This window comes from Microtus oregoni, unplaced genomic scaffold, assembly GCF_018167655.1.
Source record: "Microtus oregoni isolate MIOR12 unplaced genomic scaffold, Mior012 000014F_ref0000157, whole genome shotgun sequence".
Taxonomy (NCBI): domain Eukaryota; kingdom Metazoa; phylum Chordata; class Mammalia; order Rodentia; family Cricetidae; genus Microtus; species Microtus oregoni.
This window is the reverse complement of record NW_024543073.1, coordinates 38,036,585-38,180,763: the sequence shown is the minus strand read 5'-3', so window position 1 is coordinate 38,180,763 and position 144,179 is coordinate 38,036,585. Positions and strand designations below refer to the sequence as shown.

At 40.6% G+C, this 144,179-nt stretch overlaps 1 protein-coding gene and 1 pseudogene across 1 annotated transcript; both read left to right on the top strand.

Annotated features, from left to right (window-relative positions):
- Positions 1–47,134: 47,134 nt before the first annotated feature.
- Positions 47,135–47,216, top strand: LOC121456027 (annotated as a pseudogene).
- Positions 47,217–59,444: 12,228 nt separating this feature from the next.
- Positions 59,445–122,963, top strand: Ell2 (elongation factor for RNA polymerase II 2). Its single transcript, XM_041663518.1, has 12 exons — positions 59,445–59,753; positions 75,909–75,956; positions 96,054–96,175; positions 101,250–101,413; positions 107,552–107,811; positions 112,594–112,718; positions 112,816–112,900; positions 114,406–114,973; positions 117,021–117,087; positions 120,318–120,489; positions 121,263–121,307; positions 121,388–122,963. Exons 1-12 carry the CDS (start codon positions 59,607–59,609, stop codon positions 121,502–121,504), a joined length of 1,920 nt encoding a protein of 639 aa, XP_041519452.1. The 5' UTR covers positions 59,445–59,606; the 3' UTR covers positions 121,505–122,963.
- The last annotated feature ends 21,216 nt before the right edge of the window (positions 122,964–144,179 follow it).

The following is a 144,179-nucleotide window of genomic DNA, read 5'->3' as shown; positions in this document are numbered from 1 at the left end:
AATCTGAGAAACAAGAAGCTCTGAAGAGGAATTGTTAATCTCAGAACATAATTATTTATTTAGGGTAAAAAAAAAGTCAAAAAAGGAAAAAATTACATTATAAGAATGTGATTAAGACCTAGGACAGAGAGGGCCTGAGGAAACAACTTCCACCAGGAGCAGAAGCCAGGAGCAAGCCCAGTCCCATGATACTAGTGGACCAAAACTAAGCCAGCGACCAGATCCAGAGTCATCAATCTCTACCAGAACAAGTACAGGGGAGTAACTGCTGAGCGAGTGAGCCAGAGACCGCTGAGAGTCCAGAAGTGAATCTGGGACCTTCAAGGGAGTAGACCTAAGCCAGGACCCCAGTAGGTCTGGGCATGAGTCTAGGACTTCCAGGAACTAGGCCTGAACCAGGATCCCTGCCAGTCTGGGTGTGAGTGAACCTGGGTCCTCTGAGGGAATAGGCAGGAACCAGAGATCTTGGTGGGGACAGGTATGAGTCTGGGTCCTTAGAGGGAGTAGGCCTGAGCCAGGACCTCTTTGAGTTTAGGCATTGGTCTGGGACATCAAAGGGAATAGGCAGTAACCTGGAACCTCTGCAGGTCTGAGCGTGAGTCTGGGACCTCTGAGGGAGTAAGCAAGTCTTCTATGGGTTCAAGTGTACCCAAGTCTGGGACCTCTGAGGCAGTAGACCAGAGCCAGAAACCTTTCCAGGTCTAACTCCAATGCAGGGACTTCTGCAGGAGGGGTTCCAGACCAGGATTAGAGAAACAGGACAAAGCTGGCAACCTAGGGCAAAGTAGGCCTGAGACAGCAAACTCCAAGGGAGCAGAGAAAAGCACAGGAGCACTGAGATATCTCCAGGAACACAGAGTAACCAACGGGGTAACTAGAACTGTGACACTGACTATACCACAGGAAACAACCATCTGCGCTTTGGATTTACTGGCACCTAGAAGATTATTCAACAGAATCTCAGACAACCCCAACCACACCTATTAGAGGAAAAGATGAATAGAAAAGGTAAGAACACACGCAACATCACAAAGAGCAACACAACACCAGGAAAACCTAAAGACCCTCCAACAGAAAGACCTGAACAACCAAATACGGATGAAGCAGAAAAACATGACTTACAAAATAACTTCAATAGAATGTTTAAAACTCTAAAAAAGGAAATGAGAAATTGCCTTGGAGAGATGGAGGAAAAAAGTAAAAAATTGAAAGATATCAGCAAATCACTTAAAGAAAACCAAGATAAAGAAATCAAACAAATGAAAGAAACTATTCAGGATTTGAAAACTGCAATAGAGGCAATAAAGAAAATACAAACCAAGGGAATTATAGAAACAGAAATCATGAGAAAACGATCAGGAACCACAAACTCAAGCATGAATAGCAGAATACAAGAGATGGAAGAGAGAATCTGAAGTGCTGAGGATACAATAGAGGAAATAGACTCATCAGTTAAAGAAAACATTAAATATAACAAGAGCTTAACCCAAAATATCTAGGAAATATGGGACACCATGAAAAGGCTAAATCTAAGAATAATAGGTATAGAAGAAGGAGAAGTTCAACTCAAAAGCACAGAAAATATGTTTAACAAAATCATAGAAGAAAACTTTTCAAACCTAAAAAAAGATATGTCTATGAAGATATAAGAAACTTACAGAATACCTAATAGACTGGATCCGAATAAAAAAGTCCTCTCATGGGCTGGAGAGATGGCTCAGTGGTTACGAGCATTGCCTGCTCTTCCAAAGGTCCTGAGTTCAATTCCCAGCAACCACATGGTTGCTCACAACCATCTGTAATGAGGTCTGGTGCCCTCTTCTGGCCATACACACAGACAGAATATTGTATACATAATAAATAAATAAATATAAATATTTTAAAGAAAAGTCCTCTCACCACATAATAATCAAAATACTAAACATACAGAGTAAAGAAAGAATATTAAGAGCTGCAAAGAAAAAAGGCCAAGTAACATATAAAGGTAGACCTATCAGAATTACACCTGACTTCTCATTGGAAACAATAAAAGCCAGAAGGTCATGGTCAAGTATTATGCAGACATTAAGAGACTGCAGATGCCAGCCCAGACTACTATACCCAGCAAAAATTTCAATCACCATAGAAGGACAAAACAAAATATTCCATGACAAATCTAGATTTTAGCAATACCTAGCCACAAATCCAGCCCTACACAAAATACTAGAAGGAAAACTCCAACCCAAGAATGATGGCGACACCAACAAAAACACAGACAATTGATGATCTCATAGCAGCAAATTCCAACGAAAGGGAAAACGTACAAATTAACATCACCAACAATGAAAACTAATTAACGGAGATTGCAATCACTGATCATTAATATCCCTTAATGTACATGGACTCAACTCATCTATAAAAAGGCACAGGCTAACAGATTGGATACAAAAACAGAATTCATTTTTCTTGTACATACAAGAAACACACCTCAACCTCAAAGACAGACATCACCTCAGAGTAAAGGGTTGGGAAAAAATATACCAATCAATAGGACCTAAGAAACAAGCAGGTGTAGCTATCCTAATATCTAACAAAACAGACTTCAAGATAAAATCAGTCAAAAGAGACAAAGAAGGTCATTTCATATTAGTCACAGGAAAAATTGATCAAGAGGAAATTTCAATACTGAACATCTATGCTCCAAATACAAGGGCACTCTCATATGTGAAAGAAACACTTATAAAGCTTAAATCATATATTAAGCCCCACACACTAATAGTGGGAGACTTCAATACTCCCCTCTCACAGGTCAATCAGCCAAAAACAGAGAAATAAGAGAACTAACAGATGTTATGACTCAAATAGACTCAACAGACATCTATAGAATATTCCAACCAAACAGAAAAGAATATATGTTCTTCTCAGCACCTCATGGAACCTTCTCAAAAATTGACCACATACTCGGTAACAAAACAAACCTCAACAAATACAAAAAAAAAAAAAAAAAAAAAGGAATAACCCAATGTACCTTTTCAGATCACCATGGTATAAAACTAGAAGTCAACAGCAATACTAATTCCGGAAAACTGAGAAACACATGGGAATTAAACAATGCTCAACTGAATCATCAATGGGTCAAGGAAAAAATATAGGGAGAAATTAAAGACTTCCTAAAATTCAGTGAAAATGACCACACAACATATCCAAATTTATGGGACACAATGAAAGCAGTGTTAAGAGGAAAGTTCATAGCATTAAACGCCTACATAAAGAAGCTGGGAAAAATCCACACTAGTGAACTAACAGAACATTTGAAAACTTTAGAACAAAAAGAAGCAAACTCACCTAAAAGAACTAGACGGCAGGAAATAATCTAAGTGAGAGCTGAAATCAACAAAATAGAAACAAAGAAAACAATATAAAGAATCAATGAGACAAAGAGTTGGTTCTTCAAGAAAATCAACAAAATAGACAAACCTTATTCCACACTAACCAAAAGGCAGAGAGAGAATATCCAAATTAACAAAATCAGAAATGAAAATGGGGACATAACAACAGACATGGAGGAAATACACAGGATCATCAGGTCATATTTTGAAAACCTATACTCCACAAAATTGGAAAACTTAAAGGAAATGGACAACTTTCTGGATAAATATTACTTAACAAAATTAAATCAAAACCAGATAAGCAAATTAAACAGACCCATAACTGCTGAAGAAATAGAAAAAGTCATCAAAAGTCTCCCAACCTAAAAAAGCCCAGGACCAGATAATTTCATCTCAGTATTCTATAAGACTTTCAAAGAAGAACTAGGCTGTTTGGATGTTCACCTTACTAGACCAGGAAGGAGGTGGGAGGTCCTTGGACTCCCCACAGGGCAGGGAACCCTGACTGCTCTTCGGGCTGATGAGGGAGGGGGAGTTGATTGGGGGAGAAGGAGGGAAATGGGAGGTGGTGGCGGGGAGGAGACAGAAATCTTTAATAAATAAATAATAAAATTTTTAAAAAAATCAAAGAAGAACTAATAGCAATACTCCTCAAATTATTCCACACAATACTAACAGAAGGAACATTGCCAAACTCTTTTTATGAGGCTACAAGTACCCTGATACCCAAACCACAGAAAGACATTACTAAGAAAAAGAATTACAGACCAATCTCACTCATGAACATTGATGCAAAAATTCTAGATAAAATACTGGCAAATCGAATCAGAACACATCAGAACCATCACCCACCATGATCAAGTCGACTTCATCCCAGAGATGCAGGGATGGTTCAACATACAAAAATCTGTCAATGTAATCCATCTTATAAACAAGCTGAAAAATAAAAACCACGTGATCATCTCATTAGATGCCAAAAAAAAGCTTTTGACAAAATACAACATCTCTTCATGATAAAGGTCTTGGGGAGATTGGAGATACAAGGGACATACCTAAACATAATTAAGGCAATATACAACAAGCCAACAGCCAACATAAAACTAAATGGAGAGAACAAGACAAGGTTGTCCACTCTCTCCATATTTATTCAATATATTTCTTGAGGCCCTAGCTAGAGCAATAAGACACCAAAGGGAAATCAAGGGGATACAAATTGGAAAAGAAGTCAAACTCTCACTGTTTGCTGATGAGATAATAGTTTACATAAGCAATCCCAAAAATTATACCAAGGAACTTCTACAATTCATAAACACTTTCAGTAATGTAGCAGGATACAAGATTAACTCAAAAAAAATCAGTAGCCTTTCTGCACACAGATGATAAAAGGGCTAGGAAAGAAATCAGAGAATCAATACACTTCACAATAGCCACAAATAGCATAAAATATCTTGGAGTAGCTCTAACCAAACAAGTGGAAGACTTGTATGACAAGAACTTTAAGTCTTTGAAGAACGAAATTGAAGAAGACACCAGAAAGTGGAAAGACCTCCCATGCTCTTGGGTAGGCAGAATTAATATAGTAAAAATGGCAATCTTACTGAAAGCAATCTACAGATTCAACACAATGCCCAGCAAAATTCTACAAAGACATCGAAAGAACAATACTCAGCTTCATTTGGAAAAGCAAAAAAAAAAAAAAAAAAAAAAACCCAGGATAACCAAAACAATCCTGTACAATTAAAGAACTTCTGGAGGCATCAGAATCCCTGACTTCAAACTCTACTACAGAACTACAGTACTGAAAACAACCTGGTATTGGCATAAGAACAGACAGGAGTGTTGTATTAAGGAGTTGCGGGGCTGCGTCCCCGGCACCCGGCTGCCCACATGGCTAGCTCTAGCTTATGCCCCGAAATAATTACATGGAAACTGTATTCTTTTAAACACTGCTGGGCCCCTTTCTATCTAGCCTCTTCTAGGCTAATTCTCACACCTGGACTAGCCCATTTCTTATAATCTATGTAGCCCAAGAGCTGGCTTACCAGGAATGATCTTAACCTGCATCTGCCTGGAGTGGGAGAATCATGGCGACTGCCTGACTCAGCTTCTTTCTCCCAGTCTTCTGTTCTGTTTACTCCACCCACCTATGTTTTAACCTATGAGGGCCAAGCAGTTTCTTTATTGCTTAACCAATGAAATCAACAGATAGAAAGATGACCCTCCTCCATCACAGGAGGACCAATGGAACCTAATAGAAGACCCAGATATCAATCCACACATCTTCGAACACCTGATTTTTGACAAAGAAGCAAAAAAATATCAAATGGGAAAAACAAGTGGTGCTGGCATAACTGGATATCAACATGTAGAAGAATGAAAATAGACCCATATCTATGAGCATGCACAAAACTCAAGTCCAACATCTCTTCAAAGACCTCAACATAAAGCCAGCCACACTGAACCTTATAGAAGAGAAAGTGGGAAGTACACTTGAATGCATTGGCACAGAAGACCACTTCCTAACCCCAGCAGCACAGACAATGAGAGAAATAATTAATAAATGGGACCTCCTGAAACTGAAAAGCTTCTGTAAAGCAAAGGACACAGTCAACAAGACAAAACAATATCCCTACAGAATGGGAAAAGATCTTCACTAACCCCACATCAGACAGAGAACTGATCTCTAAAATATACAAAGAACTCAAGAAATTGGACACCAAAAAAAATCACATAATCCAATAAAAAAAATAGAATACAGACCTAAATAGAGAACTGTTAACAGAGGAATCTAAAATGACTGAAAGACACTTAAGGAAATGTTCACCATCCTCAGTCATCAGAGAAATGCAAATCAAAAAATCTCTAAGATTCCATCTTACATCCGTAAGAATGGCCAAGATCAAAAACACTGATGACAACTTATGATGGAGAGGATGTGGCGAAAAGGAAACACTTCTGCATTGCTGGTGGGAATGCAAGCTGGTACAACCCCTTTGGATGTCAGTGTGGCAATTTCTCAGAAAATTAGGAAACAACCTTCCTCAAGACTCAGTAATGCCACTTTGGACTATATATCCAAAGGATGCTCAATCGTGCCCTAAGGACATGTGCTCAACTATGTTTAAAGCAGGTTTGTTTGTCATAGCCAGAACCTGGAAACAACCTAAATGTCCCTCGACCGAAGAATGGATAAGGAAAATGTGGTACATTTACTCAATGGAGTACTACACAGAAGAAAAAAAAATAACGACATCTTGAATTTTTCAGGAAAATGGATGGAGGTAGAAAACATCATATTGAGTGAGGTAACCCAGACATAGAAAGACAACTATCCCCTGTACTCACTCATTGTTGGTTTTTAAACATAAAGCAAAGAAAACCAGCCTACAAACCACAATCCCAGAGAACTTAGGCAACAATAAGGACACTGAGAGAAACTTACATAGATCTGATCTACATGGGAATTAGAAAGTAAAAAAAGACAAGATCTCCTGCATAAATTGGGAGCATGGGGACCTTGGGGTAGGTTGAAGGAGGGAGAGGAGAGGCAGGGAGGGAGCAGAGAAAAGTGTAGAGCTCAATAAAAATCAATAAAAATGGGAAAAAATACCAAAAATAGAAAAATTAAAAGAATATGATTAAATACATAATATAAAATTGTTTAGTTTATTAAATACAAATAAATGGGGTATCCTGGGAAATAAAGGACTTTCTTTCTCCCACCCCTGTGTGTGTGTGTGTCTGTGTCTGTCTGTCTTTCTGTCTAAAGAAAGTTTAGCAAATTTATTTTGCATTTCAGAAACCAATATCCAAATAACATAACAAATCCAGACATCATGACAAACTCAGTAAACTCTGAAAGTAACACACAATTTACTGAATTATTTTGAAAATAAGAAATAATAAAGATTCTGAGCTTAACAAAGAGAATAGCATCCTGAGAAAGTGTTCTTGTTCTGAGAATACAATTATTTTCTGGTACCTCAAAGTAGTGGCTATTTTACTGAGGGCTAGCAATGTTCCTATAAGAATCTTGGAAATAAAGGTAAGATAGTACATTTTAGACCTTTTCTCTCTCTTCCTCTCTCCCTCTTCCCTCCTTCCTCTTCTTTCCTCCTCCTGGTTCTCCTCCTCTCCTTCTCTTCATCCTCCTTCTCTTTTTGTATAATGGGAACAAGGCTATGGCATCAAAGGTGCTTTGAAAGTGCTCAGAAAAAAAAAAAAGAACAAAAAACTCACACTTTGTAGTGAAGGAGTGGGTGTCGGAGATTCCGGTCCATGGTCAGATAACTGCACTGCTTCTGGCCCGAAAGAAGGCAAGAGCATGTTGGTAGCAACACTTCGCTTGAGCACTCAGGACACAGGCCAACTTCATTGCATACACTTTCATGCCTATGGACTTGGTAATCATGTTACTAAGCAATGTTTTGGTTTAAATTGAAGTCAAATTTAAACCCATGTAAAGCAAAGGGGAAATTTATTAGCTTACATGATCAAAAATTCACTGTAAGCAGAGATACAAATGGAATGAGACAATGAAGCAATATTACCTAAGTTTTCTCTCTTTTACTCCATCTCACAACACGGTTTTCCTCTGTGTAACTTTAAGGTCCTTGGCCCAGTGATGGCAAGAAAATCCTTGGTCTGTTTCTTGTTGGTCTGCAATAAGCCACATGTTCATCTCAGACCTAGGCAGTATGGTCAGCAGGATGTAACTCTCTAGCCTTCCTCACTGGAAGACACGATATTAAAAGCAAACAAAATGACAATGAATTTGAAAGAGGATGGGGTAGGGTAACCTGAAAAATGAAAAAAAGAATTTTTTAAAAAAGATCTGTTTGAAAAGTTTTCCCCTACAGCCATTGATGAAGTAAGTCTCTCTTCAAAGGCTAGTCTTCCTCACTAGACTGAGTAGTAGGGAAGGGAATGGTGACTGTTTAAGGGAAGGAGGGAAACAGACGCCAGGGAAAAGAACAACATATATGTCTAAGTACTTACCTAGGCTGACAAAATCTGAGCATGGGGAAATGAAAGGATAAATAAAAATTTATGGAAACCTCCAAAGTAATCTAATTTTATTTGGTTTTATGGTCCTAGGTCCAAAGGAAGTTCAACAGTAATATCATCCCTATTCCATTTATAAAGAGTCTACTTCTGTTGTATTTATAATGAATTCAATATGATGTTTGAAACATAGCAGATGTCCCGTATCTTAACAAACCCGGGCTGCTATATTAAAATACCATAAACTGGGTAGATTAATTAACAGAAATTTGTCATAGTCCTAGAGTCTAGAAAGTCAAGGATCAAGAAACCAGCAGATTCAGCTCTTGGCTATGGACCCTCTCCCTGGCTTGGTGACAATCATCTTCTACTTTCTGCTCACACATCTATCCCTTGGTGTGCAGCTATGGGAAGAGTGGAAAGATGCTGGTTGTTTTCTTCCTCTTCAGAGTACTAAGGCCCCTTTTAAAAGTCTGCCTTCATAATTGCTTCTAAACCTAGTGATTTCCCCAAAGACCCCAGGCCCAATGTCATTGCATTGGAGGTGAAAGCCTCAACATATAAATGCTGGTGGAGTGGCAATTAGACATTCTGTCCTTAACTATAACAAGCTAGTTCAAAAATCAAGGAAAGAAAAAAAAAACGTATGTTTATCTAACTATTGATGAAATGATGAAAATCAATAAAACCAAAGGTGGTCAATCCAGTTTGTACCCAGAAATAGAAGCTCAATCTGCATGTACAGTAAGAACTCACTTTGTACTACCCCTAAAATCCAACTAGTGCAACATCCCACAAGGAAATATTGGGAAAAAGCAGGAAAATTCCTCACAGTGTCTCACTACGGAACTACACTATGTCCCATACAAGCACAAGAGATTAAATTTGATAGAAACATATGGGTCAATTAATTGAAGAATATGATTTTAAAACCACCTTTTAAAACCCACAAGAATATCTGATAATAATGTGATTGGGGGAAACTGTAAGTACAAGATTTAACATGGGTGATGCCAAAAAAGACAAGAAAATTATAGTGTATTATGCCAATTAGGGCTTTTACAATACATTCTTTTTTTTTTTTTACAATACATTCTTACAGCTTCAATATTTAGCTACTCTGGGCTCTCATTTCCATTTGCTAGTTCTGCCAAGAGAAAAGAGAATATGTGAGGTGTTTCCTGAAAGTTCTACTACTTAAACATATAAAGGGGACTCAGAACCACATGGAATAAGGAAATCAGCAAAACTGCCTCTAAAAGGTGCTAGAGTGCACTGCGTGTTCAGCATGGTTGAGTTTCATTGGGCTTTTCATTTGTGTCTGTATTGATGACAGCAAGAAGAGGCATCGCAGATCTCTGAAATCCAAGGATAACGTTATACTCCTAGTCTCATCATCAGTATCCTCCTTCACTGCGCCAGCAGGCCATCGCTAATAAGAACAGGCAAGAAACCAGACTCTACAGGCCACAGAGAGCACATTTCGCAGATATGGCTGAACCCTTCTCAAGTTCATTGCCATGCCCTCCCCAACCACTATGACAGAACTAAGGGGGTTTAAGATACTGGAATGGGACTGGAGATGGGAAAATGAATAGTTATGACCCAAGGTTATATTAATCCACTAATGGGAAAAATGTCTGCCAATTAATTAAGCATAGATATTATTTTTAAAGCCTATGTTTCTGTGAAAAATAAGAATTTAACATTGGAAATATTGACTAATTTGAAATATATGTGTATAGGCAATATGTATTAAGAATATAATACATATTAATGTTCTTTAAATTTATTGTGTTAAATTTAATGCATCATGTGCTGTGTGCATCATACTGTTTCATTTTCTTGTTTCTCTGACTTTAAAAAAACAACTGTATTCTTTTGTGGTTGTTGTGAGATAACAGCTGAGCCATCATCTCTCCAATTCTTTTTTATAACAGTTTAGAAATTACAGTAAAATTGTGGAGAGTATGCCCCATATACTCCATATCAATTTTTCTATATATCTATTTTTCCTATTGTTAATATTTTTAAATAGTTTGTTTTATATTGAACAACTTCAACTTTACCTTCATTTTAAATTTAATCAAAATAACTGATATAACTGTTGACATAATCAAACAGTACCAGAATCTGGTACTTTCATTTATCCGTCTCTAGGCATCCTTCCCATGGCTAACCAATTTTATCAGTATCAGTACCTCTTCTAGTTATTAAGCTGTTTTAAATTATATGTATACTAAAATTCCTTAATTCACTGGTGCTCCAGGTTCTCATACTCTTTGGCACGCACCATGAGACTCACCACACTGCCGTCACTTCGGAGTGGCACAGCCTCATGAAATTTCTGGTCTCCTGCTTCAGTTGGTCACTTGTAGCCCAGTAGACCTGATGCTCTGTGACATTTTCTTGAAGATCTTTGTGTTGAATCCCTGTGTCTTGAGCAGAGGACTTGGTCTTTCTTAAGTCGTTGGTTTCTGTGCATTTCAAAGAACAGCTTCAAAGATATTTGACAAGCTTTCTCATCTGAAACTATCTTCATTCTGTCCTTGCAATTGAATTACGGATTGTTGAATTCTTGTTGGAAACCACTTTGTTATATGGCGCTACTGCTCTGTTCTGTCTTGTATTTTCAATGTTTTCAGTAACATGATCTGTCCTCTTACCTATCACACTGACCTGGTCTATCTGAAAGCTCGCTGCCTCTCTCTCTGCTCCTAAAGGACTGAAACGTCATGAAGCTCTGTCCTACAATGTCTTTTCAGTCACTGCCATGAGGATCCAGTGTGTCACTTCCAACTGGATTGCTGTTCCATCCTTCCTCCCTCCTGTCTATGACTATGAAATAAAATTGTAGAAGGGATAGCACTTCCAGCCAAATAATAAAGTTATGTGAAGAAAGCCTAATCACCTGAGCTGGTTATCAGCTTTCTCATCTGCATCCACACAGGTCAACTTACATTTTATTACTTGTCCTTGACAGGCAAAGATTTCTAAAATGTTATATTTAGAAGTTCATTGGATCTGTACATATGACATGGTTTGGGGTACTAAAAGTGGTTGTTATCCTAATTGGTAAGGATAAAAACATTGTATATACACTTGCTATTAAAAATACATGAGTGTAATTCTTTCCTTCATATGTTCCACAATTTCTAAAAGTTGATCAGAGTCACAATCTAAGAATGAAAATGTTCTGCACATTGAAGTGTGGTTTACTGGAGGCTTATAACTGTGATTACTAAAGTCCTTCCTTAGTCTTCAACAAGGCACTGAAATAAATTCCATTCAAATTCTTTTTAAATTTCCAGGAACTAATGACCATAAGCAGATCTAAGTTATCAGAGAAGGTTGTTTAATAATGTCTCTCACTAGGATTTGTGGTTTTATTATGAAATTGTCATTGTTTATACAAGAAAATTCAATGAGAATATTCATAAAATAATACAACTTGAAAATTAATATCAATAAAATGTATGTCAATTACATGAAAGCTATCATATATTATTACAAAAAAAAGATTAAGCATTGAATGAGTTACACAGACAATAATATTTGAGATAATAAACAATGCAATAATTCTACTGTTATTTGCAAAACAAAAATATACCTTTTTGGCCAGGGAACACCAGTGCTGCTTCATTTAAAGGTTTTTAACAGCATCTTCTACATGTTAGAACACCCTGTGTTTGTGCCTGACATACACAGAAGACTTGATCCTCTCTCCACCATGTATGTCTGAAGAGTTTGTCAAAGTTTCTTTTTACTAGCTTCAAGAACTGGGAAGGTTCTGAGAGTAGCCAGTCTCCTATTTTTCATGAGTACTGGTACAAAATGTAAGCATAGGACTCAAGCTGGACTGACCAGAGTCTCTTGTTGACATCTTCTTCCAAAGAGTCTCTTGATTTACTTGCAAACACGGAGTAAGTCTGGAGCTGTTGTGTCATCATTGAGTATCAATGTAGAGTAGCTGCCCAAGGATGAGGATGAGGCCTAGAGGAGTGCTGAACTGAATCACACAGGAACCAAGATTCTAAGAGATCGCCTAAATCCAGGGAAGTCCACACCTCGACTTTGTGGTTAAAAGAGCCAACAACAAATATGACTTTTGCTTCAGTAATCTGAATGAGATTTCTATCATGTGCAACTAAGCATCTGGACTAATAGATTAAGCAAAGCATTTTAACATGTAATACATAATTAAGACATATATAAGAACACTTAAACAATGGTTGATCCTAAATTTTACACTTGCCAAACCAAGATTCTATAGTTACATGGAAGTAATGCAATCTTAGTTTACTTATAGATTTAGAGTTTAACTACTGTCCTAACTTCTCTACTACCAAGGAAAGGTAACATGGGTGTGGCAGGTGCGGGCGTGCTCAGAGGTAAGCCAGGCAAAATTATAGAGAGAACTCTATCCAAAGTATCAAAAATTTTCGAAAGCCATAGACTCACTATCTGCATATCACACAACAGATCACTGGAATATTTAGGCACAAATTTGAAGGTGCTGCCACATTTTTTTAAAAATGTATTCAAGAAGGTAACTCAGAATCTGAAAGACTAAGTCTTGGCATGAATATTAGGAAGCTGACTTATGTCAGCTCTACGTTCCTATACTGTAGTAAGAGGAAATTATTTTTAACAAAATATTGTTAAGTTTGTTCTTTGTTCTTTGGGTGGAAAGGTAGAAATATATGCTTTTAGTACAATAAAAGGAATTGAAAGCCAGTCTTTGCTTTTTTTACCCTCACCTCTTAGGGAAATGAACACACCTCTGTATCCCAGGGTGAAGAACTGTCTTCCAAAAGCTGCTAACACTCACATGGATTCTCAGTTTCCACGTCTACAATCAAAATTCTTTCCTGCAGATATGTCCCATGAGCTCATCTTGGGACATTTTCTTCTTCCTCCCCAATTAATCACTTTCAAATAAAAATGTGCATTTCTAGATTTGGAAAATCAAAGAACAAGCACAAAATGTGACCCTGTTATTTTATTTCCTCTCTCTTTATCTTACCTCTGTTTGGCAGTAGCTCACACTGCCAGGCACACAGTGAGTACTCAATAAGTGTTGACTGAACAAACAGAATTTTGGTCTAGAAATGATCTTAGAATTTAACTCTTATTTAGCTTCTCTAGGATCGGGAATTATAAGTTCAATGTTCTTTATTTATGGCTAGAAACCAAATATGAGTGAGTACATCCCATGTTCCTCTTTTTGGGTCTGGCTTACCTCACTCAGGATAGTGTTTTCTATTTCCATCCATTTGTATGCAAAATTCAAGAAGTCCTTGTTTTTTACTGCTGAGTAATACTCTAATATGTATATATTCCATACTTTCTTCATGCATTCTTCCATTGAAGGGCATCTAGTTAAATAAGAAGGTGAATCCAAAGACAAACATGTAGGCATCCTCCTGAATATTAACCTTCATCAGGCGATGAAAGGAGACAGAGACAGAGACCCACATTGGAGCACCGGACAGAAATCTCAAGGTCCAAATCAGGAGCAGAAGGAGAGGGAGCACGAGCAAGGAACTCAGGACCGCAAGGGGTGCACCCACACACTGAGACAATGGGGATGTTCTATCGGGAATTCACCAAGGCCAGCTGGCCTGGGTCTGAAAAAGCATGGAATAAAACCGGACTTGCTGAACATAGCGGACAATGAGGACTACTGAGAACTCAAGAACAATGACAATGGGTTTTTGATCCTACTGCACGTACTAGCTTTGGGGGAGCCTAGGCAGTTTGGATGCTCACCGTACTAGACCTGGATGGAGGTGGGCTGTCCTTGGGCTTCCCACAGGTCAGGGAACCCTGATTGCTCTTTGGGCTGACATGGGAGCGGGACTTGATCGTGGGAGGGGGAGGGAAATGGGAGGCGGTGGTGGGGAGGAGGCAGAAATCCTTAATAAATAAATAAATTTTAAAAAAATTAACAAACAAGGAAAAAAATTTAACTCTTATACTGAATGCAAATGAGATCTGAGGTGTTAGGTCTGGTGCATCTGAGATGATGATGAGTCAAGAGCACAAAGATTAAGTCTCTTGATTCCTAATCTAGTGTTCATCCATTAAGCCAGTTTTGGAGCACACGTCTTCTATGTCGATATAGAAGACATGTTTTGATGCACAACGTGAGGGATAATTAGTTCTAAAGACACCATTGTAGCCATAGCTTTAAGCATATCCAGTGTGAACTCACTAGCAAATATCAATACTTGAATTTTTATTAATATATAATATATTATACATATATATAATATATATATCAAAATAAACAATGGCCAGCTACTATGTTAAGAAAATAAAGAAATTGAAGTCACTGGTATATGAAGCTCATATATACATGTCTTTTCCATGTATATTGACTTTTCCAAAGTCAATCCCTTGATTTTGTTTTTGAACTCAGATGCATTCTTTTTGAAGTCACCAGTGTTGAGTTGTGCTCTGATCTCCTGGACTGTGAACATGTGCCTGGCTGTATGTAAAGATGCTGCTTGTAACTGAAAATTGTTATTCACCTTTACATCCCTGGTGCCTACCACAAGCCAAGCACCCAGTTCTGAAACCCCTTTGTGACACATGGGAGGACAACTGGAATTCTAGATTGAGAAAAATGAATGTAAAGCCTTTATTCACACCACACATAAAAATTAACTAAAACGTATATCAGATCAAATATTTAAGCATAAGAGTTAAACAGAAAAAGAAAGAAAAGAAAACCAGGAGAAAACATTTGTGACCTTAAATTAGACAATGGTATTTTAGATACAACATCAAAAATATATTTTATAAAACTCTAGATAAATTAGAACCCATAAAAATATAAACGGTTTCCACTACAAAAGACACCAGTTAATAAAATAAGAAAGAGAATCAATAGACTGCAGAAAAATATTTGCAAGTACATACATGGTGGTACAGAGCGCATGCCTGTCTTTTCGGCATTCAAGAGGTGAGGCAAGGGCAGTCCAGGCTAACCTAAACCACATATCCTATATCTTAAAAATAATTATATGAAGAAATTTTATGACTTTTAGTTTTAAAAAGTTTTTTTGAGAATTTTATACATTTGTTCTTTATTTACATTTTTGTTCTTCCTTTTACCCCTCCAAACACTTTCTATGCCTCCCCATACTCAAATTCATGACTCCTTTCAAAATTGGTACACACACACAAACACAATTTATAGATGCATCCTTCCCAGTCCCTTTTAGTGTTGTGCACACATACATGTGTTTACTAATGCTGACCCTTTAGGATTGCCAAACCTATTAAGGGGCCTGTGACTGGGGAAGACCTAATCCTTCCCCAGCAACAATTAGTTGTGTGTAGATCTCCATCTAGGAGTAGGGCCTTGTGAGATTTTCCCCATGCATGCTGGCATGTCAACTACTACTGTCACTGTGCTGGTCTTGTTTAGGTGATTATTTTGTTGATATTTCAAGGGTACAGCTCCTTCTCGTGTATAGGAGACATTGTCTTATAGCAGATGTCTGGTCATCTGACTCCTACAATTTTTCTACCCCTTCTTCTGTGATATTCCCTGGGTCTTAGGAGTTGTTATTATAGATGCATTAATGATGCTGAGTATCCTATGGTCATTGGGCATTCTCTGCATTTTTACCATTTATGAATTTCTGTAATGGTTTCTACCTATTTAAAAAAGAAACTTCTTTGATGAAGAGTGAGAGATACCATTATTTGTGGGTATAATAGTGAATATTAGAATGCACTTAGAAATTATACTGGTTTGAAAAAGCAGTAGTTGTAGGCTCTCCTTTAGGGTCTATGACCTCATCAGCCATGGGAAAATAGCTAGGTTTATAGCATTAGGCATGAAATCTATTCTACTGAGTAGACTTGAAGTACAATTAGATAGCTGTTGGTTACCCGCCTCCAAGATATTAAATGCCACTATGGCATCATTGGTGAATCTGACTAAGCTAATCATTGTTATGGCTCAGAGTCTTTATAGTTGGGTAGGACCTTTGATTACTTCTCTTCCTTGGCAATTTTCATAGCATTCATTTAGTATTAGAGTTATTCCTCATAGAGGAAGCTTCCAAGTCAGTTCCAGCTCAATTCCTCTAAACCCTATGTGCAAAATGTCTGCAACAATAGTATCTTACCTTCTTCCTTTGGTTCTTGGGTGGCAACTGATGGCAGTAGCCCTATTGTTTTGGTAACCTCTTACAATCCCATGACCAACAACTTGAAGGGAATTTCCAGTGCCTGGGATGGGAGTGCATTATAATCTTATAGCATGCCTTTTTTAAAAAGTGGACAAACTATACAAATAATGTTTCACTAGAGAAAATATACACTTGAATAATGGTTAATAAAGATATGAAAGGTTGTTCAATACCATTTAGCTAAGGAAATGAAGATGAAAACAAGAATGAGGTAGTACAATATACACGCACTAAAATGCTACAGTAAATAAGGCAAACAGTAAAAATTGTTGACAGGGATGTAAAGAATACTCAAGCATTTGAAATGAGTTTGGTAGTTTTTCAAAACATTTTTTTTCTTTTTTTATTGACCTCTACATTTTTCTCTGCTCTATTCCCTGCCTCTTCCCTCCACCTTTCAGTCCTCTCCCAAGGTCCCCATGCTCCCAATTTACTCAGGAGATCTTATCTTTTTCTACTTCCCATGAAGATTAGATCTATGTAAGTCTCTCTTAGTGTCCTCAATGTTGTCTAAATTCTCTGGCATTGTGATTTGTAGGCTGGTTTTCTTTGATTTATGTTTAAAAATCAACTATGAGTGAGTACAGGTGATAGTTGTCTTTCTGTATCTGGGTTATGTCACTCAAAATAATGTTTTCTAGCTCCATCCATCTTTCTGCAAAATTCAAGATGTCATTTTTTTCTGCTGTGTAGAGGGGCATTTAAGTTGTTTCCAGGTTCTGGCTATGGCAAACAAACATGTTATGAACATACTTGAGCACATGTCCTTGTGGCACAATTGAGCATCCTTTGATATATACCCAAAAGTGGTATTACTGGATCTTGAAGAAGGTTGTTTCCTAATTTTCTGAAAAATCACCACACTAACATCCAAAGGGGTTGTACCAGCTTGCATTCTCACCAAAAATGCAGAAGTGTTCCCTTTTCCCCACAACCTCTCCAGAATAAGCTGTTATCAGTGTTTTTGATCTTGGCCATTCTTCCAGGTGTAAGATAGAATCTGAGTGGCAAAATATTAATTGTAAAACTACCAAATAGTCTAGTAATTCCACTTATAGGTATTTATAGAAAATTTTTAAATGTATACATCTGTACCAATATTAATACAAGAATGTTTATAACAGAATTATTCATAATATGCCCAATCTGGAAATAACCACGTATTAAAAGCAGGAATTAGATATACCTATGCAGCTGTTCAACAATAAACTATTACAGATGAACTTCAGAAAGAAGATACACAGATCATGTGATTCTGTGTGATTCTGCCTAGAGAAATATCAACAAAGCCAGCTTCATAGACCAGAAGAGCAGTAGCATCCTGGACACAGATATAGAACTGAGAAAAGCTATGAAAAGGGTTTCTTCTTGAGAGAACGAAAATTTTCTAAAACTACATATGGGCATGGTTGTGCCACTTGGTAAAATTATCAAAATTATAGAATTTTATAAGTTAAGTGGGTATTGTATGATATGTAGAAGGCATTTTACTAGAATTGTTTTTTACAAAGTCAAGTAAATGGATCATTGACCTTCCTTAACCTTTGGAGGCAGTTCTCTCATTATTTTTTAGTACTCCATTATATGAACAGAGTGCCAACTTCCAAATCTCTCTATTCTCCTCACCCTTATGACCCTTATGATAATACTCCCTGTCCATCCCATCTCTCAGAGGTCCCCAGAACATGTTATATATTTTGCAGTCCTCCAATTCAAAGAAAAGACACATGACCATTTGACAGAAGCTGACTCATCTTTTTACAGAACTCTTAATCAGTTTCAGTACCTTGACCAAAATAGTGACATTTTGACAGAAACAAGTTTTGGTAAAATAACTATAAAATGGAAATTCCACAAATGGTAAGATCCTCCTGAATACAGGTAGTGGAAGACCAAGAAAGTCCAAAGAAGACAGCGAAGAAGAGGGTGCACGGCAGTCAAAGCTCCCATGGTATCAATGGGCAGCAAGAGACTCCCATCAACAGAGTCAGTGAGTAGACACAGCCTCTCTGGATGCTTTGAACTGAGGGTCTTCATACCTACAGTGTCTAGTCATACCAAGCTACCTCTGCTTTCCATTAGTCCTTTTATCACACCTGGCTGTTCAAATAGACTTGGGAAGACAATGAACAGAAGCTAAGAGAAATAACTAGGTTTTCATCTGGAACGCTGTGATTAAATTATCTCTGTACCATTAAATTATCTCTGTATCATTAATACATAATCATGTGAAAAGGTTCTATTTCACAAATGCTGTTTCTGTCAAATATAAGTTCCTGATACACAGAGTTAGTGTCAGAGAAAAGAAGGCGAGATGAACAGGAGGGGGGCAAGTACTGTTGAAATCTAAGCAGAGGCTCTGGAAAAGACACTCTCGTTAGTGATAAATATGTCTGGCAGATGCTATAATATTCCTCTGGTAAATATGTGAACCTAACACCAGAATACAGTTCACAGGAAACAAACCCAGTCTTTAGTAGGAACTCACTGCCCCAGCAGCCAACCCTTAGATAATCTGTTACATTGCTGTACAGTAAAGCACTGTAATCATTTTGTTTCTTTGGTTCCAAAGCATTTAGAGATTTTGGAGCAGCACCAAGGTGTTAATTACCATAATGAATACAGTTTGCCACTTATTTATTATCAATACATTGAGCCATTAAGCAAATACTTTACCCAGTACCACTAGACAAACACTGATGAGTATGAATAAATAGGGATTGAATTATATTTAAGAATTTCAAGTACAGGCCAGTATTTTAAAAGAGCTGTCTGTAGACCAGCTGCATTCTGAATTGCTTACATATGAATTCTATTTAAGTTATTAGAATGAATAATCCTGAGTCCCAGTCCAGCCAAAATGAATCAGAATATCTGTCTAGGAGCACAGGGATATATATCTTAATATATGCTAGAGGAGCACAGGGATATATACATACATATCTTAATAAATGCTAGAGGTGGTTCTTGTTTGCACCGGTGATGGAGGAAGGTCATTGGCTAATAAAGGAACTGTCTTGGCCCATTTTATTGGTTAGGACGTAGGTAGGTGGAGTAAACAGAACAGAATGCCGGGAAGAAGAGGAAGTGAGCTCAGAGACTAGACAGCTCTGCTCTCGGGAGCAGACGCCTCAGGGAGACGCCATACTCCCAGCTCCCAGGCAGACACACGCCATGAAGCAAGCCACCAGGTTAGACATGCTGAACCTTTCCCGGTAAGACCGGTGCTCACCGATTATTAGAGATGGGTTGATCGGGATAACAGAATTAGCCAGCAAGGGCTAGGGCTAAAGCGCCAAGCAGTGTTTAAATGAATACAGTTTGTGTGTTGTTATTTCAGGGGCATAAGCTAGCCGAGCGGGCGGCTGGGGTGCTGGGGACGCAGCCACGCTGCACCTTATTACTACACACCGGATTTGCTAATCACTGCTGTGGTAGTTTGAATGAAAATGACCCCATTGGCTCATAGGGAGTGGCACTACTAAGAGGTGTGGCTTTATTGGAGGAAGTGTAACAGTAGGAGAAGGGCTTTGAGGACTGAAATCCTCAAGCCAGGTCTAGAGTGACATTCATTTCTGCTGCCTACAGATTAAGATGCAGCACTCACAGCTCCTTCTCCAGCACCATGTCTGTCTGAATGCCACCATGCTTCCTGTCACGATAATAATGGATTAGCCTCTGAACTGTAAGCCACCCCCAATTAAATGGTTTCCTTTATAAGAGTTATCATAGTCATGGTGTCTCTGGCATGAGAGACTCAGATTCACATCACAAATAAGAATAACAGCCTGATAATAGATGTCTTTGTTTCGTTCAGTGTAATTACATGCCAGGGTGCCCTTCTATAAACTTCCCAATGTTGATATTTTTATGAGTAAATTTTAGAATAAATAGGCCTCTAGACAAACTATTATAACATTATCAGAATTGTGAAAATAGTTATCACTGTGAATGAGGGCATGAAAGAAGATGATACTGACTTACCAGGGATAGGAAAATTATCATAGAGGAAATACTGGGTCTTACCGCTAGAAGTTTAGGATTGCTCAGCCAATTTTGAGGCGCTGTTTTAGTACTACCTTAATTTAGACTCAAGAACTAGTTGAATGCAGAATCTTTGCCTCTGCCACCCATCTGAAAGCAGCAAAGCCATGCCTTAGGGCCAGCCTCTCTCTCCCATATCTTACCATTGAGACCAACACTCTTGTGTTTATGAGAAGCAGCTGAGCTTGACACATGCCTGTGACCTCAGAACTCAGAGGGAGTGGGAGTTTCTACCTTTTCTAGAGTTTCATGAAAGCAGAATTATACCGAATATAATATTGCACCTTCCTTCACTCAGCTTAGCTTTTTAAATTTGTCCCTATCATTTTTAAATTTCCCTATCACTGTTGTACATCAATATCTCCATTTGTTTTTCTTACAAATAGTATGTTGAAATTGCCGATCCTTTAGCCAATTAATTTGTTTCTATTTAAATTACTGTGAAAATGTAGTTATAAAAACAGGCATGCAGCTCTTTGTACACACATAATTCTTCATTTTCCTTGAGCAATCTCTATAAGCTAGTGGTAAGGTAGAATCTGCTTGCTGTGTGAGACAGTATCAAGTAGTTTTCAGAGTAATTCAACCATTTTATAACCCTATCAACAAAGTTGAGCATTCCAGTAGCCACATCTTTCTCAACACTTCATTTTGTCAGGATTTTTTATTGTAGTCATGCTGGTTAGTATTCAGTGACATCATGACATTAATTTGCATTTTATTGATGAGTGGTGATAAGAACCTATTCATCACCTTAATGCACATATGTATATATTATTTTCTAAACTATTAGCTAAACCACTTTTTATAATGTTTTTTCCTTTCTATTCTGTTTATGTGCTCTTTATATATTTTAAAGCAAATATTTTTGTCAGATACATTTGTAAATATTTCCTCCCTATTGGTCCCTTATTTTTTTATTTCTGATGTATCTTTCACAGAACAAAAATTTTAAACTTTCCTGTTTTATCAGTTATTTTCCTTTATAATGCACAATTTTTGTGATTCACTTAAGAAATTGTTGCTTGAACAAGACTTTCTCCAAGTTGCCACTACTGACATTTGAACTTTCTTAGAAGGATATCCCATGCCTTACAGAATATAGCAGTGTTTCTAGTCACTGCATTCTAGATAGCAATACTATCAGCTGTAACAACCAAATATATCTCCACACACTGGGAACTGACTTTGGGTCAAGAAATTTCTGAGAACTACTGGTCTAACCCAATTTCATAAATGTAGCTTTACCTTTTGCATTAATTCATCTTGAGTTAATGCCTGTATAAGTGCTGAAGGGCCAAAGTCTACTTTTCCATACAGCTATTTGGTTGATTGAATACTTTGTTATATATTCTTCTTGCCCTCATTGGGTAACTTGGCATAATTGTTGAAAACCAGTGACCCTAGAGGTGGGAAATCTAGTACTGAACTAGCTATTCTATTTCATTGCTACATTTTTGTCAATAATACACAGTTTTGAGTACCATAGTTTTATGGTAAATGAAATCAGATAACTTAAATAGCTTGTCCCTGGCTTTCGGGTTTTATTTAGGTTTCCCCACTTTTGCAAGCAAGAATGTTTCAGGGGAATCCCTATGCTTCTGTTTGCTCCCCTGTACCATAAGTGACTGCTTGTAGCTTCTCTGTCTTTAGTTTTCATCTAGAATGGGGCAACTCAGTAATATCTGTCTTACCCATTTCTGAAAGTAGAATCTAACATTGCCTCAAATACTTACTAAAGGTGGCTGGAGTAAAATGATGAAAGGATGGGGTTATTATGTGTAGGCACCCTCAGATCATGCTCACAGTCTGCCGAGCCAACATGCAACTTTAAAGTTCACCAATTGTGTGACCACAGCTCTTCTCAGTAGAAATAAACTAGCCATCTGGAATAAATCGCTTCCTGTTCAATTCATTTCAAATCCTAGCCTTCCTTTTTGGTAAAATCATTCAGTGTTGTCCAGATTGTGGTAAAATTGGTATTTTTCCTGTAGTGTAATTTTTTAAAAGATTTCTTTATTTATATATACAGTATTCTATCCACATGGCCAGAATAGGGCGCCAGATCTCATTACAGATAATTGTGAGTCACCATATGGTTGCTATGAATTGAACTCAGGACCTCTGGAAGAGCAGGTAATGCTCTTAACTGCTGAGTCATCTCTCCAGTCCCCATAGCATAATTTTATGGTACAGTTTAGTTAGTTCCCTGGAGAAGCATATTCAGAAGGACCTTAACATTTTCAGCCTTCTGACCTGGCACTTCTACTCCTGTGATCCTAGTTTATGGAAATGATGCTTTGAGGCGGAGAAAAGAGTGACCCTTATAAAAATATATCCACCAAAATTTATAAATGTGTGTGTGTGTGTGTGTGTGTGTGTGTGTGTGTGTGCTCTACCAATGAGCTCTACTAGCTCAGTCTTGTGATATTTTTAAAGGATATCATGAAAATGTCCAACAGGAAAATACATGCTGATATTCACAATCATTTTTTAAATGTTTATAAACAGTCTCTAAACAATGTAATAAATATATGTATATACTATTTAAGTTCAACTCTATTCTAAAACTACATTTACTTGTCAGGGGGAGGTTGAGTGTGGGTGCATATACCATGGTATTTGTGTTGAAGTCAGAAGACAACTTGTTTGGAATTAGTTCTCACTTCTCCACCATGTAGGTCTCTTGGTTAAAAGACAAGTTATCAGGCTTATTGGCAAGAGCCATCCTGCCAGCTTTCAACATTAACTTTTTAAAGCATTGACAAAAAGCCTGGAAAATAAAATATCTGATTCCTTAGCTGTAGTTTATGGTACTCCTGGAAGTTTTTGATTTTCCCACTTGCTTTTTTTCCAATAGCGAGTTGAGGAAGTAAGTTTTATCAAATTTTTAAGAATTAAGCATATTGAATTTTCGGTCCAAAAAGTACTTTAGGAAACTAGTTTGTCTCTATATATTATTAATAAATTTCATTATCAATATAAAACACAAAGAGTTTAAAACATTTGTTTAAGCTAAAAGGGTAAGCTGGCAATACTCTAACCCTGACATTCCCTCACACCCTACTATATTCTGGATACGCTTGTTGTCTAGCCTCTGTTTCAAGTTTAAAAGAATAAGCATGGTTCAAAACATCAATGCTTACTTAAAACATAATCTCAAATCTCATTTTAACATGAATGTTCTGGAACCTGAACAATTCACAGCTATATTTCCAATGATTATTTGAAAGTGTGAGTAGAAGAGTTTTATTCCGTTTCAAGACAGGGTTTCCCATGTAGCTCTGACTGTCCTGGAACTCCTTCTGTCTGAAATCCACCTGCCTCTGCCTCCCAAGTGCTGGAATTAAAGGCAGCGGCGCCACCACCACCACCTGGCTGTAGAACATTTTCTAGTCTTGAGATATAAAATATTTCATAAAGAAGCCAAATTACATTTTCTTTGTTCCTTGGTTAAATTGTTATTGTTTGTAATTTCCCAAAGAAAACTGGCAAGGTACAGAATGAACTGTAAATCCTGGGTTTCTAAGATGAACTAATCTTTGTTGTTAGCCCTTGTGAACTAAAGCTATTGTGCTGGCATTGCTAACAACCAACTACTAATCATACATTAAAACTTTAGTTTTTCATATAACTAACATTTTCCTCAATGGAAAACAAAACATTTTAGGTTAACATTTCCTACCACTGGAAAATGACACAAAGAGAGGTTTAATGTTAGTAGGGAGGTTATCTTATCACATGTGCTCTGGTCTGTTTGGGTTAGTATTTGGCTTCCAGTTAATCAGGCCTATTTACTAGTTTAAGAACATTCAGCAATTAACAGTGTTCAAACATCACCAATCTGCTGTGTTATTTCAGCTGAGAAAACAACTATCTGAACAAGCACAGCTTCCCGACTTGCTGATAGCTTGATTTTTAGTGCTTTAAGGTACTATACACAGTCTCACATGTTACAAAATAGTGTGAAATACATAAATAATTTAAAATCCCAAGGCCATGCCATGTTTTAGTATTAAAAAATAACAAAGTGGTTTTGCCAACAAAAACATCCTTTCTGGGAGACAAAACAAGTGTGAGGCAGATTACATCAGGAGTCTCTACCAGCCTTATTTTTGAGACTGCTTGATTCTATTAGCAGTTTCTAACACTCAGTGACTCTAATGAGCCTCTGCTTGCTCTCCAGACTTGGACACTCCCAGCTGCTAGGCTACACGTGACTAAACAAGTACAGTAGCCTAGTGAAGGGTATATAACACAGCAGCTATACATGTTCTGGGAGAAACAGGCCTCCTTGTTCCAAAAGACAGGCAAAAGGACAAGAACATTGGATTTTAAAATACACGTTAAATTCCTGTTAGAAATATGTAAAAGATTATGTATAGTATTCAGTTAAAGTGTCACAGCATTTGCCAACTGACAGTAAAATAATCTTTTTCTTTTCTGTCTTTTTGTCTGGTGTATGTTTGTTTGAGACAGATGTGGCTCACATTGACCTCCAATTTGCTATGAAGCCACAGCTAAACTTGAAATCTTAATTCTGCCCCCACCTCCCAAGTGCTAGTCATACAGGTATGCACCACTACCACACACTTAATCTTAAAATAATGTTTTTAATTCAAGAGAACTTCCACAGTAGTAGCCTTATTATAAGGATATAATTATTAGGATATATAAGGATGCGGATGCACACACACACACACACACACACACACACACACACACTTCTTAAGTAATCCTATGAAATGGAGAGACCATTCTTAGAAAGGTTAAGAAAACCATTCCAGGCCTCTTATCAAACCAATATTAGAACATGGTTTAAACTTCAGAATCCTGTGTTCTTATACACTGCACGCAAACCAAAAAAGCAAGTAGGAAATACTTTTTAGAATAGAAGATCTACCAAATACTTGGAGTAAATATCAAAGATGGGATTTAAAGTATGCCTATTTATTGCCTTCCCTTCCACTGATAGTGATATTTCCTGTCAGTGCCAGGCTGCTCTAACATCTGTCTCTTCCTCCTGCACTTCCCACCACACACACACACACACACACACACAGGCACACACATGGGCACATACACACAGAGGCACACACAGGCACACACACACACACACACAGGTACACACACACAGGCACACACACAGAGGCACACACAGGCACACACACAGGTACACGCACACAGGCACACACATGGGCACATACACACAGAGGCACACACAGACACAGGCATACACACAGGTACGCACACACACAGGCACACACACGGGCACACACACAGACACAGGCATACACACAGGTACGCACACACACAGGCACTCACACAGGTACACGCACACAGGCACACACACGGGCACACACATAGACACAGGCATACACACAGGTACACACACACAGGCACACACACGGGCACACACATAGACACAGGCATACACACAGGTACGCACACACACACAGGCACATACACAGGTACACGCACACAGGCACACACACGGGCACACACACAGACACAGGCATACACACAGGTACACACACACACAGGCACACACACAGATACACACACACAGGCACACACATGGGCACATACACACAGAGGCACACACAGGCACACGCACACACACAGCAGCTTCACAGTAGAGTGCCACTGGCAGTAACAAACAGCAGAGAAGTTAATGCTCCACCTTAGCAAGGTTACCAAACAGCAAAAGTGGTAAGTGTGGCCTCAGAAATGGGGCAGGGAGCCAGATCAGAGTGTACTCAATTGATTGGATGTTCCCACCGCCTACTTACTCGCAGGTAAACTCATTTATGGGTCTAAAGGAACAAGAGACAAAAGTATTTGCACAGAGCCTCGCTCCTGGATTTCCTTCATGTCTCTGCCCAAACCAGAAGGTCTTCTGATTATGTAAAGAAGCTGAAATGCTGGATTTTCCCATACAAAAGTGTTGGACTGCTCACTGTGGTAGCCACTAGCCACCTGTAACTGATAAACTCTTGAAATTTGTTAAGTGAAACTTGAAAACCAATTTTTGACTGTATAAGTTAAACATTTTCAAGTGGCTATTGTATTAGGTGGAATAGCTGTAGACTCATTTTGACCACTATTCCCTGGAAAGCCCTAATATTGCTATACAGCTACCTGGGGGGAGGTATACTGCTGTGGGACAATGGTCTTGTACTCGGTAAAGATTTGTCACTTGTATTGGTTTAATAAAATGCTGATTGGCCAGTAGCCAGGCAGGAAGTATAGGCAGGGAGACCAGAACAGGAGAAATCTGGGAAGAGGAAAGGCTCAGTCTGCTATCTTCACTTAGACACAGAGGAAGCAAGATGAGAATGCCTCACTGATAAAGGTACTAAACTACATGTCTAACACAGATGAGAATTATGGGTTAATGTAAGATACAAGAATTAGTTAATAAGAAGCCTGAACTAATAGGCCAACCAGTTTATAATTAATTCAGGCCTCTGTATGTTTCTTTGGGACTGAACGGCCGTGGGACTAGGGCGGACAGAAACCTTTGTCAATAGTATATATATGTACTCATTTAACAGATAAGAAAATCAAAGTTTAAGGAAATTAAGTGACCTGCCCATCCATGGATATATGTTCATAATTTCTAGATTTTATAAACACATCAGTCCCTCTCAAGATCTGATATTTTCATAAACAGTGGTCCTCAACACTGATTGTATGTGTACTTATATGTTTGTGATTCTTTTTCCTTTTATTGAAAATATATTTCTTTGTCCACATAATATAATCCATATTCAAACTACAGTTCCCCTCCCTCTACTCCTCCCAGTTCACCCCTATCTCCCTGTCCTTTCTGTCTCTCATTAGAAAACAAACAGGCAGCCTGGTGTTGTGGCCCCACACCTTTAAACCCAGCAGAGGCAGATCTCTAGGAAAACAAGGCCGCTTGGTCTGCTAACCAAATTTCTCTGGAACAGTTAAGGCTGTTCCACAGAGAAACCCTGTCTTGAAAACCCAAGAAAATCTAAAAGAAAAAAAAATTGACCAGCACTTGGGAAGCAGAGGCAAGCAGATCTCTAAAAGTCTGAGGCCAGCCTGGTCTACAAAGCAAGTTCCAGGATAGCCAGCACTACATAAAAAGAAACCTCATCTAGAAAAAGAAAAAAGAAAAAGGAACGAAAAAAAAGACAAACAGGCTTCTGAGGGAAAATAATAAAACAAGTAAGATAAAACAAAAACTAACACATTGGAATTGGACAAAAAGAAAAACAAAAAGGGTTCAAACATTCAGGAATCCCATAAAAACACTAAGCTGGAAGACAATACATATGCAAAGGACCTGGTGCAGATCCATATAAACCCTGTGCATACTGTCTCAGTCTCTGTGAGATCGTATAAGTTCTAGTCATGTTGATTTAATGGGCCTTGTTCTCTTGGTGTCCTCTATTCCCTTTGACTCTTACACTCTTTCTGTGCCTTCTTCTGCAAGGGAGGGCAAGGATTTGATGAAAGCATCTCTTTTAGGACTGAGCATCCCAAGGTCTCCCACTCTCTGCATGATGTCTGACTGTAATCTTTGTACTTGTGATCAGCTGCAGGAGGAAGCTGAGCAAGGCACTGATCTACGAGTATAGCAGAATGTCATTAAGAGTCTTTTTATTACTATTTTTTCTTTTTTGAACAGGCATTACATCATTGTAGATCAAAGAATTTGTGGCTGGGTTGATGTTTACATTTTTCTTTTGTACAGAGCACCTTCCTGTACCAAAGACCCTAGCACATAGGGAAGAAGGTTCAATGATGGCACTAGCTCAACTTCTCTGAGTTGTGTAGGTGTTGACTTCAGCAGTGGGACCTTGCTGTCAGTAGGGAAGAAACCTTTAATCTTGGCAACAGCCTGGGTTATTTAGCAGTTCCCATGAAATGAACTCCTAAGGCCAACAACTAAATTAGATGTAACCCAATCCCAGAAATGCAACCTCCATTTGATGACATGAGATGTCCAATTAGGGCTCTGTCTCCCCAATTATTTGGTGATTTCATTTAGATCGTTTTACTATATGTATATCTTTAAGGAAGCATCTACTGCATTAGGATTCCATACTACCTCTCAAATGGCCCTTAATTTTTGCTGTCTCTTCCTGATGGAGGAAGGTCATTGGCTAATAAAGGCACTGCCCTGGCCCATTTTATTGGTTAGAGGATAGGTGGGAGGAGTAAACAGAACAAAATGCTGGGAGGAAGAGGAAGTGAGGTCAGACTCCACAGCTCTGCTCTCCGGAGCAGACGCCTCAGCAGAGACGCCATGCCCTGCTCCCTGGCAGACACACGCGATGAAGGTCCGACCCAGGATGGACATAGGCTAGAATCTTCCTGGTAAGCGCACCTTGGGGTGCCATACACAGATGATTAAAAATGGGCTAAATTAATATGTGAGAATTAGCCTAGAATAGAATGGGCCAAGCAGTGATTAAAAGAATACAGTGTCCGTGTAATTATTTTGGGGCATAAGCTAGCCGGGCAGGCGGCTGGGGTGTTGGGGACACAGCCCCGCCGCCGCCCTTTTTACTACATCTTCCAGTATTCCAGTCCACTCCTCCATCCATAACTACTGTTTCTATTTCCATTTCCTAGGGAATTCTGTTTCCCTAATCCGTTACACTATACCTAACCTCTGTGGTTCTATGGATTTTAGCTTGTAATTGATTTAACAGCTAATATTCACATACAAGTACATACGTACCAAGTTTGTCTTTCTGGATATGGAATACCTCATGTGCGATGACTTTTTCTAGTTGCAATCATTTACCTACAAATTTCACAATTTCATTTTTTTAATGATTGAGTAATAATACTCCACTGTATAAATTTACCATATTTTCTTTATCCATTCTTGTGTTGAAAGACACTAGGTTGTTTCCTATTTCTGGCTATTATAAATAGAGCAGCAACGAACATGGTTGAGCAAGTGTCTCTGTGAAGCATCTTTTGCCTACTTGCCCAAAGTACTATAGCTCAACCTTAAGGTAAATAGATTCCCACTTTTCTGAGGAGTTGTCACACTGATTTCCATAGTAGCTGCACAAATGTGCAGTCTCATCAGCAATGAACAATTACGTGTTCCCCTTACTCAGCATTTTTTCCAGCTTGAGCTATCACTGTTTTATTGATCTTAGCCATCATGACAGATGTAAGATGAAATCTCGGAGTAGTTTTTATTTGCATTTTCATGATGGCAAAGGATGATAAACATTTCTTATTGTTTCTCAGCCGTGTAAGTTTCCTCTTTTGATAGTTCTCTGTTGAGAGCTGTACTCCATTTTTTTAAATTAAGTTGTTTCCTTGATATCTAGTTTTTCAAGTTCTTTATGTACTTTGATATTAGCCCTTTATCAGATATGTAGCTTGGTAAAAATCTATTTCCCTATCTTTAGACTGCTATTTTGCCCTAATGATGGCGTCCTTTGCCATGCAAAAGCTTCTCAGTTTCATGAAGTTCTATTTATTGCTGATCTTAGTGCCTGTACTAATGGTGTTCCATTCAGAAAATCTTTTTTCTGTTCCAGTGAGTTCAAGGCTACTCCATACTTTCTCTTCTATCAGGTTCAGTGTGCCTGGTTTATATTGAAGTCTTTGATCCATTTGGAGTTGAGTTTTGTGCAGGGTGATAAGTATGGGTCTATTTGCATTTTCTACTTCAACCATCTACTTTGGCCAACATCATTTGTTGAAGATAATATTTTTTAAGTGTGTATTTCTGACTTCATAAAAATTCAAGTATCCATAGATGTGTGTATTTATGTCTCTTTTTTTTGTTGCCGACATCCAGATTTGACCAGTGGTAATCTGAAAGGATGCAGGGTGTTGTTTCAAATTTCTTGTACCTGTTGAGACTTCCTTTGTGTTTGAGTATGTGGTTAATTTGGAAGAAAGTTCCAGGAGGCACAGAGTAGAGGTATATTCTTTTGGGTGAAATGTTCTGTGAATATGTTAGGTCCATAACTTCAGCTAGCTCCCTCATGGCTCTGTTTGGTTGTCTGGATGACCTGCTGGTGAAGGTTCGGTATTGAAGTCTCCCACTATCAGTGTGTGAGGATCAATATATGATTTAAGATATAGTAGTGTTCTTTACAAACTTGGGTGTCCTTGTGTTTGGTGCATAGATGTTAAGAATTGCAATGTCCTCTTGGTAGATTTTTCCTTAGATGAGCATGTAATGTCTTTCCCTATCTCTTCTGGTTAGTTTTTGTTTGAAGTATATTTTGCTAGATATTAAAATAACTATACCATCTTTTTTTCTCATGCTCATTTGCTTGGAATATTTTTTCATCTTTTTCCTTGAGGTGATATCTATCCTGGATGTTAAGGTGTGTTTTTTAGATGCAACAGAAGAGTGAATCCTGGTTTTGCATCCATTCTGTCACTCTGTGTCTTTTATTGGGGAATTAACATCACTGATGTTGAGAGATATCAATAAGAAGTGTTTGTTGATTTTGTTTTGTTCTGCTGCTGCTGCTGATGGTGTTTCCCCTCTTTTGATTTGCTGATTTGGGGTTAACCTCTTTATAACGGTATTTTTCTTCTAGTGCTTTCAGTAGGACTGGATTTATAGATAATAAATTACTTAAATGTTTTATTTCATCCATATATTGTGATTGAAAGTTTTTCTGGGTAAAATATTCTGGGCTGGCATCTGTGTCTCTCAGTCTGTAGCTAGGCCCTTCTAGCTTTTAGTGTCTCCATTGAGAAATCAGGTGTTATTCTAGTAGATCTGCCTTTATGTGTTACTTGATCTTTTTACTGTGAAGCTTATTATATTATTTCTTTGTTCTATATGTTTAGTATTTTATTATGTGTTCAGGAGACTTTCTTTTATGGTCTTGTCTATTTGGAATTTTGTATCCTTCTTGTACTTTAATATGCATTTCCTTTAGGGTTAGGAAATATTGTTAAAAATATTTTAGGTGTCTTTGAGCTGGATTTCTTCCTCTATTTCTATTATTCTTAAATTTGGTATTTTCATAAGTATCCTAGATTTTCTAGGTGTCTCATGCCAGGAGTTTCTTAGATTTAACATTTTCTTTGACCAAAGTATCCATTACTTCTATCATGTCTTAACAGCCTGGAATTCTCTTCTATTTCTTCTATTCTTCTCTTCATTCTCTCTAAGGTTCTTCTTTGAATTCCTAAAGTTTTCATATCTAGATTTTCCTCAGTTTCTGTTTTCTTTATTGATTCTATTTCTACTCATAGGTCTTGATCTATTTAATTAATTTCCTTCCACCATTTGTGTTTTCATAAATTTCATTAAGGGCTTTTTATTCCCTTTTAAAGGACCTCTATCATACTTATAAAGGCTATTTTAAGGGTTTTTATTTCCTTTTTTCTTGTGCTCCAGCTATGTTACAATGCTCATAGCCTGCTGTGGCAGGTTTAATGGCTATTTCTGTGTCTTACACAGAGGAGTCTAAGCTTCTAGGTAGATATTTTGGCTTCTGAAATGTAAGGCAACAAACCACAACAAGCCAGGAAAGCTCAGTTGAGGAACCAGAAGACCAGGTAGCAAAAGAGGACTCTGAGAGCTGCACAGGTTAATGGCATGAAGCACTCCATTGTTCCTAGATGTAACAATGCTCCATTTTTCCCAGACTTCTTAGCTCATCCTATGTTCCCCTCCTTGCCTTCCCGAAGGTCTTTTGAAGTGTCCCAAATGCTTCTCTGATTCATCCTGTCAAAGTTACTTCCAGTGTATATAACCCTATACATAAGAAGTACTTATAATTGTTGTTTTAACATAAGTGGAATTATTCTGTTTTGCTCTTTCATGCTTTGCAGTATTGCAAAACAAACATAGGTCATTGTGCTTGCTAGTTATGCACTCTCCCAATGAGCTAGCCTCTCGGCCAGAAGCAGGTGTCGGAATTCAGACAAATGAAAGTATTCACATTGAAGATGGGTTTAAAAGTCCTTTATTAACATTTTCACTTGTCCTACAAAAGTGGTTAGAAAAAAAAATGATGTCAATCTTTAAGACAGATTGTTTCTTTGATCCAGATGCCAAAGTGATTGAGGGTGATGAAATAAGAGAAGAAAATGAGAATACTAAGGAGTTCAACAGAGAAAATTTGCAGCATTTACTTATGCCTGGAGCCCTGTTGTGTACAGGCCACTTGCGTTTTTGGTTAGAGACCGTTGGTTCAAGTTCAGGACTGAGAATGTCAACAGATGCAAATGCTTAGAGGAAACTGTCATCAAAATAGAAAATGCTGCTGTAAACCCCACCCCTGGACCAGCTCTTTCTCTTATACAATAAAGGGGTAAAAATAAAAAACAACTATGTTTTAGAATATCATTAGGAATGATGTGTGGCTCTAAAATGTGCTGGGGAAGACATTTCTCCATTCAAGAACTCAGCCCAGCTGCTCCAGTATGGAGTCTGTGTTCATACACAGTTCTGGAACGAAATGGACTTGCATTCTAACGATATGCTCTGACAAGTACAGCTCTCAGAGCTAGGAAGGAAGAATTCTGCAAAGCAAGAAAATCTTGTCTGTCGACAAGAGGTCTTTAGAAGGCAGAACTTTCATTTTCTTAAAGCAAAATCACCAATCCTTCTCATCAGCCTGCTGCTTACAAAACAAGAACAGATTTATGGTTAATCTACAGCTGCAGATTCAAAACAATTTCATTTGTTCCAGTTGGCTTTTCTTTAGTGATGTAAAAATAAAACAACCCCCAGAGTGAAGAGCAGAGATGTGAAGAAGGGAGTAGTTGAAAAGGCTACTGAGTAACCAACAGGCTTGACTGTTAAGCCATGAATAGTTTTTAAATCTTGTTTTCTTATCCCTTAGACTTCCGTTTTCTTTCTGAACATTCATACAGACCCGCAGAGTTTACAGAGATGTATAATTTTCTACTACCAATTCTTGTTAAGGATTTCCCAGATTTTAAACTACTGCTTGAATCATGAAGTTAAAGGAATTGCTAAAGAACCAAGACAAAGAACCAGAGGATGGATAGTCAACATTTCAGTTCTTCCCCACCAATTTTTTGCCTTTGAACAAAGAATTTCTTCACTTTGAAGGTTCATTCCCTTTCTAGGAAGTAAGTGAGGACAGATTATTTACTCTTAGATTTCTTCTAACTCAATCTTTTTCTGACACTAGAAATACATACTTAAGCACAATATGTTATCTTAAAGTTTTCAGTAGCCACGTAAAAATGTTTTAGAACAAATAAAATGAATTAAATAATTATTCGTTCATCCTAGCATATTCAAATTATTAACAATTCACCAAATTATCTCTATAAAAATATTACTACTTTATAATATTATTAACAGCTTACAATCTACTAGACCTTCATTATGCTATGTAATTAATAAAAATATTCTCAATTCACAGTCACAGTTCAAGTCCTCAGCAAGCACTGTTGGCTAGTGTTTAGGGCAAGGTAATTTTATACTGGCACTGGACATTATTCCAAAGACTTTCTATTCTGGTAAGAAGTTTAGTTTTGTATCCATATAACTGTTTCTGTTACAAAAGATTACCTCTGTAGAAGGAGCAGCAGGCTGCATTCCTGCCGTCTGGCTCCTGGCTGCCTGGCTAGCTTATGCCCCAAAATAATAACACGAAAGCTGTGTTCATTTAAACACTGCCTGGCCCATTAGTTTCAGCCTCTTATTGGCTAATTTTCACATCTTGATTAACACATTTCTAATAGTCTGTGTAGCACCACGATGTGGTGGCTTACTGGGAAAGATTCAGCAGGTCTGACCTGGTGGCTGGCTCCATGGTGGCTGCCCTGGAGAGGAGAGGCATGGCATCTGCCCCAGAGAAGAGATTGCCTAACTTCCCTTCTTCCCAGCATTCTGTTCTGTTTACTCCACCCACCTAAGGGCTGGCCTATCAAAAGGCCAAGGCAGTTTCTTTATTAACCAATGAAATCAACACAAAGCAGAAGACCCTCCCACATCTACCTCTTACCGACACATTGCTGTCACCAGCAGTAACTGGTAAGCTACCTAGATTACTCAGCTTCTATAGCAAACCTTTGATTAATAGCAGTTCATCTCCCTAAAATATATTTGATCTTCAAGTTTTCTTGATTGGTTGTTAGGTCTTGACTCTGAACAATTTGGATAAAATATAATTATGAATTAATAGTTTAAAATATCTGTGCACTTTTGAATAGTATTAAAATACTAGCTGAACCAAAGGGTTAATGTTTTTATTTTTTTACTTTTACAGAAACCAATTTTGGAGAAACCAGTCACTTGCCTTCTACAAATCATGTTCTATACATCAACCTTCCCACAAAAAAAGTAAAAAATCTGAAATATAGCAAGCAGTGAAATTTTAATAGGTCACATATTATTTAACCACTGTACTGTTTTCCAGTGAACTCAACAAATGACCTTGAATACTTTCTACTGGCCATACTCTGTGTTAAAGAGCATGTGGTTTAATTCAAAGGTTTCAATAGGCCCATTGTCAGAGGCTCTGCCATGTAAGGGGTGAACAGAGGTGATGAGGTTTTTATTTTACAGTCTCTTTTCTCCCCTCCAAAACTGATATATTTCTAAAAGGACTCCTTTTTATTCCTTCAAAAAAATTCTTCCTAGAAAACAAAATGTACTGCATTCTGAATATGCTGTAAATTTAAAAGTAACATACATTGTTAAAGAAAATATTCAGACAAATCAGAAATCTCTGTAATACAAAGTAAAATATTTCCTCTCTCAAAGCATTATCCACACGTGCTTCTGATAGCAGTGGCCACTGTTGGAAGTGATGTCCCAGAATTCTTCAAAAGCATAGGTGTATGTGAATATAATGCACATGTGTGTATACATATGAACATGTATACAAGTTCTGAGAACATGTTTTTATAGTAACATGATTATGATTATGAATAAATGTAAGTAACATAGAAGTGGATAAAAATGGAGTAGTCTATAGTTACATGCAATATTTTAAGAGCTATTTTAAGTAAAGTAACATATGGTTGTAGAAGAATAAATTTTTCCTACTGCACATTTTTACAGTCTAAAAATAGTTCTGTGTATGTGGACTTTTGAAATTTCACATAAATATATATGCAGAGCTATGAAATGTTTTCAAATAGTTATCATTGTGAAATATGCACAGGTAGTGAACAGATCAATAAAGTAAATTCCTGAACATCAGCACATAAACTAAACTGTAAAACATTGCCACCCTTCTAGAAATCCCTCATTCCCAACTCTTGATCTCCACTCTGTACAGACTCCTTCCCAAAGGCCTCTACTATTCCTTTTCTGCCAGTAGTTCCTCTACTTTCTTAATTTTACCATGTATGCATACATCTGTAAACACTTCCTGATTTTAAGTTTGTTATTTAAATGCTTGTTATTTATTCCATATGTAAGTTTGTGTACCTCTGTGAGTTTATGTGCACTGTGTGCATGCAGGAAGAAGCCAGAAGTGGCATGGGATACCCAGAACTGGACCTACATGCACTTGCGAGCTACCATGTGGGACCTGGTCCTCTTCAAGAGTAAGTGCTTTTAACTGCTAACCCCAGCTCCAGATTTTAGGGTTGGTATTTATGAATAGAGAGATAGATCTATAGATCATATGTATTTCTTTAGTCTGACTTCTTTTATTTCAAGTATGATCTATTTTTAAATCAATATATCTTGGGCATTTTGATTCACTTAGATTTGCAATATGAAATCAAACATTCACTGGCAAATAATTTAACATTTGGGGCATTTACATTCACAGTTTAGTTATTTTAAAATTAAAAAGCAATATATAACTGTAAAATAAGAAGGTGGCATATCAATTATTTCAGAATTACTGAATTATTCAGTGCTAAAGACAGTGAAGTAGCAGGGCTTTTCCTATTTCCAGACCCCTCTCTAAAACATATATTTTGTTAAAAGAACAGTAAAAATATTTGGAACACTAATGCTGCTTTCACTTCTTCTTTGCAATTTTTGGTGCTGGGGATTGAAGCACAACCTGTGCTAGGCTAGCCCTCTACTGAGCCACAGCCCCAATCATAAGCTGTGTTCACTTGTTTGCCAGCACTCACAGTTACTAGAGAAACTTAGTAAAATATTTATTAGTATTTAATACCTTTAAATATGACCCTAATACATCAGGATACAATCTTATTTATTGTGCAATATCCAAGGCAATACAAATTATGATCATGGTAGCAAAACAGGTTATTTCTCACTCATATAACAATCTAGTGCAGTGGACAGTGGACAGGGTGAAGAAGACAGCCCTAGTCTAAAAGGTTGCCTGTATGGTAGAGGCTGTTCTTTCACAATGTCCTTATTTTCAGAATTGATAAAGATAAAAAAGGAAATTGAGATAATTTCTCATGAGGAAAAACAGAAGTGTACACATTCTAATGCCAGACAGTACGATCCCTAGGCTGGGGTACATGCTGTACAGATATGAAGATATGAGTTTGATCCACAGCATCCACATGAGAATTTGGGTGTACTGGCACATATATCCAGGTGGATCTCTGGGGCTCATCGGGCAATCAGACTAGGATAAGGAGTGAGTTCCAGGTTATTGTCTCAAAAACAAAATAAAGGAACCTAAGGAACAACAACCAAGTTGACCTCTGGTCTTCACAAAGAACAGTCATGTGCACACCTGAACACACACACACATACAAACACAAATGCAAAGCCAAGAAAAAAGTGACCACAGCTAATTATGAAATAGTTGAGGGTGGGTGGTTTCTAGCTCCATGCCCACATGCCTTCCTCAAGTTGGCATCAGTTGGCGTTAATGTCCAGAAAGAAAATGGATACTGGAGGTAGTGCTAGTCAGGGCCAGAGCTGGAAATTTCCTTAACTTCTATGTTTTCAAAATGTCACTAGCCATTGAGCTAGAAAGACATTCTTTTCTATTTAATTTAAAATTGAGGCTACCACATACCCTTAGAATCTCATGCTCTATCAGAATTTACTAGGATAACCAAGTATCAATTTATCACTGATAAGAATCGATGAACAGAATACCTAAAACTATATAGTTCAAGTCAAGAATCTTAAGAGGTCTCTTTTACTGACTCTTCAGAAAATTATGAGGTGAATTACTATTATTGTCTGACTACAGATGAATAAATCACAATGGCGTAGAAGCCCTTGCCTGTGCTTCAAAGTTAGTCTTTACTGCAGGCTAAAGACCTGAACAAGTCTATGTCTGTACACCAAGGTCTTACCATTTACAGAAACTAGCCTTTATATATGTTCAACATAAAATTTGTTGAGATCAATGTTGGGATACAGCAATTTAAAACGGTACGATTGTTAGTAGAAAATATCTGAGACAGGCCAAACCCAAATTTTAAAGGTATTAGCTGTCATTCACTGACAGACGTCAGTCCTGCTGGAGTGGGTGTCTAAGTGACTCTTGTCCCTGTACTCCAGCACTCTACAACTGTGATCTTTTCCTGTCCTTACCCAGAAATGTCTTCTGACACCAAGTCCTAGGAAGTTAAGCAATGGTATCAGACATCTCGGGGAAATACACAGGATCACCAATCTGTGTATCTGCAATAACATGGCAGGCTCCTGGCCATTAGTAGAGAGGGGATGGTCTCTTACCCACTTTCCAAACCAGATATATAGCATATTCAGCATGGAGATTGTCCCATTCGTGAATATCTTTGGTCTCCAGAGGTTACTAAAGGCATCGGGTAGCACACAGTGAAGATACCCAATACTTCTTCTCTAATATCTCCCAGGGTAAAGTGGTTTGAAAATGAAATGTCTCTTGTAGGACCCAGCTGATGGTACTGTTTTAGAAGGTGTAGGGTGTAGAAGCTATGGAACTTTACTGTAGATGAGACACTATAGATAGATCTTGAGATTTTACAGCCAGGCCCACTCCTGTCTCCTTCTTGCTTCCTGACTACCAAAAACAATGTGAGCATGTATTTCATGCTCCTACTGCCATGCCTTTCCCTTGAACTCAACACAATCTCCTTTATAAGCACATCTTCACTTGGTTTCTTAACTGTAGACATTGTGTGACTACCTTCTTCACACTCCTATCATGCTTTTACTGCTATGGTGGACTATACCCATCAAGCAGTAAGCCAACATTAACCCTTCCTCTCTTTTTTGTCAAGCATTTGGTCACAGCAATACGAAAAGTACCTAAAACACAAGGTATGGTTTTAGGCCAAGAAATAGAAGGAGGGAACAAAGTAGCCCTGTTCTTCTGCCCCAAGCAATATCACTATTCCTTTTACTTACATTCTTTATCTTGAGTTGATATTATCTAGCATACTGCACTAAAGATAAAACTCAAAACTTATGTTGCTTTATAAACAATACTATCAGAAAATATCTTAATAGCATACTTAAAATTTTTCATCTGTACTATGACCTGAAGACTAACTTCTTGCATATGTGTATATAATCTCACCATATAATATATAATATATGCATGCTAGAAAGAACTGGTATATAATGCTCTTAGTGCTGACTTTTTAGGTTATAGAGTGCTGTGAGACAATGGTCTTGTACCCTGTCACTGATATTGCATTGTTTTAATAAAACACTGATTGGCCAGTAGCCAGGCAAGAAGTATAGGCAGAGCGACCAGGCAGGAAGTAGAGGCAGGTGATGAGAACAGGAGAATTCTGGGAAGAGGAAATACTTAGTCTGCAGTTGTCACCCAGATGCAGAGGAAGCAAGATGAAAATGCCTCACTGATAGAAGGTACCAAGCCACGTGGCTAACACAGACAAGAATTATGGTCTAATATAAGTTTTAAGAGTTAATAAGAAGCCTGAACTAATAGGCCAACCAGTTTGTGATTAATGCAGACCTCTGTGTGTTTCTTTGGGACCAAATGGCTGTAGGACCAGATGGGACAGAAACCTCAATTTCAGAAAACTACAATTTCAGGTAACTGGGTTGTGCTTTTTCTCTACTTCATTTTTCTACTTTGTCTATAAAAAAAATTATCAACATTACATGATTGGCAGGGCTCCAAAGCTTCTAAAATCCATCATTCTTTAGTATGAACCACATTTGTACTTTTTCAGAAATGTACTGCAATCTTTTGGATATTGCCGCCAATTTGCTGGAGGAGGCAATAAAGCTAAGTGTGAATTCATTCCCCACATTTGAAAATGTTAATCCATTCAATAGCATAATTAAGTAGCCACCCAGTAACCCAACTCATTACAACTCACCAGACTCCAAACATTCAATCAAGATGCTCTTCTGCTCCACATGAGCGTGCCTGATTTTAGTATCCAAATCACATTCATTATGAGGCTATGCGTTTCTATATGACGTTACTGGATAGGGAGTTAAAGTTTCTAAAGAACAAAACTTACCATGCTTTGAACTGAAAAACTGTGTGACTTAAAATCATTAAGAATCTGAGCTTGGGCCAGGTGTGGTGGTGGATACCTTTACAGCCAGCATTCAGGAGGTAGAGGCAGGGGGAAAGATCTCTTACCTCACAAGCACATGGACCTGAGTTCTACCAGATAGCACATAAATAACTCCTACAACATCAAAGCTTGGGAACTTTACTATCCCTGGGCAACCAGTCTAGCTGTTGTGTAATAGTATCCTCTAAGACTGAAACATTTCATTCCACAGGGAAGCATGTTAAACAGAAAAGCAAACAACCCATAAAAGCTTCGAAAAGTCCCTGAAACTGACCAGATTCACAAGGCCTCTTTCAGAGTGAAGCTGAACGTCCCTCTAAGACTGAAGGAAGCAGAGCCGCAAAGACGACTGCAAGACCAGACCACCTGCGTGGGAGAAGCAGAAACTAGCCGGCAGCATAGAAGAGCTTTAGACCACCTGGAGAAGGCACTCTCTAGCCTGTTGAGCAGCCTGCAGACTGTGCTTTTATTATCAACCACCCATGCTGGGGTTGGGCTCTGTTGATGCTTTTGTCTTTATTGTGCTCCTGGAAGCAACTTCTCATGCATACTTCCATAAGTAACCTCTCACCCATATTCCTGTAAATAACCCCAGTAAAACTCATTGGTTCACCAAGTTGGGTTTTAATGGTATAAGTACTCTGGTCTGTCATGGAATCCCTAGCTGGGGTGAATAGATGTGTGTGTAGAATCTCCCCAGGCAAAGATTTGTCACACAATACTAGCCTAATGTTTGAGAACAAACTAACAGGAGACCCTATTACGAAGCACATGGATGAATTTCTTGAGTATGATACTCAAGGTTGTCCTCCGGCATATACACATGCATATACACGTGTGCTTACCCACACACAGGCATGCGCGTGTGTGTGTGCATTAAGAGTAATGAATCTTCCATACTTTATAGTAGAGCTAGTGTACATTTGTTGTTAATGTGTTATGCTTTCTAAACAGAACTTAATAACACAAACGGTTCTAAATAGTTTTATTTTCTAATAAAAGAACAAAAGCATAAGCATATACATCCATGTCAGTATCTATTAGCCTAGAATTTGAGACCCCAGTCTGATTCTCAAACTAACTGCATAATAAAGCCATGTAAGAGTTTATACAATATGCCAATGCCTAAGCCCACCCCAAATTAATTTGCTCAAAATCTTAGGACATGTTTTGGGTATGGTATCTGAAGGAGCACAGAATATGTGGCTCTGGTAGCTTTGCCCTTCTCCCCCATTCCCTCTGCCTTGATAAAAAAAAAAAAAAAAAAAAAAAAAAAAAAAAAAAAAAAAAACAGTTAAGATTATATTCCTAAGCCTTGGCACCAAGTTTTATTCCCTTATTTGAGTGCTTCTTTCTCCTGATGCAGACTACCAAGGTCCAGCAATCAGAAGCCCCATTAGGCTCACCTAATTAACATGCCCAATTAAAATTAAACACCTGATCCTAACACAGGTTTCCCCTTTTACCTTTATTAACCAACATTTGCCTACATACCCTGTCTATCTCCTCTCCATTCAGGGGCGGTCCTTTGTCTCCCAGAGATAAATATCCCTGGCCCTTTCCTTTGTCCCCTCCCTCTTCTCCGTTGTCCCCTATCTCCTTTGCCACGGCACCCTAGTTCATTGTAACAGTGACCTCCCCCCTTTTTCTCTTTGTAAGAATGACCCTGCAAGGTCATTTGCTGCTATTTTCTGGCTGAGACAGAAAGCAGCCTCTTTAACTTTTCTTCCCTGCTTAATAAAGGATCTCTCTGTGAAAACAGGTGTTTGGGTGTGGTTCGTGCCTAATCAAGCATCTAGAAGAGAGCCTCTGCTATGTGGGAGTCCCCTTTAGTATCTATTTCCCCAACATTAGCCAATGGTTGTGAATGCTTTTGCATATGATAATCATTAATGCTTTACCCATGACATAAGGACTATTGTCACCTCCACTTTCTTGTGATGAATTGAGACTTATCAAAGTAAATTTTCTTAGCCCCTCTAGAACAACAGATCCAACATCACACAAAGGCTCTATGGCACCTAGATTAGGCTATCCATTCTCATGGCCCTTCAGCCTACCTTGTCAGAGCCCTTCAGCCTGTCTTCCCAGGGTCCCTCAGCCTATGTTCCCAGCATCCTTCAGCCTATTTTCCAGGGTCCTTCAGCCTATGTTCCCAGGGCCTCAGCAGTCCTCACAATTGCTGATGCTATAGAATTGATACTAAACAAAGATATAGCTATGGGTGAATAACATTAAAAAACACAGATTGATTTTATTAAAGTCACCAGCACAAATACAATAGATGAGATCAATGATTTAGAAACACCTTGAGCCAATTAAAGTTGAGTCAGCACTGTGTTGCTGGTAGTGATTAAGAATGAGTCCTTGGCAGGAACAGAACCTCTTCAGTTCACAGTCCAAAAGACTGTTAAATGGTGCAAATTGAGGATTCCAAAAATCCAGAAATGTTTTATTAGGCCAAGTATTATTTATAAATGAACCACGAGCGCTGGGTTCATTTCTACAAGGGAAAGATTCTTAGGATTCTTTTCTGCTGACTGAGGAATTCTGAATATAAATACCAGGTCAGCAAATCTGATTACCTCTTAGGATTGTCAGCTATTTAAAAAAAAAAATACTTTTTAAAATTTTATGTGTGATGAGTATTGCCCGACGTTTTCTGTCCTGTCCATTCCTGCAGCCGTTAAGTCCCAAAGAATCACACAGAGGTCTACGTTAATCATAAACTGATTGTCCCAGTAGCTCAGGCTTCTTATTAACTAATTCTTATAATGTACATTAGCCCATAATTCTTGTCTGAGTTAGCCAAGTGGCTTGGTACCTTTTTCAGCGAGGCAGTCACATCTTGCTTTCTCTGAGGCTGGGTCACGACTGTAGACTGCGCTTCCTTCCTCCCAGCATTCTCATTGCTCCGCCTCTATTTCCTGCCTGGTTGCCCAGCCTATAATTCCTGCTTGGCTACTGGCCAATCAGCATTAAAAATAATACAAGTGACAGGATACAAGATAAAATTGTCCCACAGCATATGAGAGCCATGCCCTCATGTATGTATGTGTACCACAGTCATATAGTGACAATGGAGGTCAGAAGGGTGGGATCCCCTGTAAATGTAGTTACAAGTTTGTTTTTGTTTTTTTTTTAATGAGGTACCATGTATGTGGGAATGGAACCTGGGTAATCTGTAAAAGCATCAGGTGCTCTTAACAAACCAGATGTCTCTTCAGTTCTGGCTTGTCAGCTATTATCAACTGAGACAAAGTAGTTGAAAACGGAGAGATGTAATTTGGTTCATTGCTTCAGGAGCTTTGGTCTATGGTCTACTAGCTCCATAGCTTTGGGCCTGGACAATAGACAAAGAATGTCATGGCAATGGGCACATATGGGAGAGGATGTTCACTCTCCTTGGAGAAATACCATAGAAAAGAAGCAGATGTACAGAGGCCTTGGGACAAAGCATATCTTCCCAGTATGTGAAAACGGAGAGATGTAATTTGGTTCATTGCTTCAGGAGCTTTGGTCTATGGTCTACTAGCTCCATAGCTTTGGGCCTGGACAATAGACAAAGAATGTCATGGCAATGGGCACATATGGGAGAGGATGTTCACTCTCCTTGGAGAAATACCATAGAAAAGAAGCAGATGTACAGAGGCCTTGGGACAAAGCATATCTTCCCAGTATGTGACCCTAGTAGCTATTTCCTAATCTTCCCACTACTTCTCAACATTGGCACCAGATTTTAAATCCATCAATGGGTTAATCCATTGACAAAGTCAGAGCTCTCATTTCACTTCTCAGTTATTGGACCTACTAGCTAGGGTCCAAGGCTGCAACCCAGTATCTTTCTAGGAGATACTTTCATATTCAAACAAACACCTGTTGTATACGTATAGAAACAACTTACACAGGTTTGTGCAACTGCTTTGACTCAGACACTAGATATGTTTCATCTAGTCTAAGTAACAACAGAGGGAGGTGAAACCCCTATTCAAAATGGATTAAAACTGTTGATGTGGCAGATAATATTAATGTCATACTAGTTCTTAAGAATAGCTAGTGGGTAGTCTAGGCTTTCATTATGTGTGGCAGCATCTTCAAATTACTTTTAAAAGTAGGTCATGGGTACATTCCTGAGATAGAGGCCTATAACTCCTTAGAGATTCCTGTTGTATTGTGGAAAATGTCATATGAGAGTGTGCCTTATTTTTAGAAAGAAAACAGGGTAGAAAGCAGCAACTTCTGTCTTGTCTCCAGCATGACCATTATGGAATGGAGCAACACAGTTTGATACCCCTTGGCTATTATCAGGGGACCAATTATTAAATTCACAACTAACCTAATAGGATATTGAGTAACATCATTAAGGGCACAGTAAGGTAATAACTGATTAAAAAAGAACCTTGTGAAATTCCCTAGGTGTCTATGCCTGAGCTATACACTTATCAAATTCTATCTGCGGGTGCACAGATAACCTGAAAGTAGAAATTGTCTAACTAGTAATTTCTAATTGAAAAAAGTCTAGCTTAAGTCTGTGTGTTGAATACTTATTGAATACTATGTCTTAGTTTATACTTAGGAATTTTAAATTAGTTACTGTTAAACCCGAAATTCAGTCATTAAGTCTCATAATACTTAAACTAAATGAAATACAACATTTAAAGTTTAGTAAGAGCAAAAGAATTTGTCTGAGAAATGTGACAACTAAAAGTGCTGAAAGCAAGGGATTAAAATGCAGATTATTGGCTACTTCCCAGACCTGCTAACCCTCTCAGCACCAGGACCCAAGGATCTAAATTTTAACAAGCTCCCAGGTGATCCTCGTGTATAGTAAGGTCTAAGAACCTCTGCCGAAGGGTGACAATCCACACCTAAAAATCGTTCATTATCACCAAGTGTTAGAAAATGTATTTCCAACAGAACTTTGATTGCCCACAGGAAACCAGTACTTCTTAGTATTAGAAACAGTTCCTTTGCAGTTTAATTTCCTTTTATCTGGGGATATCGTTATTTATATCCTGAAGACTGCCATAGAGGTGCTGAGGAAACCTGGCCTAGCCCATCTAACCCTATATAACCGTGGGCTCAACGTGTGCCCTCTTCTGAGTTTAATCACAGGCTCTTTCCTTTGAATGCTCATTCATCTTTTCTAAAGTAAGAAAAAAATATTATTTTTGTAACCAATTTTTTAAAGTACCTCTTTCCTGATCAACATTTTAAAACATAGGGTTCAGTATTGCTCTTTTCAGTGTATTTATAACAGTTTGTCCCCTGACTATAAAGATTTCCACTCCCAAACAAATATTCTGTCTTTTAAAATACTATACCTAAGCCTGTCAGAGCTAAGAAAAGGACAAATACAAAATAAAACAGAGAGAAAGGCATACCTTTAAGGTATGCAGACAGACCTATTATCTGAGGAGCTCAGGAACTTCCCACAGTCTCCAAGATTACTGCCTGAGTAGGAAATTTTGTGATTTGGGGAGAAAACACAAAGCTTAGAAACTACTTTTTTAAAAAAAGAGTAATGCAAAAGGTACCTTTCTTGTCTTTTCTTTTTTTAAAAAGTTTCAATGCTTGTTTGTTTTGAGAAAATAACAGCCAGTACTTGATGAAAATAACATTTCCATACTCACTGAGCTCACACACATAATGGAAATTGGAGCATACCTGCTATGAAGACAAGAAGTTCAATTTCCCGAGCACTAGAAATCAAACCACTTTTATAAAGAAAATTCTCCCAATCAGACATCATTCAGTCCCACTCTCATAAACATCGCTTCTCAAACGCGGTCTTAAGCAGGATGAGTCATCACAGCTGGGTGCCACCAACGGCCACTCGATCCGACAGGAAGCTGCTTATTAATGACTGGTAAGTTATTACCATAGTCTGGCTGCTAGGCAGACACAAGTGCCTGTCACAGGAGACCATTTCTTGGGAAGCCCTCAAAGGGAAGTTTTGGAAAGGGGAGTTTAGTAGATGGCTTTCCTGTAAATTTTTTGTGTTTTGATATTGATTTGGGAAACCACAACATAAATACCATAGAAGCTGAGGTCTCACTCTACCCAATAAAGGGAGAAATGAAGATTACCTAACATTTATTTTACGTTTATAATCAGCATCTAAGTTGAACTTAAGAGACAGTAAAATTGTTGAGAAATAATTCATTTGCTTAAGATGACTGAAAGGAAAATTGGCTAAAGTACTTCACAGACATCTTCTTAGCAGTGATTTACAATAAACATGATTGTGTAGCACTGACAAAGAGTGGACACACAGGTCAATACAGAGCCCTGAGGCCAAAAATAGGCCCACGCAGACACTGGTCGATGGATTTTTGCCACAGGTACAAAGGTAATTCAGTGAACTGTCTTTTTAACAAACAGTGCAATGACAAATGCCAGAGAGTGAAGCCAGACACTATCTTGTACAAAATTAACTCATAATGGGCAACAGAGTTAAATACCGATGGAAACTTCAAAGACTTGGAGGGAAACGAATGCAAAAGAAAATCTTTGTTATCTTCATGTAGGCAGAGTTCTTAAACATACTACCAATGTATTATCTATAACAGAAAAAAAAATGATAAATTGAACCTCATCAAAATTAAAATCAAGTTTGCCTTGCCAAAGAGAGTTTTAAGAAATAAAAAAATAAAGGCACAAAGCCAGAACAAATGTTGACATTTACTGACAAAAAAAGTGTGTGTGTGTGTGTGTGTGTGTGCGCGCACGCACGCACATGTGTGCTTATGCATTGTGCGTGTGTCTGTGTATGTGTGTGTGTATCAAAACTTAAATGATACAATACAAAAAAAAACAAAAAGACAATACTTTTTAATAGTACAAAAGATGTGAAGAGTTTTCAAAATGAGACACACATGGTAAGTTAAGACATGAAACCAGCTCTGTAGCTTTAGTCCCTGGGGAAATGCAAATTGAGGCCACAATTGAGACACTACTATTCTTAAAAGAAACACTGAGACCAGTTAAAACTAACAAAGTCTACATGGCCGAGAAAAGGGGCTGCAGAGACACACATTATTCCACAGGTGCAGGTGACATTTATAGCCAAAGTAATAATATGCATAAAGAAACAATCTCATGGAAGGACTTGCTCTTGTTACTGGCAAGGCTGTCCCCACTTAGATGGATCAGATTCTGATCTGCACAAGTAACCATCTTTACTGTTAAAAACCTGTGGGATACCAGGATATGGGAATGCTTTTCATAAATACTACTAAAGTCTTTCTAAGGAAAGAAAAAGGAGAAGGGGGAGGGAGGAGGAGGAACAACCTGATTGATCAAAGTGACTAACTTTTGCAGTGTGTGATTGACTGAGTTTAGTTGCTTGATATCCTCTAATCCTGGCTTTAAGGCTACAGAACCACAATGGCATCACAAAGGAAGCTGAGAAAGGAGGAACAGGAAGTTGAGGCAAGCCTGGACGACATAGGAAGATTCTGCCTCAAATTAAACAAACTGAACCACCTATCTTAGAGTACTATTTTATGTGATGAAACGCAATGACCAAAGAGACTTGGCGAGGAAAGGTTTATTTGGCTTAAACTTCCATATTACTGGTCATCATAGAAAGTCAGGACAGGGCAGGAACCTGGAGGTAGGAGCTGATGCAGAGAACATGGAGGGGTGCTGTTTACAGGTTTGCTCTTCATAGCTTGCTCAACCTGTTTTTTGGGTTTTTTTTTTTTGTTTGTTTGTTTTTTTATAGAACCCATGGCACCACCCACAATAGGCTGGGCCCTCACCATAAATCACTAATTAAGAAAATGCCGTACAGCCAGATCTTACGGAGGCATTTTCTCAATTGAAGTTCTCTCTTTTCAGGTACCTCTAGGTTGTGTTAAGCTAACTGTGGTGGTTTGAATAGGTAAGAATCCTGTAGACTCATGAGTTTGAATACTTGTCCCATAGGGAGTAGCACTATAAGGGATTTGGCCTTGTTGGAATAGGTATTGCCTTGTTGGAGGAAGTATGTCACTGTGGAGTTTGAGGTCTCATACACTCAAGCTATGCCCAGAGTGGTACACAGTCTCCTGTTGCATGCACATCAAATGTAGAACTGTCGCCTCCTCCTCCAGCCTACATGCTGCTGTTTCACACTACGATGATAATGGGCTAAACCTCTGAACCGTAAGCCAGCCCCAAGTAAATGTTTTCCTTTATATGAGTTGCAGTGGTCATGGTATCTCTTCATAGCTAACTAAGACACTGACATAAAACTAGCCAGCACCACACCCGAATCCAAAGGCACTGACAAAGGTCAATTTTTAGTTTAGGTTACAATTTATTTCCATACCAAGCTAGGATATAGTTTACTATCTAAAGTAGCTATTTTGGCAGGGTGGTCGTGGCACACGCCTTTAATCCCAGCACTTGGGAGGCAGAGGCAGGCAGATCTCTATGAGTTCGAGACCAGTCTGGTCTACAAGAGCTGGTTCCAGGACAGGCTCCAAAGCTACAGAGAAACACCCTGTCTCAAAAAACAAAAATCAAAAAACAAAAAAAAAAAAGTAATTCTGGGGGCTGGAAAGATGGCTCAGAGCACTAAGCTCTTTTCCAGAGGTCCTGGGTTCAATTCCCAACAACCACATGGTGACTCATAACCATCTGTAATGAGATCTGGTATCCTCTTCTGGGCAGAGGGCATACATACAGGCTGAACACTTTAAGAAACAAAAAGAAAGAAAGAAAGAAAGAAAGAAAGAAAGAAAGAAAGAAAGAAAGAAAGAAGCTATTTGGGCCACGTAACAACCCAGGTTTAAATTGAAATTATTTCAGCATCCTCTAAGTCAGTGGTTCTCAACTTGTGGGTCACGACCCCTATCAGATATCCTGCATATCAGACATTAACATTATGATTCATAACAGTAGCAAAATTATAGTTATGAAACAGCAACAAAATAATTGTATGGTTGGAGGTCACCACAACATAAGAAACTGTACTGAAGGATCACAACATTAAAAAAGTTGAGAACCATTGCTCTAAGACAATTAAAATAAATAGAAACCTAACAAAACTAAGTTACCAAATGCTAGGGTTGCAGAGAAACTTAAACCATCAAATGCAAAATGGTACAAACATTTTGGAAAATTAGCAGTTTATTACAAGGCCAAATACATGCTTGTAATACTTAGCTCACTTGTAGGTAAGTTCCCAAGAGAAATAATATTTATAGTCAAGTGAAAACCATTAGTGAAAGTATATAGTAACTTTATACTTAATACCCCCGTCTGGACACAGCATCAATATCCTTTAACCACCATACAAACCGTATCCACACACACGAAAAATGAAAAACTATTTCTAAACAAGCAATAAGAGGTAAACTACAGGTACATACAGCAACATGGATGAATCTCAAGTGCACTGTGCTTATTGAAAAGGCCGTCCTGCCTGTCTCAGTTTGCACTGGAAAAGGCAACAGTATATCAGAGAATGAAATGGGATGGGGGTTACTAAAGATTAAGGGTTGGCAGGGTGATGGTCTGAACTCAAATAGATAGTACATTTTCAAGGAAACTTTTTGGTGGCTATGTAGGCTAATTTTGTCAACTTGACCCAAGCTAGACATCTCAGAGCAGGAAACCTCAACTGAGAAACTGCCTGCATCAGGCTACAGTCAGGCCTGTAGAGCATTTTCTTAATGATTGATGGGGGAAGGTCCAGCTCACTGTGAAAGGTGCTGCCCATGAGCTGATGGTCCTAGATACTATAAGAGAGCAATGTGAGCAAGTCGTGAAGCCTGAGACAGTAAAAAGCACTCCGCCATGGTCTCTGCATCAGCTCCTCCAAGTTCCTGACCAGTTTGAATTCCTGCCTTGGCTTCCCTCAGTGGACTGTAATTCAGACTGTTTAAGACAAACACTATTTCATTGCAAAAATAGTAACCATAACTAAAGAAATGGCATGGGGGTAGAAACATTTAACATTGTCAATTATAAAAAGTATATGCTCCAAAGAAGAAACTTTACCATTTAAAAATTACAAATCAATTTGAAAAGTTTATTCCAGTACTTGAATGTTTTATAATAAACTTTTGGGATAGTTACCATATAAAACCCCCCAAAATTCTTCCACATTTAAGGTAAATGTCCACTGTATTTCTTGTGAAACATTCAAAATGATCATGAAATCAATCTGCTCAAATCTCTATAGTCAGAGTGAGAACATAAAATATACTAATTTTTTAAGCTACAAGAGAGAATTGTTTTAAAAAAACTAAAAGTGAGGCAAAGATACTTAGCAAATCAAAATCTACTTAACTCAGACATCTTCTTTATGTAAAGCACTTTTCAATGAAGTAAAATCACGCTGCCTGGCTGTCTATACTACTGAAGGTTACTATAATCTGCTAACTTCGGCCTCAGGGCTTCTCCCTCAGTCACAGTCACAATAAATCAATATTCTAGACTGTTCCTTTTAAGAAATGTGGGTACCTCTGGTGGAGCCTAATACTCCTTGCAGCTCAATCACACCTTACACCTTTGGCATTGTTTACATTGGTTTAGTTGAGAGATATTGAGGAGAAATATTGCAGTTCAAATTTGAATGAGCTTTTAAATCATCTAGAATTATTTTCATACATAACAGAAGTCATGTGTTCAGGGTAGGACTTAGAGGAACAGAATCATAAACCAAAGTCCTCTGATTCTTAGTCAGTGGTCATGCTTCTGGGATCTCAGATGATAGAGTCCTAGACACATTTCTGCTAAGTAGACATTATTAAAATGAATTTGCTAAAACAGTTTCAAAGTGACATCACTTTCAGTGTTAGGCAGTCATAGTAGCATAGGAAGCCTGGAGCTACATGGCTTCCTTTCCTCTCCCAGTCCAATAAGATTTAGTTGGTCTGAAGTGAAATTTTGGTCCACTTAGTACATATAGAATTTATTGTACACTCAGTAAACTTATTCAGAAAAAGTATGATATTAATAGAAATAAGCTTTTTCCAAAAAATAATTTGAAATTATCGCTTGAGCCTCAAACTGTTCATCATCTCCTAGAGAATCATTCAATTCAAACTTCTAGTACTAAGCCACCTGTGGTAATTGGTCTGTCTACTTACTTACCCTGGTAATCTCCTTGGATCTTTCCAGATCAAAGAGCCATCAAGTTCCCAAATTGTTGCCTGAAATATTTGTGAGGTATGCAAAGCCAAGACAACATTCTATGGGTGTACCAAACAACCATAAGGCCTAAAGAGTAGTAATGAATCCAACTCCTTTTTCTTCTATTCCAGAAATACATGTCTTATGCAAGCAACTGCAAGTAACGTCGAGCTAGGGAGATGGTGTGTGTGGGCGATGGTGGGGAAAAAGACAGTACTTTGGGCCAGGCAGTGGTGGCACACGCCTTTAATCCCAGCATTCCTGGAGGCAGAGACAGGTGGATCTCTGTGAGTTCAAGGCCAGCCTGGTCTACAAGAGCTAGTTCCCAGACAGGCTCCAAAGCTACAGAGAAACCCTGTTTCAAACAAACAAACAAACAAACAGACAGACAGACAGTACTTTGGTCTAACTGGCATATGAGACACATGAAGGTGCTTGCAAGAGACTCTGTATAGAGTTTTTCTATTGGCTTAAGGAGCACAGACTTGCCAGGAAGTGATGGCACACGCCTTTAATCCCGGCACTCTGGAGTCAGAGGCAGGAGGATCTCCAAGTTCAAGGTCAGCCTGGTCTACAGAGTTTTGTCTCAGATAGCCAAGGCTGTGGAGAGAAACCCTATCTTGAAAAACAAAACAGATCAACAGCAACAAAAACAGGAGTACACACTTGTAAACAATGGGATCTAGTGGAGGCTCTTGAGTTGAAACTCCCTAATTCAAACTGGAGATGTTCAGGGGGGATGAAGAATAAGTAGTGGATGAAAGAAGCCAAGTTAGGAAGCAAAACAGAATGGACCCCGTAGTTAAGTACTGATAATAGGAACAGAGAGGAAGAGGCACCACACACACCAAAGGCAACAAATATTGTGCCAGTATGAGCAGTCCATGCGCCGTAACTCTAAATAGAAGAGAGGTGTTTCGTCCTTAGCGGGGGCTTGGAATTTGAGAAGACTTTCCAGTTCTTTCCTTTCCCATCTTTTTTTCCTCACCATCTCCCTTAGAAAACTTATTCAATTCCACCACTATTATTACTCTAAGGGGAAGATTCTGAGGTCTTAGACCCATATTTTCAAATGTTTGCCAGGCACTGAGTCCAACAGTACCTCTAATATAGCCAGCTCTTCTCTGGATTTTTTTTTTCCTATCACATTTCCTAGGAAACTAAACATGAAGATAGTAATTTCTGGTATATACTCACCTGTCATTCCTAAACAGCCCGGGCAATCCAGCCATTCCTACCATCTTAGAGTCTTTCACGACCTCCTCTTCCTCTCTGTTCCCAATATCAGTACTTAACTATGGGGTCCATTCTGTTTGCTTTCTAACTTGGCTTCTTTCATCCACTACTTATTCTTTTTTTTTAATTTTTTTTTTTAATTCTTGTGGCTGGAGAGACAGTCGTGGGTGCTGGGAACCGAACCACTACTTATTCTTCATCCCCCCTGAACATCTCCAGTTTGAATTAGGGAGTTTCAACTCAAGAGCCTCCACTAGATCCCATTGTTTACAAGTGTGTACTCCTGTTTTTGTTGCTGTTGATCTGTTTGTTTTTCAAGATAGGGTTTCTCTCCACAGCCTTGGCTATCCGAGACAAAACTCTGTAGACCAGGCTGACCTTGAACTTGGAGATCCTCCTGCCTCTGACTCCAGAGTGCCGGGATTAAAGGCGTGTGCCATCACTTCCTGGCAAGTCTGTGCTCCTTAAGCCAATAGAAAAACTCTATACAGAGTCTCTTGCAAGCACCTTCATGTGTCTCATATGCCAGTTAGACCAAAGTACTGTCTGTCTGTTTGTTTGTTTGTTTGTTTGAAACAGGGTTTCTCTGTAGCTTTGGAGCCTGTCCGGGAATTAGCTCTTGTAGACCAGGCTGGCCTTGAACTCACAGAGATCCGCCTGCCTCTGCCTCCCGAGTGCTGGGATTAAAGGCGTGTGCCACCACTGCCTGGCCCAAAGTACTTTTCCCCACCATCGCCCACTAGCTCCTAACATCCTTACTCTTTAGTGTTTTAATACTTTATCACAGGTACAATGCTCATTGGTTCTTTTCCTCGTGACTGTGACAGTCGACTGACAGGAGCATCCTAAGGAGAGAGAAGTTGATGTTAACTCACAGTTTGAGGGAATACCAACTAATCCTTGCGGTGGGAAAGCGTGGTGCCCCACTTGGCTCTCTCTGCAGAGTAGTAGTTTCTTCTTAGAAGGAGCTGACTCACATTTCAGAAAGTCAGGAAGCAAAAAGGAAACCAGAATATCACCCTCTAGCAAACTAGACCTTACATCCCAAAGGTTCCACCGCTCTCCAAAACATCACCACCAGCTAGGGACAGCATTGAATCCTATGAGCCTGTAGAGGATGCTTAGCTCCAAGCCATAACACAAGCTTTACATTCCAATGCTAATTCTTCCATGAAGCTTCCCTTGCATGCCTAGCTAGATGATTTCTAGCCATCTAGAAACACTCTGCCTTGTCACTAATTGATGTCTATACAGGACTTCTTGCATAACAAGCCTTATCCTTGGGGCTTATTTCCCAGAGACTACACTGCCTAGTTCTAGCTCTGTAAATATATTCTAACCTAAAAGTATTATGTTGTTTAATTTCCAAAATTCCAAGCAATAGCAAAAGGTCCCCAAACAGTACACTATAAAGGACCAAGAATCAAATACTTGAATCAGTATTTGAATTACTGAAAATAAAATGTAGCCCACCACAGCTGTGATTCTACCCTCTAAAATGGATCAAAAAGACCTTCCAAGTTTATAAGTGAGCTATAAATATTGCATACTTTCTGCCATAGTAAGTACAAGAATCATGTAATAAAGTAACTAGCATTTTCCCATGGGAACAGGTGACATTATGGAAGTACACATTGTCAAATAAATCAAGGGTATGAATGACATGCAATATAAGCAAAGATATGACAACTATAATCTTTTAATTTTGAATTATCATTTGAGTTTTTAAAATGGCCTTGTATTTAGTCTGCATATTTATTACACAAAAGGTTTCAATGCAGCACAAACCATACATGCCCTACACAAAAATTAGAATTAGTTTTCATAAATCTCACTAAAGTCATCAAAACTGAATGGATCACATTTTTCTTTCTTGCTATTTAGAAGTATGTTTAGTGTTTAGGTGAAAGGGGATGGTTCAGATGATTCAGTGGTCTTTCAAGAGTATCAACAGAAACAGCTCCCAATGTGTCCATAAGGGTCCAATAGCACATGCTCAGTTTACCTCTTCAGACCTCAGAGCCATGTCCAAAGGAGATTGCTCCACTGGAAAAAATGAAGTCTGAGATCTGGCCTGGTTCTGTTACTCAGACTGTGAATCATACATAACCTCTCCAAGTCTCACTGATCTCAAAAGTACAGAAAGTCTAGAACAATAGCTAACTCACAAAGTTCTAGGAGAAAGAAATACAGAGATAATATATATTAACTACTTTTAAGCTATGAAGCCTTATCAGGAATAAGCTAGGAAGCCTGGTATAGTGGGACATGACCGTGATCTCAGCAGAGACTGGTGGTGGGGAGTCTGAGGAAAGCCTGAGGGCTCCATCCAGTCCCTGTTCCTGTTGTTGATGGTGTGTGTTCACTGTGAGCAGGTTTACATGTGGAACGCTGGACAGACACGCAGCACATCCCCTTCTACCTAAATCTTGAATTTAGTTGTAAACATGTGAACAACTTTTCAGCACTCTTCCTAGAATCCATTGGACATCATTTGGGGCTTTGCACTCTGCTGAAAAGCCAAAAGGCAATGATCATGTGAGAGGAGATTGTTGGTCACTGCATTATAAACTGCACTCTTTATCAATACAGGAGTTAGTATTGTTGTGGTGGTGGTATTCAAGATAATAAAATATGACTTTGCTTTCCAAAGGACATGCAACCTCTTAAAGATGTCTCTTCAAATGAGGAAACACAAAAAAGGAAAGAGAAAAAAATCAGAGCACAGTAAGCTTATGTTGCATGAGGTTTCTGAGTGCTTGGGGGAAAAAACTCTAAAAAACAGTCTTGTGGCCTCAGTTTCCTCAAAAAACACAGAATTGCTCATGGATTGTACTCTCAGGCCCTGCCCAGGTAGGGTGAATAGGAATACATTTCAGATTATTCTTTATCACTGGCTGTTGCTGTTTGTTTATATGCTTTCATGAAAAAGCATGTTTTTGCTGTTTGAGGCTTGCCCACCACCCTTCAGTTGGCCCGTGATTACACACTTCACTCGTGACTCTTCTTAACCCTCAGAGTATTAAATTGCCTGGTGCTCTGAATAAAGTTGGCTATTGCACGAGACTTTAGTCTGCCTCATTGACTGACTCCATCCCCCGGGTCCTACTACTGTTAGAGCAGTAAACAGCTTACAAGGCTGTTAGAAAAAAAAAAACAAAATATTAGAACTCTGGAAAAGAATCTGTTGTGTTTGATAGATCTAAAAAAGAATAAAGATAGCCCCATGCATCTACACTATTGCTACTCGGCTCCCAGTTTCAAGGAAGGAATAGAACAGAAAAGGATGCAGGGATGCTATGTGGCTGATCGGGTACCTAGAGGTTAACCAACTTTCCATACCCCAAGATCAAACACTGTCCTAAACGGAGGAAGGAGCCTTGGGGACTAAATATAGTGGATGATGGTCAGAGAAGGATCCTGTGGGAGGAAGCAGGGCTGCCTGTCTCAGGGTATGCACAAACCAATCCCAGTGTCCTTCTACTATCTAAGAGGGAGCTAAACATGCAATCTACAGAAATACAAAATGTTTGCTAAAACCCAACTCAGTTCAAGTCCTCTGGTTCTTTTTTATCTATACAGCACTCCAGTCCATCCCTAACCCTTTCTAACAACAAATTATTAAGTAAGAGCCCACTCTAGTGTCCAACCTGGCCTGGAGCTCTTAATTCTCCTACTTCAGCTTCAGGCTTGTCACTATGCCCTATTCAAAGACTTTACTGTACAGAGAACATACATTAAAATGTTTGGTTAGATGCCAATAAAAATCAAAAGGTTCACGTAAAAATTCATGTCTCCTAGCTTTGCCTAAAAATCAAATCTGTCAACATTGAGCCCCTTCAAGTTCACTTAAAATAATCTATTTGACAAAGAAATGATCAGGCCTTTAAATACACCACCTTACCATACTCTAGCACCACCATCCTTAGGGCATTTTGTTTGGTTTGTTTCAATTATGTGGGTACCAAATGGGTTCTGAAGATAACAAAGACATTGAAAATAATCATTAAATATATAGCAACCAGAGATGAGGGGTGTTCCTACATGAGAAGGCCAGAAAATTTGAATGGTTGGGCACTCTCTGTTTGAACTACACAGGTACACATCAAAGCCATGGTAGGCCCTGGCTCAAATTACTTCCCGTTCTCATTTTGTGGCACTAAGGTGGGCTTCTTCAACAGTATCTATTTGGTGCACAGAGGCACTAGATTAAAAAGCTGACTCAGAACCATCTCTTCCAATTAATGTTAGGAATGTTGCTTTGAAACTGACAGGGTCTGTGTTTCCTCATTCACAAAATGAATGGGTTTATCTAGAGTGATTATTACAGTAATTTTGTTGGAGTCTCTTTGTTTGTACCACCTCTACTTATCAGGAATCTATTTGGCCCTCAAGATACCTTAAAAGTTTTTAGCACCCCCACAAAACCTCCCTGGACTTCTTTTTTTTTTCTTTTTTTTTTTTTGCATTTTTAAGCTAATCACCAACATATCCAAATTAGCATTTACTAATTCTCTAATTGCTTTGCTGTGTGTTGGTTCATTCACATTTATACAGAAAACTCCCCTGAAAACTGTAAGGTTTAATTTTTCAATTTTTCACAGCATGTTACACTTAGCTAGCATTCAATGACTCTTTAAGCTGAACAAAGATACAGAAAACATGTATGCGGGGGTAACTATCCCAAAGGGTGACTTTCGTCAGCCTCCTTCAAATCTTTATGGGCAGCACAACTTCACCGCATGATTTGGGCCAGCATAGTCAATTAAGAAATCTGTTAGACATTGCTCATGGAGATTACTGCCACCCCAGTTGGGAGTCTCAAAAGGGGAAAAGGAAGTACAAATAAACATTAACTTCCTACAACACCATATTACCTATTAAAAGGTATGATTCCCATTAATACAACAAATGAGAAAAATTTACCTAAAATTAAGAAAATAATCAGCTACTAGAATATGGGGCAGAAATTAGACATTTGAAAACTCCCCCATCCTTTGGATGTCATCAGAATTCTTAGTAAGAGGAGACTAAGTTAGGATCTTCTGTGGGCGGGGATTTACCCACCCTCACCAGAAAAGCAGTGGCATGCAGGCTTAACTTGTTCTAGTGAAGCCTCCCCCATCTCCGTCTTCACTCCACCCCAAATAACTAAGGCTTTAGATATTGCCCAGTTCTTCCCTATAGAAAGAAAGGAAACAAGAATAAAGAAGAATTCACCCAGAATTTCTTTTCAGACTATATTTCACTTAAATATGAAGTATTTGAGGAAGATATTTTCATCTTTCCCCTGTGAAGGTAAATTTTGTAATTTATCCTTTGTTATTGCCTTAATTTCCTTATTGAGTAAATTTAAGGGAACTGACACCATCTGGACCACATGTTAACAGAGCCAATGCTAGTGGGCTGAAATTAGAATCATTTACAAAGTGGCCCTCCTGATGAGGCTAGACTTGATCCCATTCTTTTATTCGATCTCTATATACTAGAGAAAGATAATTCCTTTTGAGACTTGCAGTACACACACAGAAAGCTTGAGGGTCTGGAAAAAAGGAGATTTACTCAGGTGTGGAGTGATTACAGAATCAAAAGAGATCATGGCCCCAACTGTATTTAAAAGACAGCTTTACAAACTGAGAATAATGAAAGGTCTCAAATTTTAAAAGAAAAACGAAAGAGTATCTTCACAGAATGCCTATCCCTGCTTTCAAATCTTTGTCTTGATTCTTTGTTGTATAATTTTTGTGGTTTCTATTTTGTTGCTGCTGTTTTTTGAGACGGGGCTAGGTCTGTAACCCAGTCAGCCTAGGCTCCTCCACAGTCCACGCCCCATTCGCAGCTTACCAATTGTGTCGTGTCCATGCTATTTTAACATGATTATTATTAATATCCTCTCATATATTGCATCCCGACCTTGTCTTGTGTTTCTGATCACCCAACTAATTGACTTTCTCAGGGAAACCTGTCTCATCTATACACACACAGAAGAGGACTGGCTTAGGCAACCTCCTCTAGCCATGCCCAGACACAGCATAAACCGGAGTGGAAAGTAAGCCAAGCCTCCTTACACTTTGGCCTCTACCTCCTCCTTTTAACCTCAATAAGACCTTCTCTTAGCCTAAAGCCTAGCCAGGTTTTCTCACAGCCCTGTCAAATGAAATGTGCGGATTTCAAACAGATTCAGAGAATGGGCGGTGTCCGTGTTTCTTTTCACCGAGGTCACGGTCAGTTCTATCTTCTAAGGCCCTCTGAAAGAAGAAACCCCCAACATGGCTTTCCCATGCCCCCATTAAAAGTCATAAACCTGATCATATGGTGAGTGCCAGTGCATATTCTGTTCCTATGAAACCACATGCATGTATGAGTTGATTTTGAAAGACCTTGATGTTCAACTCTATTTCTTGTACCATGCCTACCACACGAAACACATTTAATCCTCTGGCATAATTTTGTGCTGAAGCTACTGAAGACTACAGTAATTTCAACTCTGGAATAAAGTTTCGTCTCTTCCACCCCACTACCGAACTTCCTTTTAAGGAAAAGCTCTGGAGCCTGCCTACTGTGTCCGCTCCACAGGGGCACATCAAGGTCCAAAGCTTCTGCAGCTGTCGGAAGGCAGAATCCGTACTTGGTCATCGGTCCTGCCTTCACCCGCGCCGGCTGGGGACCACCCCCACGGACTACAGGGGCAGGTAGACTCTGACACCGCGTTCGGCCCACTATTACCCTGCAAGGGGCGGGGCTCCGACTGGGACAACCAGACCTGGTAACCTTGACGCCCAGTTAGCAGGGGATCCCCAAATCAGTTCAGCCAATCTCCGCGGGCGAGGCAAGAAAAGACGTGACGTCAGATGCGATTAACTGGGCGCGTCACCCCGACGTCAGCCTCTCCTCTGTCGGACGTCCCGTCCGGAGCAAAACTCCGGCGACTTTGGGCCCCGCCCCCTCGAGGTGAAGGGCGGCCAATGAGGGCGGCTCTGTGCGGATCCAGGCCAATGAGCAGAGGCCAGGGCGGGGCGCGGCGCGAGGGTGGGGCGGCCGGCAGCCGTGGAAGCCCGAGGTCTGGCTGCGCGCAGTCTATGACAGTACGTCAGCAGCGGGATGGCCGTAGCTGTGGCGGCGGCTGCAGGAGCCCGAGCAGCCGTGGCCGCAGTGGAGGCTGAAGCCCGAGCGGCGTCCGCGGTGGCACCCCGGGGAGTTTAAGATGGCGGCGGGGGGGGCGGCGGGGCTGCGGGAGGAGCAGCGCTACGGGCTGGCCTGCGGGCGGCTGGGGCAGGACAACATCACCGTGCTGCATGTGAAGCTCACCGAGACGGCGATCCGGGCGCTGGAGACTTACCAGAGCCACAAGGTGAGCGGCGGGCCGGGAGCGCTCCGGGAGGCGGCGGCCACTGCGCTTTCTGCCCGGCCCCTGGCACGGCACCGGTGGGGCGCTGGCTGCCGCTGCTGCCTCGGCGCCCGCGGAGCGGAGCGGCCGGGGACGCCGACGCCGCGGGGGACTAGGGCGCGGGCGGGCGGGCGGGCGGCCCCTGGCGGCGGGGTCGGTCCAGCCTGGGCTGCGCCGCCGCTGCGGGACTTTCCGACGGCACCCGCGGGGTTCCTGGCTGGTTTGGTCCTCGGAGGGGGCGCGCGCAGCTACCAGTAAAGGAGCAAGGGCAGGCGGCCTCCCGCGGTGCGAGTTTTCGGGGAAACGCCGAGGGGCGGCGAAGCGGCAGAGCGAGGGGCAGCGGCGCTTCGTGGGGGTGAGGTCACAACTTGTACTCTCGGGGACTTGGAGGTACTGGCACCCCGCGTGTAGGCGGGAGTGTACACCGTGTGCTCGGGAAGGCAGGGACACGGGAGCCGCGGGGAGGGGGAGGGGGACACACCTTGCACTCCCCGGGACTCTGGCGCTTTGCGGTGGGTTCCCCGAGACGCACCGCGTCCCGCGTGGCAGCAAACCGATACCACATCCTGGGGAGAAACTCAGACACTAACTGGAGCCGGGAATAGGACGGCAGGTTCTGGGGAAAGGAATTCTAGGAAGCTCGGCAAAGCCGAGAGGCTCGCTGCGTCCGGTGCTGACTCGCGGTTTATAGAAAAGGAGCGAGCCCGAAGGTTGCGGGCAGACACGGCATCCTGAATCGAGACTCTGGTCTCCTCCAGGGCCCCGGAGAGAAACCTGCGCTGTCTCACTCATACCATACTCGGAGCGCCTGTCTCTACTACTAAAGGAAAAGGCTCAGAGGCACATAACCCGCAGTTCCAAACCCAGGAATACTTTCACACTGAAAGAGGGGGGGAACACCGAAAAGACATTTAACTAGCTGGGAGTACAAGGATGCCAATTTTGAACATGTAGTAGGGTTTTGTGGAGTAGGTAGCCGAAAAGTGGACACTTTGTCGAAGGGAAGGCATACCATATGTGGGACCAGTGACATTTTGTTCAGAGACAGAAAGAGCTACACCCCGCAGGGCTTTCTGAAATAGCTCAGTGCATCTCATAAAACAGGCACAGTTCAGCAGAGGGACACCCAACTTAAACCTCACATACTTAGATAAAAGTGGAGAAAAGAATTAACATCTGTTGAGCTCCCACTAGTGCCAGGCACTTTAAATTCATACAGAGAAAAATAGTCTGAGGCAGAGCCACCAGAGAGGCAGAAACCTGGGCCATCAGAGCTTCCAGAGGCTCCCACACACATGCATACACAAGGAGGGGGGCCCCGAACAGTTGTGTACATCATGGGAGAACATGAGTTCACATGACAGGGTATTTATAAGCAGAAAAGGCAAGATTCAGAGCGTACTCCTGGGAGGCTCCCAAAGAATTGGTTGGACAATGTTCTTCACAGAGAAACATATGGTGAAAAATAGTTACAGGTTTTGTGGGAGATTGAGGGGAGGGCAACAGGGAGAAGCACAGAGAGAAATATACCTTCTTAATGCCCTGGGAGAATACCTCAGATATAACTAGGAGAACAACCAGTATACAGCCACTAGGAAAGACACGGAAAGATAGAAAAAATGCCAAACTGAACGTGCCTGTAGCTACTCTCCACAGGTTCACAGGCAAGAAAGACGCCAGCACCAGCTTGGAGTGGGAGGCCCATCTGGGGAAAGCCAGATAAGGGGGGGGAGGGGGAGGCTGACAGTGGAGAGAAACTCAGCCCTACAAGATGGAGAGATAAGGTTGTGGGTTCTAAGGGAAGGGCATAGGAAGGAATGACAATGGGAAGAAGGTAGGTCAGGGATGTAAGAAGAGGAGCCCAGGCCTCAATTAGAAAATAAACCAAACCAACCTGGGGATAGGAAAGGCCACAGCACAGTGGGGCAGGAAGTCACCTCCAGTTCCTGGGACAAGGCAGGCAAACTGTACAGTTAAACAGTGGTATTGCACCACACACTATAGGGAACTTAGGAAAAGAGAAGATAGTGCCCATGATAACTGACGTGACAGAGAAGCCCCAGTGTCCACGGGTCTGTGTGTCTCTTGGAGTCCTAGAAGGGAGACTTTTCTTGCCTTTGTGTGGCCTTCACTTCAGCCTGGCGTTTCCACAGGCAAGTTTAGTTCTGTGGGTGTTTCAAGTGGTCAGCTCCCCTCCGTTTCCATGTCAGTATCTTTCCAGATCTAAAATTACTTCTCTGTCAACCCTCTACTCAGTTTATTATTTTTATTTTTTAACGTTTATTTAATTAAACGCTGAAGTCTGTGATGATGTTACCGTCACTCGTTTTCTTTTCCTGGCATGTAAATTAGTGGATTGGATCAGTCACAGTCTCTACTCTTCTAAATGTGAAGCCTTGGAATTCCCATTCTCCTGGAAAACTGGGGTAGAAACAGCGGTATGCAGCGGGTGGGAGTGGTTGAATAAGCTGACTTAGCTCTTTCTTTTGGACACCGCCTTCTCCCTGAGTTAAACAGCTCCTGTCCTTAGCTTTGTCACTTAGTTAATACTTTTTTTTAAAAAAAAAAGAAATGCCTGTTAAGAGGCTTGGGAAATGGAGTCTAGCTAGGATGGAAATGACAAGCCTGTTGTAGGAAGTGGAAGAGAATGCAGCACTAAAGGCTCTCCTCTAATGACCCTTCCTGCAGGCTTCTCTGGAATACACAGCTTGAGCCTCCCATGGGCTGGCCTGGGTGACCAGGGTTCTCCACCTGGCACAGTAACAGTTGCCAGCAGTGGGCACCTGCCTGAACCCTTTCCATAAGAGTAACTGCAGTTTGAGACTGTTGGTTTGCGGTGGATAATAAGGGAAAGGTTTGGGGATGGTTACTGTCCCTGTACTAGTAGAGGAGGGCACTCAGTGAAAAACAGTTACCAAGAAGCTTTGACTTCATAAAAGATGGATGTTTAATGACTTTCTAAGGGCCAAAAGTGTCAACAAACTTTATTTGCTAAATTAAGCATCAAGAGTTCTTTTTGTCCACATTATTTTATCTGTTTGATTTATTCTTCTAAATAATCCACGTGGCATGGAGCCTCATAGAAGCAGAGTTAGGAATTTAGAAGCTATGATTTAGGCAAAGTCTATAATTCTGTAGCTATAACCGAGCACATGCTCTGAGCTCTGGGTTCTCAGAACTCATGGAGATGGACTCTGATGGACACGGTGACATCTTAGTTTGCTCAGATCACAGCTCTTCATGGTTTCATAAAACAAAGTTTCGCCTTTCCTGTTCCAGTTTCCTGTTTCCAGGAAGAACCTTGAGGATGTTTGTAACCAGGCTGGGGTTGCTGAGAGCTCCAGGTGGAAGGAGTGCTGGTTGTGGCTTTTTCTCTCCCTGTGAAACTGGAGCCCTTTTCAAACATGCTTAGATGGGAAATACCAACTGGAAAGTTATTTTCATGATTTAAAGAAACTGTAGATGTTTTAATGCAGATCTCTAGGCTGTCCAGCTTTGTCTAAACTTAGCTAGATGATTTTGAAGTAAAAGGGCATGGAAGCAAATCCTCATAAATTACAGCTTTGTGTTCTGTGACTGTGTGGTCTGCCTGTGCTCAGCATATGTGAGAAGAGCTTTTATTATGATTTTATATTTCCCCCAATGTCAAACTATATATATGATTAAAATACATTTTAGCTGACTTCCTTACTAATATACTTTCTTTCTTTTGACATTTTAATAATCTTTTTTTTTGTTTTTTTGGTTTTTTTTTTGTTTGTTTGTTTTTTCGAGACAGGGTTTCTCTGTGGCTTTGGAGCCTGTCCTGGAATTAGCTGTTGTAGACCAGGCTGGCCTCGAACTCACAGAGATCTGCCTGCCTCTGCCTCTCGAGTGCTGGGATTAAAGGCGTGCGCCACCACTGCCCAGTTAATATTCTTATATAATAAAATGAATCTCAAAATCCTAGCTTTAGATTTTGTTATTGTTGAGCCCAACACATTGAATGTAGGGCCTCACATATGCTAGACAAGTAACTCTACCACGGAACCCTTTGGAAAAAGAATCTCATGAATTCCAGGCTGGCCTAGAAAATGCTAAGTTTCTGACAATGACCTTGAACTTCTGGTCCTCTTGCCCTCACCTTCCAAGTACTAAGATTGCGCCTGGTGGCACCACCCGCTGTTCGAAGTAGTGTTGGGTTGCAAACACAGGACTTCCTGTGTGCTAGGCCAAATAATCCATTCCCGACTGAGCTACATTTCAACTATTTTCAGTCTCCTCCTTTCCTTTTTTTTTTTTTGTTTTGAGGCACAGCCTTACTGACTTGTTAGGGCTGGCCTTGAATTTACTTGGTAATTCAAGCACACCTTGAACTTGTAACTCCCTTCCCTCAGCTTTTCATAAAAATGTTTGCTAAAAGCTTCAGAAGTAGCCAGCTGGTGAGGGCGGCCCAAGCCTTTAATCTCAGCACCCAGGAGGCAGAGGCAGGTGGATCTCTGTGAGTTCCTGGACACTCTGGTCTGCAGTCCTGTAAGTCCTGAGTCAGCCAGGGCTGCACTGAGAAACCCTGTCTCAAAAAACAAAAACCTTCGGAAGTGGTTGGCTCAAATATTACTTTGCTTTTCCAGCTATAGCTTAAAAGTCTGACATGGCTGTTTGGGAGATCAGGGAGTAGTTGCCTTTTAATTCATTAATTCTTTAATCCTTTTCTTTTGTCAACTCTATTGGCTTAAAATTATTGTTATTATTATTATTGATTATTATTTTGCCTTGTTTTGCCATTTTAGAAAAATGTTAAATTTGAAAATTTTTTTACGCCGGGCGGTGGTGGCGCACGCCTTTAATCCCAGCACTCGGGAGGCAGAGGCAGGCGGATCTCTGTGAGTTCGAGGCCAGCCTGGTCTACAAGAGCTAGTTCCAGGACAGGAACCAAAAGCTACGGAGAAACCCTGTCTCGAAAAATCAAAAAAAAAAAGAAAATTTTTTTACAAGTGTACTTAATTTTGGGTCAAGTTCATTATCTGTATTTTTTTTCATTATCTGTATTTTTTAAATTATATATTATTTCTAATCAAAACACATGGTTTTAAAGGTCCAGGTAATGTGTCACTTGATCTTTGTTTTTTGTTTTGATTTTTTTTTGTTTTTTTTTTTTGTTTTGTTTTGTTTTTTTAGTTCTTGCTTCAACAGGCAGGCTTCTACCCTAAGACTTTTCTTCCAGATAAAATTTTCAGCAATCAATTCACTGTGGGTTAAGGCAGAGAAAATAGGGGGCTGGAAAGATGGTTCAGCAGTTAAGAGCACTGGCTGTTCTTCTAGAGGACCTCCAGTTTCAATTCCCAGCACACACATGGCAGCTCACAACTGTGTAACTCCAGTGGCAGAGGGTTGGACAGCCTCATATAGACACACATGCAGACAAAACACCAAGGTGCAAAAAATAAAAATAATCATCACACACAGAAAGTGATTGTCCCATGTTTTCTCCTCCTTGCTCCCAAATAATTATGTCTATGTATTTTCAGCCGTCTACTTTGTAAATCCAGAAGACATTCTTCGCCAGCTGCCACAGCAGTGCCAGTGTTGCCAGATGGTGTTTATTGAGCTAACCATGAGGTTTCTTGTAGATCCATTTGTCTGGCTTCAGAAGTGTGGTTAGACCCTCTTCAGTCAGGACTTGGTCTTCGCATGCTTTCAGTTTCTAATCAGAGAGACAACTGTGTGCCCCAGTTCTGTACTACTTGAAATGTTTATCCAAATGCTGAGTTAATTCTCAGTGCGAAGGAGAGTGCTCCACCCTGAAAAAAAGTAAGATAGCCAGGGAACCATGGCACCCAGATTGGGAGGAGAGAAAAAGATCGTATGTGAAGGCTTGGAACGTGGTCAAGAAAAGAATTTAAAAGGAGTGTAGAATTATTGGAGTGGCTTCCAGGGAAGCTTACCACCGAGAGTCCCGAAGTTCAGCCTTCCTTTTGCTCCTTTCCCACTCTGGGAAGATTACAAAGGCTGTGCTGTCACGCTTGTTGGGCAGCTGGTGATAGGGCCACAGGAAGTCAGACTAGGTCACATTTGACAATTTGCAGTGAACCATCTCTTTACCATAAGACTCTGGAGTTGGCACCATCATCCAGCCATTTTGGGCTAAACATATGTGGAATGTTTGAGAAGATAGCTCTAAAATATGGTATGATGGGTATTTCTGCTTTTACAATATAGAGAAAAAGCACGTAATAGATCCCCAAATTTGAATCCCTTACACGCACACAGCTGTGTAGAACATTTCCTGTGACCTAAGCAGAAATGTAGAAAAGCCAGTCTGGAAACTAATATAATAAATTAATGACTATGTTTCTACTGCCAAATTAAAGCTAGAAGACATAGCATAATGCAAGTCAGGTCACCAGACAGAACTCCTTTTTCTCTTTGCTTTATTCATGTTTTTTCACCTTTTTAAAAATGTTCTTTTTTCTTTCCTAAATTTCTACCATCTGTAGTTAGTTCCTACTGTGGTGTTAGGGCTCTTCTGAGTAAGAGTAAACCTCAGAAAGCACTGGTTTAAGAGTTTATACTAGTAGTTTGCCATCATAATCCAAGCCTCTCTCAAATTGCTGTGACAGTGTAACAGAAGACATGGAAGATCGTATTAATCTACATGCTACTTAAAAACTCATGAGTCAAATCAGCACCTTGCATTGACCTCTGTTCCTCGGGCATTTGGCTTTCATAGTAATTACTTCATTAGACTAGCATGGATTTCTCTGCTTCCTGCAGTCTTTTTTGTTGTTAGTTTAGAAATAAAAGCCTTGGGTGTTAACTGGTCTCGGGGACCACATCTCCACGAGACCAAGTATCATAGGTAAATAAGGAACAGTGGTAGAAAAGCTGGGGCAGCTTCGTCAAATTGCCAGAGGGAGGGAGGAAAAACCAGCTGGGTTAAGGGCACAGCAGCAGGTTGGAGCAGACTGATCACCTTACTGAGTAGTTAGGACTTTGTTCTTCATGCTATGGGGAGACTGAGTGGAGATTTAAGGGCCTTTAAAATGCTGGGTTTGGCGTTCAGAATGACTGTAATGTGAGCCTGGAAGGAAGGAGTATGGAGTCCAAGCCAGAGATGATTGTGGAGTCTCTGCTTGGCCACATATACTGGTCTATTGGTATTTACTAGAGATGAACAGAATCACTAGACCTTAAAAAGATTTTCAATGCAGAAGAGCAAGTTGGAATTTCTTAGCATTGCTAATAGTCAGGGTATCCTTAGTCTTAAAAAGGGGAAAGTCAAAAAAAAAAAAAAATGGGAGCCTGTGTTGGAGGTGGTAGGGAAGTAGGGGAGCTAAGGCAGTAAAGTACCGTTTTTGTGAAAATTCATCCGTCTTTTGTTTGGTAATCAAAACATTAGTTGACTAGATAGATATTCTATATTTAAAAATAAAGGTGAGAAGCTGGGTGTGGTGGTACAAACCGTTAATCCCAGCACCCTGGAGGAAGAGGCAGGCAGAAGTCAAGGCCAGCTCGGTCAAGTTCCAGTTCGGTTCTAGTTGAAAACCACTGGCTTAGAGACTTTTAGGTTTATCTGGGTACTGTTAGCATATCTTTAAATATTTATAATATCTATTTATTTAATGTTTATCTGGTTATTTAACTGTTAGCATATCTTTAAATTTTTATTATATCTATTTGTTGTATTTTGCTATATATTTATGTGTGGCTATGAGTATGACAGGGCACACTTAGATCATGGGAGACCTTTTGTGAGTCAGTTCTCTCCTTGACTATAAGTGTCCTAGGGATCTAATCTAGGTTGTCAGGCTTGGTGGCAAGTACCTTTACCCAATGGCCCATCTCACCAGCCTGTGTGTATCTCTCTAGGTAATAGTATCATCGCTTCTGGTTCCGTGTAAGAATCCATGCTACCTCAAGGGATCAGGAAAGATATCTGTGTCTAAAAACTCAGTTGGATTTTTCATAAAATAATATTAAAATATTAATTATAAATAATTATAATTAATTTTAGATAAATAAAATTAATAATAAAATAGTAAAAAAAGATGAAGAGATAGGAACAACTACCAAATGTATATTGTTTTCATTCTGCAAACATTTTTATTCACGTCTGACTCGCCTAGACACAGGGCGAGTTACTGAAGGTATGAAACTAAGCCGGACATGGATAGCTCTTGCCATCACTAAAGTGGTTGGCATTTCCTAGAAGTAAGCAAACGTGTGTAAATACACACACACATGCACGTACGCATGCACGTCTGTGTTGACGGGAGAAAGTATGTGTGTGTCTTCACTAGTCATCTGCTGAGCCTGCTGTCTTTACCACACACTTGAAAGTGTCCCTGACCAGGTGTCCAAGTTCCAAACATCTCCATCCCTGTCTTCCCACGATCAAGGCGGTCTAGGAAGATAGGCACTCCATTCAGCCGACCATGTCTGTCAGAGTCGCAGGATTTCCCTCCCTCTGTCCTCTGCTGAGCGTTGTCTGCTTTGATCATCTCTGCCTATCTCAGTCCCAGCTCTCTAGGTGAGTCTGTCTGGTTCTGAGGATTTAAATATCAGCTCTATAGTAATGAATTGCAAATGTTTATCTCCAGATCACACCTTTTTGAGATGGGTGTGGTGGCTTATGGCTGTAATTCCAGCACACAAGAAGAGAGGCAGTAGGATTAGCACAAGCTTGACTCCAACTTTGTCTGCATAGCAAGTTCCCTAGCTCAAAACTATGGCAACAAAAATAACAACAAAAAACTTTATTGGCCACACATGGTGTTACAGCACTCAGGAAGCAGAGACAGGCAGATCTGAGTTTGAGACCAGCTTGGTTTACATAATTCCAAGACATTGTTGAGAACCTGTCTTCAAAAATCAACAAAGGAAAAAAACCTTAAAGACAAGAAAGTGATACTCAACTTTAGTTTTTTAATTGTCAACATTTAATAGGCACCTCAAATTTGTAATCAAATATCGTTCTTGACAGCTCGCACACTCACACAATTAGTTTTAGTGATTTTTCACCACTCCCCACCTTCCCTCTGACTTGATTTCACTTCTTGATCTGGTACCACTTGAATGAGCCCCGTATCATTAATGACCACATTTTCCAGTTGTCTGGAACTTAACTCATAGCTCTTTCTTTGTCTCCTCTTTTTTTGGTACGTTTGATCTATCATCAAATCCCGTCAGTGTTAAAATGCCTGGAATCTGACTGCAGCCGTTACCACCGTTGTAGTGCTAGGCCCATCACTGCTCTTAGGACTACATTCCTGGACCAGCAGCAGGTTTTTGCATTTCCACTCTTCTCCCCATGGCCTGTTGGCCCCAGCCCCAGCTTGGTCTTTAAAACGTTGAATATGATCATAAACTTGCTCAGGTTCAGCTCCTCATTGTGACTTAGCTGCTACAGATCTTTTAACCTTGTTCTATTTCACTACTTCTATTCTAGCAATCATGATTCTTGGGGACAAGTTATATTTGGCATTAAGCTTATTATACAATTATAAAGCCAACATTCGGTTCCTGAGGGGAAATGATGGGATTATGTTTCAAGTATTGTTGGAGAAGTCTGGGTCACAGTAACATTTTGGCTGGTTTTTCAGCTCAGACTCTTCCATGTTTACTTAAGAGCTGTTTAAAATCTTAAGATTTAGGACAATGTATTTTTTTAAATTAGGTCTGCATTAAGTATTTCAAAAGCTCTATTTCAAAACAAGGACTGCATTATGCAGATTTGGGTGGTTTTTTTGTCTTCTGTTTTGGTTATTTTACTCTTTTTTTGTAATTTAGCTTAATAGCTAAAAAGAAATTACTACTTAAAATGCTGCATAGTCTTGTTTTTCCCAAAGCTGTAAAAAGAGGGTTTCTCTCCCATCTGAGGTTGGATTGACTCACGAGAAAATAGTAGATTGGATTTGTGACACTGGTGTGAAGGGTTTGAGGCAGAGAAGAGTGTTTGTGACATTTTTATTCAACTCCCAAGAAACCTGAACTCTGTTTCTGTCTGTCACTGCAGGTCATGTCAGAAACCTGGTGGCATTTAGTATAATTATGTGGTAAATTATTTGTTTGTTTTTGTTTTTCGAGACAGGGTTTCTCTGTGGTTTTGGAGCCTGTCCTGGAACTAGCTCTTGTAGACCAGGCTGGTCTCGAACTCACAGAGATCCGTTATGTGGTAAATTATATAATTATGTAATGGCTCTGATGTATTTTGAGTCCTTGGAAATATATGGACATATATACATATATGTCATAGATCTTGTTGCAACACTAACCTGAAATGGTAAACAGGAAGAGTTCCCTATCCACACCAGGTTTCTTATACTTTCTCTACTCTTGACTTCTTTGTCAAAAACCTTTTTATATGCCCCTAGTATTTAAATATGAAAATAGGTATTTAATCAAACATTGATGATAAATTATACACAAATCTACTTTTTGTTTTAAGACAATTCTTTTGTATACATGTAATTTTACCATTTATTAAAACAATCATTTATTTTTATTAATGTATGATTGGGTATCTTGTTTTTTCACAAAGAATTAAAATCTTGGCAGGAACTTTGATACTGCAGGATGTAGACATCTTCAAAGTTGTTCAGTTGTTCAGTATTTATATTTTAAGATTGTCAGTGCTTAGAGCACATAGTACAAAATGATGAGGGTATGTTAAGGCAGTCTTAGAAATTGTTGGAAATCTACCCTAATTCCAAATCAAGTGTCTTCTTGGTCTGTAACTAAACATTTCCATTTCAGTCAGAGCAGAAAACTTCTTTGCTGTAGTATACACTAAAGCAGTACAGTTCCTAGCATACAGTAGTTTTGAATGTGAGCTGAGATTTTCAGGTGTTGTCCATTGACACTGTGTGAAGTGACAGCACGCACAGTGCCCGTAAATGTATCTGCCTTGTGTTCAGAGCCAAGGTTACTATGTGTCATGTGTTCCAACGCAAAATGAGTTTGATTTTCATAACTGAAAATAATTTTTATCACTGAACATTCAGAAACCTTTTACTATTGCAGATTTTTGCATCCCTCCCCCACATTCAATTACACAATCCCATATGAGAGGTCATGACCCAGAAGCTGGGGTCTATTTTTTTTTATTATTATTATTTTGTTTTGTTTTTTGAAGACAGGGTTTTTCTGTAGCTTTGGGTCCTGTCCTGGAACTAGCCCTTGTAGACCAGGCTGCCTCTGCCTCCTGAGTGCTGGGATTAATTAAAGGTGTGTGCCACCACCACCCAGCTCTATTTCATTTCTGTACTTGAGTCTCTTTTGTAAACTGTGTACAGGGTTGGCTTAAGGGATAAATTCAGTGAAACTTCTAAGTGGTTAAAAAAAATCTTTTGACTAAATAATGTCAAAAGTAGCTTTTCTTGCTGTTTCCAATCTGCCCTGGTGCTTCTTGGCTGCGTGTAGACATCAGATTACTGTCTTTCTTATTGCTCAAATGAGAACCCTAGAGCTGTGGTTCTCAACCCCTTATCACACCTCTAGCTCCAAAAATATTTACATTACAACTCATAACAGCAAAATTATAGCTATGAAATAGCAATGAAAGTAGATTGTGGTTGGGGGATCGTGACAATTTTAGGAAACGTATTAAAGGGTCGCAGCATTAGGAAGATTGAGAACCACTGCCCTATTTTTTTCAGAAGAGCCACTTGCTGCAAACATTTGATAAAAGCTAAACAACAAAGAATGAAGCTCCATAAAAACCCATTCCTAAATGGGAATTGAATGAAAAAGGTAGCAAACATAACTGCGACTAGTTTTTGTGGAGGAGAAAGTTTATTATAAACCTATGGGAAGAGCATGGCCAGAGGCAGGGACACTGGGAGAGTCCAGAGTGGACATGACCCTGAGCTTTGTGGGGGCAGGGGACCCAGGTGCAGCATCCTGGAGGTCCAAAGGTACAAAGAGAGGGCAAGCAAAATGATTGGATTATGTGGAGGAGCAGCCCTGTCCCTGGGCTAGAGAGTTCAGGATGGGGGTGGGGGCATGCCCACTAGGAGGACCTTGTAACTAGTGGGGTCGGAGGGATGTTTGGAAGAGCACCTCAGCCCTTTGTCTGGGGTTTGAGACCAAACAGGAATGTACTGAATGAGTTAAGAATTATTGTAATGTGTGCTGTTTAATATTGGGCCACCTAGAAATATCTTTTAAAATTGACTTATATTTTATATTTTATTTATTACTTCAGACACATTTTATATTTTATTTATGTATTATTTAGAGACAGTATTTCTCTGGATAGCTCTGGCTGTCCTGGAACTCACTGTGTAGACCAGACTAGCCTGAAACTCAGTGATCCACCTGCCTCTGCCTCCCAAGGGCTGGGACTAAAGGTGTGTGGCTGCACCACCAATTTCTGGCTTTATATTTTAAATATACAGTGATTTGAGCATTACTTCTTTTCATCTGTGTGTGTGTGCACTCAACCACACAGCTCTGCCCTGTTGGTGTGTAAGACCAGAGTTTAACATCAGATGTCTTCCTTAGTTATTTTTCGGTTTTATTTATTTATTTATTTTTTTATTTTGAGGCAGAAGTGCTCACTGAACCTGGAGCTTGGTGTTGGAGTTAATCAGGCTAGCCAGTCAGGCCCTGGGATCAGCTGTCTCCTTCCCAAGTGCTGGGGTTACAGGCACACATGACCATGTCTAGCTTTTCTGTGGATGTAGAGTGTCTGAATCCAGGCCCTCATGTATGCACAGTAAACACCTTCCCCACTGAGCCTTTCTCCCAGCCCTGAACATCGCCCTTTTACTAGTAACTAGACAAAACAAACAATAAAAGTCCATGTGGACAAAGAACCAGCATGTTTGAAATAACTGCTTAGAGCAGCTTTTGTTTTTTGAGACTCAGTTTCTCTGTGTGTAGTTCTGGTTGTCCTGGAACTAACTCCCTTTGTGGACCAGGTGGCCTCAAACATAGAGATCCACCTGCTTCTGCAGGGATTAAAGGTGTGTGCCACCACCACCCAGCCAAGCAGCATTTACTTTTAGAACTTCAATTACTGATAGAAAACCTAGTTTGGAATGCTCATGTTAATAGGTATGTGTATGTCTGTAAAGTTCACTTTGCTTTGGCAGACAGTGGGGAAGAACCACTTTAGGCTATGGGAGGTATGCTGAGAGTGGTGTCTGACGGGGCTGGCTAGCCATCTGAGTACTCAGAGGTAGAGAAGAAGGCCTTTATTTGGTTGCCAGGTGATACATACCTGAAATGGACCATGAACTGCCAAAGGAGACTAAAAGCTTAATTTGAGGGACTCTAGGGCAGACCGACTGTTGTGGATGACTGCTAGCCCTGGAGCCACCTTAATACCATTTTTCTCTGGTGACTGATACTCAAACTATCAACACACCTACCTACCTTATCGTTCCTCCTGGGACTGTCTGTGGGTTCACCATATCCTATTGGCATCACATGCAAGTCAGACTAACTGAGTCCTTTATCACCACTTTCAGAGTATTCTAAAGCATCCCATCGGGGCTGTTTTCAAAGCCATTTTCCCAGGCTTCCCCTACCCTAATCCATCTTTCTTCCTATGTCTTAAAAGCTGCCTTTCTTTTTAAAAAAATACTTCTTTCAACAACTTCCTTCCTTCCTTCTTTTCAGATCACTTTCTTACTCAGAAAAGTATAAGCCTCTAATTGTTATCACCTTGAAGACAGGCTTAGACATCATTGGTGAAAGAGTAAGGAGGAAGTTTAGAAGAAGGTTATTTAACAGGGCGATGCATTTTTTGAGCAGAGACCTTGAAATCTGAAATTTGTCTTACCTATTCTGTGGCAGACAGAAACTAAAAACAAAGACATACCCAGGGCAGGAGAGCTCAGGCAGGAGTCAGAGTTTCTGTCCTTCATTTTGTCCCCAGTGTCTCAGAGCTCTTTGCTGCAGATCTGCCCGTCTTTCCTGAAGACACTCTTGCCCTTGAGCTTGTCTTTCCTCATCAGCCTCTCAGGTGTCCTTTCAAGTCACAGGCTCTACTTCCTTGTAATTCTTACTTTGTTTCCTGGTAAACTTAACCTAGTGCTTGATCATTCTCATGATTTTCCCTCCAAAACTGTGAACTCCTGGGGAGTTGGGTCCCCATGCTCACATCTCCCCCAGCAGATGTGTGCGGAGGACACACATATGTATGAGAAAAGGAGGAAAAAGGAAGCTAAGTCCCTAGGTTCTGTTACCAGCTTAGTTATTAATGGAACACAAGGACCAGGGTTGGAGGAGAGAATATCAACTGTAATTTCTAAGTCTTCTGTGTTTGGAATTCTGTGATTCTAATGGCAAGTAACTAACAGAATATGATGTGGGAGAGTGAGAAAAATTGTAAGTTAATTCTGGGGCTGTGAGCCTCATGAGCCAAGAAGCCATTGCCAGACAAATTCGGAAGGTTGCCAGGTTGGTCAGGGAGTTATGTTAGTGCTTGTCAGTCGGTGAATGCTTGCTGCCACAGGTCTCTAATGACTGTCCTGTAGGCAGTAATAAGCAGCCATCTTCGGGAAGACAGCTGAGGAATGGAAAAGAGATCCAGTTGTCATCACCAGTATAGCAGGCCTGCAGGGTGGGGCTGATCTAGAATGAGGAAAGGGCAGGTTCTGGCTTTTGAAATAAGGGCTGGTATCTCTTAGCACAAGGAAGAGCGAACGTGCAGAGGAGAAGTCAGCAATTTGAAAAGAGTTTGCTTTTAAATGGCACAGAACAGTTAGTGAACTTGATGGAGAATTTCAGCTGCAGCGGGTGAGTCTGAGTGGACCGGCTCTGACCCGCCTCCAAGGGAATGCCCAGTACTGTAGTCAGGGGAGTCCAGGACTGACAGAAATGCTGAGAACTTGGGAACATGCTCTGGAGGGCAACTCTAAATCTGCGCCCATGGCTGATTTACTTCAGGAGGAGGAAGGTTGGCCGTAGAAGATAGTTTGGGGTGAGATTCGACTGGAAGCAGAGTCATCCATACCTTGCTGTTTTCAGGAGAGCCTCTGAATTAGAATGAGTCACCATTGATTGTGCTTTTTTCCAAATACACAATTACCTTTTTAACTTTCATTTTTAAAGAACTTCCTTTGCTTACACCAAGAGTGAACTTGTCACTGGGAGCATTATGATTCTTTCCCTAAGTCTGAAGTTAAATATTGCCTTCTGGGGGTAGACCTGAAATACCAGTGCCAGCTGTGATGCTTCCCTGGGACATTATCTGTTTTCTTTTTGTAAATAACAACACCATTTTATTTTATATTCAATTATGCCCACACCGATAGAAAATGCATTCTTTCTACCCTCTTTACTCTTTTTTAAGCCTGATGAGCACAAATCTGCAAAGGTGTTTGGGAAGAATAGAAGTTGTGTGCGCTGTGTGGAAGGGAGGGCCTCACGAGGCTTCTCTTTTTAGTTCAGGCAGAAATGAGACAGATACCACTTTTATTTTTGTTCATTGGGTTTAAATGTAAGGTAATGAAAGGTATTTCACAAGCTGATGTGTTCCTATTAAATACTGTTCAAGTCTACAATTTCCCCGTGACTCTCTTAATAATTCCAAAAGCCTTCCCTTGGATCATAGCCTGGGGACCCCTGAAAATGTAGCTAATATTTGCCAATTTAGCTGTTCCTCCAAATGCACAGCTCTGTGACAAAATGCTACAAGAAATAATACTCTCCTAGTAAGGAGAAAAAAGGCAGCCTTTTTTTACTCTTAAGTAAAAACTAGTCACAGGCAATGGAGAGGGAGATGCAGTTGATTCCTAGATATTTAAATTTTTAAATTTGTGGCATTCTGTTGAGTGTTTTTTTTTTCAAAGTTCCTCAAATTTTCCTTTCCCTTTTCCCACTCCTTTTAAAAATAGGAAACTATGAATTATTTTGAAAGAATGAATTAGTGTATTTTTCTTGCAGATCATGTCGGTCAGTTTGCAGTCATGAGTGCTACACTGCCCAAATCTACTCTTTGGTTGTATTAACCGTACAAATGGGAGCAGCTCACCAACACTTCTTAATGTGATTACATGTTGAAGTCGGCATGTAATAAAACTGTTTTCTTTCATATTGTGAGATGAAGAAAACACATAGATTTTAGGTTTAATTATTTAGTTCTTTGTCATAGTAACTAAAGTTTATCTGTTTCTCTTTTTTTTGTAGAATTTAATTCCTTTTCGACCTTCAATTCAGTTCCAGGGGCTCCAAGGGGTGAGTACTATCAGTTTAGGAAAACAATCTAATTGTCTGATATACCCAAAGCTTTAAAATTTTCCCATCACTTTACTCTCTGTATAATCTGTATAATCTTGTGAGCTTCATGACTAAATGGGATCTTCCGTCATGTTTAAGGTGCTTGGATTATCTTTATGGAAAACACAATTCAGGGACAGTTATAGGGTTTCTTGCATTTGAACCTTTTCACTGAAGATTAAACATCATGGCTTTATGGAAATATATTGTATTTACCACAACTAAACAATTCTATGCAAGTTAGTACTACAGTTGTTCATATTAATAAAATGTAGCTATGTGCTTAATCTTTTAATGTGACACAGTAGGAAAGTAAATGTATATGTAGAGAATGAGCTTTGCTAATATAGGCAGTTTTGTATGTCTGTCTTATTCTACACTTGGGTAGCTTGGAGGTGGTATGGTACCAAAACCAATCAGCATAATATATAACTTTTAATTAAGTGGACCTATGAATTTTGTGTTTTTAATAGATAGTTAGCTTTATAGGTAAAGTGTTAGTGCTCCTTTTTATGTTTTTAGATTTGTTACTTTATTTATGTGTATGAATGTTTGCTTGTGTTTATGTGCATCACATGCATGCTTGGTGCTCTCAGGGGTGAGAAGAGGATGGCTGGAGTTGCAGATGCTTGTGAGCCACCAGTAGGTGCCTGGCAGCAAGTGCTCTCTCTACTGCTGAGCCGTCTCTTCAGCCCTAGTATTATTTTTACTTGTTGCTATTGATATTTAAGATTAACAAACTAAATAGGTGTTTCTATTCCTATATGCTAGCTATATAGCATGGTCATTTGGATTACCTAGTAGTGGATTTTAGCGCCTCTAGAGAAAAGACAAGCTCAAGGAGAAGGTCATAAGCTTGATCACTGTAAATTACATACTTGTGACTTTTTATAATATCAGAAGTATGAAAATGTGCCTATTTGAATAAACGCAGTCTTTGCAAACCTTATAATTTGAAAATCTCTGGAACCAGATTAATTATATCATTCAGTGTACTACTGAGTCTTTTGTATAATGCTTACTTGAAGGGGATGTTTGTATGGGTGTCAGCTTTGCTTCTATATGACAGCTTTACAATGAAGTCCTTTCTTCCTCCTTAGTAACTAAGTGTGCATGCATGGGCCCTAATTGAAACAAGCATACTGATGCTGTACTTGAGGCTGGGTCAGTGGTTTCTTTAAGGCTTCTGCAGTTCCCTGCAGATTTTAATGGCATCAGTAATATTCGAAGGAAAGCTCCTGGCAAGCCTGAGTCATAGAGCCTGAAGAGCTCCGGCTTCCCAGGAAAGGGGAGAGCAGCACATCAGGTGCAGTTGGAGCTGGCAGGGCCAGTGCTCTCGGCGACCTTTTTTTTTGGTTTTTGAGACAGGGTTTCTCTGTGGTTTTGGAGCCTGTCCTGGAACTAGCTCTTGTAGACCAGGCTGGTCTCGAACTCACAGAGATCCGCCTGCCTCTGCCTCCCGAGTGCTGGTATTAAAGGTGTGCGCCACCACCGCCCGGCCTCCTGATTTTCTCTTTAACTCGGTTGAGATCTCAGACTAAGAAGATGCAAGTAAAGGACATTTTCTTAGGAGGCACCAAGTTAGACAAAGGCTAAATGATAGGGAATAAATCCTTGGGTCTACCAGACTCTGGTTCCAATTCAGACATGCAGTCTTCACAGAGGACTGGGTTTCTACAGTCTACCTCTTACTTACTCTAGAGGGTCCTGGGTACCACAAAGCAGGCAGCTTACAGAAGAGATAGACAGACATTGGGCTTTCTTTTCCAAATACCTTACCCCTCTGCACAGCTATCCTCGAGCCCATGTGTCCAACCCTCTCCCCACTACTTATCTTTGCTTCTACCACTGTGTCCCTTGCCTGAATATACTTTGGCACCAAAGTTAATTTAGTCGTAAAATGACAGATTAACAGATAAGCTTTCAGTTCAGATTATCTTCGGGTAGTGAAAGAGCTTGAACACACTGTAGACTGACTGAGGGTGGGATGTTTGGCTCCACCTTGCTCGCTCTCTGTATCTCATCAATACCCTGTCCCTTTTATTATTCTCCTGGGAACAAAATTATGGACTCAGCATTGTTTTAGAGCTTGCAGCTGCATTCCATCTGCCCTTCCCCCTTCCCTTTGCAGAGCTCTCCCCAGCCCTTTGGGACTTAGTAAAAACAAAGCCTCATTACAGGGGAGAGAGTGGGTTGGCACAGCCCACAGGGAATAAGCAGAGCCATAACTGTGAGGGTCTTCTATACAGTGCTCCTCTGTTTTTATTTAGAGTTCTGATCATTTAACATTGCCTGTGCTGATTGCTTTTAAAATCATTTAGAAGTATGCTTACAGACTTTTCCTATGTGGAAAATATTTAGGGTTTCGAATTGGAAGGTTTAAATTTAGATTTCCCACAAAAGATACTATTCCTTAGTGAGAGATGTTGTCGTTTTCCATCAAGTGTGATTGGAAATGTGCCTTACCTGCCATGATCGTGCCACCTGTAAGCAAATTTGAAGTGTACTGAAACATTGTTCAGTACCCTTTTAAAAGTGAACATATTGTGTTACAGATAGTTCCTGTTCGCCTGATGAAATTCATACTGAGTTTGCATGGATATGCTATTCTCATTGCTAATTACAGGATCTTCCCACTTTGGTAATGTCTATAGAAGGTCAGACTTTTGGTCTTGGCAGTTTGCTTTTAAGCCTATTTGCTTTTCCGTTTGAACATGTTCTGTTAGGTTGATGTTAACTTCTACATAAATACAGACTGAAACATTAAAGTATGGCAGTATGCTGTTAGAGGGTGGAATTCTAAGAGTCATTGATTACTTGGGTTTCACATCTATAGCTGGGCAGTAGCTTTCATAGCAGAAAATGAAGGCTGTGTCTTTCAGAGTCATCTCTATAGGACTTCCCATAGAGGGAAAGGGCACACAGGATGTTAGATGCTCAACTGAGGATGTTTTCTGTTGGGGAGTAGTTGGTTCTGATCTAAGTTCATGAATGTTAGGAACTGAATTCCATCAACTAAAAATATCCTCATTTTTTTCTCGAGTGTGGGTCTAATCCATACCTGGAGTACCTACTTGTAATTTTAAGGTTACTTGAGATTAGAGGATTCAGAGTAGAATGACAACACAGTGTACCAGTTTCCAAAAGCTGCATCTCCAAAGTCGAGTAAGCTTTCTGAAAGCAGCACTCTTCTCTCTTCCTATAAACACTGCAAGTGAAGCAGGTAACTTTTCCAAGGACATCTGTTCCAGCGAAGTGGGAAAACCAACCTGGAGAAGGTTATGGGGATTGGACGTCTAAGAACACGTTTAGTGGAAGTCAGCTATGTAGCAGGTGACAAACTCTTCCCACTGCATTGGAGAGCTCCAAAAGAGTGTTTCTGGGAAGTTCAGTCAGGGTTTAACACAGTCACCTGTTGATAAAATTGACAACACTTATTTCACAAACTAGTGCCTAGTTGACAGTTGGTAGAGTAAGTTATTACTCTGCCTGCTTCTTGATTTTATGGTGTTTTATGTTTTGTTTGTTTGGGTTTCTTAGATGTGGCCTCTCTGTGTTGCCCAGGCTAACCTGGAACTTTTAGTGTAGGTCAGACTGACCTTGAACTTGAAAGAGTCCTCCAACTTCTCCTTACCACCCAGTGCTGGAGTTACAGGCATTCAGCCACCTGCTCAGCTTATCTTTTTGTTTTGTGAGGTCTCCCCAGACTCCCCAGGCTAGCCTTGACCTTGAGATCCTGACTTTCACTTCCAAAACATAAAGCATGCCTAAGCTTTGGGTTAGTGTGAAGGAATATAGAGCTAGGTAAGACATGGTCTTACTCTTAGAGAATTTTAGCTGACAAACACGTGCAGGCTAACACTTAGGAAAGGATTAGTTGTAAAGAAAGGATTTAGCCAGAACCCTCACACAGCACTTCTATAGAAAGAACTATTCTGTAGAGACTGTCAGTAACAAGGCTTTGTTTCTGACTGCTATGAATCAACACTTTAAACAAAGATTTTTGTGGGTTCAGAAATGGTATATATTAGCTATACATGATGCTGTATACCTCGTAATGCCAGCATTTGGGATGCTGAGGCAGGAGAATTTAGAGTTCAAGACCCACGTGAGCGACTCATCAAGGTATTGTATTTAAAAATCTTGGCAATAAACATATAAAATTCTAAAAGCCTGATTAAGAACTGTGTAGTCACACAACATTTTACACACATAAATAGATGTGAGAAATGTGATAATTGGGGTAAAATCTGAAATAGCAAGATTTTCAACAGCAAATAAAGGCCACATTTGCTGGCAGTGGTGCCATTGCAATTGATTTGCTTGTGACTCCAAGGACTGATGTCCAGGGAGTGATTGCCACATGAAAATGAGAAATTATATTTACACTGTCAGGGTATGAGATTGAGGAATCCATTCTGACTCAGTTATTTATCCTGAGATTGCTAACAGGCCTATTTAGTTGCTTACTTTCTGCCTGACCAGTTCCAGAGGCTATAACTGATAGTAGTTTTGCATATGCAATTTTTAGAAACTGTCTTAAAACTGTTGAAAATTTAAAAAAAAATTTTCTATATACTATGTATTTTGTAAACTGAAGGAAACACAGTCACACATCCCTTTTTCAAGACAGAACAAGCCAGCCAAACAAGTTCTAAATGTATGCCTCCTAGAAAGGCACAACGTGACCTCCTGAATGGGTTTAACTGGTGACGTTAAAAATGCTTGGATATCGAAAAAAAAAAAAATGCTTGGATAGTGCTAGGAATTCTTACAGTAGAGTCATTAACTCCAAAGCACAGAGGTTTGGATTTTAAAATTTTTTTTGTTTAAGCTCTGAATTTAGCATAACATTTAGAAATACTTTGCTAATTATTTATTTTACTTTGTAGGGCCTGGGGAGAAGATTGGGTCTAAAAGACTAAATTACACAGCATTTGAAATTAGTAGGCAATTTCAACCCACCCTGAATATGCTTCCCGCAGACAGCCCTTCCCTTCCCGACTTGGTACCTGGAAAGCAAAGATAACTATCAGCTTGGAACAAGCAGCAAAGACAAAAATAAATCCCCAGCACTGCCATTCCTCTTAGATGATATGCTTTCTTTCCCCCTGCTGTTTCTGGTTTGGCTAGCCCGCTAGTTTTGCGCACAATTGTGTCTAATCAGTCTGCACAGAAGTTGCTGCTGAGGACCTGATACTCTTGTCCATGTATGTGACTAATACTAGAAGACCCTTAAAGTTATATTCCCCTAGAATGGTATTTTTTTAACATTTTGGATTTTATAGTGATTTATACATAGAGACATTTATTTTAGTATTTATATTGAATTACATTCTTTACATGGTAACTGTCTAAGGTTAATTATTTAACTTATGCACACAAACATTTTTTAAAAAAATCTCATTTTAGCCAAGAATATGAACTGCCCCTAGACACTCATTATCTCCAATGAATGAAATCATAGTTTGAAGCTATTGTAAATTAACCAGCTTCTCTAATTTTATGTTGCCACTCGTCTCTGCCCTGCTTTTCTTTCTGGATAAGGACTAGCCTCTGGGCTTGCTAAATGAGCAGAGGCAGTAAGCTAAATTCAGTATCTTCACAGCAGTAGTGCGGCTGCTGTCGTAGGCTTGTGAGACACAGAGAGAGTGCCAGGAGTTCAGAATGGCAGAAGTGGGAAGACTGTTCATGTCTTCAGGGCCTTGGAACTATCTGACAGTGTTTTCTGACTATAGCTTTGCAGAGACCTTAGTAAGGGGTACAGTAAGATAGGTCCCCAAAGCACACGTGTGGAGAGGGGTGCTCACCCTGCTCTGCTCTTCACTGATCTGAAGGGTCACAGATACTATAAATGAGTAATTCCAGCCTTCTGTCAGCAACATGCAGGCCCCAGTGTAGCAGTGCGAGCACGCAAACGGGACCTTCAGGTGCGGCTCTCTTGCCTCACTGGAATACATGGAATACATTCTTTGCTGACAAAATTTGTCATTGATAGCATTGAGGTTTGTGTCTTGTTTCCCATTAAACACTAAAATTTATGAAATTGAGTCATCTGTTTCATATACTATCATTTAGATAGTACTCAGTTATTAAAGCTTGGAAAGAGTAATTTTGTCCTTCAGTGGCACTGGTGGTCCTATATATAGTTAATTAAATTGGAACCATTAGCAATATTGAAATAGCAGTTTTGGCCTCTTTCTATGCCCTGTGTGCATGTATGACAAGATTTTAAGAACTGTATTTGAAGAAAAAAATTAATCCAGGAAAATAAAAATAAAACAGTAGTGCCCCAGATCTTACTTGAAACAACATTTTACACGTTAAAGGAAGCTGGGCTTTGGCTCTGGTGTGTGTGCGCTTTCCATTTGAACATGTAAGTCTTGTGAACTAGAATGCATCGTGTTAGCAGCAGCAGCTCGTTTGTTTTGTCATCGTTTGGGGACACCTCGAAGTTTGTAGCTCTCCATCAAATCGTGACTCCTCCCCAGCTTGCTAGACTCTTGGGTTTGGTTCCTCTAACAGTGCAGTGCAAGTGTCTAAGCTATGAGTAAGATTTCATCTTTGGGCTGTTTCCTCATTGTTGCTAAAACTAGACAATTTAAAGAGAAGAAATATCTTCATAATTTTTTGTTACTGCTAAGCAATTTACATATATTATTCTTGTCTAATTGCTACAGCAGTGCTATGGAGACTCTCTCTGATATATGAACTGTTGCTTCAGAGTCGATAGTACTGAAGTGCCAACAGGTGGTACTTGTTCCATTATCTGGTGGAGGAGGCTGCCTTCAGGTGTCGGCATCTGTTCTCATTACTACCTTTCTTTGATAAGTGTTCAATATTTATTTTTATGTTTATTCTCACATTCACACACACATTCTTTGACCGCTGTCCAGCTGTTAAGGAGCAGAGTGGTGGTCAGGAAGACATCAGGGAAACGTTTTTGGAACTGAGTTCAAAGGGCCACCACGAGTTGACTGGTGAGAGGACTTGAGCTTTCACAGCATGAGCAAAGTGGAAACAGGTGTGGCAGGTGGCGCCCCTTCTCAGGGATGGAAGGTTTCGATGTGCAGACCACTGCTACTTGTCTGCACTCTCTTTGGAGGTCTGTGATGAGGTCTGGAAATCTGGACTTTGAAAACCATTCCTCCGGTTTTCTATGATAGCAGGATTCACTATAAGAATATATATGTATGCCAATATATAGACAGAAAGGAGATGATTTATATCTGTCATCTATTTCTGCAGGGAGGAAGCTATATCTGCAGATGATTTTCTTTGGAACATACTTACAAATTATTCACATTAATATTAAACAGTCTGCATGGGTGAAGTCTGTGCTTTGCAAGACAGACCTAAAACCAGATCTCTGACACATAAAATACAGGGTGGCAGTGTACATCTGTGACCCTATCCCTAGAAGGGGGGATGTATGAGGATCTTGGGCTCTCCATGTCCAGCAAATGTCGCTCAGTGAGAGATGCTGTCGCAAAAAAGAAAGAAGGAGGAGGAGGAGGAGGAGGAGGAGGAGGAGGAGGAGGAGGAAGAAAAGAAAAAACGAAAGTGATAGAGATAGAGGAAGATGCCCATGTAGACCTGGCCCCACAGTCAAATATCATATATAGAGCACATAAGCAATCATACACGACACACACATGACCGTGCACCAAGACAAAACAGTTACCTTGAGGCCTTAACACACATGGATGTGCACATTCATGAAGCCGAAACAGAAGTTCCAGTGCATGGGATTTATTTTATCCTAACCTTACCTGCATTGTCCGTGTTTTTTTTTTTATTATATTCTCTCTCACTTAAAAAGAATCCTGTAAGTAAATAAAAAGAGAGTTTTTCTAAGGAGGGTGGGGCTAGAGAGATGGCACCTTAGCTAGGAGCTAACTCTGCTCTTGCAGAGTTTCTGGCATCCACCTGGGGCTGACAACCATCTCTAACACCAGTTCCAGGGGCTGCAATGCCCTCTTCTGAGGCATCAGGCGCACATGTGGTACACAGACATGCATATAAACAGAATACCCACACACTAAATAAATAAATAAATAAAAAGATAGTCTCAGTCCCAGTCCACTGAACTAATGTCATTGCCTTCTAGGAGGTTACACCCAGTGGTTTTCAAACCCTGCAGGAGACCATCATCTGTTTTTTAAGTTTTAGTCTAAGAATCACGGGGTCAGATTGCATTTCAGCATGCTTTGCCAATAGCTGCTGGACAAGATTCCCGGGATTTGGCTGATGAGAGAATAGGTAAATGGGAACAGTGGAGAGGAGAAAGTCAAGGATAGCTCTGTGTTTGTTGCTTGAGTATTCGGTTGAATGGAGAAGTCGTACTCAAAATTGAGGTGGATGAGCTTGGGTCACGCTGTGTAGGAGCTGTTTCTGTCAGCTCTCCCATAACTCTGCCAGCCTTCTGCCAAAATGGAGCTGTCTGGTTGCCATCATCACCAGAAACTTGTACCAAAAGGGTTTTCAAAAGGCAACTCCAAGGTACTTTTTTTTTCTAGTAAAAAGAGAAGGTGGATATAGAAAGAGGGTTCTAAAATGAAGCTGCACTGATGGACTTTTTCAGCTGTGGAGAACATGCCTTTCCTTCAGGGAGCATCACTACTAAGAACAGCAACAGACTAGGGTGTGTACTAACTCAGTGCTGGAATACACAACAGTTAGGCGCATCATTATAGCTCTGCAACACGGGAGTGAAATTGCCAAGAGAGCAGAGGACCACATAGGGTAATGTCACTTTTATCTAACGAGTATAGACAAAAGGTATATCACGTGCTTTTCTTACAATAAAAGTACTAAAAAGCAAACACAGTGATAACAGCAGAAGGCCCAGTACTGGTTACCTTTGGTAGGGAAAGGCAGGCAGAACCTCAGAGGAGACCCAGATTGCTGTAGAATTAAATATGTAAATTAAAGTTTGCCCTTGGGATTACTAACTTAAATGTAATTTGTTATCTTCGTGGGTTAAGTGAAAAAGAAAACCAGAACATACTTCAATAGAGGGCCTCAAAATTTTGTTTACTGTATTTCCTAAATGTACCATAAACAAACACAAAAGAAATTTTCTGAGATGTCAGGCTTAATATGAAAATCTAGGTAAAAGGCTGAATAATAAAGGTTTAACAAAAAGAGAAGAAGCTGCCAAGGAGGATGGAGAAGGCAGCCTTGAGGACTGTCTGTAGTTAGACACAGCTGACATGTGCTCCTCGGCTGCTCGCAGAGCTGCCTTGTCATCTATCAGTGAAGAACGCCTCCTTTCTGTTCCCTTTCCACGCCGAGTTGCTAGCCTTATCAAAGGTGTGGGAGGAGAGGTGTGTGCCTTCTGAGTTAAGGCAGGGGCAGTGGTATTGTGAGGGCCACCGAGGGGTGGGGTGTTCAGCCTAGAAAAGACAGATTAGGGAATAAACTGCAGCATTGGTTAGATTTGCAGAGAGGGTGTGCTAGCAGAGTTAGGCTATCAAACTCAGTTCAGTAGAAAGTGATTAAGAGTTAAATTGGCCTGCTCCATACACCCCCTGAAAGAAGAGCAGTCTCTGAAATATTCCAAAAACTGATAGTCCTGCGTAGTCTTTCAGTGTTGTGTTGGGGATATATCAGAATGGAAACAGAAATTGTAGCCACATTATGAATGCAGTAATACCCGACTAACCAATACTGGGCACATCTGTACAACTCAGGTAGATACTTTTGGTTTTCTCTGTTGATAAGTCTATCTTCAAAGATTGTCAAGGGAGGTTCCATTTCCATCTGACAGTGAGCATGTGCTGACTTGCTTTGCCACAGCTGTCTGAAAGTTCTTTATTTGGCTGTAGAAAAACAGTTCTTGGGATGCTTGCAGTTTTGTTTCCTGTTTTCAGGGAAGGTAGTATACTCTGTGTCTTCCTCAGGGAACTTGAAGAAAATAGACTTGGAAGTCCAAGGTTGATGTTAGAGAAACAGCATTTAACAGTTGAAGACACTTTTTTTAAATGCAGCTTTCAAAATATTTAAGCTGATTGAGTCCTGAAGGGCAAATTTCATAGTGATGGTCTAGAATCTATTTTTATTCATCCTTTTTTGTTTCTGTTTGAGAAAGAAAGCGAATGGACGTGTTAGAACTATAAAGTATAGACAAGAAGGATGGGACAAGAGTCAAAGAAATTAGCTTGGATTTCTCCTAGTCTTTTTATTTTTGTTTTTTTTTTCCATTCTCACATACATGTTTTTAAAAGTTGCAGAGCCACGTGGATGTGGTGGTGGATGTCTGTAATCCTAGAACTTGGGGTTGGTGGCAGGAAGATATGGAGTTCATGACCAACCTCACCTACATAGTGAATTTGAGACTAGACTGAGCTACATGAGACCTCATCTTAAAAAGCAAAACACACACAAAAAAAATCTAGTAAATAAAATTTTAAATTTTCATAGGCAGTATATTTATTGATTACTTTTTAAATATTTTATTTTTAAAGCTATATTAGGAGCATTTTTCTATAGTAAAGGTTACATTGAAATAGTTGCCTAACCTTTTATTATGTGAATATACTATCACCCACTTAACTGTTCTTTGATTACTTCTGCTATAAGAATAAGGAACACCCTTGGGCATTCTTTTTTTTTTTTTTTTTTTTTTTTTTTGGTTTTTCGAGACAGGGTTTCTCTGTGGTTTTGGAGCCTGTCCTGGAACTAGCTCTTGTAGACCAGGCTGGTCTTGAACTCACAGAGATCCGCCTGCCTCTGCCTCCCAAGTGCTGGTATTAAAGGCGTGCGCCACGACCGCCCGGCCATTCATTTTGTTTTCCTGTCTGTTTCCTTAGGGTAGATTCAGAGATGTGGAACACATTAGATCAAAAAATATAAATGTTTTCAGTGACTCCCTGGAAGGGTGCTAGGTTCCGGGCCCACAGCTTTTCTTAGTGCTTTCAGGAGTTTTTACAAACTGACAGTGTGATCTGCCGCATGATAAACACTGTAGTGTCTTTATTTTTTTTTTTTTTTCTGTTTTGGATTTTCAAGACAGAGTTTCTCCATAGCTTTTGGTGCCTGTCCTGGAACTAGCTCTTGTAGACCAGGCTGGCCTCGAACTCACAGAGATCCGCCTGCCTCTGCCTCCCGAGTGCTGGGATTAAAGGCGTTCGCCACCACTGCCTGGCTGTAGTGTCTTTAGATGCTAAGAAGTATCACCAGATGTTTGTCAGTCCCCATCTGATAATACCAGAAGGGGTGGTTTTGAATTGTTTGCAATTTTAAATTCTTCATGTTCCTCCAAACAGTGGGGATAATCTTTATGTTCATAATGTAAGAGACTCTTTGAGATAATTACCCTATTTCAGTAATTGTAAAAATAGTTATAGTGCTTATGTAACCGTTTACATAGTTTACTGTTTTGACATTTCTGCATACCATTATTTATAGTCCTAATAATTTAACATGCTTGGGTCTCTACACTCTCCTTTGATGGCTGTCTCCTCTAAAGGAACATAACAAACTTAGAAAGTTAGTGATCTCCCCCCTCCCACATGGCTGCACAGTCTAGGAATCGGGTGAGTTACTGGCTATTGATGAAGAGGTAAAATGATTTATTACTTCATACAACACTGTTGTCCTGCCACACCCAGCTAGAAGTATGCCCCTCTCCAGAGGATAATCACCTAAGTGTTTCATGGCCTGCTTTGTCCACATGCAGCACTGCTCTGCTCCTGATGTGTAAGAATGCACCCTTTCTCTTCTGTGTGGAGACATCAGCATACCTTGATTGTCCCAATAAGCCAGCCATACCCTCCGTCAACATCCTTTAATCCTTTATTTCTTACAGTCTTAAATGAACTTATCTGGAGGTTTGACAGGTTCTCCTACTTCCATCTTCTATCAGGCTTGTTAAGGCTCTTTAGGAATCAGGACTCCAATCTCTCATTTAATACTTGATGTTCTGTATCCGTAGTTGTGAAATCAAAAATAGTTCTTAATCCTTCATAGGTTTAATATGTGGTTTTGACTCATGAAAATTAAATAGAAATACATCTTGTAAAATTATGTATCTATTATTTTCGGAGCAGGTATTTGGAGAAAGATCTATAAAAATTCAAATACTAGCAGGCTTCATCTTTAGGATTATGTTTTGATACATGAAGCATGAAAACCAAAAAATGAAGGCCAACAGGTCAACCTCAGAAATGTATATTAAAATAGTAATAATAACTGAACAACTAGTTGACCTCATTCTTTTACATTTACTTTTTTAAAAAATTAAAAGGCCAGAAGGTCAGCCTGCTTCTAGGAGTCAAGTCAGGAGGAAAAGGAGTGGCAATAGTGGCAGGAGAGTAAGGACAACCAACTCCATTACACAGCTGGGAGGATGGGCGCCGGAATCAAAGACATGTCCCATCATGCGCATTTATTAAAAAATAAATTTAGATCATTTTTTAAAAATCTAAATAGCTTTAAAAAAAAAGTCTTGCTATTGAGAGTGGAACACAGAATTAAGAGCTAGCCACCCCTCCATTTCAATTTGGAAATATTCTTCTTCAAGCCCAGTGTTGTTTATATTAGTCAGCATACAAGTTTTCGTGGTGATGTTGATTGAATTGAACTGAAACCGTGCATTTTGCAAAATCTCAGGCCAAGGCCAGCCTTTCTGTTGATCTTGAGGGCAGCTCCCACCTGTCAAGTCCCAGTCTCTCTACTAGATTTACACCACTGCTGATGACTGCCAGGCATAAACCCGAGGTCCGCCAGTATTTGCCTGCAGTTCCTCCTGGCATGGCTGGTGTGGCTTCCCTCGGGGCCCCAGGAGAACAGGAAGAGAAGAGACCTGAGGGGATTTGGATCACATGTAACTTTTTTTTCCTTATAGAATTCAGATTTGAGCTTTGTTTAAACAAACTATCTTTTCAAAAGACCAATTTCTTCTTTATAGTTGACCAGGAGAATGCCTCATTTGAGAAGTGTTTAGTCTCTCCCTGAGACCTTTAAGATGCAGTGTGTTTTTAAGAAGTTGAGGAGTGTTTTCAAATGGAATTTGGTGAGGCCAGAGTTTCTGCATTTAGTAAAGATGAACTATACTTTGTATTAAAAGACAAGCATGCAATATAAATTTGAGCACCACAAACCCAAGAAGCCACTTCCCCCCAGGTTTTGGGGCTAAACATAGCAGAAGAGGTTAAAAACTTCCTCCTCCTGACATTGGTGCCTCACAGCAGGCATCTCTACCCTCGCTCTGTATCTTCTCTGGAGCATCCTGGTTTTCCAAAGACCCTTAAGGGAGCTATTTCAAATTCATTTGTGATTTTTTTAAATCGCTGGCATTTTTATTTTTTCAGATAAATCCTGCAAGTATTATGAGGGATCTACAAATGTCCATGGCCCTTGCTTCTAAACAACTCAGTCTGTTGAGACAGACATAAACCAGTACTCAGTATTCAACTTAGTAAAGACAGCAGGAAAGGGTGAGGAGACTGTGGGGACCCAGGAAAGGAGCAACTGAGCCCACCTCCTATAGAAAGCAAGGTTCCCTAAGGAGAAAAGGACCTGCACTGAGTCCTAAGTAAGAGAAATATTGCTACAAGGTAAACAAGAAGTAGGGATGGAGCCCAGTGCTTTCTGGTTAGCAGTACTGCCTCTGAGAGGGAGGCCCACTCCTGCTTTCTTTCACTTGTGCACGGACGGGGCTTGGGGGAGCAGAATGGAAAACATCAGTGCTGTGCTGTGTGGACTGCTGTGTTCAGACTGGCATATGAGAATAGTTTCGATTTAAAAACTTAGCAATGTAGGGGGAAAGAGCTGAATGATTTAAGGATGGCATTGGAAAGGGATCAAAATAGAAGCTGAAAGACATTGTCAAAAGCACGAGAGGCTTTGAACCAAAGCAGGGGAGATAGCTGAGAGCACACACTTGAGGAATCATCAGGGAGGAGGAGTAGAACGTGTAGAACTTGAAGGGTGTCTGAGGAGAGGAGTGGAGGCTGAGTCGTCAAGATAACAGTGGCCTCAGTATCTACAGAGACAATTCAGGGATGTGAAGATACTTCCGTTCTCTTCGATGTCGGCATCAATCCTCTGTAATGTTTTTAGATGTTTAAGGCAATTTCTAAAAAGAGCGGTGAGAGTGCTGAGCTAACTGCTGGGGGTTTGGAGTTCTTGCTTTCTGGCTCTTCATGTTGAGTCCAGCCATGACTACCGCGTTTTGAACAAAGAACTCACTCAGATTTTTCCCCTGGTTCTCTCACTTTTTTTCAAAAGCTGCTTTAGTATTTGGCTCTAATTTCCATTCATTTTTAAATAAAATGTTTTATTCTCTCATGCTCCTTAGGCCACACAGCTTTACCCTGGTGTGCCTCCAATATCTATTATTTGCATCTTTTCCCTGACAATAACTGCCTACCCCACCCCACCCCAGTTTTTCCTGGAAATGCCCAGAGACTAACCAACTTACTCCTAGTCACCTGGTGTCTTCTAAGTAATTTTAGCCATGATGCTGTAAAGTGAGTCATAACAGAACTGGTGTTGAAGCCCTTTTTAGCTGGTGAAACCAACAATGGTCAGTTGTATTTAAGATATATGCCCAGCTTGTAAGTGGGTTCTGGTCATCACTTTTTTTTTTTTGATTTTTTCGAGACAGGGTTTCTCCGTAGTTTTTGGTTCCTGTCCTAGAACTAGCTCTTGTAGAGCAGGCTGGCCTTGAACTCACAGAGATCCGCCTGCCTCTGCCTCCCAAGTGCTGGGATTAAAGACATGCGCCACCACCGCCCGGCTCTGATCATCACTTTTAAGATTAAAAAAATTGATGGAAGGAAAAAAAAGGAAGTGATCAGATGTTCATATTTATGCACACATTGAAGAGGTTCCGTTCCTTCAGACAGAAGACCGTGTATGTCATTTAGTTCTCCTCATTCCTCACAGTTCTTATGTCCAGCAGTCCTGCTGCCCTCTGTGGCTCCCTGTCTCCCACTCCTCGCCACCACCATCACACTTATAGATGTCTGTACATAGACACAATGGCAGAGATTTTAGTTTTATTCAGCAGCATGCCATAGAAATTTAAACAGTACCCAACATAGTAGCCCTCACTGAGTACTTGTGGAATAGATTAATGAAACTATAGTTCTACAAATAATACGAGTTGTAAATACTACCATTAATCAGTGTTTCCCCTAGAGTGGTGACAGCCTATAAAGAACACATTAGAAGTGTGAAAGCGTTAAGCTAGGAATCACCCAGTTTGGGGCTGCTGCCCTTTTGAAAGGGTTTGCTGGCTTGAGGTGAGGTGTGCGGAGACTAGAAGAGAATGCTGTTATCTCTTCTATTTCCCTTCCTTAGCAGACATCTTGCTAAGGATTAAATCAAAGAAGCAAATGGATTTATATTTTGAATTTTTTATGTTTATTGCTACTTGATATACTTTTGGGAGAATTTCCAGGATTTTTCTTTGTGCTGGCTGCATTTGACATTTTCCACTACCCTCATCAACAAAGTGTCTCATGACCTTTCAGATGGCTCTGGCGTGTGTTAGACTCTCTCCAGCCCCTGCCTTAGTTTTTCCTTGTCTTTCTAGACTTCATTTTTTTTATTTATTTATCTATTATGTATATAATATTCTGTCTATGTGTATGTCTGCAGGCCAGAAGAGGGCACCAGACCTCATTACAGATGGTTGTGAGCCACCATGTGGTTGCTGGGAATTGAACTCAGGACCTTTGGAAGAGCAGGCGATGCTCTTAACCTCTGAGCCATCTCTCCAGCCCTAGACTTCATTTTTTTCTGCTGTCATAAATGGGTACCTCTACTTCCTACTTTTCTGCCCCACATTGGTTTGTACATCTGGGTTGTTCTGAGGCCATTTCTTTACTTCCCTAAACCTATTGTGTTGGGCCTAGAGTGAGAACAGAAACCCTCATCAGAGCTGTGGCTTTCAGGTTGAGGTTTCTATTTTCTGTCCCAATTCTGCACCAGTACTGTGCGACCTGTATTGTGCATTCAAAAGACATCTCTAAACTATCTTCTATGTTATTAGGAAATCAGAGTCAATAAAAGTCCGGGAAGAGTTTGAAAGCAACAGCGAATTCTAATGCTTACATGCTTCCAGCAAGTTTCACCTGTATTTAAGCTTGGTGTTCAGTCTCGACACTGTAGAGCGGAGTGGTAAGCAGAGCAATCAGATGGTACCAAGAGACATGCTGACTTCCTGAGGTACTGGAGGATTGGAAGAGGTAGACTTCTAGGTCACACTACAGCCAGCATAGCCATTTTGTTTAACTTGGCATTTCCTAAACTTATTTGAAGATAGAAGCCCCCCCCCCTTTTTTTTGATTTTCGAGACAGGGTTTCTCTGTAGCTTTTTGGTTTCTGTCCTGGAACTAGCTTTTTTAGACCAACCTGGCCTCGAACTCACAGAGATCCACCTGCCTCTGCCTCCCGAGTGCTGGGATTAAAGGCGTGCGCCACTACCGCCCGGCTAGATGCCCCCTTTTAAATAAAACTTTCCAGCATATTTTGGAAGCCCTGGTGGAAAGAGAGCAGACACCAGTGCTAGTTCTGCCTGAGACACTGATCGACATTTTTACTGACTTAGCAAATACTGCTTTGTGCTCTGCACCATGTAAGATGCTGGCAGTGCATTCACAAGCACGCAAAGGCATCTTTCTTTGAGCAGCTTATATTCTAGTGGAGGAAGAAATGCCGTAAACATAAAAATTATGTTAATATCACAAGTTAATGAGTGTTTCAGGCAGCCACGAAGCAGAGAAAGTGGTCTGAGAGTATAGGGGTGGCGATTTTAAATATGAATATAACTTCAAACAGCTCACTGATCCTCTTTGTCTCTAATTTATATAATGAAGACATTTGAAAAAATGACCTGGTCTCCCCTGGTCCTGTGATTCAGTTTCAACCCCAAGAACTGCCATATCAAACTGGCACTGCTGGGTCACAAATGTCTCATCAAGCATTTATATCACTGCAGCAGAAAAGGTTAGGATGCTCATATAATTACTGTCAAAGAACAGCACTGCCATTTAAGACTTTTGTAATATCCACAAAATAAAACATTTAATTAAATGGAAAGGCCTTACTGTTTTTGTTTTAGTCTAGCATATACTTTGATCCCATATGGAGTGGAAAGTATTTTACTTAACCATGGGGAACCTCTGCAGCACAGGTGTCAACTGCTGATAAGCAAATATCCGTGTGCAGTGTGTGCATGTGTGCAGTGTGTGCAATGTGTGCGTGTGTGCAGTGTGTGCATGTGTGGGGTGTGCGCATGTGTGTGCAATGTGTGCATTGTGTGTGTGTGCAGTGTGTGCATGTGTGTGCAGTGCGTGCGCGTGTGCAGTGTGTGCGTGTGTGCATGTGTGCAGTGTGGGCATGTGTACATGTGGTCAGTGTGTGCATGTGTGCAGTGTGTGCATGTGTGCATGTGTGCAGTGTGTGCACGCGCTTCTGCCCTGGGTCCTTGAGGGAGCAAGTTTGTGAGTGATGTTGAAATGACCTTTTAACAGTACTCCATTGCCGCATGCCTGAGCCTATATCTGAATAATTAGAGCCTTGATTTAACACACCATGGTATACAGTGCCTCTGTTAATTATGAATGTCTGAAAGTTTCCTGGAACATTTTCTTCGTAGCTTTTTATTAAAGACAGACTGCAGTTGGGAAGGAAGGTTGTGAATTGTGGACCTAAGTCTTTGATGTTTAGTCTCTTGTTTTTGGAATGAAAAGTAATAACTACTTTTCCAATTATCTGGATATGGTGATACATTTCTATACCCTTAATTCTAAATAAGAAACTGAAGTTATGCAATCATTAATACTTTCTAATAGTATTTATTCTCAAGGGAGAAATTAGATGCAGTTTATTTATATAAGTATCTAAGTGTGCCCTCAAGAATGAAATGACTATACAAGGCATCACTTAGGTCTACAACTGGCAAGTTTGCATAGCACCATAGCCCCTGAGCAGAAAAACTGACATACTGGAAATGGCAGGCTATATATGACAATTAGAGCTGGTGGGGGAACAAAAGACTAAACTGGGAGGATTCAGTGAAGGCCCTATCTGGGGTAGGTCTGAGACCTTTTCTAATTCAGAGCCATTACAGAGTAGTAGAATCGCAGCAGAACTGAGAATATGCTCTATTCCCCTGTGCCAGGGACCTTGTCCCATTGTTTATATGGATAGCACTTTATTTTCACTTTCTTAGGAACCAGCCTTCAAATTGGTGGTACCCAGGAAGCAGTGTGGTATGGAGAGAGCATGTACTGCTTTTCATAGACTTTAGGGTCAACCTTGAGGACTGGGTAACTGACTACCATGGGAAATCAGTTCTGGGGCCTAATTTAGAAGCAATCTAGCAAGAACATCCTTGGTGAGAGAGAAGCTTCTCAATTTTAATTTTAAGTATTTTAAGCTTTCCTCTAGTCAGGGGAATGTCTTTAAGGACTCATGATCTATTTGAAACTTTTAGCTGAATACCTTAAGTTTTGTAACTTCCAATTAGAGAAAGAAAAGAAAAAAGTGTGCATAAGCCATATTTAAGAATATCTAGTTATTCTGTGGCTCATATGTTCTTGCTTATCTTTCCTGCTCTTCAGTTGTCTCATTGGAAGTTATAATTGAAATAAGGGCTCAAATAGTAAAGTGATTCCTTTCATTTGAAATAGATACTTTATTTCTTTAAAAGCTTAATTTTCTCTTCTATTTAGAAATCGATGGACTCTGAATTCCAATTTCTCTTTAAAGATGTCCACTTACCTGTTTCTAACCAAAGTTTCTGTATGGCCTTTGACTTCTCAGTCTGGCCAATTCTTTGTTGCTGAGGCTGTGCACTGTAGGGTTTTGTCAATATCTCTGACTTCCCATTAGGTGCCAGAAATATCTTCCCAGACCTCTTAGAGGAATGGCTAAATCACTGCTTGTTCCATTTGAACCTGTGTGCAATAAATTTCAAACCCTTCCATGAAGGCATGGAGCCAGTTATACAAATGTATTTTTCATTGTGATTCTTTCCTATTCTGGTCATGATCATAATATGAAAGTCTCTTATAACCTTAGAACAAACCTGAACATGTTGAGTAGTGTGCACAGTGATTACTTCATGCAAAATATTTTTGTGATGGGATTCTCCAATTTGAGATAATAGCACACACACATGCACGTACACATGCATATGCAAAAGTTAATGTTTTTTAAAAGATGTAGAGCTACACTATGTTTATTAGATATCTGAGCTAAAGGTGTAAGTTAGCTAAAACTTCTTGGTGAAAGAGTAGTATATATTAGTAGAATTGATAGAAGATTCTAATTCCTTGACACAAGTTTACTGAGCTCCTACTATATACAGGAAGTATTATCTGATTCAGACACTGGGTATCAGAAGGAATCCTTACTAATAGGTCTTCTGTTCTCACCTAGCAGGGAAACAAGAACTTGAGCAAGGCCTCAGAAAAAACCTGGCCAAATGTTTATCTATAACCCCATCACTTGGGAGGGTAGAAGCAGGAAGGTGAGGGACTCAAAGCCTGTTTCAATTTATATGAGTTGAAGACCAACCTGGCTACTTGAGACCCTATCTCAAAAACAAATAGAAAGAAAACCATGTCTGCCCATTTGGAAGTTGCTGCCCAGGACTCAGTCTGGGCAGGACTTACAATATGACCTCTGTGGACTGTTGACCCTATTGTATACGCATGAGATTGAATGAAGGAATCATGGGACATCAAGACATGCTCCAAGCTGTCTGAACTTTTGCCTGTGCTGCTAGTTATTCTTCAAAGATACTATTCAAAAAAGTAAGAACTAAAGCTATTAAATGTGTATTAAGATAGCAAAAGATTAGATTGACCATTTGGAAGCTGTTAGGCAGGGCTCATATCTGAACAGGAGTGATATTTTTACCCAATGTAAGGGCAGAAATGAAGCAAGATCGTGCTGAGTTACAGGCATGTCTGTCAGGTTGCTTGAACTATTTGGTCATTTAAATGCCATAGAAATGGATGATTCACTTGGACAACCAGCAAGGTAGAATTTCATAACCACTGAAGTGTTTCTCTCTTTCCCACCTTTTAGCTTGTCAAAATTCCCAAAAATGATCCCCTCAGTGAAGTCCACAACTTTAACTTCTACCTGTCCAACGTGGGGAAAGATAACCCTCAGGGCAGCTTTGACTGCATCCAGCAAACACTCTCCAGGTAAGTACTGTCCAGGACATGCTGCAGGGGGCACTTCCCAGTTCAGATGCTTACTTTTTAATCAACTAGTCCCTTGATGTTTATCGATTTGAATTATACAACTCATTTATTTAAACATATTGACCATCTGTCATATACTAGAACTTGGGTGTGTCACTGGAGTATAATCACAAAGTTATAGAATTCAAAAGTATTATAAAATGAGTTTTTAAATTAAGATCAATTTTGAAGATTTTTAAAATGATAATTGTATTTAAGTAAGGCTATCTTATATTGTACCCAAGAATTTTTGTAATGGTAAGGAAGAAAAATATGTGTCCTGCATGTCTTCTTCCTCTGCCTCTGCTCTATCAAGTCTTGCCTTGAGAGTTTTCTTCTCATTTTATTGCACAGCCTGCTGGACACCATTCATTCCAACAAAAATATAAGAAAAAAAATTAACATAAAATAAAAGAAGAATAAAAGAGTGCCATTACTCCCTCACCTACTTTGACTTAGAAAACTATGAGCCATTTGCTGTGTTTGTTTGTGGAAAGTGGGAACCCTTGAGCAGGAATTTGTATTCTACCCCATGAAGATGGAAGGTTGGTGGTATCCGTCCCCCAGTGTATGGCTTTGACTCTGGAGCACAATACTAACACCAGTCCATGTCTGTGACTCATCTGCTTATGGTGCTTGAATCTGTAGGAGCCACTGTGAGAAGGAAGGCTGAAAGAGCCAAGACACCTTCCTGAAAGCTCCCAGTTGCTCTTCCCGTCTGACTTAAACTGCCCATGTTTAAGTGTTGCTTTAAAATAAAATTTTGGTATGAACTGCATCCATTATAGGTTATATAGCCTTTTATATTATGTTCACTTCCATATCTATTGGCTACCTGTGGTTGTGATATTCAGTTTTCAAAATTACTTTAATAAAACTTAAAATTTCATTGTTTAAGCTCACTAACATTTTATGGTCTCAAAACGTAGATGTGGTCACCACAGTTACTACATCACAGATAGAGGATATTTCTACCACTGCAGGAAACTCCTGGATAGCACTACATACAGTAGACTGTAGAAACACCAGCTTTCGGGGTCTGATTTAACAGGTGACCTGTCCATAGTTATATAAATGTGTTAGCTTGTGGCTGGGCAAAAAGAGAACTGAATGACTTGAGTTGAACTCTATGCCCTGAGGAACCACATGAAAAAGTTGTTCTTCCTTCAAAACCATGTCACATCATAATCCTATGTTCTTTCATAAAGTATGTGTATTTGACTAAGTGTATGGAAGTGCTGTTGGCAAGCCTGGAACCTCAGCTTTGTTTCCAGGACCCAAAGTGAAAGGAGAGGCTGACTCCCCAAGTTCTCTGACTGCACACGCGAGTGAACACGTGCGTGTACACACACACACACACCATGGCGCACACACACTCACATGTGCATGCATATGCATACACACACATGTACACACACACTCACATGTACACACACACTCACGTATACACACACACACTCACATGTGCATGCGTGCGCATACACACACACACCATGGCACACAGACTCACATGTGCACACACACACATGTACACACACACACACTCACGCGTACACACACACTCACATGTGCACGCGTGTGTGTACACACACACCATGGCACACACACACCATGGCACACACACACATGTATACACACACACCATGGCGCACACACACATGTACACACACACACCATGGCACACACACTCACATGTGCACACACACATGTATACACACACACCATGGCACACACTCACATGTGCACACACACATGTACACACACACCATGGCACACACACTCACATGTGCACACGTACACACACACACACCATGGCACACACACACCATGGCACACACACACTCACATGTGCACACACACACATGTGCACACACACATGTACACACACACACACCATGGCACACACACACATGTGCACCCACATACAAAATAAAAGTTTTAATGTAAAACATACTTAAATAAGTAATATGGTTTTATCCTTACATAACATAGACACTGTGTATTTATTTGTATTGTACTTACTTATAAATTTAAGAAATTTAAGAAAAACTTAAGGTTAGTTATATATAAAACTGGCCATGATGCAGAAGAATGGTGAGAAAATTCAGACAATTATGTTAGTGTCTTTTCCACCAGAAAACAAAAGCACTAAAAACTTTTGGTTATCAGCCAGGTGTGGTGGTACACACCTTTAATCCCATCACTTAGAAGCAGAGGCAGGCGGATCTCTTTGAGCTCCCGGACAGCCAGGCTATGTAGAAAAACCCTGTCTTTAAAACTTTTAATTCTCAGTCATCTGCTCCATCCTTTCTAGTCCTGATTGGTAACGCCATGTCTTCAAAGGCCTAGACTTCCTCAGCACAGGCTGGCTACACCTTCAAAATTTTTCTCACGTAGAAGATGGAGGAAATTTCAAGTCAAAAATCACCTTTCAAAGACTCCTTAAATGTACTTATGCACAAGCTTATTGAAAATGTGCAGCTAAAGACATAGAGTGATGTCTACTCAAGTGTCGGAAACAGTGATCCCAACCAAAGAGAAACAAAGAACAACTTACAGGCGAGGTGAAATCCTCTCAGTAACCCAGGAAAGAACTCTGTGGAGTGAAGCTGTCATCCTTCACAGGGGAGCACTGCTTAAGATCTCTAGGTCATCATTCTCACTTTGTGTGTGTTCCTTCCTAAGAAGTAGGGAGATATGCTAAAACTCAGACTCTTTTTTCTCTCTTCTGGGAGTTAAACCTCCTTCCTGGTCCTCTTTGATTGGTTTATATCAGTATTCAAAGATACTCAAGTCTCCCTGTTTAACAAGAAACAGGAACAGCTTTCATGCACCTGTCCACCGAGAGCCTGGCTTCAGCCCCCACCACCTCACACCAACTGCTCCCTCAAGTGCTCTGTGCCCTTCCTTGTCCTAAAACAGCGCTTTAAAATTCTCAGCTCTGGGCCACTTTACACTGCTGTCACAAAGTCGCTGTCCTAGTGGCTTCTACAGGGCAGAATGCTTCCTGCATCCTTGACAACAGTATCATTCTTTTCTTCCTGTTCCTGTTAATTGCTGTCTCCTAAGATTCTTGTTTCTTCGAAGTCTTCCACACCTACCCCTTAACCTGGCCTTTTTGGAATGCAGTAGGTGGGTCCTTATGACCGGTGACCTGAACACTATCTGTTAGGGGAGGATGCTTGTTCATTCTCAGCTATCAAGACAATGAAGTAATCACTCAGAAACTATATTATTTGCAATACTGTTTGGCCAATAGCTAGCTCTTATAGCCTAAACTAACCCATCTCCATTAATCTGTGCATCACCACAACATTGTAGCCTACTGGCAAAGTTTTGGCAGGCTCCAGCAGCGGCTGCATGGCTTCTCTCTGACTCCGCCTACTCGCTCTCTATATATATCTCTTTCAGCCTGGCTTTACTCTGTTAAGCCATTGGCCAAAAGCAGCTTCTTTATTAGCCAATGGCAAGAAAGCATATTCACAGCATACATCACCTCCCACATCAGCTATCTTTATTTTGGTTTTTTCCCCTCTTCCTTCCATGTCTGTCACTGTTCACATCCCATCAGTTCTGCCTCCCTCACATCTCTGACTACTCTGCTCTTGTTCAAACTCCACTTCTGTGTCTAATCCTTTCCTGGATCTAACACCAGTCCACGACTGGCTCATCTGCATAGTTAAAAACTGGTCTCCCACTGTTCACTCTTGCAGCCCAGTTCCTGCTTGGCTGTTCTCCATTTTTGTGGTCTTACTATAACATAAATGAGCTATTTCTCTGTTTTCAGTCTCTTATTCTCTTCAGAATCCATAACATGGCCCCAAAGCCCTGTGTGATACACTTTTCTATCCTCAGCTTCATATCTATTGCAGTTTCTGTGTCTTATGCTCAGCCTGGGCCTGTACAAGGTGGTTATCCCTCTGGAATACTTTGCCCCATCTCCCCTCTTGTTCAGGCGGCGTTGTGATCTGCTCAGATACCACTTCCTCTAGAAGGGCCAAGTAAAGTGTCCCTTCAGATAGTCCCCATCTCTTGCCTTTTGTCCCCTTTGCCTGTCTTTGTCACCTATTAGAGAAGCAGCTCCTTGAAGGAGGTACCATGTCTGTCTTGTCTTTGTCCTGGGTTTTGTTCTGCCCTACATTTATGAGATGAATTAACCATTTTCAAATAATAGTAGTTATAGAGAGAGTTTTTAGCAAAATTTCCAATTTTTAATCAACATTTTAATATCATAGCAAAGTTGTTTCCAATTTAGTTTGGAAGTAGAGAAGTAGGAGTGCCGACCCTCACTACATATTTCCCATTTACTTTGAAGATGTATAGTATTTCTTTAAAATATTAGTTGTCACTTTACCAAGATCTCTAAATATAAGAACATAAACATTTTAAATAACCGTTACATTTAAAAATTAACATTGCTGGTTTTAGGGTTGCAATGTATTCAAAGTGTTCCATGTTACTCAGACAAGTCATTCCGGAGTCAGGGACAATACCCAGGGTGCTCTGGTGTTTTATTTTGTTTTTTATGTTTCAGCAAGAATCACTGATTTCTTAGTGTTTACTATGTAGAAAAGTGATAAATATAGCTTCTACAAATTTTAGCTATACTACTAATATGTTATTGGAAATAAAAAGAATCGTGGGAAGGTCTTCCATTGTCCTTTGTAAACCATGTACATTATCTTTTCTCTAAAAAAGATTTTGAGTGTTTCTCATGTCTGTAGCAAGAAAGTTGTTAAAACAGTTGATGAAATGAAAGTAGAATTTCAGGGCTTGCTAGACTGCTGCTCTTCGCCCCACTGTGTTTAAAAGTGTGATGTGGTCTCCAGGAGCTCATTTTACCCATTTTGTTCATAATGTAAAATAAATAAATAAATAAATAAGCATTTTAAATAATCCTATTTTTAAAATTAGTATCAGTTATTTTAGGACTGCTAATTTATTTAAGCTATTTAGGTTTTAATAAAATTCTTGGGTTTTTTTTATTGTGAAAAATGATAGTCGTCTCTAACAAAGCCACTATCTCACTTGACAGCTCTGGAGCCTCCCAGCTCAATTGCCTGGGATTTATACAAGATAAAATTACAGTGTGTGCAACAAATGACTCCTATCAGATGACAAGAGAAAGAATGACCCAGGCAGAGGAGGAATCCCGTAATCGAAGCACCAAAGTTATTAAACCCGGTGGACCATATGTAGGTTTGTATGGACATATTTCTCCTTCACACTGGTTGACTGGACTAATTCAAGATGACTGTAGGTAAATACTGGTAATACTAAGGATGGAAACACAGAAATTAATTTTCAGTACATAAAAAAGTCATGTTTTTTCTTCAGACTGCTGGTAAGTTGAAGAACATATTGTAAAGTTTTATTACTTTTGTAATTCTTGAGCTTTCTGTCGTCTACTTATTATTTCATAATACTGGGGTCTGGTCATGATACCAAATGAGGTTGTGGCAGTGGTCTTTTGTGTTTTACATCGTTGGATGATCTAAGTTCACTGATGGACAGTGTGTTTCCTGATTGTACTTTTATAGAGCTATTTTTATAATCAAAATCTCTTAGACAAAAATAAGTTGATAGCCTCATTGTTGTAGATTCTGCTTGTGTTTTTACAGGATTATTATACAATACTGAATTTTTATTGTGAAAGTATAAAATGAGCTTATGGTGGAGTGTCACAGGCAAGCAGCAGGATGATGATTCTTCTCTAGTCACAATCGTGATCCTCTCATCCTCATCTATCCATTAACTAAGACCCTCTCCCAACCTGATTGTCTTTATCGTCAACTGATGGAAGGGAAGTAAGACCAGATCAGTCAGGGGTCTTGTGAGCAGGGATCAGTTTACAGTGAGGACAGATAGAGTGGAGATGGCCAGCTTTGTGCTCAAATCACCATGGTAGAAGTGATGAACAGATAGTAATTTGGAAATGTCAGTGTTTCCAAAAGCAGTTTCCTTGCTGATCCAGCTATGTTGCCTTTGGCTTTGAGAGACTCCACCAGTGCCTTTAATAAGTGTCTTTGGAACAAAGCCAATGCTCCTGGGACTTGGTGCTCAGCTTAGATACATTTAGTTTGGTTTAACAACAATTCCTGGCTTCCCCAGACATTTATACCCACAGGACCCAGCACCCTGACTCGGACTGTTACCAACGATGAGACTTCTCCCTTCCCTTTCCTGTGGAGTGAAGTAACAGTCTGCAGCCTTCTTTCTTCTCCTTTCTCCTTATTAAATAACTTAATTAGCTGTCTGTGTTAATAACCTAAATCTCAAAATTATTTTTAAGTCCATAAGATTTTTCCTCCGCTTAACATTTTTACTATAAAATGTGAATTAACTATCACTATCTTTAAAGTGTTTGTTTTAATCTAATCCCACCATTTTATAAACAATGAAGCAATTGTAGGAACTCAAATCATCAAAATGATTTTCCCCTAATATAACTAGCTGGGAACCCAAAACCAGCAAAAACTACTATACTCATCCTATGGTTGGTGCTTAGATGTCTCCTGTGTTCGTGATGAATGTTGTATGTTTTGATAGTGTGGAGAGTCAGTCAGTCCACTTAGAGTTTATACAGCTAGCTTGTGCAGAGTGTAGGCTGGCTGGCTGGCTGGCTTTGGAGAATCTCACACCGTTTTCCAGGGTATACTGGACTTTACTTATCAAACAGGCTGGCTTTGAACTTGCAAACCTCCTGCCTTGAGCTTTCAAGAGCTAGGATTACAGGCATGGGCCTGCATATCTAGTTCATATGACAAACATTTCAACATCTGGAATCCCTCTAACTTTGTAATGGTACCAGGGATTTTAGAGCTTACAAGTTTTCTTATAGGGATTATAGTTTACATGTACTTTAGGGGTAACTTGCCTTATCAAACTTGAACTAAACAAAATGCTTTCTCACTCCTCTCATCAGAGCCCTGCCATTATCTCTGCCATCCTATGGTGTGTCCTCTTTATTCTTTTCTTCCCAGTTTTGTCCTCAGTTCCTTGACCACTCAACTATCACTATATAGTGTTCTTCTCTGATCTTAAATCTTGTCATTAACCTCCTTGGGCATTTTCTCTGAGTCACATAACCCAGGCTCCTTTTAATTTTCCTTAGTATGGCCTGTGTCACAACCTTTTAGTTATTCGTATTGTAATATCTGGACTGCCTCCAGTTCCTCACCAAACAGAATTAAGCTAGATCAACTCTGAAGACCCTATGGTCCCATTGGACTTTGTTTTGTTTACTTTTTATTCTACCTGGATATGTTACATTCGAGCATTTTATCGTCTGTTATTTACAACATGGTCCTTTCCTGCTGGGCAGCTCATTTGTATTTTCCTACTTTTTGTAATACCTGGCTCATTCAGCTCTTTAAAGTGTCAGTCAATGATTTCCCTATGAAGTAGGTTATGCCTATCTCTCCATATTACACATCAAGTTGTTGGGCTCAGAAAAAAAAGAATAATGATAATATAGGCATGTCCTCATGAACAAAATGTATTCTCGTTCTTAAATAGCAAGTTACCGCTCAGCTTATAATTGACTGTACCACGTAAAATGACACCAGACACTCACCTCTGCCAACATAGGTACCTGCAGAACAAGGTTTCTTTCAGTGGTGTGAGCCTGGGTGGAGGCAGACGAGAGTCACGCTGGTCCTGCTGTGGTGTGGTGTGGCGCGGTGCCAGGCTGGGCCTCTGCCAGCTGAGCTAGGCCACACAAGCCATGCTTAAGGGATGAAGTCTGAACTGTTAGGATCTAGGGGTCATCTGCCTAGTTTCCTGGACTGTGAGCTTCTGAAACTTTCCAGTGGGGAACATAACAAATCCTGTTTGGAGAGGAACCGAGGATGCTTTTAATTAGACAACGTCGTGGCATCTTCTTTAGTAACACTTCATCTCTGCTCTTTATGTTTGTGTCAGTGGTGAACATTAGCATATTTTTCATAAGGAAAAGTCACTAATCTCCACCTTTTGATGCCTACCTAAATTCTGGAATTTCTAATCTCCACCTTTTGATGCCTACCTAAATTCTGGAATTTTGTTGAACTACCATTTTTGTATATTTTGATACTTACGCAGGTATATAAAATAGCCCAGCAGATCTAATATCTATGATTGTCTTCTCAATTTTCCACCTTCCTTATTTTTGATGAGTTAGTATATCTGAGTGATGGAACTAGTCATTGGCTACCTTACTGTTCTCAAATATTAGATAAGGAGTTATACAAACTAGAGAACATCTGAAGTGTGCTGTAGCTCTGACATTTTCATGCCTGTTGAGGACGTGTGTGTGTGTGTGTGTGTGTGTGTGTGTGTGTACTGAAACTTTGAAAAAAGTCCCACAGGTGCCAAATGGTACCAGCTGAGGCTGTTGTATAGATTATATATTTAACCCTTCCCCGTAGATAGTATCTGCACCTTGGTCTCTGTTGCCCCAGGTGTTAGCCCGTTTCCATCAAGCAGGAAAAGTAGGATAGAAGATGATTATAGTTGCTACTTTCTTTCTGATGGCTGTGTTAACATTTTCCTGTCATATTTTTGACTCAGAGCCATTGGCTGAAGGATAAATAAATAATTTTACCATCTGGTATTAAATGGAGGAACTGGAGATGGACTCGTAAGTGTAACAGTGACTCAGATATAGTCCTAGATTAGCCGACTCTGTTGGTACCACTGTGCTGTATAGAAAAGAGCCTGGGGAATTGATTAGCAGTTGGGTCTGGAAAGAGAATTAGGTTTTCCCACAGGTTTTATTAAAAAGGGCCTTTCTGAGGCAAATATTTTAAAAAAAAAAAATACAGCTGCCCTGCCTTCTTTGAAAAATCTTTCCTCTTTACTTTCTTTTTCTTTAGCATTACAATTCTGTTAGTATTTATATCATGAAGTTTTCTTCATCTGTAGTCTCTCTTTCCTGAGTCTTGGAGCTCCTTCCTGATTGAGAGATTGGAGATTTGGATTGAGGTTTGGAGAGACAGAGGCAAGTGATGTTTAAATGTAATTCGGCACCAATACTGTTGTGTTGTTCTTTCAATCATTTGAAAGGAATGTTCACCCAGCAGCCAGACTGAAAGAACGGTGACATTGGTGTACTGGGAAGAGGCAGCAGCCAGCACTAGGCCCCACTTGTCCTCTCACTCACTCATCAGAATCCATTCTTGTAGCCACCTTCATGCTGGTTTCCCTCTTTGGGCCTGTTAGCCTCCTTTGTTTTTCCTGTGCTTCCTTCTGGGAGGGTGAGAGGAAACCCAGCAACCCCTGGGAGCCATTTTGAAAACAAGGAGCTGAGGTAAATGAGGTAGAAACGGCGTGACAAGGGCCGAGTGACTTCTACATGACAGCGTGGTTGGGAAAGAAGTTAAGGCGTGCTTTCTGCGGAAATTGGCAGGCAGGGCAGAAGTGTGGAATTTAGAGTATTTCCTAAATTTTCACGACATTGACCCTATTTTTCCCCAGAAATTTCTATTGAATGATCAAAGAATGTGATGTTAACACTGCCATAGCTGAGAAATGGTAGACTAAAGGGTTTGCGTTAGAGGTTTGTATGTGTCTTCGAACTGGCAGTCTGCAATGTGGGAAAGTACAGCCTCTGGCCTCTGTGCTTGCTGGCTTGCTGGCGTTTGCAGTCTTAGCACTGACTCATTCTGCTGGTGGAAAGCAGCCACGGCCTTGCCCTCACAGAGCTTACAGCCCCACTTGAGACAACAGGAAAGCATTAGGCATTCGTTCATAAAGCCTTTCCCACGAAGAGGGACACGTAAGGCGATTTGGGTGTGACCACGGACCTGCCCACCGTGCTAAGTAAGCACTTCGCTATTTTGAGCATCCCCCACTGAAAAGCCCAGATTTCTCAACTGTGAAACGGAGATAAGGCTCACCTTGAAGAAATCACTGGCGTGAAGCCCTTAGATACATAGCCTTTCTTTCACTACACCATAATCGGTACATGATAAATATTAGTCTTTTTCCAGCTGACCCAACTTTTTCTAAAATATAAAATATATAAAAAACAGCTTTAAATCGTCTCTTAAAACTTTACATGATTAGTTTTCCTTATCATGAGGCAATGCCCATGTAGTGTTGTGTTCCTTCCTTGTGTAGTAATTTCATCTGAGGCTTGCCATCACTTATGTTCAAATTGCAAAGAAGTCTTCCAGCCATGAGGTAGGATGATACCTACGTTTTGTCTGGGCCCAGCCTGGACAGAAACACTAGTAAGCAGAGTTCCTGAAGCCGATTTATCTGTGCACCCAGCTCATGAGAGTGGCTTTCACTTGTCTGTCATTTCTACGTTTCGGTGTTGCTCCTGGTGAAGTCACCCTAGATGATGCGTCACCCCAGTTCTCCCTCTCCAACAGGGAGTGGCCTTGGCCATGGTGTGGAGTAAAGAAGCTAAGAGATTCTACTTCAGAACTGTAAAAAGAGATTCATACTGCTTTCTGTCCCACTTGAGGCCGAGTGAGGTGCTCTGTTTGGATAGATTTGAGTACAGAGTCCTTGGGTCACTTCTGACACACACACACATTCTCTAGAAGTTACCAACTGTTGGTCTTCTGTCCAAGCAGAAAATGTTACTGACACAGTGACATTGGCCCTGAGGGTGCCTTCTTGTGCAGTTTCCCATGCCTATCTGACCTGCTTGTGTGGTTTCTAAAGATAGATGGATTTGTGTTCTCTTCTGAGAATGTGGGTCGGTTGATTGGTCAGTTGGTCTGACTTTACTCCTCATGTGTGCTGTTGCCCACCAAAAAGACCATCTCCAGTAGTCACCTTGTAGATGTTCTGTGCTCTTTGTGATGGCTGTGTTTATGGGTTTATAAAACTACATCCTTGGCTTTGTCAAATGTGTTTTCTTATGAAGTCTGGCATGCATGTCTCCATGTGCTTTTGAGGCAATGTCCTCTTGGTATATGAGTTCCTGGTTCTACTCACTTTTTTATAAGTGATGCATTACATGCAGATTTAAATACAGTGAAGTACATAGGAAAGCATTGAAGTTACTTTACTTCTGCCTGTCATCAAATAGCCAACAATCTAAAATTTTCTATTCTGTTGTTTGTATCACTGATTATTATCCACATATAGCTAAATGACAAAAGTACATCTATAATACATATTAATTTTAAGAAATAATTCTATTAAAAATTCCTGCTCCATATTATAGGAATTCTGTTAGAATACTTTCTGTTGTTATGTTTCTTTAAGGTAAAAATTGAAATAAAATGATCTTTCTTTCTTCTGGACATAAAAGTTACCTAAATTAGGTTGTGGAAGCTGACATGCTCCTTATATTCTAGCGCACAGATTTGTAACAGTGTCTTCCCCACTGGACTTCAGGGAAAAGAGTGCAAATTCGGAAAGCGCCTCAAGCCACCTCAGATGCAGTGCCTGAGAGGAAAAGGTCAACCCCCATGAACCCTGCAAATACAATTCGGAAGACTCATGGCAGCAGCGGTGTGTCTCAGAGGCCATACAGGGACAGGGTCATTCACTTACTGGCGCTGAAAGCCTACAAGAAACCTGAGCTGCTTGCCCGCCTGCAGAAAGATGGTGTCAATCAAAAGGACAAGAACTCCTTGGGAGCAATTCTGCAACAGGTGAGGACAACTAGGCTTCTGTGTGTGCCTTTTGAGGAGATCCACTTAAGAACACATGATGGACTATGGGTGTAGCTTAGTTGCAGAGTACTTCCTCAGTGTGCTTTAAACTCTGTGTCTGATCCCTAGTACCGCATAAATAGAACATGCCTGTAGCAGTACTCAGGACGTGGAGGCAGGAGAACCATCACAAGTTCAGGATAATCCTGAGCTACAAAGTGAATTCTGGCCTGGGTCGGCTCCTGTCTTCAAAACAACATATAAAATCTCTGCCTATTGCTAATATTGTCACTGTTTTTGAGATAGGGGAACTTCATGTATAAATATAACTCTTTAATATTATTAGGTTAGGGCATCTTGGGCTGTTTTTTTTTTTTTTTTTTTTTTTTTTTAAGATGGAGTACTGCTAAGTTTCTCAGGGTTGCTTTAAACTCAGTTTTGGTGATCGTCCTGTCTCCACCTCCTCCTCCTGACTGCTCATAGTATTGGTATGTACCACTATGTCCAGCTTAAGTCATCGTTTTTAAAGCATTTCATTAAAAGCTGGTTGAAATGTGAACATTATCCTCATTTGGTTAAAACCTTTTCCCAAAATTTCATTAAGAACTGGGGAAGTTTTTGGTTGTTTTCATCTTAAGACACCTAGACTATATATACCGCCTACATCTCATTGGTTTATAGAGGCAAAGTTGTATGATGTCCTCTGTTGGTCTTCCGTTGGTACAATAATACTTTTGCCTCGTAAATCATTTAGAATGTGCCGTTACTCCCATATTCTTTGAGCCCTTATTACCTTGTATCTTTTGGCCATTGTGTGCAAGATCAGTCACTTGTCTTTATTAAGGGAGATGAGTATTTCAGGAGTAGCTATGATCAGTTACTTTATATATACATACTACAGTGTGAAGTAGGCATTTGTTCCTCATTAAAGAACTATCAGATAATGATTTCCTTTATTTTTCATACTTCAGGTGATGAATGCAAATTGACATTCAGATCTATCTTAAACAATTCCATCTATTTTTTCTAAAGAAGTAATGACATTTTCAAAGTTGTTCTTAAATTTCATCATTTTTAAGATTCCATGTTTTATTTGATAACACGTAATACAATTTTAAGTCTGTTTTCATTAAGTTTTAGCTTATGTTCAAAACATAGTGCTATAATGTTCTAAGAGAGTAAAACCATCATCTGCAGGTTGGGATTAGCTAATCCCTTGGTCATTTGGAGGGATCTTTATTTAATCTATATGTCGCATAGCCCTTATTAAAGCTAAAGAGACAGGATAAAAGGGAGAATGAATGAGAATGACAGTGTGTATTAGTTCGGTCTTGTGTTGAGGGAAAAGTCAGGTTGCATATCACAAAATACATGGTAAATTCATTGGTAAATGCATCTACAGAAAAGATTGATTACCTTCTAAGGTAGAAGAGAAATAAGGCAAAATGATGGAGAGTAACCTCATAGAAGCTACCACTGTACATGGCAGTAACTCTGTGATGCTGGGAGTATAGATAGCCATATCTTAAAATGGATATATTTGACCCTGAACACTTTGGATACGAGAGTTAGTGGTCAGCTTGTTTTGAAAAATCATTGAGTACAGTTTCATCCTGGCTGTATATTTGAATATCCCAAAAATCTTTTTAATCTGCCTGTGGCAGATTCCTCCCTACACAAACCAGTGAAGTGCCTGAAAGAGAAATGTGAGCACAGTGTGGATAACCCTCGAGTAATCTGGATGCTCAGAGTGAGCTAAAACCACTAGCCCAGTGAGAACAGACAGACGCCCGGGCACCCACCACTTGGGATGCTCATACTATGTGCCTCATATCATTTCATCTTCAGAAGAAAGAAAACGGACACACAGTAAGAACTTTGATTGAAACCAGTTCTTACGAGTCCATTCCTTATCCTAAACAGCTACCATGACTTCTGCTTCATGAAACTAACCAAAACTGGCATGGAAAGGAATAGGTAACAGAATAAGCAAATTATCAAAAAAAAAAAAATTGGTTATTTTGTCACCAACATGCTAGCTAATGATCAGTTCTGTTTTACCCATGCCAGTGGGTATTTTTGCTGATTTGTTATCTACATTGTAGTTTTCTTTGAGTACCCTGTGAATGTTGTGAATTAAAATATTAAAATACTTATTAATGTGCTAGATGTTATTTAAAACTGTTTGCCACTAAGTTGATACACAAACGTATAGCTTCCTTTTCCTTAGAATGACTTTTCCTGGAAAGCCTTTTTTAAAAAATTCAAAACAACTCAATTAACCCGAATCTTAACCTTTGGGTTTTTGTGTCAAGCTCACATTCATTGCTCATTCATATGTTCATTGAGTGCAGCTGGTTCTCTGTATCAGTGGGGTCTATATTTATGACTTCAACTAATTGAAGACCGCAGTTTTTTAATTGCATCTATACTGAACATATGTAGACTTTATTCCTCAAACAATAGCATGTAACAACCTTGTATATAAATTTATATTTTATTGGCTGTTGTAAGTAACTTAGAGGTTGTTTATAGTATATGGAAGATACTTTAAATCTATATAATTTTACGTGAAGGATATGGGGCCATCCCCTTTGAACACAGGGGGCGACTGCACCTGGATTATAGCAGATAACATGTTCCCCCACCACATGGTAATCCCTGGCCTTCTGAAGTATATCTACAAGGGGCTAGGCAAGAAATCTACTCCTAAAGGTGAGTTTAGGGAAACTCTTTCTTGGATGGTTATCTCTTAGCTGAAATGAAAAGCAAAAGACAAGAAGAGTCATCATTTCTGGAAGCCTGGCAGAAAGGGAAGAGACTAAATCCCAGAAGGCATTGCAGACCAAGGCTAAGGAGATTGTGCTGAGAGAGATAGGAAGTAGCAGTGGAGTTTAAGCAAGAATTTGCTGCAATCTGATCTGTACTTTCAAAAAGAACACTCACTTTCGTGTCAAGAATGGCACAAGGGTTGAGAACGGAAGAGAACAAATACTTAAATAAGTCTACTGCAGAAATCAAGGTGTTGACAGCTTGGTCTGGCGGAACTGGTTTCGTAGATTAGAGCTACATTTTGAGAAGACCTTCCTAACAGAGATGAAGAGAAGAAAAGGGCCTGAGCTTCTGGGTAAGTTCTGACCAGAGCAGTTTGTTAGTGGATGTTGAGCTACTGATTGGAGAAGTGCAGAAAGGAGACAGGTGTGAGGGTGTGGTAGCCAGGAGCTCCACTGAGATTCTCCTTGGAAATGTTGATTAGACAGATCCAATAGATGTGTTCATAAGTGCACATAAGTATTCAGAAGACATTTGGGGCTACATACATTTAGGAATTATCATATAGATTGGGCATTGTAAATTTTAATGAGTGAACTCAGGAAGGAGAAAAAAAGAAGAAAACGGGGCAAGAGGAAGTTACTGAGTGCATCCCCATATAAAGGCATGAGCATAGGAGCTGTAGAAAAGGCCCTCAGGGGAGGGAAGTGACCAGAGGTTGTCCTCACAGACCTCAAGGGGTGACTGTGCTGGGGAAGTGGTGTCAGTTTGTATGTTGTCAGAGAAAAGGAAAGCCATTGTCTGTACATTCCACTTCAAAGAAAGTCCTACTGCATCTTGTATGCATTTATTTACAAAGTTGAAAGGCTGCCTTATGACAACATTAATACTACATTAGTTCTCATATGAGACAGACTGTTAAATCTAACAAACTTTTTAAAAGACACAACAAGAACTCAAATTACTGAAAAGACCATCCCCAAACTTATGGAAGGAATACCTTTTCCCTAGCCTTAAGTATTTTTGGTGTGTAGGAGGGAAACTTGTTGAGAGGGAGGAGAAAAAAGAATGCAGAATTAAAAGGACTAGAATTCATAAAGTATGAAGTTGTCAATAAAAATTTTTAGTGCTTTTGGTTTGGCCATAGATTTGTGAAGTGACTACATTATTGACCTGAACATTTCTAGAAACTGTAGTTAGGGGTTGGAAGAGATCTCTCTTGGGAATAAGCTCTCTAACAGAGGTCTGAGGGGCCTTTAGTTTGTGATTCTGCTTATTGGTCCGAGGTGATTTCAAGGATCTTGAATAAACGGTTCTTCAGGTAAGCTGGCAGATAAAAGAAATAAAATTAGTTATCACAAAAGAAATAAAAAGCAAGATTATCACAAATTGGTAGTTACTTGTAGAGACACTTTGTGCTGCTGGTTGAGAAGTGATTACTTGCCATCTAGGATCCTGATTTCTGCTGAAATAGAAGTGACCAAGGAATTTTATAGTAATTCTGCGGCACTGGAAGCTGGTCAGTGAGTAGAAGTGCTTCTCTGCAAGCCTTGCTGTTAGAGTTAGTCCTCGGAGCATACTGAAGGTGTAAGAGAAAACTGACTTCACAGAGTTGTCCTCATATGAGTACCATGGCATGTGTTAGCTTACAAAATTATATGTATACAAACATCAAACGTTCAAGAAAACATACAAGAAAGAACATGAGGATGGTTGTCTTCTGAGGCTGTTTTCCTTGCAAATTTCATTTTTCTTAACAGCTGAATAAAACTCTGTGTGTGTGTGCGCGCATGTTGTGTCTTTAAAAAAGTTTTCATTATCCCTTCCTCAGTAGGTGAACAGCTAGACTGGCTTCATTTCCTTTCTGGTAGGCATACAGTAGCAGTGAACGTTAGGCACAAGTGTCTGTGGTAGGATGTGGGGTCCTTTGGGTATCTTCCCGGGAAAATCACAAAAATGATTTATATAGCCAACAAAAATAGCTGACGCGCCATTTGCACTGTGTTCCAGGTGGCCAATCTGAATCCTAAGGACCTCTCCTATACCTTAAAAGATTATGTGTTTAAGGATCTGCAGCGAGACTGGCCGGGTTACAGTGAATCAGACAGACGCACACTGGAATCGGTTCTCTCCAGGTCAGACCCTCCTCCCTTTGTCTTTACAAAAGGAACAGATAAGTAATATTCTGGTCAAAGTCCTCTTTATTACCTGGAAAATGCATTTCCCTTACAGAAAACTAAATCCGTCTCAGAATGCTGGCACTAGCCGGTCAGAGTCTCCCATGAGTTCCAACAAAGATGCTGCCTCATCTCCTCAGGTATGTCAGGAAGTTACAAAACCCTCGGCCTGCCCTGCAGCTCAGTGCAGTCAGCCAGCCAGTCTCTAATTTGTAAGTGACGGAAACCGCACAGATGACCTGGCCAAACTTGCCGTTTTGATCTCATTTAGAATGCTGTACACTGTGCTGCCTTGCTCGTCAAAGGGCTTAATGCGTAGACCTTGCTTGCCACTTTTAAAATTCAAATTTATTGTAAAATTATCTGCTTTTCAGTTTAGTCTCTAGCTAGAAGACACATCCAGTTCCATATAATTCTCAGGTTATATGGAAAATTGAAGATATTTGATTTTGTCTGAAATGTGTCTGGAGGAACATTCTTGTAGAAAATATATTTTGGACAAATTAAAAAGTGGTAGCAGTTTTTAAATGCATTTCTTTAAAGTTTTTTCAATTTGACAGTAATCAGAAGACTCATAATCAGACCGTATTCTAGTTTAGAAGCTTCTCACTGGGATGTCTCAGGGAGATCCCCTACCCTGAGTGCCCTACCCCACCCCCATACCTAGGGGAAAGCAGACAGATGTCTGGGGAGCACAAGCAAGAGGCTAGCTGTGTCTCAGAGTGTTGGATATCACTGTGAGGGTCCTGCACAGCCGACGACAAATGATTTGGTCCAGTTTCACGTGTTGGGAGTCTGTGGAGACATCACTTTTAATGACAATTACTGTGAAGCTATTTCATCTCTGATCGAATTACATACTCCATACTAAAGTGAAACAGAAATGAATTAACAGATTGATTATTCTTTTTAAGTTCAAGTACAAAATATAGCTGGCTTGTAATTTTGTACTTTTCAATTGTTCATTTTCCTTTGTAACTTACATAGTGTTACTGAGAGTACTGGGATGAGCTAATAAAGCAAGATTTATAAGTATATCTACCTCATTTTAATGAGCCAGTCTTCATAGACTGAGTTTACAACATTATTGAACACATATGTACAGTGAAAAATTAAGATGACATTTCAAAAATGATAGCTGTATTTAGAGAAATGAGTGTAAAGATGAGCTAGTTCACAGTGTGATGTTAAGACTGATAAGTGGCAGTCAACATATTTACAACTGGAGCACTTTAGCCAATCAGAGTGTGTCCATTGCCCTTTGCCAGCCTTACTAGTGCTCACAGAGTCAGATGGTGCAAACTGCTCTCTCCGCACTTACTGGAACTAGGACAGCTGCGCTAGCATGTAGGATGGTACTTCTATTTAGTGCTGTGAGTGTCTAATGCACGTAAATCAGAATAGTCTCTGGGATTGAGAGGAGCCTGCAAGATATAAAAGTACTATTTGGGCACTGTTCCCCTATTCTTCTTTTGACAGAGGAACTAAAATTGGATTTTATGTTTGTTTGGGGTTCTGTGTGTGTGTGTGTGTGTGTGTGTGTGTGTGTGTGCGCGCGCGCACGTGTTTTCTGGGAGGTTCTTTTTTGAGTAAACTTATAGTATGATGAGTAAGGCTACTCATCCTTCTCCTCCCCCACCTCCAGAAACGGCCATTGGATTCCGATTTCATTGATCCTTTAATGAACAAAAAAGCTCGAATATCTCACCTGACAAACAGAGTCCCACCAACATTAAATGGCCATTTGAATCCCACCAGTGAAAAATCTTCTGCAGGCCTCCTACCGCCCCCTGCAGCTGCAGCCATTCCCACGCCCTCACCACTGCCTTCAACCCACCTGCCTGTCTCAAATCCTCCTCAGACTGTAAATTCCAACTCCAATTCCCCTAGCACTCCAGAAGGCCGGGGGACTCAAGACCTACCTGTGGACAGTTTTAGTCAAAACGGTAGCATTTTTGAGGACCAGCAAGACAAATATACCTCTAGGACTTGTCTGGAAACCTTGCCCCCTGGCTCAGTTCTGCTAAAGTGTCCAAAGCCTATGGAAGAAAACCAACCAGTGTCTCACAAGAAGTCCAAAAAGAAGTCTAAAAAACACAAGGAAAAGGACCAAATAAAAAAGCATGACGTTGAGACAATGGAGGAAAAGGAAGAAGACCTTCAGAGAGAAGAACCTGCCAAGCTGAGGAGCTCCAGTCCGAACCCCAGTGAAGGTATTTTACATTTGTTTAAAAAGTAAAAATGAACTGGGGGAGCATGAGCTGTAGGTGATGCTCTGTAGAATGATCCTTTTTAAGCAATTGACCTTCTATTGAATTAATCTTAATACTGTGCTTTTGTAACATCTGGTTTTCTTCCACCTTGTAGCTGTCACTTCAGTCTTTTTAGCAAATATTAAACATGAATTCTTTATGTGGATTTATAATGGCATTTTAAAGTGACTTTGCCATTCTCCAAAGATCCCCCTTTGGTGCGTTGTCCTTCTCTGTCATATTGTACAACCTCAGTGTAGCAGGTACATCCCATTCTTGAACTGATTGAAACAGACACACAATAGGCAACCGCAATGCCCATCTCCTTTTTTTTTTTTTTTGAGAAGCCAGAGGTGCTCCTGCTGTAATTAATATTAGCATGGAAAGACTGTCAAATTCTTTGTAAAGCAGCCAAGCCCACATCGTCATCATTTGCTTCACAAGGTTCCTAGCTGATAGAGACCACGGTGTTTTGTTAGGAAACTGACATTTCTAGTTACTCCCTCTCTTTCTCGTAACACTGAAGGCTTGAAATCCTGGGGTTTAACTGACCATTTCTACCAAATGGAAGTTTTCATTATTTTCTCTTAGCGAAGTTTGCAGAGGAGGGCTTAAGAGTAAGACGCAGTTGACCTGCGTTGGGTGTGTCATGACAAAGCCCATCTCTTGAAGTGTGAGGAACAGCATAATAGTGGATAATGGCCCAAGTGTGAGTTATTTCCCCCCACTTAGACTACTTTTTGTACTTGAGTTTGTCAAGTCAGGATAGGACCATGAAGTAAAATTTCATGTTTGGATTTAATAAACCAGATTCCTAGGTACTCTCTCTTCCACACTCCCACCCTTAGGGGTGGTTCGGAGTCACCCTAGTACCAAGAGGACTGGATTCCAGTATGCTGAGACTACCACAGAAACTGTATTTTCGGGGCTAGAGACTTGGGAAAACAGGCCTAATGTTTTTACGTCATTCTTTTGTGGTATGTAGAAAAACTTCAGAACCAAGTATGATCATCCCAAGTGGATCCAGACCTATCATCCTCTGTATCCGCCATCTATGGCAAGGAAGAAGGACTCTCTCCCTGATGCTCTTCCTTGAAGACTCAGGCTCTTGTGTGGCCGTGCCTGAGTCAAAGTTATATAAGTGAACAATGAGCCCACTGAGTCTATGTTATCTATCTTTCAAACGATTTAAAAATTCAGATATTCACATTTGTTTTATAGTGAATATATGCTTTGCCAGCAAATTAAAGTTTCAGTTATTAAGTGTGCTTTTTAAAAAAATACCTTAATGAAATGTTTAAACAATGCCCCTGGAAGCTGTATGTTAAACAATGGAATCCTGGGAATTTGACCTTTTAACAGCATGGTCAGGAATAACTACAACATTTTTTGTTGTTTTCCCTGACCTCTATCTAGTACTGTAAGAACCAAAGGTGAGAGGAGTGTTCATCCACATTCATTAACACCTTGTTATGAACTGATGGAAAAACTTTCTATGCAGTTATGAACGATGGAAAAACTGCCTATGCAGCCCCACTGCCTGGCTCCAAAAGGGTGGCAGTAAAAATACAGTGATCCAAACAGGCGGCTACCATAGACTTTATTATTTCTCCTGCCTTATTTGGATCTCATGAAAAGTAGATGGTGGTGTAAAATGTTACCTTCCATTGTCTGGCTGCATCTGCCACCACAGTCTTGGAATTGCTAGGCAGATGCCACACTGCTGACAAAAGCATAGAAGCTCGACCCTGGGTTAAGATGGAATTCCTTTACTGTGCAGACTCTGCAGTAGCCAGGGTGCTGTAAACGCCTGGCGTCAGCTCTCCTGGCACTGGTCACAGGCTCCATTGTTTGTGTTCGATTGTATCCCTTACTTGCTGTTGCTTACTGAGGTGGAAGGAAAGAATTTGAGGAAAAGTTGTCCAGATGTTTCTAATCTATTTTAAAGTTAGAGGCATTTGATAACCATACTGGTTGATGAACACTGATTTTTTTTCCCCCTTCATAGGAGTTAAAGAAGGTTGCACTGCCTCCATGGAGCCTTCTTCAACAATTGAACTCCCAGATTATTTGATGTAAGTTTTCTGTCTGCCAATGGAGTAAGCTGTTTAATTTTAGAAAGTTTGAAAATTCTTTTCCCATAATTTGCAAATCAAAAAAGTAAGAAATTCCAGAAATAGAATCTTCTGCAATTGAAACGCCGCCCTTAAGCCTGCTGTCCGCAGTCCACCACTGTCTTAAGGGGCAGCTTGTGCCTTCCCTGCTCAGAGCAGAGTTGGTTTTTAAGAATAGAAAGACTTGTCTTTGTTCCAGGGCCAGACTGAGCATCACAGCCTGCAAAGCTGATAGTCCATCAGTACATAACCCCTAGAGGGGCCCACAGTGCTGCAGAGTGCCTGAACCTCCATGCTGAATAGTACAGAGCAGGCATAATTTTATTTCTATGTAAATAAAGGTCTTTTCTCAATTTTAGGAGGGAAGAATAGTAAAGTTATTTCATTTTAGTACCAGGTATGTTTTTCTTGTGACAACAAGTTGCTAAATGCTGAGCTAGGAATGTTGCTTGTAACTGCTTATCACAGAAATTATAACTTGGACTTATAATTCTAGCTTTTTCATACAATCAAAGGCTTCTGTAAGAAGAAAATTATTAAATTGCAAGTGCCTGGAAAGGTGGGGCATGGAAAATCAAAAGCTCTGATATCAGATAGCTTTCAAAATGAAACAAATTTGCAAAATAGGTACAACATGGAACATGAAGATATAATCTAAGCTTTTTCATTAACACCATCTCATAAGGGCAAAGTTAGGCGATACTTTTACCTCGCTTCTTGCACAGAAGAGAATATTTTAGATTTTCAAAGCTGTCACTTCAGCCTAACACCAGTGTGAAAGCTGCACTTGCTGGAGGATGAGAAAGCATGGTGCTAATCATCACCCTCAACTCACAGGAACCTGAGCAGCCTTCCTAAGTCCTCTGCCATCTGCAGTAGAGTAAGCATCCTCCAGGAGGCCAGTCTTCCATGACAGTCCCACAGACCCACTGCTGACGGCTTTCACCCTTTCACCCCCCTGCTTCTCCTTAGATTTCTGAAAGCTGAGCCCTGGAGTCACACAGCATTCTTCTCTGATAGATTTTAAATCCTTTTATTAATAGCGTATCCTAAAACTTCTACCATGAACTCAAAGCTTTTGCTGTGTTTGCCAGCATAACTGTATTTATGAAATGTTTAGGTTAGTCTTTCAGCGGAAAGTGTTACTCCTCTGCTTCCACAAATCCCTTCTCTTGTCATGTGCTTTATTTGCTTAAATAAAAGCAATGTATTTTACCCAAACTAAAAATTTAACTTTTATACCAACCAGTACAGCTATTTTCTAAAAGTAACAAGAACACTTCTAAAACACAGAACTTAAGTTACCTCATAAGAAAACCAAAAGGAGACTCAGTAAAACCTATATGATTGGTGTTTGAATAATTCACTTGTAACTACAGTATTACTAATTTATATCCTAAGAGTGCTCTTGTTGCTTATGTGGTTGTAAGTTATCTCATATTTATACATTTTTACTTTTTCACCACATTAAAAACCAACTGTAAAATCATAAGAATTTGTTAAAAAATATTGACTGCTAAAATGCCAGTATCAAAGAGCATCACAATTATTGGCCTAGTTGGTATTTTTCCTTAACTAGGTTATTAAATAAAATAGTAAAGGTCAGATTTTCAGAAAGTGAAATAAATGATGACTTAAACCTGAGTTTCAAGATTGGCTTGGTCTTCGGCATGCTTATTCCCAGGAACCTCACTCGCCCTCGGGGCTTCCTCTGGCGCTGTGAGATGCTCCAGTGTGGCTGGCAGCTCAGACCAGCAGGGCAGCTTAGATCATCAACACTGCCACTGCCTCAGTTACACTTAGAAAGACCCAACCTCCACACTGTATTAACTCAGCAGAAATAAAAATATTAATGAGGACGCTCAGTTTGCACACTGCGTCACTTTTCCCACTTTCCCAGGAAAGGCATCTGTGACACAGCAACTTAAACTGGTAGGGTTATATAAAACCGTCTGGAAGAGGCCCCAGTTCTAAGATGTTGCCACCATAAGGCCCAAGCGTGTGCCTCAGCATGCATCCTGCAGCTCCCACCAGCTGCCTGATCTCAGTTTTGACCCAAAATAATCAAAGAAATTGAGCCTTCCATGGCAGGAAAACAGAGGGCAGAACAGAAGGCTGACTGGGAACTAATGATACTGCCTGTTCTACTGTTAAAATGATCTTGTAACTGATGTACTGCCGAGTCACCTGGCGTATTGTGAAGATGGCCTTCACTGATTAGATTCTAAGACCAGTCACAGATTTGTGGCATCGATTAAGACAGTAAATCAGACTAAGCAGCACGGCGCTGGCCTTCTTAGTGTTGGAAAGTGCTGGAAGAACCCTCTGTGTGTGGCAGTGCACATCTGTAATCTTAGCACTTAAAAAGTAGAGGTAGAATGATGGGGATTTCAAGGCCAACCTCAACTACAGGGTAAAATGGAGGCCAGCCTGGGTAACCCCAAAGGGAGGTCTATAGAGATGACGCTGTGGTGAAGAGCATGTACTGCCCTTCAAGAAGACGAGGGCTCAGTTCCCAGCATTCACGTTAAGTGGTTTACATCCGTCTGAGTCCTGTTGAAGAGCCAATGCCCTATTCTAGATTCCATGGGATGGACATCAGGCACACATGTGGTACATTCATGCAGGCAACTACATGTACACATATTAAATCCTTCTTTATCTGAATGTGGGAGGGAGGTATAAAACTGGAGGGCCTCACTCTGTCAAAAAAATTTTTTTTTTAATTTGTCTAGTTAGAAATGTCAAGAAAGGAATGGAGAGAGCAAATCAGAAGCCCCTTGTTGAAAATGTCTGCTTTTCGTGGGTCTAAAAGGCACCTTCTATCACAAAGCAAGGGGTCCTGGTCCAGCTATGGCTTGAGTGCTCAGTGGCTTTGTGGCATTCTGTTGTCATGGTACCCATTAAGCACCTCTGTCCTGAGATGACTGCGAGCAGATGGCTTGGTCTCCTCCACTGTGTGGAGTAAATTGTTGGGGACTGGACCTAGAAGAACACATTTCATGTTGTGTGCTTCCCTTCCAATTCCATTGCCACAGTTGTTCTCCATGGACGCTCTTGAGGCTCTCTGAGTGACCTTGCAACAAACCAGAGAGAGTGACATTCAGTTACTGGAGACACATGCAAGAAGATGGCATCCCAGGCTTATTCTTTCTCCCCATTTCTTCTGTTTCTCTCTCTTTTATTATTAGAAAATATATTGCTATTGTCTCCTATGAGCAGCGCCAGAATTACAAAGATGACTTCAATGCTGAGTATGATGAGTACAGAGCTCTGCATGCCAGGATGGAGACGGTGGCCAGAAGATTCATTAAACTGGATGCACAACGAAAACGCCTTTCTCCGGGTTCAAAAGAGTACCAGGTAGATGTCTACTCTCATCTTCCCTGCCAGCCATCGCCTTAGCTTTAGATCAAGCTGCCTAGCAGACCAGCCTCAGTCCTGCTTTAGGAAACAAATGTACTGAAATAGTTCTTAAATAAGGAAGCACAGTGGGGGGGGGGTGTCCAATATATATACGCTGTATTGTAAAACATACAACCACAGCTACATAGGATGAGACACCAGTGTGTTACATTCTAGTAACTTAAACCATTATTGTGTTTCCTCGTCTCATTAAATTTAGAAGAAATCTTAAAAGTTACTAAATAATTAAAATATAGCACTGTGTCTTGTTTTTAAGGATAGTATCAAACTACCCATATTATTTTATACTTTGATTTTTTTCACTAGTGTAATGCTTCATAGAGAATTTTTAAATCAGCTCAGAAAGCACTTATGTGTTTGGTTTTTTGGTGTTTGGTTGCTTTTTTTCCCCTGTCATCCCTGGTATCCTTTGTACTGCCTGGGAGGCATTCCCGTAGTGTGAAATGTCTTTTGCTGGACAGAGCTGCTAATCTTATATCTGTCTGTATCATACACTTAGGTAGGTAGACGTGCAGAACTTATAGAATTGCTGAGTCAATTTTGCATTTGCTATTTTGATAACTGCTGCCAAATTGCCTAACGTAAAAATGTCCCAAGTTACATCTCTTCATCAATATTTCCCACACCTTGCCTGATGCCTGTTAGATACTGTGCTGCCCCACCCCCCACCCAAGGCCTTATGTTCTCATTTCTAATTTTTAATTTTGCAGAATGTTCATGAAGAAGTCTTACAAGAATATCAGAAGATCAAGCAGGTGGGTACCACTGTGCCATCTGGCCTGCGAAGCACTGTAAATTCTGTGACCTAATTCCTTATTGTTTTCTTTGTCTGCAGTCCAGTCCCAATTACCATGAAGAAAAATACAGATGCGAGTATCTTCATAACAAGCTGGCTCACATCAAAAGACTAATAGGTGAATTTGACCAACAGCAAGCAGAGTCATGGCACTAGAACTCTGCTTGAACCAGAAGATGTGAATAAACTTAAACTTATTTATTTAAAATTCCAGATGAGTTGCTCTAGATTCTAAAGGATGAGACTTGCTTGTGGAAGCTTCAGTGTTAGTGGACTTGAGTTCCTTTTTTTCTCTTCACTCTACTTTGCTTCCCTGAATTGTGAAGCTGCTTTCTTTTTCTCGTTCTCCTCCCACCCCAAAACTTGTTTGTTAATAGAAGCAAAGTTCTAGATATTGGGGATCCAGTGTCTATACTTCAAATCAATTTTTCCTTGAAAACTTGTGTTTGTCATTAGAGATGATTTTTTTTAGGTATCAGGGATGCAGTGTCCACACTTGAGTTGCTTATGTTTAAAACAACAGTAATGTGCAAGGTGAAATGCTTTTCACAAGCCTATTTTCTGACCTTTCCTAATGCAAACTCTTTGCCTTAAATGGTAGGATATTTAGACATTTGCACAAAATTTAAAAAAAAAATCAAAACATTGTTTTGGAGGGTTGAAAAATAGAAAGTTGTGTGAATGTGTGTGTATTTTTCTATGCACATACATGCATACATACATGCGGGCTGACTGGCTCAAGAGTGTTAAATCTGCCCTTCAAATTAAACCCCCCATTGCAGTGGCTGCCTTAAGGTGTTTGCTCGTGTGTACCTTGTGTGGTTAATCAGTAGCTACACTGCTTCCCTGCGCTGACAGCCATGGGAAGTACACTGTGGCCTACCATGTGTGTTCAGCTTGTATGTGTGCAGAACTGATGTGGATGTGAGCTGCATGAAGGTAAAGAGCTGATACTCAGTAGGCCAGGCGCTCAGGTTAAACAACTGGTGAGTGTTACCGTAGGTTGTTGGTGTTTGTTTGTTTGTTTCTGTCAAATTGCTACTTCTATTGTGGAAGACAAAAAGCATTTCCATTTCAACAGTTTGTCAGCTTTATTAATGTTGAGCAAAAAATTTATATGTTAAAAATGAAACAGATCTATAGTTTTGGGGCAAAATGATAAAATTAAATGTGTAGGTAACCTATTTATATACTGCTATAAAGTATTTTTGGAAAGAGATATGCAAAGAAGCTATTACCTACATCAGATGTATATTTAAAGATTTTTTTTTCATCCTGGATACCAGGAATATAAAAAATAGTAGAATATTTAACCATAACATACTGTGATTCATCAGACAGCACAAACTTTCATTTCATGGAGTTTATCTGTTAACGTTGATTTAAACTATCTCTTGTCTTATCATGTGGGAACGTAAGTTATGTGGTCAAAATATAAGGAGTTTGAACTAATGTTGATTCAGGTTGTGTTGTCTTGTATCGTCTTTTCAAAGTGCTGCCGGTTGAAAAGGGAAGCATTATGTTTACAAATCTGTTTTGAAATGTTTGCCAAAATTTTGGTAGTATCTTTAATAAAGATGTTTGTCTCCAGCATCCGAAAAAAAAAGTAACTTTGTTGTGTATCACTGTAAACTAAAAATGTTAGTGCTAAGGTCATGTGGCAGAATCTGTTGATGAACTTTCTCCTCTGCAGTTTTTCTGAAACATTAACTGGAAAGACCGGCCAATGTACTAGAAGTGCAGAGGCCTTGTAACCACTGAGACCACCTTTCAGTCTGCAACTCAGATGCCACTGCACAAATTCCGTTTCTGTGTAGCATGGTCCGTCTAGAGAATTCCTTTGAGATCCCTGGTGTTCTTTTACCTCAATATTGGTACAATCATTATTAAATGGAAATTTATCTCGGACTTTTGAGTTAAAAGGAAGAAAAGAAGCTTAGCTGTGGCTAAACTGGGGCCTCCCATTACCCAGTAGAGTCAGTCTCTCTTGGGGGACATACAGAGTCCAGTGGAATACTCTAGTGAAATGGTGGCCTTTTAATCAAAGATTGTTGCTGGCTTTTGCTATGAACAATGTTTCTCAAAAGTGGGCTTCTTAAATGGCTTGCATTACCCACACTAGAGTCTCTTGGTAGGGCCCAGGTATCTGCATTTTTACACAGTTCCTGCAGGGACATTTGCAACCTGATGTATGATAATTACTTGGGTGAAGTCTGAGTCTTAAGTCCCTTACTATTGAGATCTGAAATTAGCAGATACCCAGTTTGGATTAGGCATAAAACTACCCAGCTGAATCTGTAGCTTCTAAACGTTTTCTGAAAAAGAGAATGCAGAAGAAAGGAAAGGCCTCGGTTGAGCACTAGCATTAAAAACCTGCAACTATTGTGTCAACAGCGATGCTGGTCAAGTCTACAGGGATCCTCAAAAATAAATGAGGGTCAGCATCACCATCAGACATCTAGCTTTGTGTTTGTCTTAAACATTTACCTCTTGTCCTCAGCCCTAAAGTAAAACTATGGTGGACATTTCATTACATAAAACTTAGGAAAATTCAGTGAAAAGTAGCCAAAGCCACCAAAATTAGAAAATATAGATGTTTGTGGAAACATTGCTTTCCAGACAAGAGTAAATCCATTTTAACTGGCTGCAAAGGGGACAAGGCAGGAATAGGCTTGAAGAGTAGAGCTCAGAAGTCTGAGTTTGTGGGGCTAGGCCTATCTGTACTGCCCTTTTGTAGGGGCTAGGCCTATCTGTACTGCCCCTTTTGCTTATATTCTTCCGAGGTTGCACTGGGAGGACAGCAGTGGCCGCAGGGGCCTCTGACGTTTCATGAGTGCCTAATTCTCTACCATCTGAGACCGGTCTTGGTCAGCTTCTTCCTGCCTGATTCATCTGACCCACCAGGCTGGTTTTCCCTACTATGATTAATTAGACTATTAGTACAACATGGGAACGTGCAAATGGACAGTAAGTACTTCCTGTCTAGGTCTATGAAGTACAGGAAAGAGCTTCTTGAAGATGAGCCCACATGATTCGCTGGCGGGTTTGTATTAGCCAGCCTAGGACTTGTTGCTTGTCCTTCACTTTTGATGATTTCCTCAGTGGGTTTACAGCTAATGGTTGGGTTGCATGGTTGCCCTACTCGGCCTCTCCACTCTCACTCCCATGTTAAACAAATATTGCACCGCTAGGTCTATGCTCCATTTCCTCGCTCTGCTGAGTCCTCATCCTGATGTTCCACTTGACTTTCCATATTGATAAGTCTTGCTTGATTCTGTGTCTCTCCTTCATGACGCTTGTCACAATTATGACTGGATACTAGTTTTATAAGAATTAGTTTAAAACAGAATGGAGACTGTCCTGATCATTCTAGTATCCGCAGCCCCTGGCTTAGGGCCTGGCATAGAAATGGTGCTCATTAATGCTATTCTAGAAAAACGAGCAAGGCAGACTCTTGACTGAGGTCATATTTACCATTGAAGTGGAAAGGATGTGAATTACTGCCAAGGGTCCACTGGATCATCCAGGTGGCTGTGCCCCGCTGCTGCCTTCTCTGAGCTGGGATGTAGGCATTGGTCACAGTGGCACTTCCCTTTTGCTGTGATTAACTGAATATTTTCAAAGGGGGAATCTCTTTCCAATTTCTGCATTCATACCTCCAGTTTCCTTTGGAATCTGAAATGAAATGTTTTGAACTCTTTTTTCATTGGCCACAACTTGCATCTTGCATATAGGTTCTGATTTAATTTTCTGAATTTTTAAATTAACTTTTTACATATTTATGTCTATGTATATGCATATACACATGTGTATGTACCCACAGCTACACATGTAGAAGTCAAAAGACAACTTTAAAGAATCATTTCTCTCCCTTCGTTATGTGGGTCCCAGACATTGAACTTAGGTCATCAGGCTTGGCAACTAGCACCTTGACCTGCTGAGCTATCTAGCTGGCCCAATAGTTTCTCTCAATAGCTTTCTCCTGTTTCTCAAGGATGTGGTAGAAGATAGCAGTCTAAAAATGGTACACCAATTCTCCAACATAGTCACAGCAGCTATAGAGAGGTTTCTTTAAATTCAGCATGCATTTTGATTGACATTTCTTTTCCATTTGTCACTTGCTCAGCCCTCCAAGTGGTAGACACTGAGGATAACAGAAGGACTGTGGTGCTTCTGTAAGGGTGAAGATGGAGGAGCATGGTACTCACAGTCACCAAAACTTCCCTCATTTTCTAACTAATGGAGCTCAGTGACAGCACATGGCCAAACAACATGAGGCCCAGGTAGGGGAGCAGCCGCAGCTAGAAACCAACACAGATGAGAGGGTAGAGGAGCAGCCGCCACTGGAAACCGACACACAGACCGGAGGGTAGGGGTGCGGCCGCCGCTGGAAACCAGCACACAGACCGGAGGTGGTATAAGTAGCAGATAAGCACAGGCATTGGCTGATGTGGTGCAGAGCATGTAGTTAAGTTAAACGGGTGGCTTAGAATCCAGGCTCTGCCACTCAGAAGCTACAGATTGTGATCAAGTGAAGAAGACCCTCTGCTCTTCCTGTGAACGGGACAGGTAGTTCAGTGGTTGTTATGATAATATATATGTAGAGGGATACCTGGAACCTAGTAAATTTTCTCTATGTGTTTTGTTAAGTATTTGAGAATTATTCCTTTCCATCTTTTATTTGTATGTACAACCCCACTGAGTTCATTTCAGAGATGGCTGTGGACAAGCCTCTATTCCTGCAGGAGCCCAATACTGCCTTTGCCTGTTCCTCCCTCTCTTGTCTGAATGAACAACCTTACTCCTCTGTTCTGTTCATATGCATATCTCAGCATTATGTATTTGTCTTTGACTAAGGATGAAGGCTTACAGATAGTAAGAAGGCCACCAGCTCAGAACAGAGACTGCAAAGTGACACCCCAAAAGTTTGGGTAGCAGTTGAAATGCTTTGTAGGCCTGCATCCTGCTACGAATCTTAATTCTCAAATTGCCAACATGTGACCCATGGCAAATTGTCTCAACTTTGGGCTTTCTGACAATTTAGGATATCACGATTTGGGATAGATTAGCATTGAAGTGAAATGACTGAATATTGCCATCTAAAGCAGCGTTACCTGTTCTCACCCTTAGTGGGTTCCCTAATTTCTCCAGACTCTTGTAGTATGGGTCTCATATCAGTGCCGTCAGTACAGTCTTGTATAATAGCCCAAACTCTACACTGTGTTTACAATTAGAGCCTCCCCTCTCTTCCAGTTTCAGCTAGCTGTAGGCTAACAGCCACACAATTCTTGCATCCTCTTTCCTCTTACCATCTAGCTTGCAGCAGGGTGAAAGGAAGAGGGCAGATGGGGTCCATAGGGCAAGAGAGGTCTTGGATGACGCCTTTGAAAGTGGCCTTGGTGTCTTCCAAATGCTGTCAAGTTCTTAAGCATCTCAAACCTTCCTGTGGCTTCTGACCTCTGGCCAAGCCCCTCCTTTCGCTAGCCTCAGCAGTCCCCATTCCTTCCTACCCCACCCCCATGCATAGACAATCCTTGGCTTTGGGGGACAGGGAACCTAGACATCTAGCGCCTCTTTTTAAATAGCTAGACTATTGTGTAAACTAGAGCAATGATACCTAGGTTATCGCCCTTAGATTAACACTCTGACCCTGACACTGAGGACACAGCAACTTCCCAGATGTATCCCAACTCTACTATAGACTTACATCAAGCATAAGTCACATGCCAACCTTCAGAGTCCCTCGCCCAGCCTGAGGAGTCACCAGTCAAAAAAGAGGCTTCCATTCGCCTGTAGTAAGGAAGAGCATGCCTTCTGCTCTCTCTGGAGACCTTTAGGAAGTGTTTGGCACTAGCTGGCTTTTCACCTGTGTTCCTTACACCAATGAGAGGACCCAGAAGCCAAGGATAGGGATATATCCTCTGCAAAGCCCTCTGCATGGTTCAGGGTCTGACTTCTGTTACGGAATTAGACAGAAGTAGATGGTGTCAATTGTCTTGGGACAACAACAAAAACTGTCAGGAAGTCCTCTGATAAGGCTTGTTGCATAGTTGTTGAGTTTAGGCTGTGTTCAGTGAGTATTTATGTGCTTCTCCGTTTTGTGTTTTGTAAGCAGGAAAACACCACTGAATAAGGCAAATGGGAGTTATGAGAAATGACTGCAGCTGGAGCAAGTGCGACACAGTAGGTTTGGCGAGCGACGAACAGGCGTGCCTCGCAGAGGGAGCAGCGGGAAGCTGAGGGCAGGTGCTTGAGAGAGGATTAGCACCCACTGTCCATCCATTTCACTTCTTGTTAGCAAAAGTCGTGGCAGGTCTTTCCCTTTGGCTGTTGCATTTTTTCCTCTATTGCTGCTTCACCTTTATTCAGCATTCCTGGGGAAGTAAAGCCAGAAAGGTGAATCCTTCTCTCCCGAGGGCCAGACATTTCAGTTGGAGGTTCTTATCAGGTGTCCTTGTGTTGCTAATTCCTGCAGAGGAAAGTTTCCAAAATGATATCATTTTAATAGGCCAATGAATCTCAACTGGCCCAAGAGGCTTCACATAGATCTGGGCAGGGGAAGGCTGGCGACTTTCTTTCCCAGGGAGAGTCGTGATGCCTGTCTTCCACTGGGTGAGAGCAACCAGCTCTGCTGCTACCTTCTCTGGGTAGACACTTCTGGAGTTAGAACAAGAAATCTAGGCCACATAGAAAAAGAGAACGCCTGTACAGTTAAAATTATCACCAGCTCTCTCTGCTATCAGTAGCCAGGTCATCTGAGTGATTCTGTTATTAGTGGGTAGATAGGATTCAAGTAACCAAGCAAGAAAAAAAAAATGCCAAAGGGTTAGAGAAAACAGGAAATGGCAGTATTTATTTAACATTTGACAACAGTCTTCCAGGGGCATCAGTTGATTCTTGCTTTAAACCATCTTTAGTGTGAGGCAGAATGATCTATAAAGAAGAAATGGGCCCAGAAGTGTCCTACTGGATGAGTGGCAGGTAAGAATACAGGGCAGGTGTTTCAACTAGACCCCAGTTCCTGTCAGCCTGCTTTCAGAGTTTGTCCTCTGGCTTGGTGGCGGTCCCCAAAGCAGGACCCACTAACATCTCACAGGCCACCAGCATGCTTCCTCCATGAAGTTTTCCCAGGGAAAACTTAAGTAAACTTTTTCTGGGGAGAGGCGAAATCTACCATCCTGCCTACACTCGGAGCCACAGTCTCCTCACTGCTATGTCTCCTCCCAGAGGGTGACCACTTGCCTCTTCTGGAAGCGCATCCCTCTTTCACGGGTTGCGAGTAGCCCTCTAGGATGTCTACCTCCACCTTGCCACCCCACCCCATCATGCCCAGCCTGGAAGTGAGATGCATTCACCATGGCCAGGCTAGTTTTCCACCTTCGGTGCCAAGTATGGTCACTGCTGCTGACATTGGTAGCATTGTGGGTGGAACCCCCTTCGGCTTTGAACACAACTCTACATCGCTGCTCATTTGCCTTGATGTTTGCTCTGTGTGTTCAGTTCCAGCAAGTAAGTGGCATGCTTTCTCACCCCACAACTGTAATTCGTGATGTCTTCATTTTCTTAACTAATTTATGACTTGGCAGCATTCATTGTTAGCTTTTCTAAACCCTATGCAGGAGATTAAAGATGCACAGCTTTTATATAATATTTAAAAAGGAATAGTTTGTGTACTTCTTTGGGTTTTCTTTCTCTAAAAAGAAAAAGGGAAAGTTGAATCACAAAGAAACTCCAGAATGGTCAGTGTGCCATTTCCTTTGTCTTATGAGGTCTGGTGCAGTGGTGACCTAAAGTTTGAGATGACTGTGTATGATGACGATTACAGGGGTATTTCTGAAATTGCCTCTCTATTGTCATTGTGATTGTTGTCCACAAATGCCTAGGTACTTACAAACACATGGCTGTGGCTATGTATTTAGCATCTATTATCCCAAGTGGTTGCTGAGCATCCGAACTCTATAAACAGCTTAGCTTAACATCACTTGAAAGGTTCAAGTCAAACTATTGGCTGGAACTGCAGCTGCCTCCAGTCTTGACCTGTCCAGAGAATCTGCCTCCTGACTGACCCCACAGCTGTAGCCATGTTCAGCTTGCCTGAACTGAGACAGGGTCCTCATATGAAAAGAGTAATCAAAGGAACGGAGAGAGAGGGGACCCAAGATGAAAGCCACTAGTTTACCACCTAATACCTGGGCTACAGACTCGAGCTAGAGAAGCATTCTCTACTGGGTCCACAGCAGCCCTCAGCCTCCCTCTCTCTAGGGCTGGGATGGGAGCCCTATGTCCATGTGTTTTGTTAATTAAAAAATAAATAGTAGAATTGAACTCTTATTTCTGGAGTTTTCCTTATTTTTTCTGGATTCTTATTTTCTTCAGAACTCTTATTTCTGAAGAAAGTATGGAACTGTGGACTGAATGCCATAGAGCAGTCTATAATATGCCTAGTCATTGTCTTGCCTCTGATTGCCCACCCCAGGCCAAGAGGAAGAAAACATGACAGTAATCAACTTTGAGAAATGTGATGTCTTGTCTATAGGACTCTCGCCTTTAATGGAAGAATCATTTAAACATGACACAATTGCCCTACGGCAACACTGAGAGACACACACGCACGCACACGCTCGCACACACACAAAGCATAATCATTGCCTTCAAAACGCTAGCCAAAAGTTGCAATCCAAATGTCAGTGCCAAGAGAAAAGAACTACCAGGTATCAAAACTGAATGCCCAGGGAAAGCTTATGCTAGAAACCAAATAATGACACGAGAGGCCTATCAGGTCAGAGCACTACGTGACAGCAAAAGCAGGCCAGGGCAAAAGGTTCAAGTTTGGACAACAGGTCCTGAATGTCTCCCAGCAACTCGGCCAGGATGGGGTCAGAAAATGAGCCAACGGAGAACTCTTAAGCAAAATAGTTTGACCTGATTCTCTTCTGACTCCCAGCCCATGACAATAGTACTCTAGAATAAAATTAAAACATGGCCTCTGCCTTCTTTAGTCTGCTGATAAAAATATGCTCTGGACCAGCTATGACCCAGAAACTTCCTCCCTGCGACAAGCCTTCCCAATATGAGAAGGTGCTGTGCAATCTGCCGAGAGGGAGGGAATCAATCTTCCCCACTGTGATGCCCATGAGCCACAACAGTAGCCAGCATGGGGATATTCCTGAAGGTGCAATAGTAGCGCTTATATCTTGGAGGTGACCAAGAGCCGCTAATTGGATGTAAGGATGTTGGGACAGAGGGATATCATTGTGGTAATGGAAACCTAGCCAACCATCCAGGGCTAATGAGATCATGTATCTTAGAGAAGGGCCTAACACTACTTCACTAACCTTATATAATTCCTAACTGCATTCGAAATATGTATCCTTAAATCCACAGGTAAGTCCAGCTAAAGGGCCCTCATCAGAAAGCTTCTCTTTGCAGCAGACAGAAGCCACAGCTGCTCAGATGCAGAGAGCAACTGACCCTGGGATGCTCAGCCCCAGTTGATCCATGTCCAAAACAGCTCCCCTCAAGGCTCAGGAACATCCCAAACAAGTGAATGGAAAGACTATAAAAGCCAGAGGCCTAAGAAGTCCGCCTCGAGGTCATGTCTCAACCTGGAAGGTCTGCCTATGAGACCTCAACAATAACACATGCTGACATGGAAGGCCCTGCCCCTAAACAGAAAACTACAGGGAACTAATGGGAAGAAGAGAACCCCCAACACTTAAGTGGTAACCCTGAAACCAAATACATACATGCAATAGTAAATAGACCCAGCAGGTTGTAGTTTTAGGTCGTACACATACACATGTAACAATAAAAGAAAAGGCCATGAACTTGGCTCAAAGCAAGGAGTATGGCTTGGGTTGAGGAGAGGAGAGGGAGAAGGAAATTTATGTGATTATAAAAGTTTTAAAAATTGTAAGAAACAAGCCAGGCGGTGGTGGCGCACGCCTTTAATCCCAGCACTCGGGAGGCAGAGGCAGGCGGATCTCTGAGTTCGAGACCAGCCTGGTCTACAAGAGCTAGTTCCAGGACAGGCTCCAAAACCACAGAGAAACCCTGTCTCAAAAAACAAAACAAAAAAAAATTGTAAGAAACAAAATTAATTTTTATAAGGAAAAAGACTCTCTAATATAACATTTAAGAATTGAGAGGTTAGGTGGGATGTGGTAGTACACGCCCTTAATCCTAAGCATTTGGGAGACCTAAGCAGGTGGATCTCTGTGAGTTCAAGGCCAGCCCAGTCCTAATAGTGAGTCCCGTGCCATCCAGACCTACATCAAGAGACCTGTCTCAAACAAGAAAAGAATTAGAACAAACAGAAAAGGATAGGAAATGCACTGTGCAAAAATCCAAAGAGTTTATACTGGACATAGTAAAAGCAGAAATCCCCCACTCCAGTGCAGCAGACAAGAAAACACATCCATGAGTTTTCTTTCTGTTGTTCAAATAAGATATCAAATGCAAGTTTTCACTTAGCAGCAATGCCTGCCCATTATTCTGATATTTCCTCATGACCTGGTTCATTCTTTCCAACACCTATATGCCCATGAGTTATAGCCGGTTTTAATGTGATAGCCGTTTCTGAGTTTTAGATTATTTGGCCCTAATTGTGAAACTCTAGAATTCTCAGCAACAATATTCGGAGGAATTCTGTGATTCTAAGTGTTTCACATTTAATAACTGACCCCTTGTCCTGTCTCTGCCCTACTTTGCCTCATAAAATCTCTTAAAAACCTAATATACATGAGAAGTAGAAAAAGACAAGATCTCCTGAATAAATTGGGAGTGTGGGGACCTTGAGAGAGGGCAGAAGGGGAAGCGGGAGAAAGGGAGGGGAGTAGAGAAAAACATATAGCTCAATAAAAACAATTTTTAAAAAACTAAAATTTTGAGCATTATTTAATGAATATTCATAAATCTAATTTTTAACTTTTAATATTACATTGTTCTTTTCTGGATTGAGAAATTATGATTGTTTCTTGAATTTGGCAACTTCTGGAGCTATAGCTCTACACTGAATCCAGAGGGAGAAATGGAGGCTGTTTCATTTCCTTCCTACACAGGCTTTGTGTCTCTGGATTGTACCACATTACATGTCCATGTCACGTGGTGTTTATAGTCTAGGGTTCCAGTAATGAGTTTGCTTCTTTAACCAAGACTCTGGATGTGTTCGTTTTGCCCTGTGTTTAAAATGACCCAGGACTCTGTGTTTCCTGAGACTATTTTAACTCATTATTTACCAAAGTTTTGTTATGCCCTCCTCTCCCTTTGCTGACTGACTATTTCTGTTGGGGGAGGGGAGCAGAAAACAAGATCAACCTGTTCTTCTTCCCTTCCATGAAGCTTGCTCTCGCCAAGTCAGTCACCAATCCTTGTATTGTTTCCGTGTGTCAGAGCTGACTGGTGTTAGTGTGTGTCTCCCTTCTGGCTTCCTCTTTTCTGTACAGCTGTAGCACACTTGACTTCAGTGGAGTTTTGATTTTACTTTGGGCTTTCTTCCTTGTTTCCTTATCCTGCTCTCTCATTTCAGACAACCATTATCCCTGGTTGGCAGGGGGCCGTATGTATCAGCTGTCATCTTCTTTTTACTTAATTTCATTTATTTAGCCCCCTGCTTAAAGGCTACTTTGTTCTCTGTCGTCTGACCTCCCTCCATCGAGGACATTTTCCAGGAGACCTTTCCTAACGTGGTTGTCGTGACTCTGATGGCTTCGTAGCCCTCACTCTCTTCCGCTATTCCTACCTTACTTTCTCTTTTCTCTGTTTTCTTTCACTGAGTTTCTCATTTATTTCTTTCCATGTTTCATTTAATTTCATTTAATTCATCAACAATTTAAAGGCCATCTTAATAGAAAAGCAGTCAAAAACTAAGTAAAATATTTATACAAACCCAGATTTGTTCTAGTATTTTCATTCAAAGCTGATTTTAAATTCCTAGTGTATTCGGGGTGAGATGAGATGAAAATCAGTACAGGGTGAACGGCCCTGGGTCTGGGAGAAAACATTTACCTAAGTAATTGCCTGATGGTGGGGATATTGGTCAGTGATAGAGGGCATGAGTTACCTTTTTTTTTCTTTTGAGAATGTAGACAAATATGCAAAAGAACTGTTTTCTGGAACAATCTTTCTTTCCTAAGAGTGTATTTGGGCTTTCAAGGTAGCCCAGTCCTTACAGCTAGTTACAGCTAAGCCAGATGGCCTGAGTGCAAGGCCCTCTGCTGGCTTTGTGGTACACGTGTCACCTCCCCAGTAAATAAATGTAATTAAAAAAAAAATGAGGTTATCCTTCACCCTTTTAGGTACAGAATGTCTTTACATTAGTGTTTGGGGACGTTGTATTCATTGAGGTTGGTGTTCCTGGCGTGTGTGAGTACATGCGAATCCGCTGAGTTCTGAAGGAAAGAGATTCTCCTCGCTTGCTAAATCGAATACTGGAGATGAGTCAGCGGAGCAAATTTGGCTCGTACTGCTCACAAAATTTTAGCAGTATGTGCCACCCACCCTCCCTGGCCCTGCAGACGAGTGGCTACACAGGCAGGCTATCAGTCCGTAAGGATCAGGACGGACACACCAGCTCTGCATCTGTGTTTGTGTTCAGTTTGCTTGTGCTTGGAACCTGCTCAGCCACTGCAAAATTCTCTGCTCCTCTGCTTTTTATACTCCCGTTAACCTTCTAAATAGGATGTCTATTTTCAGAGAAAATAAACATATCTTGCTCAATAACTTCCTGCCATCTGTCTGGCCATCCTTTCCTTCTGTGCACAACAGAACCAGATCCCAGGGGAGGCTCTGCATCCCTCCTGTGTCCTAACTGCATCTTTGGTCCCTGTATTAAAGGGGTCCTTGTCACCCCTCAGATGAGTCTGCAGTTAGGTCATAGTTCCTATGCCCTCCCTCATCTTTATACATGTTCACCATATTGGACAGATTTGGCATTTAGGAGTTTCCTAGTTTTCTTGTAGATGGACCTTTTGATCAAAATTTCACACTTTAAAGTCATTGTGGGTGCTGGGGATGTAGTTGGAAGAGTCCCTGCCAAGCATTCATGAAACCCTGGGTTCACACAGAGGACACAGATGACTGGAATGAAACCCACCTGTAACCCCAGCTCTCAGAAAGCACACACAAGAGGACTGGCAGTTTAAGGGTATCCTTGACTCCATAGCAAGTTTGAGGCCAGTCTGAGCTACATGAGACCCTGTCTCAAAAAAGAGAAAGAAACAGACAATGGGGTAGGGGCGAGAAGGAAGAGGAGTTCCTGTGATGGGTTTTGTATGAGTAAAGTAAACATACTCTAGGCCGCCTCCTCCTAGGTATAATAATATTTTTCTAGGCTTTCCAACTCATAAAACCATGACTTATGGGAATTTATCTTCACTTCAAAACACTTATTGAGTAAAAATGCTTCCAAAGACAAACAAGGAGTAAGACTTAAGGCCTACTTTCAGAGAACACATGGCAACATCAGTAAGGAGAAAAATGTGCAAGTACAGTAAGATACAGTAAGTGCGTCAGTGACAGATCAGTCGCCACGGTTATGACGGTGATAGCGAAGATGGTGGCATCCACAGAAAGTTACGCAAAGGGTGACGCCACTAAGTCAGAATTCTTGAGTGGTATTTATTCTCACATGTTGTCCTATAGAATGGCAAGTGGGCAGGTCTAGGGGCTACATAAACCCTGGACTTGGCTCTCAGGTCACATTTTAAGCATGTGCCCTCAGTAAAACTGGCTATGAGGTAAAGCACACACCATGGCTAACATGATTTAGAGATGAAGAAAATGGAGCATGTCAAAATTCCTGTGTGCTGCCTGCTCATAGAAGTCTGGTATTTTTAACTATAATTAATTTTGGATTATCATACAAAAAATGTTTTATTGTGGCATTTTCACGAGCACACACAGACACATGTGTTTTTAGACTGTCCTCTCATTCACTGCTCCCATGCCCTCCTTGCTTAGCCACCTGCTCCCCACAAACACCCCCTTCTGCTTTCTTGTCTCATGGACTCTGTTACCCTTTCATTCTCTGTCTCTTGTTCCACTTTGTACTTCCATGTTCTATATACATACATGTACGTGTCTATAATTTAAATCTGCATTCTCTGAATAAGGGAATACATCCGATGTTTATCTTTCTGAGGCTAATTTTTACAGTTCTTTTTTTTTTTGTTTTTTTTTTTTTTTGGTTTTTCGAGACCAGGTTTCTCTGTAGCTTTGGTTCCTGCCCTGGAACTAGCTCTTGTAGACCAGGCTGGTCTCGAACTCACAGAGATCCGCCTGCCTCTGCCTCCCGAGTGCTGGGATTAAAGGTGTGCGCCACCACCGCCCGGTTTACAGTTCTTAATAGGCTGAATGTTAATAGCATCTCAGCAGTGTAGCTGGGACGGGTCTTTTCCCATTCTGTAGGCTCCTGCTGATGCTTCCCTTTGCTACAGAGCTTTTTGGCTTCTCCTGTCCGTCCAAGGGATCCCTTCCTGTGCTATTGAAACAACTTTGCCTCTGCCTGTATCTTCAAGTATTTTGCTGTGTTTTCCTTGATAAACTTTAGAATTTCAAGTCTTACATTAAGGTTTTCGATCCATTTTGAATTGATATTTGTCAAGGTAAGAAACATGAATCTGGTTTCATCCTTTTGCCTGTGGACACCCACTTTGCCCCCACCATCTCTAGAAGAGGCTGTTTCTTCCTTCCTGTATTTTTGTCACCTTTGTCAAACATTGGGTGGATGTGTCTTGGGTGTGCCTATACTCTACACCATTGGTTGGTATGTCTGCTTTATACCATTTCACAACAGATATTTTTAAATGTCCATTTCCTTTTTATTTGTGTAACATGATCCATTCCTTAATTGTCGTGTTATTTTATTAACTATTTGATGTATACGGTTCTTGAAAAAGGAGTGTTCTGTGTTAATTATGTTGTGTAATTGTGGACCACCTAAGTGTCATTGCTCTGTAAGCCTTTGCGTGAAGGCTCAAAAGACACTACTGTGTCCCAAGTGCTAGCCATGAAAGAAAAAGTTATCATGGCATGTGAGCACATGAGTTTATGTCCCCTCCTTCAAAAGGAGATGAAGCCCACTCTGAATAGGGGATGCCTTCAGCAGATTTTAGCTGGCTTCTCCACTGGACTTTACATAGACCAGTCTGCTGAGAGTTCTAAGGACCTGCCCGAGGCTGGTATGGGGCTTTGCCCATGTTTTCCACAGAGGTGCAACATGATACACATGGAAAGAAAATAGGTCAGAATCCTCTGGAGTTGTGCTGCCTCACTCTCCAGCTAAAGGTCATTCTTAATCCTCCCTCAGTTCCCAGAACACTGTGTGCAGTGATTCTTTTGTTCCAAGAAGGAAATGGCTTCTATAAAGCAAAACAGGGAACATGTTCTTCATGGGAGAAAAAAAAAAGCAAACAAAACAAAACCAAAAAACCCTAAATATTTCACACTTCCATTGACAAGATTACAAAGACGAGGTCTAGTAAAATTTGATGATACCATTTCCCCATGGTCAAAATGGGAAATTGTATCTCTATATAGAGCCATGACTGGGGCTTTAATCGTGAACCTCTGTGAAAGGAGTAGAAGCAAGTCCAGGATCAGGTCGTCACGTGTGAATAGACAGGATGGCACTAAACAGAGCTGGGAGGCTTCCACTAGACTCCATCGCAATCAAACTCGGAGCAAATGAGAACACGTTGCTCCTCAGAAAGGCTCCAAAGAGAGACAGGAGGCACCCGCACTTCTGTGAAGCACACACAGAATCCATGAGACCCACCGTCCACAGCCAGCAGTTAGCCCTTCACAATGCTCGGGTTTCTGTTGTTGACGACACATTCTTTTCCAGTTCAAAGAAAGCCTTTCCAGAGAGATTCGTTTTCTCTGGACATGCTTTCCTTTCCACATGTTCTAAAGCTTCTGTTCCCTTCCTGTCTGTGTAGCTTCCACTCCGTGTATATCAAAGCCTTGTAGCTCCCTTAGATATTCATCTGGAAATAACATGTTCCGGACTCAGTGACAAACAAGGAAGCAGGAGCCCTCTGGAATCATGCTGTCCACTCCGTGCCCTTCGCTTTCTGAGAGAGATGTTTATCTAGTGTCTTTTTATATGGGCCTAATAACATGCTCACAGAAAGAACCATAAAGTATGTATAATACATATTTTATATAAATACATACCTATCTTTGTACATTAAAATTGGCTAATGACAATATAATTTACTAACAAGTTATTGATAGCAATCTCTCCTAAGAACTATTTCAAAATTAAAACTCTGCCACTAAACAGGTTAAAGAATGTGATTTCTGAGAATCATTGAGTCCTTTTGCTTTTATTGTCGATGGAAGTTGCCTAATGTGAAATTCAGTTTCTCCTTTGCCTCATTTTAGTCCTCAGAATAAAGGCTTTCCTTGTAGATTTGTGTATTTATCTTAACAATGACTCAATCTGTTGTTCATGGTGGCCTTGAACTCACGTCAGTCAAGCTGCCTCGGCCTCACAAGTTCTGGGATTGCAGGTATTAGCTGCCGCTCTTGCATCTTTAAATTTGCATTTCTGTCGTATGATATCTCCTTGCTAGTAAGGTAGGTTTCCATCAAGCCCGCACTCTGCCCACGTCAAGGACTTGGAGCTGAAGTTATGCAAAAGTCTATCCAAGCTAGGTTCATGCTTGAGCCCAGACATTTCTCAACCCTTCCTGCCCCCACCCTCCAGCCACCCCGGATGTCACCTCCTGTCCATCAGGTGGCTATTGGCCCACTTTTGTGCCAACCATCCCAGCTCCCTTTTAAAAGCCTGGAGGCCCTTATAGTCAAGATGGCTGTGAAAAGCATCTCAAACGTTGCCCATCCATATCGAATATCTATTTGGTCATCTTAGCAAGCATTCACTGTAGTGTATTTTGTCTTGTGCTTTTAAACGTACATCATCATTCTGCAAGGGGGCCAAAGGCTACATCATATTTAAAATGAGGCTATGGTTTCAAACCAAAGATTGAGAGTCTCTCCTGACCCCTCCCTGAGGGTGGGGTAAGGACCACTCCCCAGGGTATTTAAGTGATCTCCTGAAAGAGGAATGCGTGGTCCCTTTTCCTTCCTCCCTCCCGGTGGGCGTTTTCACGTGGCTTCCTGGTTTCCCCTTGGGGCCACCGGAGAGCGCAGAGCTCCCATTAAACCTGGATATTTCTTAAAAAAAAAAAAAAAAAAAAAAAAGATTGAGAGTCTCAGAACCAGTTGGATTTCACAGATGAACTTGAACTGCTGGTTTATAAATATGCCAATCACAATAGAAATAAGACAGGTAATAATGCTTCAGGAATTCAGTTTAGACATGGGCCTTGGACAGAGATTCAACCCTCCTGGGCCAAGAAACTTCAATGAAAGGGTGGAGAGAGAGTGCTCACCTATTGTCAGCAAGCTTTCCAAACTGCAAGGCAAGCCATTGCATAACCATAAGTCTGATTCACTGGTAGGCCTCTTTTGTTCAGGTTGCTGAGACGATGATCTTCTTGTCTTCAAGGATGATTATAGGTTGCCGGGTCTGAGGGTTCAAAGTTGCCCTCTGCATCTGCTTTCAGTGCTTCTGACTTTGTAGGTGCTGTACATATAGTTCCCTAGTTACCCACCTAGTATCTTGTGCTTAGAGCTCCAACTCAGGGTTCCATGTAGCCCTTCACAGTGAAGCACTGACATTTTAAAGTCAGTTCCTAGTCGATTTGAGGCAATTCTGGCCCGAGTACCAGCTGATCCTTGTTCTCAATGGCTGACTCAGTTATGACTCAATAATAACAGAATCATTTAAACTTATAAAATTCTAAGAGAACCATGTACAAGAATAGAAGGGGGAAGCATATTAAATAAATGTCAAGAATAGGAAGAAAACATACCAAACGAGTGACTACCAATGTTCCTTTGTCTTGGTAGAAAAATGGCAGCTTTCCTAATAATAACACATAATTTATGTTTGAGCAATGTTTTTATAGCCACTACTTTGTTTGATGTCCATAGAAACTCTATAGGGTAAACAGTTGCAAAAGCTGAGTCTCAGAGAATCCTAAGGACCAGCCAGAGACCACAGAAGAGAAAATGGGACACGAGCGAGGACGGGGTGAACTCGGCCACTCTTTGGCATGGTCTCCCTTACAGCATCCAGTCTGGGTCCCAAAAACTTCGGTGGTGTGCTCTAAGAAAACTTAAGCAAAACAAGAACTGTGTGCTGATTGACAACTCAGTGAGTCCCAGGAGCAAAACTGCAAGCATAGACACAGCAACCAGGTTTTCTGAGCCAGTTTGTAACACAGACGATAGGAAACGACAGAAAAGCATCACTGACCCTTTATAGAAAATAATAATATACATCAAAGATATGAGTTACCAAAAGAAACTGGAGGTCAAAAATAAATGAGACTCTATGAGTTGTTTTATTGCAAGTTTAATGCAAATCTATTCCTAGGTCTGTTTTGTCTAGAGATGATAGATAGGTGATAGATAATAGATAGTTTGAAATTTTGTTAGAAGCACATGATTAATATGCACTTTTATGCACTCCTTTTACCACCTCCATTATTTATTATAATCTATAATAAAAACAAAATGCCTTAGTTTAAAAAATGTATTTTCTATATAGTTTGTTGAAAACACCTAACTTTTTCAAAATATTTTCAACCACATTTCATTCTGTGTCTATTAACCAGCAATTACTTTCAGACTTTGTGTTGCAATTGGGAGGTTTCATTTTTTTTTTTTAAACAGTCTTTCCTAGCAATAGGGAAACCACAGGGCTCATAAAGAGAAGGCAGCAATGGGGCAGGGGGGGCGGAGCAGAGCCGAGCAGACTCTCGCTTGTCTCTAAGCATTATGCGGGCGGTTGCTACACAGGTTTCCAGATCCTGATTTGAATCTCAGGGGCCAGAGCTGTGTGTGTTCCACAAATGGTCCTTTGAAACTTCCTTCCCTTCCTGGCTTGACAGAGCCCTGGATAGCTGGTCTCCGAGAGACAGACACTCTGGTTTGACCTGGGTTCTGACCTCCTGTGAAGCACTGTGGACCATTCTTGTCTGCCCAGGGTCTGCCTAGCCTACTTCCTCTATTATATTTAGCTCTTTGCTTATTTTCCTAATGAGCTGTCTGTTTGCTTGCAGCCATCCAACCAGAAGACGAATGTGTAAAGTCATAAACTGCACACAAACACTCAGAGCCTAAAGAGGAGCTCTTTCCACACCCGAGCTTTGGCTGTGGCTGTCCCTGTTTTCCCTTTGGTCCATGGCTGAGCAGACTAGCTAGAGCTGTCCCCAGCTGTAGGCACACGTCCTCTCAAACAGTCACCTCTATAGCTGTCTTCAGTCAATTTTCCTACTACGCTAAACTAGCAAGCCAAGCACAGGCATAAGATGGCGACACACGGGAGAAAAGTTGGAAATATTTTATCAACCAAGTAACCAACACTGACAAATTTAATATGTATCTGTGGCTTTGAACAGTCTTTCTGAACTGTGATTGGGAGGGAAGTAGAAAATGAACCTTGGGCATTTTGATTTGTGAGGATCCTTATGGGCTATTGTCTTCTAGAGTCTGACAGGCTTTTGCTCTCTGAGCTTCTGGGGAAACTAACCCAGCAGTGACAGGGCTCAGTTAATCCTGCTGGGGACCTGGGCCTGACAGTCTGCCTCAACATGAACCATTAGCTTCCTACCACTCCACCCTTGCAGGACTCCAATTAATTAAGAAAATTTATGAGCCCAGTAGTTTGAGAGACTTTAATAATGAAGCCAATTAATGAAGTTCTCTCTTCTGTTGGAGGACAACCTGGAATCCTCGATACACACCAAATACGTATGTAGTTATGGTTCACATATGTAAAATCTTGTATGACCCCACCTCTTGTGTCTCCTAAAGTCATGCATATATATTCTGATTAGGTTCTACATAGACTACATACAAGATAAACATTGGCATTTTTTAAGACCTAGTGATTATAACATAACCGAGTTCTCCATCAACTATACGAAGCAGTATACACTGAAAGATGGAAGAGCTTATGGGCAAGACCTGTCAGGGCAAGGACAGGAGTGCCCACATAGTGGTGTGTAAAGGCAGGACCCTTTTCACTCTAGGCAGCCCCGCATGGGTAGAAAAGGCTAGCGAAGATTTGGGCTTAACTTAGCAGCTATTCGCAGCTAATGGCTGTATGAACACTTACTGCCAAAGAAATATATCACAAAAACTGAGGTCTACCGGGTACCCTGTAACTGCTCATCCTTCTCTGCCCCCACAGGAAGGCGCCACAGAGCCTTTGACTTTATGAACATGAGGTCATTGCTCTCAGGAAGGACAGCCCCCATACCTTGACAGAGAGGCTTCTCCTCCCACTAGAGAGTCGGGTCTCACCTGGTTTTGTTTGCACCAAAGCAGGCCTAGGTGATTAGACACCTACCTGGTGGCTACATCAAGTCAAAACAGGCACGTGATCTGGGCCCATTTCCCTGGCAGTTTTTAAATGGAAATGAGAGTGGGCAGAAAGACTGTAGGCATTCCAACCCCTTGTCCTCAAGGTCTTTGACACTTTGTGGTGCTCGAAAAGATAAACTGTCCACCCCACAGATTGGGAATTTGTTGTTGAATGGGAGTTTGTCTAGCTTCATGCCTGCCTGCCGATCAGCTAAGAAGGCCAGCTCTGGGCTGCCTTTCCCTAGGCAGTCTCCCTTCCACACCCCAGATGGAAGGCCTTCAAAGAAGACCAGTCTTCTCCCCTTTCAGCCTGCCTTCTGTCAGTCACAAAGCAAACAGGGCCTTAGCAGCCGAGAGCGCTGCTCTTTACTAGCTTCTGACTGCGGTTCTATTTGTAAAGCCACTTACCAGAGAGGTGAGTCTTTCTGCTCCTCCTTCCCCAGAAGCACACAGTCATTAAGGTTACCTGGAAACCTGGCCAGGAAACATGTGGCAAATAGCAAGCACGCAATAGAAACATCCGCCTTTGTCATCTAATGGAGATGACCCAGCAAGTCATGTTTGTGTAGAGGGCGAATGTGAAATTTAATTGGTTTGCATGTCCTGGCTGTTCCAGGGGCCCTGGCCTAGGCTTCTGAGGAATGGGCTTTGTTCTGAGATCATTCAAAGGGCATTTGGTTGCCACAAGCAAGAAGTGAGTGAGGACTGAGATAGACAACTACCTGTACTGCGGGTTACCCATGAGGCCGAGGGGCAACAGACACCTGAAGGCATTGCCTCCAATCAGAGACGTGTTGTCCCAAGAGAATGACCAAGGACGTGTGTGTGTGCGCGCGCGCGCGCATTTTAGAAGGAAAGTAAGATACTCTGAGCAGAAAGAAACTGGGATGCAGGATCGTAACCCCAGCCCTTGGGAGGAGGAGGCAGGAGGATCAGAAATTCAAGGTCATACTTGATTATGTAAAGAGCTCAAGGCAAGAGGGCAACAGGAGAGCTTGTCTTTAAAATTAAAAATAAAAAGGCGCTGAGACGACCAGCGGAGAAACGGAGAAGAAAGCAGAGTACGCTGCACAAAGCCGGGCACCCGGAGGTCCTGCCAGTGTGTGAGACCCCCTGGCTCTTGGCTTTTCCTCACAGGAAGGGCCTCTGCTGTCTTGAAAATCAGCCCCAGACTTTTCAAAAGAGCTCTCATCTCAAGAAAACAGTTGCCCTAAAATCAAAGAGCTTATTTCTAGTGTCTCATGTCCCGCCCACCCCTTTCGGTGTCAGATGAGCTGATAACACGTACAATTGTAGAGAAGCTGCAAAGTTGTGACTCAGCTGTTTCCTGTGAAGCCTCAGCAGTGGGCAGGGACGGGGCTTTAGGAAGCCAGCTGGCACTCAGCCAAAAGCTTGGCTCTAAGAAGGTTTGACTTCCGTTGCCTTTACCCTGTGGTATAGGGTTTTTTCTGGTCAGCATGAGGAAGGATGACTGGTGGGACTATCAATTCTGAAAGTTTACTGTTGGCAACTTATTCTGAAGGTTCAGCAGGAGCACGTAGGGCAGACTGAGGGTCAAGGCTGGGGTTTCCTTGCCGGCTTCTCATTCTGCAGTCATCAGTTTTACCACCCGCATCTGGGCATGAGTCAGTAAAGCATGGCGACGAATACTTGAGCAACTGTAGCGAATTAGACACAGAAGAGCAGACCGGAGATCTCCATTATGCAAACAGTCCTCAGGAAGGGAAGGGGCGTGCATAATAAAAAGTCTGGCTGACATTCTATAATCCTCTAATTACATAAATCCAATCAGCCTGAGGGCATGGAGCAACCTCTCAGCCGCCCTGCTGGAGAGTGGGATCCTTTGGTCCCTCCCCTGAGAGCTGGGGAAGGTCACAGCCCTACTGGAAGACCATCTTAATTTGTGAGTGGTTCCTGACCTTGTTGACTCTAGAAAAGGCAATGAATCACTTTTTAGAATTGAAATTGGTCTTTTTTGTGTGTGACTTTTCAAACGTTTGAGAGGGAGAAACTTGAAGTCATTATTCAAAGTGGTCATAGCCATGCAGCTGACACACATACAAGCCATTATTCAAAGTGGCCGTAATCACACAACTGAGACACATACAAGTGCTCGGGTGTCACTCAAACCTGCTTTGCCCTCGATACCAAAGTCAGATTAAGAGGTGACAGACTGGAGAAATGGCTCCTCTTCCAGAGAGGCTAAATTCAGTTCTGAACATCCATAGTGGCCATTCCCCAGCTGCGCGTGGTTCCACCTTCAAGGGATCCAAAGTGAAGCAACTGCACTCATGTGCTAATATCCACATACAGACACATTCCATTATTTTTTAAAAAATCCCTTTAAAAGTAGTTCTCAGCCGGGCAGTGGTGGCGCACGCCTTTAATC

What these genes read in the sequence shown, in the direction of transcription:
- Ell2 (XM_041663518.1), top strand. Translation starts at nt 59,607, where the DNA reads ATGGCGGCGGGGGGGGCGGCGGGGCTGCGGGAGGAGCAGCGCTACGGG. An exon ending in AGACTTACCAGAGCCACAAG is followed by an intron (nt 59,754 to 75,908) that starts GTGAGCGGCGGG and finishes TTTTTTTTGTAG; the next exon opens with AATTTAATTCCTTTTCGACC. An exon ending in ATGCTGCCTCATCTCCTCAG is followed by an intron (nt 112,901 to 114,405) that starts GTATGTCAGGAA and finishes CCCCACCTCCAG; the next exon opens with AAACGGCCATTGGATTCCGA.